This window comes from Wyeomyia smithii, chromosome 1 (genome assembly GCF_029784165.1).
Source record: "Wyeomyia smithii strain HCP4-BCI-WySm-NY-G18 chromosome 1, ASM2978416v1, whole genome shotgun sequence".
In the NCBI taxonomy this organism is placed as follows: domain Eukaryota; kingdom Metazoa; phylum Arthropoda; class Insecta; order Diptera; family Culicidae; genus Wyeomyia; species Wyeomyia smithii.
This window is the reverse complement of record NC_073694.1, coordinates 72,103,121-72,244,866: the sequence shown is the minus strand read 5'-3', so window position 1 is coordinate 72,244,866 and position 141,746 is coordinate 72,103,121. Positions and strand designations below refer to the sequence as shown.

The 141,746-nt window shown below is 38.7% G+C and overlaps 2 protein-coding genes across 11 annotated transcripts; one reads left to right on the top strand and one right to left on the bottom strand.

The window, feature by feature from the left end:
• Positions 1-15,424: 15,424 nt before the first annotated feature.
• LOC129733923 (transmembrane protein 181) lies at positions 15,425-25,480 on the top strand. Its single transcript, XM_055695543.1, has 5 exons — positions 15,425-16,647; positions 16,708-16,985; positions 24,636-24,738; positions 24,828-25,052; positions 25,114-25,480. Exons 1-5 carry the CDS (start codon positions 15,762-15,764, stop codon positions 25,251-25,253), a joined length of 1,632 nt encoding a protein of 543 aa, XP_055551518.1. The 5' UTR covers positions 15,425-15,761; the 3' UTR covers positions 25,254-25,480.
• A 4,665-nt stretch (positions 25,481-30,145) lies between these two features.
• LOC129732135 (kinesin-like protein Klp10A) lies at positions 30,146-126,206 on the bottom strand. Of its 10 annotated transcripts, none has more exons than XM_055692749.1 (11): positions 126,070-126,206; positions 124,953-125,301; positions 84,628-84,848; positions 77,925-78,116; positions 65,726-65,768; positions 36,037-36,131; positions 35,442-35,971; positions 35,002-35,248; positions 34,286-34,942; positions 34,052-34,226; positions 30,146-31,478 (listed from the first exon to the last, which is right to left on the bottom strand). In XM_055692749.1, the coding sequence occupies exons 2-11, from the start codon at positions 124,999-125,001 to the stop codon at positions 31,333-31,335; spliced, it is 2,355 nt and encodes a 784-aa protein (XP_055548724.1). In that variant the 5' UTR covers positions 125,002-125,301; positions 126,070-126,206; the 3' UTR covers positions 30,146-31,332. The 10 variants fall into 10 exon arrangements, with proteins under 10 accessions (XP_055548724.1, XP_055548695.1, XP_055548688.1 ...); XM_055692720.1 differs by having other exon boundaries at positions 124,953-125,334; positions 126,070-126,197; XM_055692713.1 differs by having other exon boundaries at positions 124,953-125,334; positions 125,968-126,108.
• Between the last annotated feature and the right edge of the window lie 15,540 nt (positions 126,207-141,746).

Genomic DNA, 141,746 nt, shown 5'->3' with positions numbered 1-141,746 from the left:
GAGGCCACCATGCAAAAAAGCGTTACGTAGGGGCGAAGTTGTATTGAGAATTGCCAAATTCCGCGTTACCTGATATACGAGTGTTCCCTTATCGGCTGTGATTTTCGATATTTCTATAATCAGGAAAAAATCTAGCAAACACAATCCCTATCGGCGCTGTAAAATTTTCTCGGCGGCGCGCTTGAAATTTGCTCAGCGGCGCGCCGAGTCCAAATCATCGGCGGCGGCGGCATGCGTAAAAGTGTCAGCGGCGACGGCGCGGCGTGGCGGCGCACAGGACTATTACCAGTTGTAATACAAATACCGGACCGGTGAACAGCTTGCACACTGCATCAAACGATAACGGCCAACGATGTGTGAACTTCACAGTCTCCCATGGTATGGTAGCCAGTAGGACCTTCTTCCCCCGCAAAGACATCCACAAAGCCACCTATATATCACCTGACTAGCTATTGGAGAATCAAATCGGTCGCTTTCTAATCGACGGTGAATTCGTAGATTCGGACCAATTACCTCGTTGCAGTATGCAACTCGCGATGGTACGCAACAGGCGTCAAGGTTACCCTAGGCGACCAAATATCGTGCAACTAGAGGTCAGCTGCCGGAAGCAGCACTATATACAAAAGAGCAGCTTGGCACAACAATTCTCGAAGATGGCTGGAGAGACATTCGAACACCCATTGGTAGGAGGGAAATGTGGGGCAAGATGGGTCACCTAAGCCAAATTTTCAATATCTCGTAACTGAAGTTAGTTTTCGTCTACTTTTCAGATGATTATATTGATGTCATGTATAGTTCATAAAATTACGCTAAAAATAACAAAAATCAAATGTTGGTTCGCTTTTACAGAATTTTTAGAAAAGGTCGTTTTTTTGCACTGTAAAAAAGGCGGGGCAAGATGGGTCACCCTCCCAAACAGCCCAAGATAATGATAAAATCTCAATGAACTGTTTACGGATAGCAAGAAAAATTCCTTCTCTTCATAGATAACAAAAATATGGGGTCATCTCGTCCATGTTATACCGCCGAAGAGGTTAAATTTTTCTCGACGACTACTTTCTGCAGCATGTTGAAGAACTTCTCTACTGTCGGCTTATTGAAGCAATGAAAGTTTTCTCCGGAGTAACAACACCGTTTGCGTCAAATCTAAACTTAAATCTGTAAATTAAGATGAAACTCCGTGCTCGAATTTTGTCCAAATTTTACAAGGTAATTTTCTCGAAAATCATTAAGATAACAAGTGTAAAACTTTGATCGATTGTTTGCACTACCGACGCATGCATAGAGTAGCAATTCGAGCCCTATTTATTGAATGGAAGCTGAGATTTTGACGCTCAAAATCGTCAAGTGACATGAAACCTAACCTGAAAATTGTACAAAATTAAGCCACCGTCCCGTTTTACCTAAAATCTAAACTTTAACAACGAAAAATCAGCTGTCGCGTCTTTGGTGACCCATGCTGCCCCAATCAATGATTTAGTTCACGTTTGTTATATTCATGTTTATTTTACATTTATTTATGCTAAAAAGCATATTTAGTAAATCATGAGCAGAAATGCTTCTGCAATAAAGGTTTGCTTCAAATTATATTGCGTACAACATTGCGTACAAGAGAACACGTTTTTTTTTTCAAGTGTGAATCGCCTAAGAAACTCAGCGAAAAAATATTTATTTCTGAATATATTTCTAAGATTTTAATATTTCTGAAGATTTTTTGCATCCAAACTTATGGAAAACAAGCACTATGTAAATATGAACTATGAACACGTAATACATAGCCAAAAATACGTTACGCATCATGCAAAATTAGTGTCATCACAGAAAAGTTATTCCACCCTACTACGGTGGCGGTACTGGATACAATGGCTCCGAACAGGAGAAACGACTGGTTCTCGGGTAAACGAGGAGCGCTACCGACACACGAGGAACGGGCAAAACTCGCTCTTTTGGAAGAAAAGGCGCCAATAGGAAGATTGATATCGCGAGGCGATGGATGACTTATTTACGAATGTTTTACAAAAAGCTGACCAGTTCTCGTAAAGGCTATTTGTCGCAAGCTGGCCAAATAGGGAGGATACGGTGGGCTGGGCATGTCAGAGGGATGACTGGCGACAACCCAGTGGAAATGATTCTTGATAACAACCCAACTGGAAAGACGTGACGAGGTGCACAGCAAGCAAGGTCCCTCGATCAAGTCGAAGACGATCTGCTACCGGGGCCCCGCAGACGACTTAACTGGTGAGCTGCAACCGTGAACCGGGTTTATTGGAGAAGATATCTTCGAAGAACAAGGGACATGGGACACTTCGGCCTGAAGCTAACTGATAAAGTAAGTATCGGTGTCGTCGATTGTTGAACACTCATTATTTGCTACACGAAGTTTTACTTTGGGCCAGGCATGTCTGAGCCCACCACACCACCGTGTGTGTGTTTTAAGCGATGCCACGGAGGGTATTTTCATTACTCCTCAGTGCTTATACATAACGAAAACCCGCCGTATTCTTCGGAAGTTTCGACAAACGCAGGTCCGAGTGTTTCCGACTTGATGAGCCCGCTTGCTTACAGCTGTTTTCTCAAACGCTTCAGTTTTACAAGAGTACATATGAACAAATATTGCAGGTTGTGGTATGCGATAGGTACCATCAAGCTATCCATTATTATACCATTGTCGATCTCATCGTGGTGACTAAGCCTTGTGTTTTCTTCGAAACTGCAAGCCCTCGGTTGCCCTTATGTACCGAAGTTAAAAATCCTCGGCTCGCGTGTTAACGAACTGCTCTCCAGTGTTTTGTCTGGAGCTCGCGACGGAGGGTAATACGAATTGCCCTGCGTGGTGTGTTTGTTAGAAGACCACCCGTGCTTTGGAGTGCTATGTTTTCCCCATGCCTGCTTTGGGGCCGCCCAAAGAAAAATTTAATACAATTTCTAGCGCTCCAAACTGTTGCGAATACGAAATGGCTTAGCAAAAGCGAAGACCGAATATTAGTACTCTCGCTCTCTATCCGAGAGACTCTTGTATACATTATATACTTTCGGTAACAAAAACATATGTGAGATCCAGGCCTAAATGAATACGGCTGAGCGGGTCTCGGTTGGCAGAAGTCTTTTGACAGCTAAGCACACGGTTCTGATTTGTAAGTGTTCCTAAAGTACCGTTTCCTGACTCCTTCTACTTATATATATATATAATACAAACATGGATTTTTTTCGGAAAAACGTTCTCGTTTGCAGCAAAAACCAAATAAAAACTATCGTTCGAGGACGCAGGATAAATCTAAGCTGATGAAACTTTATGAATTTTTTGATTTCAGTTGACCTGCTCTATCGTAAACATCGCAAGCCTCTTCACTAGGGTGCCAATCAAAATGATAATTTTGAGAAACCCTATACAAAATGTTCACCTGCCCGAAAAAACACCCTGTCAGCTCAATGAGACTTATAATGGGGTGACGTTGGAAAGTTAAGTTCGCGTCAGAAGTCCGCAGATAAAAATTGAGAAAAAATTGGAGACTTCCGAACGGTATCATGGATTTCCCGCGATGGCCGAACAGAAAACCAAATTGACCACATGTGTATCAACCGAACATGGAGAAGGAGCCTTCTTGATGTACGCAACAATCACCTTTTTATCACTGAGCTGAGATACGTCTGCGCGTCGCATCCGTTCAACGACGGGAGGAAAAGGCCGGATGTCGTAACGACGTCCGCCGACTAGAGAATACCGAGGTAGAAATGGCTTTTGCTGAACAACTCGAATCCTGAGTCTTGGAGTCGTCTGCTATTGGAACTGATACTGACTTACCTTACTGAACAGTTTAAGCGATGGACTGGGCATTTCGAACAGCTCTTTCGAGTTTCGAATGTCAGTGACCAACATAACCAGCAACACATGACGTCAACAGTTGGACGCATCGATCGCGTCAACTCCGAAGCGCCATCGCTCGAAGAATTTGAAGCAGTTTCAGAGGTATGAAGTCCAATGAAGCGCCAGGGATAGACTGAATTTGGACTAGATGCAGGGCATATTGGTCAATGTCCCAAAAAAAGGGACTTCACTGACTGCGGTAACTGGCGTGGCATCACGCTGCTCCGTATTACTCTCAAAGTACTCTGTAAAGTGATCCTTAATCGGATCCAGGAGTAGATCGTCGCTACTCTCCGGCGGTAGCGAGCTGGCCGCTGGTCGATCATTATATTGGAGCAGTTCACCGAATTCAGGACGCTCTTCTACTGGTGTTCGTTGACTTTGATAAAGCGAGCGTAGAGGAGTATCAGAGAAGCTAGTCCATCTTATGCAGGCTCAACACGAAGCGTTTACATGCAAGGTATTGAACAATGGTATCTTGTCCGACCCTATAAGGAATACTGCTGGCGTAAGACAGGGCTGCATTTTATCAACGCTGCTTGTTCTCATAGTTATGGACGAGATATTAGTTGGAGCGATTGACAGTAGACCAAATCGGGGATCGCCTTGAAATCTTCTAACTATGGCGCACCTAAATGACCTCGACCTAGCCGACGATATTCCCAACAAACATTTTTGTTGATTTATAGCTTCCCGAAAAAATAACATCAAAAAACCAAAAAAGTTGCTGTGATAGTTACATAGCTATAAATTAACCATGTTTTTCATTGTAAATACATCAATTTTACATTGAATATTATTGTTCAGAACAATAAAAAACATTGTTTCTGCCATTTTTACCATGAAAAAGGGGTGTTGTTATGCATCATAAGGGGCCGTTTAAAAATTACGTAAGCAAATAGGGGGGGAGGAGGGGTGTGCAATTTTCTGACGCTATCTTACAGGGGAGGTAGGGGGGTGAATTGATTTACTTACGTAAGAATAACATTGTTAATGCAGCTGTTCAAATAATCATGTTGATGAAAGCGTGGACGGTAAAATTCATGGAAGAAAATTACAGAATTACTCGAATAAAGGACAGAAGAGGATCATAATGACAGAAGAGGAGCATAATGATAAAACTAAAATAAAAAAACTATATAAAAATTTCAAATGCTAATAAATCGGTTAGTTTTCGATGGATTTCCTTCGTTTTCGCAGCAATTGATTAGAAAATCTTCTAAGATTCCTACCAAAAGCATGAAATTGCAATTTTATCATTCGAACTATTGTACTATTGAAAACTCTTAAGCCTTGTCAAAACACAAAATTCGACCTCTGATTGGTCGTTATACCGCGCTTTCCCAAGCACGGTCGGCAGAGTTATGGACCTTGTAAATTGGGAATGCATCATTTGGCCTATATAAGAGCTTCATCAGATAATAAACAAACATTCAACGGATATTAAATTGAACAACTGAAATTTGAAGAACACAAATGATTATTTGAAGAGTTAATATTTTCTCGTTTTGCGCTATAATCCAAAGTTAATTATCTTCATCTACATGCATACTCTGACTATTATTACGTGTTTGCGTGGCTTAGTGTTTGGCTACGGTCATGCAGAACGCAAATAACGGCGCGATGCGATTCGGCAAGACGAAATCTGTTGAAATGTATAGCTCTACTTCGCCTTAAAAAGAGCTGTACATTTCACCACGGTAAGGCGAATCGCATCGCGCCGGCATTCGCGTTCTGCATAACCGTAGCCTTTGTTCCGTTCCCGTTTGATGATGTCGTAATAAATGTGCATTTACAATTCGGCAGCTCTTCAACTTCTCATTTGCACAAAATTTAAAAATATCCAATGAACTTCATTCAAAATATCAGACAAAAAGAAATTACAATACTGCCAATGAACGGTCAACGTTTATTTACTAGAAAAAAAGACTGACACGCAAGTAGCCAGGTTATCTTTCTTGTAAAAGTATTCTACTTCAACCTTGCGGTCGTGGCTTTGCATACAACCTTCTTGTGATTTTTTTATTCCCCAGGACTGCCACCGTCACCATCAGATATATGCGAGTCGAATGAAAACGTTAGCCAACATTGCGCTTTGAGAAGAGATCTGGCACCTCCGACATCGCTCTGAGTATCTCTAGTGGCAACACGTCCAAAGTTTTTATGTTGCCAAAATTGAACCGTGCCAAAATCAAACGAGGTCTGTTGTAGACGGAATTGTAACTCTAGTATTTTCTGCAAATTTATCTAACAGAGCATTTCTAAATGCTAAAGCAGGTATTGGACGACGCAAATATTTGCTATTTTTGGTACGATTTTTTTTTGGAACAAAATAAAATCTGTATTGAAAAATAGCAAATATTTGCTTCGTCTAATACCTGCTCAAGACGTTAAAGCGTTATAAATAATAATATATACTAAAAGAATTGAACTTTTATATTAGCACTGTCACTTCAGAAAAACCTCAGCTCCCGCCCAGCATGTAACTTCATGTATTTTAAGAAATTACGTTCATTTCAAAAACTCAAATAAGCAAGAACTCTATTACACGCTCTTTGCGTAGTTGTTATCAAGATTTTGGCGAGTGACAGGAAGGTATGTTACTTCTTTAATTATGATTTAGAGCGGGGTTTATTACGGAAATCACTTCACGGTGAAGTCATAACCGTAATAGACACGGTGAAAGTGATTCCCATTTGATTTGCACGAGAAAAGTCACCATGAGATTTTTTCACTTCGTTCTCACCGTGAGGTGACATCCGTAATAAGCCCCAGAATTTCTGAATGTTTTGTCATTTTCACGATAGAGACAAGATTGTTTTTTTTTCTCTGTGTGCGAGAAACAAAAAACAAAACCGCGCACCAAGAAACAAAAATTTACAAAATCCATACATACCTACGAACGAATAAAAAATTTAATTCGATGGAGTGCGCTTTTATAAGCGACTAAGGCCTTTACCATGCTGAACGCCAACGCGCTGTTCATTACCCTATGGCAAAACTCTCGCCCGATCGCTCGCCTTGGCGTTCAGCATGGTAAAGGCCTAATATTTGCCACCACCCGCTTTCTGCTGCTCCAGAAAGAACCGTCCGCTTTGCCGGTCAATAAAGAAATGAGAAATTCAATTCGATGACATGCGCTATTATAAGCGACCAATATTTTCCACCACCCGCTTTCTGCTGCTCAAGAAAGAACAGACTAGATTTAGACAATCGATGTTATTTACAATTTTTTCAACAGTGTATCTCAACCAATATGTTGTTTTTGTTACATAAATTTAACCGTAAAAGAATTTCTGATCGGTTGATGTTGGCATCAACATTCGGTATTCTGAAAAGAAATGACTGATATATGAGCGCTCAAAACCTGACCACTTTTCCCAGGTTTTCCTGGTTGAATTACTATATTTTCAAATTCAGGCGCCTAACATCGATATAGAAGTTAGTCCCACATCAAAACTACCAAAAACTTAAAACTTAAAAGTATTTTTAAAGAAATCTAAACATTCCTCATTTAACTACACCCCTGCCACAAAGTTTTACAAAAACACAAGATTTAATAGAAATCTTTTACAATATGCAATTAATTTCGTTTAAAATTTGACCTTTAGGCCCCCTGCGCCACCTCTAGATCTTAATGAAATTCAACCAATTTTTTATATGTTGCTTATTGAACCCCAAGGAGGTCTTTTTGCCTGGGAAAACAGGTCCCGCGAACATTTTTGAAAATAAGCCCCATCCTAACCACGGTGTTCCAAATACCGTTATTATAAAATAAAATACGCCATCAAAACTGTTTATACCAGTTGGTTTGTATTACTGTCCTGCACTTCTGGGCCAAATTTGAAAATCATCGTTGGACTAATTTTTGAGTTAAGCCCTTTTAAAGTTTTATGGAGGATTTCTCATACAAATATACTTAACCAACCCTTTCAAAACGAATATAAATCATAGTAGGTATTGTTTTGCAGACAACATATGCCCATTGACGACCTTTCTGGTAGATTTGAGCTGTATTAGGACCATTGGGAAAATTTCCGATTTAAAAAACCCGGATAAAATGGCCATTTGTCAATATAAACCAAAAACCTAAATTAATCCACCTAGCGGTCAGACTCAGCCTTTCTCATTTAAACTTATTATTTGTAAAAATAGATTTACATGAATGCTTATATCCAGGTTCATTAAGCAGACAGTATGTGAAGTGAAGAGAGCGAAAAATAAGCGAACTGGAAATATGATACAGATTTGGAAAAATATACCGCATCCCGACGGGACTTGAACCCGCAATATCCCTGTCTCCGGCATGGTGTTTTGACCAATTAAACTACGGGGGACGGTGGTACTGTTCCACAATAAAATATTAAATTTGACGTAATGTTAGTGCTTAAGAAATAGCGAAATAAAAGAAATGACTCTTAATTTCGAACAATTCAATCACGAGCGATACCGGGAACGTTCAAATAGTACGATACCACATTTAAATCATGTTGAGGCCATATATATATTGATCAAAGCAGGTATAGTTTTGAATAGTCTTTGAATTTTTTTTTCGTTCCAAAACTTTTGAACCACATATCAAATTGTTATGAAGTTTGTTATTTGTAAGTTTGAGAGATGACTCGTTTGTATGACACTAGTTATGTTCAAATAAGTCGTGTAATCTTTGAGAAAATAGACTTTCGTTGTTTTAACGATTTAATACATAACGATTGCTTAAGTTCAATTATAATCAAATGAAAAGGGAACGTATAGGGCAGCCAACATTTGAAACCACGTGTTCAATCATAATTCATCAGTTAACCCTTAACTAGCCCGTTCATCTTATATCAATATTGTTCAAATCGGTTGTGTAGTTTCTAAGATAATGAAGTTTCGTGATTTTCACATTTCGATACATTACAGACGAAGTTACAGTCCGATTACAGCAAAATTCAATAGGGTGTTATGAGGCAGCTAGACCTTTCATTTGACATTAATTTTGTGGAAATCGGTTCAACCATCTCTGAGAAAAGTAAGTGAGTTTATGTAGTCTTTGGAATATGTTTCTTTTCATACCTGGATTTCACATTTTTAAACATAACAGGCAAAGTAATAGTCCGATTACAAAAAAAATCAATAGAGTCTTATGGGGCAGCACGACCTTCCATATGACACTGATTTTATGAAAATCGGTCCAGCCATCTCTGAGAAACATGAGTGAGATTAAATAGTCTCCAGAACACGTTTATTTCCATAAATTCTGAACCACAGGTTCAATCTTCATAAAATTCAAAAGTTAAGGGTTTTTTAGGTAGCCCGTTCTTTTGAAATTAATTTTGTTCAAATCGGTTGTGTAGTTTCTGAGATATTGATGTTTCGTTATTTTCACATTTTGATACATTACCTCGAAACTAAAAATCCGATTAAAATAAAATTCAATAGGGTCTTATGGGGCAACTAGACCTTTCATTTGCAATTAATTTCATTGAAATCGGTCCAGCCATCTCTGAGAAAATCGAGTGAGATTGGGAGAGCATACATACACACATACACACACACACACACACACACACACACACACACACACACACACACACACACACACACACACACACACACATACAGAAAATGCTCAGCTCGTCGAACTGAGTCGAGTGATATACGACATCCGGCCCTTTTGAGCACTTTTATACCTTTAGTTTTTGCAGTGATTGCTATACCTTTCTAGGAGAAAGGCAAAACATCATTTGAACCTCAGTTCGCACTGGAATTCGAAAACTAGACCAATGGAAACTTTATATCTTGATGGCTTGATACGAACATGTTTCATTTATAAAAAATATAATGGTTTCTCGAAGATTTATTATAAGAATAATCTTTTTTAATATACTACTCTTATGCATACTTGTACCGGGATATCTTTGGCAAAGTTATAAACTATGTTTAGCCTAAATCGTCAACCTTTGCCTTCTAAGACAAATAACCTTTTGTTATTGATGACTGCGAGCTGACATTGTGATTTGTAGGATTTTGAGGTATGAAGGGTTTTAATCGCCCCCAAGTTATCGTGAAACAGGGCGCATATATCGTTAGTTGAATTAATGATTGGTACAATTCATTTTTTTAGCTTTTGGTTGCAAACGATGCCTCAAAGACCCATTCCAAAATTTGCAAAAAATCAGTTGGTTGCCTCAAACCTCGAATATCATAAAAAAGATTAAAAAATTAGGTTTCAACTTATACAAATTGCTCATAATATGTACATAATATGTACATAATAGACCAAAAAGGTTCAATTAAAGGTCATGAAATTTGAAGTATTCGTGGCAATGAAAAAAAAAAAAACCTTTCGACATTAATCTCATAAAACGTGAGTTTTACCTCCCTGTTACTACGTATTAGGGTGGGGAAAAGTTATCGATTTTCCAGAACCAAGTTTTTTTGGTTCCTTTTGGGGTCCCAAACAACCTTAAACTTACCTGAGGTCGATTGGTTTTGTCTCCGCTTGGCGCATTGCATTTCAAATTTGTATGAAAATTTATATGGAAAAACCTACTTTTTTGCATTAACCTTTCTAGAGAGCTCAATAATGCTCTAATAATGCACTACATTATGTTAAAGTATAGTATTTTAGATGCCTAACAACTTTGCAGAAGACACTGAAGAGCTAGAATATCCCTAAGAAGAGCTATAGCTGTTCAAAGTGGAATATGTCGATTTAAATGCAGAAAATCTTGTTTTCTGCCAACATTACCAATGTACCGGCGTCAGTAGGATTCCCATCAGAAGTAACCTGTCGTAACGAGTTTATACACTCAGTTAGACCAAGCAAACAAATTCAGGTTAATATTCTAGGCGTAAATAGAATCTACAACCTGTTTTAGAGGTTACTTCTGATGGAAATCTGACTGACGCCGGTTCACTGACAGTGTTGGCAGAAAAAAAGATTTGTATTATAAATTTCGACATACTCAACTTTCAACAGCTCTTGTATTTTTTTTGGCACACCCTAGCCCTTTAGTGTCTTCGGCCAAGTTGTAAGGTATCAAAAAACCTACCATTTGAAGTCATGAAAGCTGTGGTTTGGGCCATTTTTAGCTCTTTAGAATGGAAAATGCAAAAAAGTTGGTTTTTCCATACAAATCTTCATATAAATTTAAAATGCAATGCGCCAAGCGGAGACAAAACCAATCGACTTCCAATAAATTCAGGATTACTTGGGGCCCCAAATAGAACAAAAAATACTTGGTTCTGGCTTTCTGCTATCAAGTTTCGTTTTTTCCATATAACGATTCCCCACCCTACTACGCATACATTTCAATGTTGAAAGGATTTGTGTGCCACTTTAATGTAAGTAAATGCTCCATTCATCTTGTCTAGTAACTAAATATAAATGTAAAAAAAAGTGTTTACACAATATGTTTTTCATTCGATTCTGCTCCTGTTTGTAAATCGAAGTTCGTGCATTGTTCGAAAAACATTGTTTTTTTCCCAAATATATCCACGAATATACATAACAAATAATATTGATAGATTTACCACAGACGATATACCTCTTCGAAAAAAAAACCTTAAGAATACTCGTCCTCGTTCGCAACGTTGTACTTATGCTCCACCATGTGAGCTCACTGCCTACCAACAAATTTTCGTAAAAACGGATTGGACAAAGAAATCATGATGTTGCTTTTACGTGCGGTACGTAGCTTTAGAATTTATTTATTTATTTTCGTCAAGCAAATGTACACTACAGTTATAATAATACAATGTTTTCTTATATTCTATACATTATTTCAAGTAGTTAGTCGTTTTTTGATTTAATTTCTGCCCATAGTGATGTCGATATTTTCGCAGTGCTGATTATAGTGACGCATCATGCGATTTATTGGGCCATTTTTTGAGTAGTTAGTTCTGTGAGAGTTTTCCGAAAATATTTTACGATTTCTTAATTGACGACTGGGTGCATAAAAATTTAGTTGCGATAATAATTTAAGAGATTGCACGCGTTGAGACATAATGTCATTGATAAAATAAAGCATTGAAAGTTCGTGGCGTTCTTTAAGTGCTTGTATGTCTATAAGCATGCGGCGTGCTTCATATGATGGTAAGGGAAATGCTGTCCAATTTAGCTTACGAAGCGCGTACAAAAGAAATTGTTTTTGGACAGATTCAATGCGTTCTACATGTGTTACAATATAGGGATTCCATACAATGCTACAGTATTCCAGAATTGGTCGGACGTATGTAATATATAATAGTTTGATTGTATATGGGTCTTGAAAATTGTGGCCGAAGCGTTTTATAAAGCCCAGCATACTATTTGCTTTGTTGATAATTGTATTATAATGTTCTATGAATGTATGTTTGGAGTTTAAGCTTACGCCTAGGTTCCTTACGATTTTACATTTTTCTACTGGTTGGTTTCCTAAGGAAATGTTTGTAGGTGGTGTTACTGTTTTTCTGCTGAATGCTATTGAATTACATTTTTTGATGTTGAGTTGCAATAGACTTTTGTTGCACCAAGTGTAGAATACATTGATTTCATTCTGGAATATTTCGAAGTCTTCTGCATTGATTATTTCTATAAAGAGCTTCATGTCGTCAGCATATACAAGCACACGTATTGATTTAAGAAGAAAGGAAATGTCATTCACGTATAATATAAAAAGAAGAAGGCCCAGGTGAGAACCTTGAGGAACCCCAGAAGTTACTTCTATTGGGTTTGAATAGGAATTTTGAAAGCGGACTATATGTGTTCTCTTTGTTAAGTATGACTGCAGCTATACCAAGAATTTTGTTTCCATTCCGTATTTTTCGAGCTTGAAGAGCAATAAAGGTATGTCGATTCTGTCAAATGCCTTGCTAAAGTCCGTATAAAGAGCTTCTACGTGGTTGCCGTTGCCCATTACAGCCAAAGTGAAAGTTTTGAATTCCAAAAGATTTGTGGTAGTTGATCGGCCTTTATAAAAGCCGTGCTGTTGAGTTGTGTTTTGGTTTTTTACTTGCTGAAAGATTTTTTCATTAATTATTGATTCAAATAATTCTGGAATGCATGAAATAATGGCAATTCCACGATAATTACGAATGTCAGATTTAGCGCCAGATTTGAAAATTGGCACTAAATATGAGGTTTTCCAGAGTTCTGGAAAAATTCCATTCTTCAGAGACATATTAAAGAGGTGTAGTAAAGGTGTAGATAGTTCTTCTGCCAAGTTTTTGAGAAAAATTGGAGCTATTCTGTCAGGTCCAGGACCTTTCGTAGCGTCTAAGTTTTTAAGTACGTTCTGAATTTCAAATTCAGATATTTGATTGACAGATAAAGAATTCGAAAATTCAGGAAAATACGAGAAGTATTCGCGGTCGCGATCTGTTTCTTCAAATGTGGTGTATATTTCTTGAAAAAAAAAGTGGCAGAAGACTACATATTTCATTATTAGTTTGTCCTAATTTACTGTCAAGATATATTTGTGATGGAAAGTTGCTACATTTTAGTTTGGTTTTTACGTAATTGAAGAAGTTCTTAGGGCAGGACTTGATTTGATGTTCGACTTTACGGTTATGCTCTTCATGCGCAATTTTAATGGCTGCGTCAAGTTGACGGCAAATTTCTTGGTAATTTTGAAGATTTTCGCTATTGTTGTCTTTTCTGTATATTTTTTGTGCTTTTTGTTTTCTATTTTTTAGGTTCTTCAATTGTGGATTAAACCACACTGGATATTTGTTGGTGTTCGTTCGTCTTCTTTTTTTTAGTGGTACATTTTCTGATATAATTTGATTAATTATTTCACAAAATTTTAATACTTCTTCGTTGACATTTCCTTCTTCACAAATAATACTCCGCCAATTTATTATGCGTAGTCTACGTTTGACTTGTTCGAAGTCAGTTTTGTGGTATTCCGGTACATCCTCGTACTCGCAGTCGCTAGGGTACGAACTGTTATTCATTACTATTGAATATTCAATTGCTGTGTGAAATGCTTCATTTTTCCAGATGGGAGTCAATGATGCATCTACACAGAAGTCTTCAGTGCAGTTTGTGAATAATAGGTCTAAATATGCATTTTGTTTGTTTTTGACATGATTGATTTGATATAGACCGAGTTCTGAGGATTTGCCAAAAAGATACTGCAGTGTTTCGTTTTCGCCTACGACTGGGAGTAAGATAGATTCATTTTCAAGGTCTACGATAAAGTCTGCATTACGTTGGTTGAAGTCGCCATAGACATGCAGTTTTACTTCTGGTTTCATGTTCCAGTGAACTGATGTATAAAATAATGCTTCTGGTTCAGGCCCCGGGTGAAATGACAATTTTTGCATTTTACCCGGGGTTCTTCCAACCTAAAAATTTTCCGATGGTCCTAATACAGCTCAAATCTTCCAGAAAGGTCGTCAATTGGCATATGTTGCCCGTAAAACAATTCCTACTATGATTTATGTTTCTTTTTGGAAGGGTTGTTTAAGTATATTTGTATGAGAAATCCTCCATAAAACTTTAAAAGGGCTTAACTCAAAAATTAGTCCGACGATGATTTTCAAATTTGATTCAGAAGTGCAGGGCAGTGATACAAACCAACTGACATTAACAGTTTTGATGGCGTATTTTTTTTATTTTATAATAATGGTGTTTGGAACACCGTGACACACACACACATACAGAAAATGCTTAGCTCGTCGAATTGAGTCGAGTGATATACAACATTCGGCCCTTTTGAGCACTTTTATACCTTTAGTTTTTGCAGTGATTGCTATACCTTTCTAGGAGAAAGGCAAAAACAGGTTTCTTATCTTGTTATTTCAAATTTTATTGTATGGCCAAGCCTATCAAAACACACATTGCAAGTATTCAAATTATTTAGTTTACTAACCGAATTGGAAGGTATACACTGAGGTTTTTTTTACGCGGGTTATTCTTATGATTTTTTTTTATACGCGGCTTTTTTACAATAACGCGGATTATTTCTTCGCGATTTTTTGAAAAAATACTGCGGATTACTTTTACGCAATTTGGAAGATTATTTTTACGCAGTATCAAATAAGTTTAGTGTAAAGAAATCTAATAGAGTAAAAAATCAATCGTATGGTTCATAACAATAAAATTTTCTGTTCTATCAGTCTACAAAATGCATATTTTTAATATATTTGCTGTTATTATCAAATTATAGGCAATTTCCGTTGAGTCGGGAAAAAGGAACAAAAATACATTAATAATTGTATAACGATACGAGTCGTTGCGATCAACTTCCGATTAAAGAACGAAAGCTTAAACATATGGAAAAATCATTATAAAAAGTTATTGTCTTATTCTTCAATGAATTTCCTTTTGGAAGCACAATAAACTCAATAAAAAGACCCCAGTGTAAATATGAAAGTTTTTGAACTCTAGGCTCAAATACAAAGCATTTATGATACTTAATTTGTGCAAGTCAAAAACACAAATGCATGAACGACGTAGCGTAATGCGATTGATTACTCTCTTGTCTGTAATCAATACATAAACGACAATCCACCCGTCAAACGATACCATGACAGTGGTTTCTATCAGCAGGAATGAATGGCACGTGCGCGTTTGCGCATTACCCAAAAATCCCCTTCTACTCCAACTTACAATATACCAAAGTACAGCAAGATTTTCTCGGCTGGAAAAAGTTTGTTTTGACAGGGAATGAAGTAGTCAATTGCGACGGGGTAGTGTTTCGTGTTTGGATATTTTTTCACAGAGAAATAATAAAGTGTGCATTTTAAGTTCAACGATAGATAGTGTATAAGATCTCGCAACTTAAGCTACCAGCTTGTAAACGTTTCTAAAACTTTAACATATTCTCTTGTGTGCAAAAAATGGCCTCCATAGGATAAAGCAGCTCGTGAAGGACTGACAAAGTGTTTCGTTGTCCCGGAAGTGTTCAAAATTTATTCTACAATGGCCGCCAAACCTCCGCAAGATACCTCCGGGTTGGGCTACTCGTACGTTACACCCGGTGGAATGTTTCTGCGAGTAAAAAATACGCTTTCACAGTTCAGTGATCTGTTCAGTGAATTTAACAAGTATATTGCCCCAGCCTATCATCACGACCGCTGCGAACGTTCCGTCCATATGCGACTGTATTCGATGAACAAGCGGGAGTTTGTGGTTGTGTTTCTGGCGTTTTTCGCCTGCTTCGGGTTGGGAATTTTCATCGGATTGGCAGGTCCACCTATCACAAGCACCACAATGGTAACAGGGAGCTCCCTGATGCCAAACACGACCGGTTCCGGTAGCGGTGCGGATTATTTGGCCAATGGACCGTTTGTGATGCGAACTCCACTAATGACGACGTACTCGCAACAACTATGGTTAATTGCGAACATTGAGACGGATAATAACGACGATGAAATTTTCGACAAAAGCTTTCACGTTAGTGTTGGCATCGATGGCTTAACCGTAGACCATAAACCGACAACCGTTCTAAGAGCAGAGCATGGAAAAAACCGAACGCGACATCTCAGCTGTTCACGGAATACCTGCAATGAGTTCATCGTGTTGCATTTAGGGTTTCTGGATTACGCGCACTACATCATTACGGTGCGATTCTATGGCTTAGAGAGCTTCCATCATCGCTACAACATCAACAGTGTGCAATTCTATTTTAAAACTTACAATCCGGCCTTTACACAGATTGAGATTTGGTTTCGATTTATCTTTCTATTGTTTACTTTTATCGTGACCTGTTGGTTTGCACATACCTTGCGCAAATATCCCATCTACGATTGGTCAATCGAGCAACGCTGGATGTCAATCCTGTTGCCATTACTGCTGCTCTATAATAGTAAGTTCGAACTGTAATGTTTTTGACATATTTTCCTAAAGTGATTAAACTTCCCGACAGACCCCATCTTTCCGTTGATTTTTCTGATGAACAGTTGGCTCCCAGGAATGATTGACGCCATCCTGCAGGCGACGTTTCTCTGCGGGCTGCTTCTGTTTTGGCTATGCATCTATCACGGGCTGCGACAGAACGAGAGGAAAATATTGACCTTCTATGTGCCGAAGCTAATCGTCATACTACCACTGTGGTTGTGCGCTATCGTACTCGCGACCTGGGAGAAGTGCAACGAGATGAAAGATCCTACATACAGTCACTTCGTGGACACTGAAAACTATAGCGTAAGTAGCTTTGTGGTAGCTCTTTGCAAAAATTTTTCACCTCGTCCAATGCTAGTGGGTCCACAACTTGTCTGTCCTCCCTAATCTCTATACTGTTCCCCTCAACGAGTCTTCTACCTTCCTCACTGTTCAACATCACTTCAAAATGTTGCTTACAAAGCTTGGCCACCTGTGATTTATCGGTAATCAGGTTTCCCTCCCTGTCATTACACATGGCAAGTACTGGCACGGTCCGGTTCCTGATTTCGTTAATCGTTCTATAGAAGCTTCTCGTGTCGTGTCTGGTGAAGCTATTCTCCGCCTCCACGAGAACGCGATCATAGCGATCACGTTTCTTACGGCGACGAAGCCTCTTTTCGGCAGTTCTTGCCTCCCGATATTTCTCCCGCATCTCCCGTCACACGATTAGCTGCTACTATCGTTCTGGCATAGGCCCTGTTCTTCTCTTCCATCACCTTTAGACACTCAGCATCGAACCACCCACTATGCGTGGTTCTCGTTGTCAAGCCTATCACTTATCGCGCTGTTTCGCTGACCGCATCATGAATGTGCTTCCACTGCTCGTTCATGTCGACTCCTGCTGGTTCACCGATCCGTCTATCAACTTTTCGAGTATACTCTGCAGCAACTCCTTCCGCTGATAACCTCTGGATGTTCAGACGTATCTTCTTCACTGATCTCAATTTGAAAACGTTGGGCGCGAATCTTGCCTACCATGAGATACTGATTCGAGCCGATGTTTGACCTTCGAAAGGACCGCACATCGATGACGTCTGAAAAGTACCGGCCGTTGATCAGCATGTGGTCGATCTGGGAGCATGCCTCTCCATTGGGGTGTCTCCAGATGTGCTTCCGAATGATCAGACGGGCAAAATAGGAACTATAGTTAGCCACTCCCCTGGCCGCGGCGAAGTTCACTAACCTCAAGTGAAGGCCTTCCCTACCAATAACGGGACGAAAGAACTCCTCTCGTCCGACTTGTGCGTTCATATCTCCGGTCCGTGGTAGCACGGGCTCCCATAAAGTACGCTTGGTACTGGCTCATGACCCTCCTGGTTAAAGGTGATAGACGACGGAACAGAGTTTACGAGAGTATTTTATAAGCCGCATTGATAAGCGAGATGCCGCGGTTGTTGCACTCCTGCTTGTCGCCTTTTTGAAGTAGAATACTTCTCTCAGGAAGTTCGGCTACATAGGGATGTGAAATGAAAATCTAAAATCGAAAAAAGTGAAAAATATGTCCAATTTCAAATGCTAATAAATCGATTAGTATTCGATGGATTTCCTTCGTTCTTGCAGCAATAGATTGAAAAATCTTCTAAGATTCTTCCCAAAATAAGATAATTGTAATTTTATTATTCACACTATTATACTATTGAAAATAGTCAAGCCTTGTCAAAACGAAAAATTCGACCTCTGATTGGTCGTTATATGCTTGTTTCCCAAGCACGGTCGACAGGATCATATACCTTGCAATTGAAAACATGCTATTTGGCCTATATAAGAGCCTGTTTCAGCCTGAGCCGCTTATAATAGTTCTAGACAGCGACAACAGCAGTCGTCCTTCCTTAGCAGCAGCACTAGTCCTGTGGTTGATCACCACGTCTCAGGAGCAGCGCGGTTCTTCTCAGCGTGTGTCGCCAGACTGCCATTATTCCCCCGTGTTAGGGCAGCATGAAGATCGTCATCACCAAATCCAATTTTGAACAGCAAAAATGCCTTTTTCAAGGCAAATAAACAAGTCATCGAAAGTTAATAATTTTTGACAACGTAAGCAAGCATTCTGTCCGGATTCTAGCAGTTACATCTGTCGCGGCCGTCTAATTTACAGAAGGTGAAATAGCTTCCACAGTGCATGTTGTCCGTGTATCTTAACTCCCCCACTGTTGGGGCAGCACAAAGGTTGCGATCAGCAACCGATTTTGAACAGCAAAATGCCTTTTTTCAAGGCAAATAAAAAAATAATTGAAGGTTAATAATTTTCTGGCATCAACACAAGCAGACATTCTGTGCGGGATGCAATCAAATTCTGTTGTAGTTGTCTAATTTTCACTTTATTTAGTAAACCCCCCACTGTAGGGGCAGCGCAAAGGCTGCGATCAGCATTACCAACTTTGAATAACAAACTGCCCTGTTAGACCGCATTCACGAAGACAGTTGGTTCGACTATGCAGAGCTAATATGAAGTCGATTCAATCAATCAGCAGTAACAGAATTTCGTCGTCTCCCAGCTGCCAAGTTGCAACATGATGCAACACGCAACAGCGAGCAAACGAAATCGCTTGATGTTACAAACCGCAATAAGATACGGGTTAAAACCGTTGCGTGTGTGAGAGCACCATCGGTGTTTATTCGCTGGATACAAAAATCAAATGCGAATTGTGGAATAATTTGTCTGAAGAACATTAGAGAATGGAACAACTGAGCTGATAGGGCGTGGCCTATTTCGTAGCACCCTTCGGCTATAAAAGAGTGTTTCTGGGAAAACTAGCTACATTCATTAGTCGGAAAGTGAGCTGGATGGACCGTCCACAACGTTGACAGCAGCAGCAGCAGATATATATATCAGCACTCAGCGGTAACAGAATATATCAGCGGGTTGCGCCTGTGGCTTCCAATTAAACAAATCACTTGCACTGTGGTTGGTCACCACGTCTCAGGCCTCTGCCTGAGAACGAACGCCAACGCGAGCGATCGGGCGAGATTTTTGCCGTACATCAGCCGGCACTTCCTCTAATGGAAAAGTTGGATCATTTTGTTCAGAAGAATATTACTGTCGGTAATATTACAGTGCTGCGATTGCATTATATCCGATATGGAATTGAACAATTGTTCTTTTGAAGACAAATAAAACACTTAATTTGAAGAGTTAATAATTTTGGGTACCAGTAGCAGTATGGTAACAGCTTCAGCGGTAGGTGCAGCCGGTACTTCCATGAGGCGGATGTTATAAGGAAGTAAATGGAAGCGGCATGGCGAAACAGTTCGGGTGTGCTTAGACGCGCGTCATTTTTCGTTGTTGATATTATTCCCCACATGAAACGAAGCGCTTTTGTACGATAGCGGCGGTATTAGCGGTAGATGCATTTGCCAACACTCACTCCAGTACGCCGTGTCTAATTTTCAATGTGAAAACACCTTTCTATTGTGTTGGCCATGCACATTAGGCCTCTGCCAGGCTAAACGCGAAAAGCGGCGTGAACCGTTTCGCCCGGCCGTAGGTTAATGTGCAGCCGTAAGTAGAGCTGTGTAAAAGTATTCTACTTCAACCTAGCGGTCGTGGCTTTGCACACAACCCTCCTGTGATTTTAAAAAAAAAAATCAATAATATGTTTTTAGAGTGTATATTTTTTTGGAAGACAAAACAACTTTGCCGAAGACGTCACACCGCTCAAACGAACCGTGTTGGCTCTAAAAATATTTGTAATCATCAATACCTATCCGAAATAGCATTTTTCAAGAGCTTTTCAAAAATGAGTTGTGTTTCAAAAAATTGAACCAATAGCACAAAATGGCATCTTTTGCCTGATGTAACAAATATTATATTTTCAGGAATTTTTCTGTTCAAAGTAATAAAATGTTTACGCGATTGTATGGAGCTTCAGGAACATTTGGATACGTTTGCGAATTGGTGCGAAACGAACTGCTTAACGTTAAGTATAGAAAAGTGCAACTCAATTTCTTTTAGTAAAAAACGTTCGCAAATCGTGTATGAATATACCATAGCAAACCATTGTCTTCTCCGTGTAGGATGTATAAAAGATCTAGGTGTCATTTTGGATAGTGAATTGACCTTCAAGATTCATTACGACAGCATTATTGCTAAGGCTAATCGGCAGTTAGGATTTATATTCAAGATTGCCGATGAATTTCGTGATCCGTTATGCCTCAAATCACTTTACGGTTCCTTCGTGAGATCGATTCTAGAGGCCAGTTCTATAGTATGGAGTCCTTTCCACGCAAATTGGGCACACAGAATAGAAATGGTACAGAAGAAATTCATCCGCTATGCGCTTCGCTTTCTCCCATGGCGGGATCCACTAAGCTTACCACCGTATGAAAATCGTTGCCGACTTCTTGGCATCCAACCATTGGAACATCGACGAAAAACCGCTTAGGCCGTCTTTATAGCGAAGTTACTGACTGGCCACATCGATTGCCCAAGTATTCTGGCTCAACTCGATTTATACGCTCCCGAAAGAACATTACGTCAAAAAAAATTTATTCATTTGGCACCACGCAGGCGACTTTTTGGTTCTAACGTGCCGTATGCCACCGCTTCAATGAATTCTACCAACTTTTCGACTTCAATTTGCCGATCAACGCCTTTCGTCAACGAATTTTAGATGTTACCGAATAACTGTACTTTCAATTTATTTTAATTATTCATTAAGACTATTCATTGTCAGATGAATGTTGAGTGTTGAATAAATAATTGTAATAAATAATAAATAAAAACGTCTATGTAAAGTTTCAGCCAATGGGCACGTTCACGTTCTGATGATGTAAACTTGACAGAAAATGTATGGTCGAACTGTCAAAACGACGCAAACCCAGAAACAACGAGTCAATTGTGTTCCGTATCTGATTGAGATCCCTACACTCTCATTATCACTAAATAACATCAATGATGTAACAAATATTATATTTTCAGGAATTTTTCTCTTGGTATTGAGTGAAAAGTGATTTTTTTCATTTCATACTCATTTTTACACAATATTATGAACCACCCTATGCCGAATAAATGAGCCACCCTAATGAAACATAATGTATTCGATGCTAGTTATAGTGTATATCATTGTACAGGCTATTTCGAGAGACTAGCGATCAATTTCATTGAATAAATTCTAAATGTTCTAAGAGTCGATTTTTGCAAAAAAAAAATTTTTTTTTTCAGATGACACCAATTCTCGACGTTTCATGCGTTTTTAAGTCATTTGGCATCAAAAAAAAAAATTCAAAAACCGAAATTTCACGTACCCCCTCCTTGGGGGTTTCCGGTTTCCATACGATGATTGGCACCCTAGTGTACATAGTTTAATCAGCCCACCAAAAATTTTCCGCCGGTGCACTCTCACTATCGTGGACTCATCCGGTTGCCCAGCGTGTTTAATTCTTTGGCGGCGCAAAAGGTTTTCACTTCGTCATCTTCATCAAGCCGTTTTCTGAAATTTAAAATATTAAATTCAATGGGGTGCTGCTCCCGGAGATGCCGATGGCACATGGCAGTTTGAAATGATTATAGTTTTTGACCGGTAAGTGCATTTCTCCGCCGCGATGCATCTGAAACCGCCATTCTCTACTGCGAAAACTTGCCGAACTTTTTGCGGATATATTAACCTTTTTTTGACAAAAATCACAATCATTGGCAGAATGATCATGAATGATCTTTGTTCATCATATGTACATATTGCGACTAACTCCATATACTCAGCTGTGCACATTTAGATACAGATGTTGTTGTTAGCACGAACAAGAAGAGGTGAATAGTGCGAAGGAAGCGAAAGAGAGGACGCCAGCAGGGATACTATGTACATGGTGCTCCTTTGCAATCCTCGTAACTCGTCTTACACATAGATCTGCTTGCAAATGTGAGAAGAGTAAATGTATATCACACACTGACAGCGATGTTAATGCATCACAAAGGAGATTTATATGTATTCAAAAATCGCTAGAAACGATTTTCTTCCATCGCTGCTAATCAGCAGTTTGACAATTGACAAATATTTCTGAATGAAACGGAATTGAGCACAATGGGTGGATTGATGTCCGTTTCGAAGGAGTTCATTTTGTTGTCTTGATATCACTGTGGTACTTTTCGTTTTAGTACCGTGAAGGTGCCATATTCTGCGCAGTTAAGACAATTTCAAAAGTTCAACCCTAGTTCGCAGATTTTTCACATGCATTCAAACAAATAATAGGTCCCACATGTTGTATGACTTTCGAAAATACAGAAAAAAAAGTTAGACATATGTACAGCCAAAAAACAACAGTATGAGAAGAAAATTTTGCATTTATGTTTGGTGCCTAATTCTGCGCACTTGCTTGAGCATGTTCCTAATTCTGCGCAGTTTTGTTCCTAATTCTGCGCAGCCAAAAAATAACATTGGTTGTTTTAACAAAATTGTTTATTTAAAAGGAAAGTAATTTAAACATTTTCTGTAGAAGTTTTTCCATCATTTGAAGCCTTCGTTAATGTTTGTTTTTGGCGCTTCTCTTGTACTAACTGCTTTTTCTTTTCACGGGCTACTTTTCACCTTGCAAAACTCAGTGGTCTGAAGAGAAACGTGCGATTAATGGCCATCTATGAAAAGTAAAATGGGAAGAGCTACCTTGTATCGCAGTAACCATGGGTGGAGAACATTTTTTAAATATTCATAAAAAATCTCATGCCACCGATACATTTTTCTCAATAGACCAACCATCCGGAGTACTATTGACGATTTCTGCCGGCAGACGGGTTCCAACGAAACTAGGTCGCCCAATCGATTTAAGGTAATGTGCCACAGATGTCTTTAACCTCTGAGAATCCACCCGAAATCCAGCTCTCGCTATCTGAATAATCCAATCGACAATCCGGCCTTCCTCTTGCGTTGTGAACGCTTTTGGCTTCCCGGAACGCATCGCAGAGTTCAACTAAACACCAGCTGAAAACTTTGCACGAAGTGTGCTTTCGAGAATCCCACATTTCCTTGCGGATCGGCGTATGGAAAAGCCTCTTCTTACCTTGTCCACATTCGCAAGCATTTTGTTCTTATCATATTATCATATAAATCATCTCTGTGAAACTGCGCATAGTTAGGAACACAAAAAACAAATTTGGTGCGTAAATCTGCGCATTATTTTTTGCACTTTATCAGTACTCAGCGTAAGCTAATATTTCATTTTACCTAAATCATGACTAATACTAACTTTTATTACCAACTACGATGTTTGTTTAAATCGTTGCACTCGTTTTAAGAGGAAATGAATAAAACTATTTCCTGCCGTTGTCTTTTCGTTACTACGAACAAAGGTGTTTGCGACGTTGATCGTATTGACAATTCAGATTTTTTTTTCTTTCATTCGCATGTATTCTTGATATTATTGTGACCACTGACACAGAATCAATAATTCTATTTGAGAAAAATAAGGCACTCTTGCTTGTACATTTTAAAATCCATAATCTTGTCTGTTGTCCGGCAAGCTGTCCATAATTCATCTTCATGTACATTGCGTCATCCATGAGCATGCATCCTTCATACTCCGTAAAAAACTCTGTGCAACTTCCGGCACGTCTTTTGGCCACAAGATTCTGCTCCAGTGTCCTGTTTGCGTGCATGCGGCCCCAACAAGTCGGAAATCCTTCTAGCAGACGGATCCTTCTGACGGTACTTTGGCTGGCATCGATTTTCTTGATGATATTATTATTCGACAGCCCAGAGTTTGCTCTAATCATTCCGATTCTTAACTCCACTACGATGCTTGCTCTAATCGGACAATTGAAAGTATATCGCTCGCGGAAATGTTTTTGAGCTTTTGAACTTCACGATTTTTGAGTCTGACACTATACTTCATTGTTCGCAAGGTACACGTTAACATGTCAACTCAGCTTAACATTTCGCAGTAATAATTCACGATGACTCATTTACTCTCCCACTATCATTCCAGGGATTCAAAACATTCTTCTACATCTCCGGAGCCATGTACCTGCTTTATTTGCTGTTGTTGATTTTGCGAGCGTACAGTGAATTACGATCCATGCCTTATTTCGGTAAGTTCGATAACAATTCATCATCGTTCTGTCCACATCATTGCTGATCGAACTGTAGAACATAGATTACTTCAAAAATCATTTTTTAGATATGCGATTGAAATTCCTTACCTTGCTGATGTTGTTTGTGCTGCTGATTACGTTGGCCGTCACTATGTGTCGTTTCGGTTTCGGCATCCTGGAGGATAACTTTGTCGCACAGCTGAACACTACATACAAGAGCTCCGCCCAGTTTATGGGTTTCTATGGGTTACTGAATTTCTATCTGTACACGATGGCATACGTGTACTCGCCGAATGGTAAACCTTTGCATGGTAAGTTTTAAAACTTCATATCGATGATTGGAACATTCAATTCTCTCTGTTTTTCTTGTAGAAGCTACCATTACAAAGGATAACCCAGCGTTTTCGATGATTAATGATTCGGACGAGGAAGTGGTGTACGGGTCGGACGAAGAAAGTCGACGACCGTTAAATTCTTCATGTGGCAAAGGGAATGATTACGATAGTGACTAGAGGTGAAACTGGATGCTTCCAAACAGCAGGGTGTATTTTTTTTATAATCGAAGGGATTTGTGTAGAATCTGATTGAAGCTGGGAGAATCCAAACAGGCATATCTTTTCCGTCACCGGAGTTTGAAGTTCTAGGTGTGCTTTTTCCACGAAAAGTTAAATGCGTGTTTGAATGTTACTTTCTTTAAATAAAAGGCCTTTACTGATCGATAAATGTTACAGATTTCCTAGCTGAATGATTATCATTAATGTTTTACCTCTATCCTCTCTCCTTTATCTTTGTTTTCATTCGGATCAAATAGATAGATTTCTGATAAGAATACAATTTTACACGTTCGTTGAAACCGGTTTTCAGCGAATTTGGAAATCGATATTCTTGACAGCCGTAAACAAGAATAAAGGCCTATAGCTGTTTCGAGCTGTTAGGTGTGTTACGAGCATTACGATCCAAATCAATACAACGTAGCATTTAAAAACACAATAATACGCTGGTCCTGAAGTAAACAACAAATTACCTACATGCTAAACATTGAACAATATTTGCATCAATATGCAACACAGGAAAAAAAAAAAGAATCGACACAGCACAGGCTCTGTGCGGAAAATGTAACTGAACAAAGTATAGCAAATAAAGATGTTTTATTCAGAAGAACTATTGTTTTCTGAATTGGGTAACTAAGTCTCCAGCATCCATGTAATCGAAGGTGAGCAAATCCATGGGTTTTTCCGAACTTCTAGAACAAGATTTCACCTCTTTGGTTCATACAATGACTAATGGGGAAGTCAACAGCTCAATAGTAAGCTCTGGACGAACCTTTCGATAGACCATCGTGGCGGAGCGTAAAAACTGCAGTGGAACAGGCAACCGCGTATCTTTCGTTTGAGGTTGACACAACCCTCTGAACTGGGAACCAGTTGGTGCGTATGTTCACGGACCTATCCACAGATCACAACCCAGTTATCGTTTTCGGGATGGATGCACGGTAGGAGTTCGATACGATGGCAATGCCCGATAACGACTCAAAGGTTGCTTAAAGTGTCTTTCGTCCCGTTTTCCAGCACATACCAAGCACCTGGAAGGCTCCTCGAGAGTGTTGATCGTATGAAGGTCACAAAAATATTCGCGGTACATAAAAACGTTGATGACGTCGGAGGGGAATTTTTTGCACGCATGGTCAACCTGCTTTACTGTTTATTGATTAGGTGAATTTCCTATCGTCAGGTCTTTTATCATATGGGCATACATGCTTATAGGGTCATATTACCTATTTTCGACAAGCAACTCGTCTTACTCGATTTGTCGAGTCTCTTTTGAGTTGAAAATATAACGAGGAAAACCGTGGTCAATCTACAGGCCAAAATGCAATACACTAAAGTCGCTGTTTACGCGAAGGATACATGCCGCGTAAAAAAACCGCGTTAATTCCGGAATCCGCGTAAAAAAACCGCGTAAATTCCGGAATCCGCGTAAAAAACGCGTTAATTCCGGAATCCACGTAAAAAAAAACCAGCGTTAATTCTGCATTCTGAGTGAAGGGAAACCGAAATCCGCGCAAAAAAATACCGCGTAAATTTCAGAATCCGCGTAAAAAAAACCGCATAAATTCCGGAATCCGCGTAAAAAAGCCGCGTAAAATGAAACCCGCGCAAAAAACCGCGTAAATTCCGGAATCCGCGTAAAAAAGCCACGTAAAAAGAAATCCGCGTAAAAAAACCGCGTGAAAAGCGACCTTAGTGTATTTTGAATTTTCAGTGCTCACATATTTATGTATAACTAGCTGACCCGGCAAACTTCGTCTCGCCCATTTTTGTGTTTAATTTAATAATTTCAAACATTCCAAATTCATTGATTCCTTGTGATTTGTTTAAAGTCTAAAAATGCACGACGAATCGGCAAATCGTTTGAAATGATTGGTTTTATTGGAATGACAACATCCTCAATTTTTGGCTTCTGTACATCACCTCTATTCTGAAAATATTCATATTGAGTGGTATTCGATCATTTTCAGCTGTTTTTTCTGGCATCAATATGATTTCGCAAATACCCATATTGGGTGGTGTTCAGTAATTTTGTTGTTTTCCAGAAATAAAAGTGGTCATCTTTGAATTCTAAATAGTGTCCAGGGTCAATGCTTGGCTTCTATGCATCATCTCGATTACGGAAATATTTTTATTAAGCAACATTCGGTGTTATTTGGTCTTTTTCGGCTGTTTTCCAGAAACCAAAAGTCGCCTACAATTCATAATGGTGTATGTGGTAAATTTTTAGCTCCTGATTCCGGAGATACTCAAGTGGGTGGTATTTGGTCATTTTCGGCTGTTTTTCAGACACCGGAAGTTGCAATCTTAAAATTCAAAATGGTGTATGTGAAATTTAGAAAATCTATAACGAGCGGCTTAGCAGAGTGATTGAGAAACCAAAGAAATAGTTATCGGTTTCCGTTATACTCTACTAATTTTCTAATTTTTTTTACTAAAAAATTAGTAGAGTATAACGGAAACCGATAACTATTTCTTTGATGGTGTATGTGATCGATTTCTAGTTTCTGTGCATCATTCTGGTTCCGGAGGTACTCATATTGGATGGAAATCGGCCATTTTCGGCTGTTTTCCAAAAATCGGAAGTTGCCATTTTACAATTCAAATGTTGTCTGAGGTCGACTTGTGGCTTATTAGAAACCGGAAGTTTCCACCTTAAATTTATAAATGGGGTATGGAATCGAGTTTTGACTCCAGTGCATCGAAGGACCATTGTAGGCTGTTTTCAGGAAAACCTGGTTGAAATATCTGTTTAGCTTGTATGGGAGAGTGGTCCCCGTGGTTCTGTGATTAGCGATGTCAGTCGGCTAGCTCTCCCACGCGGTTGTGATATCGGGTTCGATTCCCGATCGAGTCGAGGATCTTTTCGAGCTGGAAGTTTTCTCGACTCAGCACTGGGGCACGGTGTATCGTTGTACTTATCCTACACATGCAAAATGTGCCAAAAACAATATCGATAACGAATTCTCTAAACTAATCTAGTTGATCGAGACCGCTGTTAGTCCCAAGGCTAAGCGTGCGATATTGTTGTTGTATGGGAGACCTGCCTCCCCTTCCAGAGTACGAAGGAATATCAACCACCATGATAGAAATTTATGTTTGATTTGTATAAGAGCCCTCCTATCGAGAGAAGGGAGGGGTGTCGAAACATCATTAAAATATTTTTAGCCCCCAAAAACCTCCACATGCTAAATTTGGTTCCATTTACTCGATTAGTTCTGGAGATGTGAAAAATTTGAGTTTCATTTGTAGGAAACTTCACCCTTCCAGAAGAAGGAGGTGTGTTAAACTATTATGGACATATTTGTAACCCCTAAAAATATTCACCTGTCGAATTTGCTTCCATTTCCTTGGTTAGTTCTCGAAATGTGCAGAAATTTGTGTTTCATTTCTATGGAACCCCTCCCTTCCAGAAAAGGAAGGGATCCCGAACTATCTTAGTCACCTTTCTCGGCCCCTGAAACCCCTATACACAAAATTTCACGCCGATCGGTTTAGTTGTTTTCAGTAGTTGGATCAGACAGACAGACAGAGCTGCATTTTTATATGTTTACTACTTTAGATAGTTGAACCGATCACCGTGACGGTAGCCACCAGTCGAGCGTGATTCTATTTGTATTTATTTTTCGGTGGTAGCTTTTAAAGGATGATTTCAAAATAACTGTCGAGAGTCACCTACTTTAAATTGCTGTCATATTATTGTTGTTCATTGCGCCTTCTGCGATCTCATTTCTTCGTTGTATGGAAATTCTATTTTCGTGAATTCCACCATTTTCCTTAAAATTTTCCTAGTTTTCTCGCCGTAACAATTTGCCTTGGATGAAGACGAACACAACAAAACGAAGCCAGCCCAAATCAGACGCTCCGTTGTAAAGTTATGGGCGATCGCACATATATGTAACTTTATTTTATATATAAGAAGATTAGATTTGGTCTAAAACGGGAAACGTGATTGAAATGTGATCGATATCTTGTACCCTTTTTAGAATAATGCCATACATTACTTTGGTTGATTGTGCACATCTCGATTTGTCATCTTCTGTTCTGTTCGGCAAAGTATCTGCAGCGTTTCTAATTTATGCTATCGAATTATGATAAGCATTTCACGATATAATATAATCAATAGGCGTAACTTGTTCGGCGGGCAACTGGAAAGATATTTCCCAAGAGCCTATCTTACTGGAAATCATAGTTTCATTTAGAACAATAACTTCTAACCTAGAAATCACGCTTTTTTAAGCCATATCTTATAGCTTTCCGGATTATTCCAGGCATCCGATCCGATGATAATGACCTTAACTGCAAATTGCTACGTTCTACCTGCAGAAAATATCATTTCGACAATAGTATTTATCGAGACATGATTTCAACTGACAGGACTAGCATTTTCGAGCTTTTCGTACGAAGGTTTTTGTGTTTTGATGTTCCACTACCATTCTTTCGCAGTTCCGATTCAGGCAGTGATAAAACCAGCTACATAAAGTAAGGACACTGTAGAATTTTGTCTTGTCTTCCTCGTTCAAATTTTGATTATTACAACTTTAGAATGATTAGAAAAATATCGTGTAGCTTCAAAATAACACGGTTAATCAAATGTTCACTGGGTTCATTGGGTAATAAAAAATAGGTTTTTTTAATAGGCAATCAACTGTGTCTCAATCAAGAACACGGTAATATCTGAAGATGAAAGCTGTAAAACCTAAGCGAAGCAATCAATGTGGAGAAGAAAACTACAAACTGAACTGGGAGCTATTGGTTAAATTTCATGGTTGAACAATTGCTCTTTTGCTTTGTGCATCAAAACAGAAATGTCTGCCGAATCAAATATGGGCTTCTTTCGATAGTTACTATATTCATTCTTGCTATAAGTATTATTTTTTTTATATTTCTGTTGTGTTTAGTGTTGTCTTTCATTTGTTTGTTTGCTTTTGTTATATAAGCTCTTACTATCTACAACTTTAGTATCATTCACTGTTTTACTTTTTCACATGCACGCACTTTTCATCTATCATTATTCTTGTTTTCTGCAGTCCTTGGACCCCTGTGTAGTTTGCTTCGAGTGGAACACAAATCAACAATCAGGTTATCCAACATGTACACAAACCATTCTTCCGATTTCTCGAATGCTTCACATGTTTAACATTGTCAAACAAGCAACAAAGGGTGCGACAGCATTCAAAACATATCAGTCGATTTCAGACACATGCAGATAAAATAAAACCAAACGAGTACATGACCTACGGAAAACTACTAGAATCGGTTTAATCTCGGCAGACGAGCTCTGCGGGAATTCAAGAGAGATAACTCATTTAGATCGATCAGTATGATAATGCTTAACAATTAGCTGTTGGTCGTTCAGACTGCTTTAACGATCGTCCCAAATACGCACACTTAATTCACGTGTGTTAACTTTAGGAACCATTTCGAAAAAGCCGACGTATTAACGTTAATAATTATATTTTTTTTTATTAGGAATCGTTCTGCGAATAAATGTATTGTTTGTTCATTTCTTGCTATGCAATTTGCTGGTCTACTATTTACTTGTTTAGTCTATACTCTGCTGTCTTGCGTTTACTGTTCTCTCTTGCTTTCTCACACACTCACCAACGTCAGTTATCGCAACTTTAATTACATAGCTTGCTCTTCATTTTCGGTATCTCCAGAGTAGTGTGTAGTGTTAAAGAAAAAAATAAAATAAAAAGTTGATACGACAAAGGTGTTAAATAAATAAATAATCTTTGTATACCATCCACAAAACATTTCCGTATTTTCGTCTTTTTCTTTCGATTTCAGCACGACTCTTCCTGTGATACAAGAGCGTGAATTTCATTTCTTTTCGTATTAACAATTTTTAAGCATTTCTAGTCGAAAATATAACAGACTCGTGGCGAAGTGCTGAGGTGCGCGAACTTGCCTGTAGAAACATGGATAGCTCACCTTCCGCATCTATTGCCATTTGAATGCACCGAAAACAATGAAAATACCACACACAGACAATTAACGTCCACCCACTGCGGCGGTACGGTGGCTCGAATGGGTGTCTTTACTTGTACTTCCGTTCCGGGTTGATCTTGTGCGATAGCATTTCCTCCTTGGCTAACTTGGCGCGGAACTCTGACATCAGATCCTTGCAGGTGGTTGCAATCTCCGCTAGCTGGGTAAAAAGCTCCTCGCCACGTTTGCAGTAAGCTGAAACGACAAAGAAACGAGGCTCGCTGTAGTGGCCAGTATACTACAGTGTTGTACGTTGCGGAAAGTTCATCTTCAAAATATACATTAACTATGAGCACAGTTATTTTTAGCAATAGGCCATTCACTCTACAAGGTATCAAATTCACTGTACCATTAGTACTACTTAAGCCCGTCTGGAATAGACACCAGTGACGTACTGGGACATCCGCTTTTTCTGTATTGGTGTCTAACTCGACAGAACCTCCTTGTCCCCTCAGGTCAACTAATGTTCGCTTTCATGAATTTAAACCAATTGGATGCCCTGTAGGCAACGATTGTTTGGAAAATTAGTAATATGTTCTTTCTTAATCTGTATTATTAATTAAGTACCGTAAAACGGGGCGAATAGAAACAAAACTTCCGCACTTTAAAAATGCGATTTTAAGTCTTCGATTACATTTAAAAACCATGCAAAAAATATTTTCTTAGATAGTTCAATAGTAAACAAGTCCTGCAAACCCATTTTTGGGTTAGCAGCACTACTGTCGGTTTGCTTAAAATAATGCAAAATGGGGGTTCAAATTCTGAACGTTACCGAGTACCAAAAAACTTTGTCTGTGGAAGCCATTCTGCTTCACTTAGAACTTGTTCGTGTGATATACTGGGTCGGTAGTTAAGCATTTCAAGTTTTTACGCTGAATTAGGGATTGCCGTAAGGTATTCATCACCACGTTACCTATGTTTCATGGAAAACTCGCGGTTCTCAGAATAACGGGGCGAATAGAAACAACGCCGTAGCGGCTATTTTTTGTACCAAAACATGTAGATTTGAGAAATGCTATAATGTTTTATAAGTAAAATGATGTGGAACATGTTTTGTGCATTTTCAGCCCATGGTCAGGACTTACCAACAAAAAAGTCCAAAAACGTAAAAAAACTGTTTTTTGTCAAGCGGTTACGAAATATAGAATCAACTACTCGGATAAATCGGGTGTTACCTTTAGACTTCAATCCAGTAGACAACCACGCTAGTTTCAAAAAACGTGATGAAAGTCTGATTTATCTGCTGCATGATGCTCGACATGGCCTAACCTAAGAGATATGAATCAAGGTTTCAGTTCCACCAAGACAAAATGTTCCCGGATGTCGTGTCCTAGATGAAACACCGGAAGATGCCAGACCGGTGGAAATGCTTGACCCAACCCGAGTCCTTCTGTTCCAAATAAGGACTCTAATAGAACATATTCATTCATAAGATAACAAACATGAAGTAATAAACCGAACATTTCCACTATTTTGATATTTTATATCGTTTTCTTGCCTCTCATATCAATAAATATGATGCAATTGTTCTGTTTTCTTCAAATTAAAACTAGAATTTTCTATCAGAACAAGGAAAACGTATTTTATTGGCGAGTGTTTCTATTCGCGGGGTGAATAGAAACATGCAACATTTTTTTCAATAAAACAATGAATTACTTATTTTATCAAAACGGACGTTACACCTTTAATAAAGGGAGGCAAGACCCATGTTTTAAAACTTTTATATTCATTCTATACATTAAAGTATTTTTTGTACACTGCAAGATATATCGCAGACTGTTTCTATTCGCCCCGTTCTACGGTACTTTTGAAATTTGTAACTTTTTGTGATCAATCAAAGAAATAGTTATCGGTTTCCGTTATACTCTACTAAATTTTTTGGAAATAAATATTGAAATTCAGTCCGCAAATATATATTTCGACTGTGACGTACAGTCTTCCTCAGTGCTTATGTGGACTGGTTAGAGATTTTCTAGATTTGAACTTTTTGTGTATAATATTATGGTTTCTTTTGCATTCGTACGCATTCTTGTCTCAGACAGAACCTATTTCCAACAATTTTCTGTTTTTTTTTTCAAACGCTCATAATGTATTTGGAGCATTCTGCCAAATTAAACATCCGAAATATTTTTAGGGCATCACTGATCGGAGTATCCGTGTGATTCATCTTAGCCCAGTACTGCTCTCCTGAGATCTGATCTTCGAGAAACCGTTTGCAAAAATCTGTTTTCTTCTTGACAAAGTACCATTCTCCCATGAATGCACCTCGGGTCTACTTCTAGGAATCGAACTTTGCTCTCCCATCTTTCGGTCGACTATCCATTCTTGGCAACACTAAGTTGGATTTAATTTTCTTTGATGGTTTCCTCGACTCGTTTATAACTTTATGCAGCATCTGTGATCATAAGCGCACCCAGGACACTAACCAGCATTTTTTGTGGGGTTGGTTAAACCTCTCAAAATTTTAAAAGTTAAGTTTGCATTCGTATTTAAAAACAAGAAATACAAAATATTCATTTTTAATTACAACAAATGACTAGAGCTAGAATGTGTGAATGTAATCCGCACGAAAATCGGAATAACACTATATGTTAAACCGATCAATAGAGCCAGTAGCTACAAGGACGCATTTAAGGATAAAAATCTTCATGCAATTTACTATTTCATACCACATATTACAACATTCCAGCTTGCATAACCAAGCTGGTAGAAGCATCCAAAACAGCCTAAACTTACCAAATTACTTAGCTCTGTACAATAAAACTTACCATCTTGATCATAATCCACGTAGTTGGTCTGCTTGTACAGTTCTCTCGATTCGGGCAAGAACTTCATCAGGAATTCGTTTACCTTCTGGTGGTGATCGACCACTTCCTCTTCCGTTTGCTGCAAGTCTGAGATGGCCGCATGTTGGTTGTATAGTTCAACAGACATATCGTGTTCCTGTGGAGCCACAAGCAATAATTTTACTTTGTCAGGTTAAGGAATCCTAATATACTTACATTCAACGACCGAAGCTGAGCTAGATCGTTTTCCGAGAGGACTCCATTCTTCGGTTCATCACTTTCCATCGGTTCAACGTCATCCGACCGCTCGGACGGATCAATGGCCACCAGTTCCTTAACGCGGTTGGCGTACCGCAGAGTGTTTAACGTGTGCTCACACGAGCTCAGCCCCGGCGAAATCATAGCAATCATACAGGTCTTACTCTTCTCTCCTATGAACGAATCTCGCAATACCTGTGTCAGTTTGCTAACGCGAAATGGTAAATGAGCGTTTTGTTTTCCTAGTGCCCGGATGCACTCTTTCAACGCTAGCAGCGACTTATTGATTTCTGCACCTTCCATGCGTGTTTGGCGATTGGCGGACGATGTATCCGCTCCTCGTTCATTACCGGCCAGATCAATGAAGGAAAATTTGCCGTGAATTTTAGAGGATCCTTTCGGTCGAACTACCAGCTGGAACACGGCGTGCGATCGTGAGGAGTTGGCATTAGCCGATGTTTGGCCAGAGGTTCGAGTGCTATTACCATGGTTGATGATACCTAGAACCTCTTCGACGGAATCGACCACTTTTTCTGTGAGCCCAACCACTTGTACCTGTTGCTTACCGTCCTCGAGGACACGCAGCTTTTGCTTGTCCGAGAGGAGATCAAATACCTGTAAAGAGATGTTTGGTCATTGGGTCGAACATGTGATAGCACGTCAGTTGTACTTACTTTACCACTGTAGATCTCGAAGAAACTTGCCGATACCACCAGGTTTAGATGATTATATTTTGCGCTATGAAGATATGCGAACACGTCCTTGGCTGCCATAGCATAAATACCATTCTTGCAGTCCTGCACCTTACCGTTGAAATCGCCGCCCATAGTGTGCGTCTTTCCAGAGCCGGTCTGACCGTAAGCAAAGCAAGTGGCCATTCCTCCTTCAAAAATGGTTTGCACGAGAGGTTTGGCAGTGTATCTGAAACGATGTTTTATTTAATTATGGAAATTCTTCTGTTTAAGATTTATCAATGCGGGTCACAGACGTTGAACGAAGTTACGACTATATTTATGCAGACAATGCAGCAAAGTTATCGCATATGTGCAATATAGTATATCGTTTCAAACTCAACAGCGGTGATCCACTATCGGTAATGTAAGAGATCACTCACTTGTAGACCAGCTCATTGCTACAGGAATCATCAAATGCATAGTCGAACCGGAAATTATGATTCTCCAGAAACTTTGTCAGATCAACCTTTGTTTTAGGCTCATGAACTATAAGCGTATCTTTAGTGGGCACACAAATAACGTCCAATTCCTTACGCATCATTTCTTTCCGACTGAGTGGCCTTTTGCGCACACAAACCGTAATCTGGTGATCCTCGATGGCCTGCCCATCAAGTAGGGGCCGAAAGTCAATCTGGCTCTGATATTCGCGGATCATCGCTGCCAGTTCCCAGTTGGGATTCCCTGGATCCATGTTCATGAGGGCATTTTTCTCTTCTCTGATGACAGCTTGCTTGGCTCGACGTTTTTCTCGATTCTCCTTCAACCGTTCAACTTCTTTGACTACGTAGGATCGCCGCGAGTTTGACGCGGCCTGATTGAGCTGTGCGGCCGTTGCCACCGTTGGTTGTACGATCTGGGTGGCAACAGGAGCTGGCTGCGAAGCCATCGACATGCGACTGCTTGGCTGGGCCTGTGGTAGACGAAAATAAAACGAATTAGTTTTGACGAAAATATCAACGAAGTATTGGGATTAACCTTAGCCTGCTTGGCTTTCTGCGGGGGAATGTTTTCCGATTGATCGTGACCGTTGTAGCTGGGGGCCAGTGAAGTTCGAGCTGTGCGAGCAGCTCCTGCAAAAGAAGGGAAATATAAAAGTGAGTTATCGAGTATTGACAGGCTTTCAATTAATAGCAACAGATGATGTATAATGAAAAAAATTATTATTTACAAAAATGAAAATTTTAGAAGCCCCATGGAAACCGCCACGTGGTTGACTGCGAATTTTCATTGGCACAAGACTCGGAAATAGTTAATGCGTTACTTATGAAAACACTGTCTTATGTTATTTTCACCATAACAAACATGAGGATATGTTTTCACATGTTACGCATTAACTATTACCGAGTGGTATGCCGTTGAAAATTTGAAGTCGATCACGTGGTGGCTCGAAATCGGCCATTTGTGGCTTCAACGCACTTCCAGCTTAAATTGATTTCTAATACATATTTAGAATGATAGATTATGAACTTTTTGTAATCCAATACTAATAAAAAAAATGCTAAATGGGTTCGTAGCAAAACTTGAACATAAAAAAAGGTAAAATATTTGCAGACCTGTCGGCAATTCAGTGCCACAGTGTTTTTCTTGGGATACTTTCACGTTTTTCTTTTTACCAGTAACTTTAACTGCCGACATGTTAACCATTGGGAGCTTGAACTGCATTCCACAATTCAATATTATCAATGCATTTTTCTATGAGTATTGATTTATGCAATCAATTAGATTTCCTTGCACTCAACTAACCAAACGCAGGGAACGGTAGTAACCGACTGCTTTCCGTCGATGAAAAATACGCTACTCAACTCAGCCCACCTGAGGGCGACCGCGTGGAAAACCGAAAGAAGTCATAAATACAAAAAACTTTCGGAAGCTTGCCTACAGGAGTGGGTAATCGGGTTACTTCACGCCACAAATTTCGATTTCATTCATGATCGGTCGCTAGGCGAGCGATAGGAAGCGAAACTTTTGCGAACTTTGGCACACACACATCTGCATATACATACAAGTAGCAGTGAACGATGCGCTTCTCTCGGAAGCGCCTCGGAGAAAACTGTACTAAACTGGGCCAGGTTAGGTTCAGCCTATCGTCTGTAACTTATGCGAAAAGGAAATCTGATGACCGCAGCGGCGATACCGGAAGCCAATGCCACCGGTGAATTCTAACATGATATGTAAATTAAGAGCGGTACCATGCTCACCAGAGCAGGGTCGCTCGTTGGGGGATTTCTGACTAACGTTTGGACGTATCTACTGGGGACAGGTGAACGGTGCACGAACTAGGGCATTGTCAGGTCATTCGGTATCTTGTGACGGATGCAGAAAGATGAGCAAAACAATGCACTCTACTGCACAGATAAGTAAAATACTTGAGAAAAATTATTGTTATTTTTGTAATTATTAAAAACCCTTGGTAAAAAAATGCTACTATAAAATAATCTAACATTACGGAAATCGGTTGCGATCACGTGTTCAGCAGCACATTTTATTATAATTATTGCACACTTTACAAACAAAAGCTCCGTTTCTTTCATATTGGCATAGAAATAAAAATGTTTTATTAGCCATCCTATGCGTGCATCGACATGAGTTCAGTTGGTTGCTAGTAACAATTCCCACTGCAAGTCATTTATTGTGCAATCCAAAGCATTCACCTTTATATAAATAGCGAACAAGTATTGAAAAACCAAATTGAAATTTTGACAATTGAACTTTAGCTGACTACTCTCGTAAACGGCTCTAACTATTTCATGTACAGAACAGATCGCACGGTGCAACAGTGCCGACCTTGATTGTTAATACATTGGCAATTGTTCCTAAAATACCTCATTCTATTATGTTTTCCCGCATTACATCACTAGGGGTAGATAATGATAATGAATTGAATTTCTTCAGTTTGAAACTATAATCCGTGCTGAATTCCACTATAAACAGCGCATTGATTTTTCATCGTGGAATGACGAACGAAAACTTTGCTTATCCATGGAAAGTAAAGGCTCGTGGTTATTTTTCGCAACGTGTAAATCGCTTCAGGAGAACGGTGTAACTTTTTAGATCCTGGCGGAGTTTCATTTTACGTGAAGCTCCAAACGGAACATGAAATATCCTGCAATTGCCCCACTTTAGTGGATAGTTATTTGCAACAAGGTTGTATGATAATGTGTGGAAAATTGATAGCTACACAATCGTTGATCGAGTGTCAGAACGAACTTGAATATAGAATGATTATCATTTTTATTATTTAGTCAACTAGGTGTTATAATATATACTCAGTATAGATGAACTTCGCCTCGATAGAGCATCACTCGATGAGGTACATTTTACATCAATAATTGCATTTTACGGGATAGGTATCAAAGGATATTTTGAATGCTACTTAAGACACCTTCTTAGTTAGGTAGATGTACGTTATTCACAGGATAGACTCGAAACGGTCTCCAATGTTCTAAATCCCGAGGAAAACTGGTAGGTATCAATTAAAAAAGGTATTTGTTATTACATCTTTTCAAAACCATTTCATACCTAGGATATATAGGGGATCGTCAAAATAAGTAGGATAGACAAAATTTTGATCAACTATGGAATGCTGTAACTTTGCCAAATATTGATCGATAACAATAATTCGAATACAATCAAACTGGGGAACTTTTAAAGACTTATTTTCTGACCACAAATGTAGCCTAGGTCACCGGATGTAGGAAATATAGTTCCGGTAGACATGGCAAACCTGCTAATTTGCGGATGGATTTGGTAAATGGTCGTCTGATAAAAATGCTTGTTTGCGTCATGGGCATAGAAAAGAGAAATATTCCTGAAGCGAATGGTTCATCAAGATCAGGAATCTTAGCTTAGCTTAGCTTGACTGACTGCACATATCAATGGTTGCACTCCGTGATTGATCCGAATCAGTAAAACTGCACAGTGAATCAACTGAATGGGGTTGGGAGTGACCGACCATTCTCATTGTACAAGTTTTAGTGATTCAATACTTTGAAGGATCAATAACGACGCCGGCCACGTCCTTGCAATCAGGTGGGAAGAGGGAAGGGATGTTAGTGTGACCCTTGCTATTCGGAGACCGTGTTTACCTCTGCATCTCCACAAAGGTCACAGGAAGGAGATTTTTGTTAGTAAAGAAGGGCTCGTTGGATCAGGATTCACTTTGATAAGTGATGCGATCATACATGTAACTCATACCTGTCTCTATTTAGCTATTTTCGGTTTATTCTATATTCAGCCGGCTGACTAGAGGAGCACACTTAGCTAATTTATATTTGGTACTGGTTTAGACCAAGAGACAATGCTGCGCGCGAAGTTAGCTCATTACGAAGGCGAAAGAAATATCTTTAATGTCAAACATCGGGAATATTTAGGAGCGGCGCGCGCGTAAACCATCCACCACCCGAAGAATCCAATTTTTTAAACATTTGTTTATGTCCAATCCCGTATACTCTCAAGAAAGCGAATGCTCTTCGGAAGACGCGATTCTTTGATAGGTATACATTACGTAGTTATTAGATCAATCACGATATTTATCAATCGAACTCGATTTGCGACACGCTTATATAAAAGCAACGGGCAGGTAATCTTTGGTTGAACGGTCATACCACGCTTATCCCGCATCTCTACTCTGCGACGGAGCGGATGGTCTGTGAAATTATGTTTCCGTGGCAAGTGATGGAATCGAATGATGATTCGCGCGAGGCTCGCGTGTTACGAATACCAACGGTGTGTATCTTTCTTATCAGCCCCGCGATCCTATGCGAATGACGGGCGCGAAAATCATTAACTATACGAAGCATCAACGTATTTAAATAAATGTATATTACCAAACTCAAATACCTGCAAGGAAACAAGCGCACTTCAGTAGAGGTATACATCGCGTATATATTATTGCTATATTTACTGAACGAAACCTACTCTGAATCGCAACGTGCTGGAATAGAACCAACGGGTGGGCAGTCTTCGAATAAATGATTTGATACACCTCGGAAGTCACAACACACTGAAAATACCGGGCCGAAGACTTGTTTACACCGGAGCATTATGAACGACATCTCTATTCCCTCTTACCGACGCAGGAGGCGCAGGGACACGGAGTTTCGCGCTGATCATTTCTAACTTCTCGAATAATTAAGCTAAGATACCTACTGAGTATAAAAACTGGCAAAGTTCCATGCATTCATAGCTCGAAAATTTACAAAAATGCAAACATGCATATCGAACAAGACAGAGTTTTAAGTTGGTTTATAAAATGCCAAAACAATCGCAATCAGGAGTTAGTTACTATGCCGACCGACAAGATTTCAACGTGATTAAATATAATAAATAAAATTGTTTCAACATTTCAAAAGCTCGAAAAATCATAAAACAAGCACATAAAACTAAGCAAAATGTTTGTAACCGTCTGGTCATAACACGAACGATAAATTTCTAAATTGTAATCCTTCCAATTCCATCAAAGCCAGCGTGTTTAATAATTGAAAAACATCCCACCTATTCTGTGGGAAAAACAAAACTCAATTCATGAAAACTCGCTTGGGAGCAATAAAATTTATTTAAAAGCTAAAGAAGTCATAAAAAGATTAAAAGCATAATACTGCTGCGCATAGTGAGTCCGACCCATTTGAACCCCCATCAAAACTAAAATATTAGACGGAAGTGCTGGTTAAATATGTATAGTTTCATAACAATTAATGAATTCAAAAAAATTGTTCTGAAAAATTTCGGGAAAGCATCCAAACATATTGTCCCATATCGTAATGAGTAATGGTATGAAATTATACCTTAAATTAATTTTTTCTCGGTTTGCTCAAAATACTAACGGGACCGACCCGCCATGCGCGGTAAAACAGTTCAGACATATGTCAGAAACACACAAATAGCAATTTAAAGTAAATGGTGTTATTCAATACAATTCTACAAAACGTCAAAAGTGTTATTTTGTGTAGCGTTCTGCGCCTAAAACACGAATTGAAACAAAATCTCAACACATTATCAAAAAACGCACTTGTCGATTACTAGAAACAAACGCGCAGCGCATAATTGAAAACGAAAAAATGAGATTTATCGCACCTGGCAACCCAGCTTGGTAGCCAGGCAATAAAAAATGTTCTACATGCCTAAAAAAACTTCGTACGCCAAACAGATCATTCACACATTCATACTCTAGCCAAAAGGGAAAACTGAAACCCGCTATCAGCTTCCACACAAAACCGAGTGCCTATGCATTCTAAAAAAATATGAGACACAAAACTTATACTCATCTGGATGGCGCTTTGGTAGTGATGGTACGCACACCGAGCAGCACCAAGCGACACCATAGCACAACGCTATCCAACTGCCATCCTCTTCGCTCACATCACCACGCAATCTTTTGTACGTGCATAACACACCGCTAGCCAGTGCGATACACCGAGTTAGCACTAACACTTGCACAACTTTCCTGGCTTGGCAATTTGGCAATTTTTGAGCGTGGATAAATTGGTCATTCCAACGCTAGAAACACTCGCATTTTCACTGATACTTCATTATTACCGCGCAACAAAAACATCACTGATAACTTTTCTTCACTTTTCAGCAAACTTGCCTGCATAAATCACTTAAAATTCAATAATTTAACGGAGAGGTTTCAGAACACGTACCATCAATCAGCCGTGCTTGGTTCATCAAGATTAGGAATCGAACAAGAACTCATCGAGAAAAGGCTATTTTTCATCCGGAAGTCCCCAGAGGATCCTGTAGCAGGGGACATTGATATTTTTGCATAAACACATAGCGTGCGACACCTTTATCTTCAGAGTTTTCATCAAGAATCTTTCAAATAGCATATTTTTCGAATATCGGCTGCACTGGCCACTCCAGGAACGTCTCCGCCCGGATGACCCGTAGGAACCAGCGGTGGTAACATTTACATTTCTACATCAAAGTTTAGAGTGCGACACCTCTATCTCCAACATTTTTCATCAGGAATCTTCCAAAAAACATATTCCTGAATACAGAAATGTAAAGGTTTCCACTGTTCTTTCGGGGCATCCGAGCGGGATTGTTCCTTTAGTGGCCAGTTCAGCCTATATTCAGAAATGTGTTTTGAAAGATTCCTGATGAAAAACCTGAGTGTATCAGTCATGCCAATATTTAGAAAATGTACCAGTTATGGCCTATAGAGTTTGTATGTAGTAGTGCCATAATTGGTACCATTGCGCTTATGCGATATAGCCATAACTGGTGCACTTGCCATGACTGGCTCACCTCTATTTAAAGGTTGTTATTACAAAATACACATATTTTTTCATTTCAAAATGTACCTCAAAGTTAGTCTAGGAGTACTATGCTGGTCTAATAAGTAAGTCGTTGTATGTTCGAATCTCGGCTCGGGAAAGACTGTTAGTATCAGTAGGATCGTAACACCCTGTGTGAGTCTGGGGAAAATAAACAGAAAGGTCAACTTCCGTTGTTAGCATCTAGGCTAGGGTTTTTCAATTTTGCATTTGTGATCTTAAGATTCAAAACTTCAAACTTAAGATTCAAAACTTCAAACTTCCAAACTACATGGTCCTATTTTGATCAATTTTTTATTCCTCCCCCCGTCCCATAATCTTTTGGTCAAGCCCCCGGCCCCTACTCCGGTCTTAAGCACGTGATATTTTCATTTCGTCAAAAATGTATTTTTCCCCAAAACACGTACAGAAAACTGTTTTGTTATTATACATTAAATATACTCTACATCTTGATGAAAAGAAAGCTGTTCAGAATCACGGGTGGCGTTGTAGTAGGGATATAAGTGCTGGATATTGAAGAGAGAGAGAGAGAGGATAGAAATGGATAGAGAATAACGTGGAAGATGAAGTGTGAAGCCGCCTACCGTGCAATGCACGTGCGTGCTGTTTAAATAAATCGTTGTGCATTATCGCATAATATCAATTGTACATCAGCCTTTTTCTTAGAACCAGGTATGTATAGCAATAAATTACCATTACCAGAGATAAACAGACATTCGTTGCAACTTGCATTATTTGAAATTGTATATTGCCCGATATTTCTTCGTCGGAATAAAGTGCTGATACTAGACACCTTGTTTCCCAAGAAAAACACTAAGTAGGCAACAAAAAAATAATGATAAGGTTTTCTTTTTTTAAGTAGCTGAAAAATCCATAATTAAAAGGTTAAAAAAATCCATAATTAAAAGGCCAAAAAAGAACAGAAGGAAAAATGGAAAAAAGAACTGTTTCTTTTCGGTTTTCCAGTAGGTTAGGCTCAGGTAGAATTTATTTAATATATATTGATACTGGCTTGGTTCAAGGTTCCTTACTTTCTCCGCACGTATGGCGACTTGTGTGTTTGCAAGTTCCTGGCAAGGGTCTGAAAGTTTAATTTAGCCTTCGCAAGCGGCATTCAGATAGTCGAACCCCAAACCAGTCAAAGTTTCACTTTTTTGACCGGTTAAAAAGCGCAGGTACAGTTCATGGAATTTTCTATATCCATTTATTTTATTGCAAAATATCGAACGTCGAGAGCTGGTGTTATCTCCAAATTTCTAGAAGAGTCTCTCCCAAAAAATAATAGAAAACTGAATGCAAGACACGATAACTGACGTAAAATATGCACAGTTACCGACGAACGATTTTGTTGATTTGTTAGATTTATATAACACAGTTTTTTGTTGAGTTGGTATTAGCAAATGGTTTGTTGAGAGTTTCCCATTTGAGTAATAAAGTCTACTATTATATGCTAAAATCAATTTACTCATCATTGAATAGCCCACATGGATTTTAGTTTATGCAACAAAACATTATTGAAAAACGCAACAACGCAACTGATAAACAACAGAATTTGTGAACAAACATTACGAATAAACGCTTTTATATTATTAATGTGCTTTTTAGTTGGCAATCTATAAAAATTAAGTTTTATTCTATTTGCATCCCGACTCGTTTGTACAAGAAGTTGATAAACTCATTTGAAAAAAAAAACTGATCACAGACTGCATATTTATTACTGTGCCTTATAGGTATTTACCTTCCAGTTGGTCTCGAGGTACGATGCTGACCTAACAAGCCAGTCGTCGTAGGTTCGAGTCTAGGCTCGGGAGAGACTGTTAGTGTCAGTAAGATCGTAGCGCTAGCCCTGCAATTGTCATGTACACTAAACAGTTGGCTGCGAAGTCTGTGTATAATAGACAGAAGGTCAAGTTCCGAATCGGAATGTAGCACCAAGGCTTTGCTTTTTATAAGTATTTACGACGTTTTTGATTGCCTTTTTTGAGTGTGTCTAGATCGAGAATTGCGTTGATATTTTGCTATTGATACATGTACTGTATAGCACTGAGATCTGAAAAACTGATTAACCTGAATCAACCCAAAGATGTCATATGGCATCATTAGACGATGACACCTCGTTAAGCATACAAACGCGAGGCATACGGACGCAAGGCATAGTACGCTAGGCATAATGGATGGCAGGCATACGGACACGAGGCATATGGACGCGAGGCCGTATGGACGCGAGGCCGAAGGGACGCGAGGCCGAATGGACGCAAGACCGAATGGAAGCAAAACCGAATAGGCACAAGGCCGAAGGGAAGTGTGGTGGAATACGGTATTATCGTCATCATCATCACAGCCCTCTTTCAATAACATGTATTTCAAGTTAGTAGGCGTTAGCAGCCTGGCAGACTGGCAGTGCATGTTATTTTACGTTTACCACCCACGTGGTAGGAGCGTCATCACGAGAAACACGAGGAATAAATGTGAACTGGACCCGGTTTGAAAATATACACCCGAGTCGCGCGAGTCAGTCGACGAGTGAAAGATGATGTGATGAAATAAACCCGTGCGATTATCCCTAATACCTACGGAGAGGACTAACGCGAAAAGTGGGCGGGGTTACGTACACAGTATTATGGAAAAAAGTAAGAAAAGATTAGTCTGTGCTGCGCGTTGTTTTTTTTTTTTTGGTATAAAGACGAACGTTGCGCGCGAAGCGAAGTGCATTAATTTTTGGTCAACAAATTCGTTATTAAGATGCGGCCACAGCCAAGAAGTGGTAGAGCAGCCAAGCTTAGCCACCCGTACTATTGTAAACAGGAGTTACCAGGAGAACTGGTGCTACATTATGTCGATGCTTGCTGATTACAAGATTTCCAACCTGCAACAGCTTAAAGCCAGAAATTTACCCTAGGAATCCGTGCGTGCCGCCTGCAACAGCTCCGCAAAGCGTTTGGAGTTGGTGAAGCTAACTAAGGGAGCGGTCCAAAACATCTGCTTTGAATAAAACATAATCAGGAGAAACAGCCGATTTAAGGGAGACCCCTTCATCTGGAAGATCGGAAATTAATTAATTTTCGTGATTTTTTTTCGGATGCTTAGGGTAGGGTGAAGTGTTCGGGTATTTTGGCTATTGATTAGGGTTAATTTGAAGATGTATTTTACATTTCGTGGATGCAAATATAGTGAGTGTTACGCTGTTGACAGCGTTTTTCTCGGAACCAAGTTTTTTCAACTGGTGGTACGTTTTTCTCAGCATCTACAGAACCGATCTGGCTGAATTCTTTTAGCATGTATGTGGGTGATCTAACTTGTTACATAGCCGTTTTTCGATATCTTAATTTTTCAATGTTTAATGATTTTTCAAAGAAAATGGAAATCATGGAAAAATCTATTTTTTACTACAGTATCAACAGTATCTCTGCATCGGCGGCATCTAAAATACATACAAAATACATCTTCAAACATACCTTGATCAATAGCCAAAATACCCGAACACCTCACTTTAGTCTAAACATCCGAAAAATATCACGAAAATTTATCATTTTTCGACCTTCCAGAGTAGGAAACCCCCCCCCCCCCTCTCCCTTAACAGAAAAATGTTATTCTTTCTACGTTGTGAGTAGGAAATGATCCAATACGAAGTTAATGCTATGTGACAGAAAACAATACTTCGATTTTTTTTTGCACAAAGAGATAAGAATCGTTCATGCTTGATGGTAACTCGAAAATTTTGTACTAAATATCTGCAGAAGCAGAATATTCTGATGAAGCTCTCCTTAGGTATAAAGCATCTAGGGTAGCGAACGGTTTCGGTTGTGGTTTTCTGCAGCAATCTTATGCAGAAACTTGCCAAAAAATCACTACCGAAGCCGTTCGCTACCCTGCATTGCATTAAAAAAAACTAAGACGTTGAAATTTATAATGACAAGTCTCGGAAATTACTCCCTAAAATGGTACAAAAACAGTTTTTGAGTTTGAAAAATTTCGATAAAAGTAAGAAAACGTCATCAACATTAAGAATTTTTCTATAACATAGGATGACAGAGTATCTAATTAACAGAATAAAAAGACCTTTTATGCAATCATTGGATATGAATATAAATTACCACACAAAACGATTCCCTATTTTGGAAATTTCACTTTACACACAACACAAAAAACCAAACCACTCTCCTTGCACCAGTACTAAATCTACTTCTGGTTTCGATTCGAAAATACAGGGGCCTTATAGACCTGAAGTATAACCTGTTGCATGTACAATTTTTAGCTTTCACATGTATCATTTGTAAACTTCACAATCGTGACTCACCGTACAAAGAAGCGCTGACGAATAAATAGACGAGAGGTGAACCACCTCCAAAAACGCGAACCCCCACGCACAGCCCTGTTGGCCACAGACACCAAATCGACTGCACGTAGATTATAATCAACCAAACGGAACTGTTCGTGTGTGTTTGGGGACGCGTTGTCCTTCACATTAGTGCTTTTGTCCCAATTTTTAGACCGATTATCACGCACTATCGTCACAATGAACGGGCAAACCCTGTGGAAGTGAAATAAACCATTCTAACTGCTGGTGAACAAAGCGAGTCGGGAAAATTAACAGGTGTCCGACCGACGTTTAGAGCTAGCGGAATGAAAGTCACACACGCTCCTTACGACGTTTGTTACGCGAATGACGCTCACTTCGGTTGACGAGAGTCCTCTCTACGTGCACGGAACGAACTGTCACGAAAGGACGACTTGCATCCATTAACTGCTGCAATGGAGGTGGTTGCGATATGGAGGAGATTATTTTCGAAACTGTGTGCGTGCATGCTTGCTAACCGAAGCAACAGAGTCCTTGGGGGAGCAAGCAATGAAGCAAGAATGCAGGAAGCTACTGCTTGCTAAGTAAATCGAATCCGTACGTTGTGTTCTTGGAAACAATGACTATAGAATCGAACTCTAGGTATGGGAAAAATTTCAGAGAGGTTTTGAAGTAAAATATCATTTTCGTAAGAATTTGTAAAATTCAGTGAAAAGATGAAAGCTTTGCAATAATTTTCACTGAGGTTTTGATAGAATATAAGACATTTGAAATTCGCATTTTGCTTTCAATTTAAGCCTAAATACATATCTGCTCACAGATGTAGATGGCAAAACGCGATAGAATCAGAAGGGAAGTAAAAATTGAAGTGATTCAAATAAATTTAAAGTTACATTAGTAATATATATATATATATATATATATATATATATATATATATATATATATATATATATATATATATATATATATATATATATATATATATATATATATATATATATATATTATATATATATATATATATATATATATATATATATATATATATATATATATATATATATATATATATATATATATATATATATATATATATATATTTTTTTTTTTAATTTTCCAGTCAAAATTGGCTGAACTAACTTTAAATATCAAACCTAAGGGCTCCTGAACGCGTATCATTATGCAGTGTATATATTTTTGGTGTCCGTGGAAACCGTACAGTGACAACACAGCTTTCATACATATGAAACAGATTCATAATTTACCATGAGAGTCCAGTTGGATGCCAGTTGTTATAATTGGGAATGGTCATATTAAACTCAGTAACTTTGAAAGTCTCCGTATCCTTTATTATAAATTTGACTCAGTTTGAACTTTAGTCGTGATCCTGAATGACATACTTGGCTATTAGGGTCGGCTATTAGTTTGACGATAATGCCGAAGGTGAACATTACCAGACTACTTATGGTGGCCAGCGGAATCATTCTCCTGTCACTCCGCTTGAGGTTCCGCCAGCAAGAATTTGTTCAAAAACATAACTAATGACTTTGACTTTTGCTTTCTTGGGTGGGATGGTGACATTTGCACTAATGTTGGCCACCAAGTATGAGGAAATTACCGTAGCTTTTTTCGAACCAACAATAAAGGCAAGAACATTGGGCTTCAAAATCACTATTTTCAACAGCTTTGAAGAACCAAGAAACACATAATCTATATTTGCACTGATTTTTTCACTTCATGAATGTCATAAAATTGTATTACGTCAAGTGGGGAAGCTTTTTTTTTTTCTTCATCTATAATTTATTTGACACGGCACAAATACAATTTAATGTTTAACGGCGCCAATTATATCTGGTAGCTTACTTTCTAAAGTATCTTAATAACTAAGAGCAAATTTTTTATCCTCGCTGCCGACTACGAGCTGAAACTAAATCTAACTTAAAGCTAGAATGTTTTGCATTAAAAGCACTGATTTGTTGTTTGATGGTTTTCCATCGCCATAGGTAAGCAGCATATTGAATATGTTCCGCTGCTGGGCCAAGATATTACGGACTGGCATATTGGGTTGTGGGGAAGCTTTGTTGTTACTAAAAAATAATGCGAAAATGTTCTATCTATTGTTGAAGAAATCTATTCGTTAAAACAACTTGGAGGTGATTTATTTTAGAAATGTTTTACATTGATAAAATTTAGCAAGATATTATCTTGGGGTTAGTAAAAAAAATGGTTGGAATAGATATGACATCAAACAGTAAAGGCCCCGCCCTAGCTTTTAACTGGTAACAACTGAAATTTTGGATTTTTTCTACTGCTGTGAAAAAAAAAAATAGATGTACTCAAAGGAAAACTGATTAAACTCTCATAAAAATACATTCATTTCGAACGAAAAAAAAAAATTAAACCGGAATTTATACAGTCGAGACCGAAAGATTTTCGCTTTCAAAATGGTTGTGCAGTTCATTACGAACTGTACAATGCGTTTGCAGAATGCTCCTTGTTTCGACGCCGTTTTGAACAGAACTGTGCATGCATAAACAACTGAATACTGACATAAAGAGGAGAGAGAGAGAGAGAGAGCTTACACATACATACTCTCATTTCTCTCTGAGTGTGTTTGTTGTTAAGTAAAGAGCCTCAAAAAAATTCTTAAATTTTAGTTAACGTCAGAAAATTACAATTTGATTTGGAGGTCGCGTAGCTTACTTTTCGTACTGCAAGCATGAAAGAAATCCGCTAACTATGATTCAACCCAAAAACTACAAAGAACACCGGGAGATGAGGCAATCAAATGGGGTGTTGGGCAAAATATGACCACAGGGCTTAAGAAACGCCCCTATCGATCGTAATGCGTGATTGGTAAAATATTCTGTGGGAAATAAGTCCATATCATACATCAAAACTTTTTCCTCAACTCCGCATACATGCAATCAATAAAAATGTTCAACAATGGCGGCAGCAACATCGCTTCCACTTTATGCAACTGCAATCACGATAAGCAGTTACTCGTCCCCATCCCGTTCCGAGCTTCAACTGCTAGACTCCTCTGCCGAAGCCTAGTGCAGGCGCTGAAAAATATGAACATTAGCCACACAAACCACACGTGTGTCCTCGTCTAAACTAGCGCTCCGTGTGCGAACAAGGACATTATTTTTTTTTCTTACCTTGTGCGATGACCGTGCACCACAGGCATGAGCTCGTACGCCTTCGTATGACAAAAAATGAAAAAGACTTCCTTTTCGGACCATTTTTACCGCGGGTCGATTGCTCAAATTACACCGCCAGACGGTTTAACTTTTTGCCATTTTGAAGATGAAAACCTCGATTGACTAATCTTAACCATAGAAGGTTAAGTGATTGCAGAGTTTGTTGTCAGTTGTTTTAATGATGTAAATTATACGAAAACTTTAGTAGAGATAATGATGATGCCAATATTGCACACTGGTGCCACCGATTTCACATTTCACCTATCGTTCAGAACTCGGTCCGATGACGCGTACATGCAAGTCAGACAAGGTAATGTTGTGTAGCATTGTAGCATGAATTGTTTGGCTCTGCAGTGGCACACTAATTGTCGTGCCGGTGTTGCGCGTTTGTACCGTACATAAGGATAAATAATGCATGCGAATGTTGGTTTATGAAGCCCCAATTATATTCCAGCTGAAATATCATTAAAACTAAGCAATGTATCTATATATATATATATACCGTGAAACGTTGGCCTTTATTGGAGGGGTGCGTTTGTTTAATAAAATAGAAAAAAAGAACGGAATTCATAACTTAAAATCTGATAGTGGCTAAGTGCTCAATATTTTCACGATCATAAACGAAATACAATATTTTTCGTTACAGCTAGGAAAATATACGACTTCGAAACGTTACATGTGTTGTTGGTCGACGTCACAGTTTTTCAAGACCATTAAACTTCACTTATCGGTCATATGTCGGAATTGAAAAAATGCAGTAAGACTTAACCTTCAATAAAAAAAATGTATTTTTCATTTATTCATCCTGGACTTTTACTAAAAGTTTCGTTACAACGTCGAATTTCTTTGGAAAAAATATTAATTGTATGTTTATTTGTGTGTTTATTTCAAAATTTTAGCAGTAAAAACCATTTTTCCTAAGTGTTTATTTTTTACAAGGCAGAATCTCCCTAATGGATTGTTCATTATCGGACAGTATTTCAGTACAATAGAAGATTTCTGAGTTACAATGTTTTGAATGCAGCCAGATTTTCGTAAAAAAGTACCGATAACTACAAGTTTTTTAATTGACTTAAAAATAATAGATAAAACTTTGTAACAAACTCAGCCATGATATATAAACGCGATCTGGCAATCAAAAAGTGTTTGTTGACAAGTGAGCTAGTAGTTCAGAACAAATATCAAAGTTAAGCCAGTTGGAGTTTTGTTCGAAACAGTAAACAAACGTCGTTGAAGCTTTTTTTTTGTTCAAAGATATACAACAATATCGCACGCTAGCCTGGGAGGCTAATGCGGTCTCGATCAACTAGATTAGTTGAGAGAATACGTTATCGATATTGTTTTTGGCACATTTTGCATGTTATAGGATAAGTACAACGATACACCGTGCCCCAGTGCTGAGTCGAGAAAATTTCCAGCTCGAAAAGATCCTCGACCTGATCGGGAATCGAACCCGATATCACAACCGTGTGGGAGAGCTAACCGACCGACATCGCTAACCACAGAACCACGGGGACCACGGGGTATTTTTTCAAAGATATACAAAATCAATTACTACCACCAGCGTTGTTTTAGTGATTCTCACAGGATTCAATGTGGGTGTCGTGGTGATCCTCACAGGGCTTAACACGCTTCTCACGTCTTCTATGTGAGTTCCAATATGTACAGCTTAGCTGCAAGGAATCGGACGGCTCGCAGGTTGTGGATAGCGAAACGGCCTTCAGATATGAAGGTTGGGTGCGAGTATAATGAATAACCCCCGAACAAGCAGCAGGAGTTAGTTAAGGCCGAAAGATGCGTAGTGGGCTCTACACAAGCTCCCCTAACGACTCCTAAAAGGCGAGTCGACACCGCCATAAGCGTCTAAGCCCAAAAACTAGGCGCGCATGTTCTCCAGGGGAGCCACGTCTATGATAGCTGCTCGCAGCGGGACAGCAAGATCATCATCGGGGATATGAACGCTTCAATCGGAAAAGAAGACCTATACAAACCGGTGATCGGACACGAGAGTCTGCACACCCAGACGAACAACAATGGCCGAAGATGCGTAAACTTTGCAGCTTCCCGAGGATGGGTAGTCCGAAGTACATTCTTCTCCCGCAAGGACATCCACGAAGCCACTTGGAAGTCACTTGACCAACGAACAACAAACCAAATTGACCATGTGCTCATCGAAGGACGGTTTTTCTCGGACATCACCAGCATATGCACCTACCGAGGTGCGGACATTAACTTGGACCACTACTAAGTGGCGGTTTGTATGTGCTAAAAACTGTGGACTGTCTATCAATCACGACAGAGCGGATCCCCGCGGCTCAACATCAAGCAGCTACGGAGCCCGCAGGCTACCGAAGTCTACGTGCAACAACTTGAAGCGGCACTACTCACGGTAGCAAAGTTCGACACTAGGAACAGAAGCAGAGGATGGAAAATGCGAGGCAGCGGTGACGAGAGAACCTGATCAAGTACAGACGAGCAGGGAACGACATGACCACGATCCTGTGACGTAAAAAGCGCCAGCAGGAGGATCGTGCTCATGAACAGCTAGAAGAGCTATTCACAGCTAATGATACGCGAAAGTTCTACGAAAAGATTAACCAATTCCGTATGTGCCGCGAGCCGACTTTTGCAAGGATGTGGGTGGTAATCTCATCTCGAATGATAGCGAGGTGTTCGACAGGTGAAAGCAGCACTTCGATGAACATCTGAATGGCGATGCAACAAACAGAAGCAGAATTGGAACGGAGCTGAGAGTGCCGGCAGTAGACTACCGGGTATCAGCCCCCAACCTCCACGAAATTTAGCGGAAGATTGGAGGCTGAAGAACAGCAAAACCACCGGCAAAGACGGTCTGCCGGGTAAACTCTACAAACATGGTTAGGAAACACTTGCTAGAGTCCTACACTGGGTCATTTCCATGGTCTGGGAAGAGGAAACACTGCTGGAAAAATGGATGGAGGGAGTCGTTCGCCCCACCTATAAGACGGGCGACAAGCTGGTGTGCTGCAACTATCGTGGTATTACGCTCAATGACGCTGGTAGTATCAGGCCCGCGCAACCCCGGACCAGATGTTTTAAATCCAACATATTTTGTCGTGAGTGCTACGTGTCCATGCATCACATTTTTATCAACTTCAATGCATCAACTTTCCCGGATAAACTGACGCGGCTGATCAAGGCTACCATGAATCGTGTAATGTGTTACGTGCGTGTTTCGGGGATACTCTCGAGTTCCTTCGAGTCATGTCGAGGATTGAGACAAAGTGATGGCCTTTCCTGTTTGCCTTTGACCATCGCTCTCGAAGGTGTTATACGAAAAGCGGGCATCGATACGAGTGGTACGATTTCCACGAAGCGGGTTCAGCTTAAGCTGATGACTTCGACATCATAGCACGAAACTTTGCGACGGTGGAGAAAACCTACACCAGACTAGAAGCGGATACTAGGCGTTTTGGATCAATGCGTCAAAATCAAAGCGTATGAAGGGTAGATAGGATCATCGTAGACCGCGATGAGCTCAAGGTGGTAGACTAGTTCGTGTCACATTCGAACCGCATTCAAGCGGGAAATCAAGTGCGCCACCGTACGAAGCTGAAACAATACAAAACACTAGTTAGACCGGTGGTCCTGTATAGGCTAGAGACGACAACACTGCTCTCAGAGGACCTCAGTTCCCTTGGAGTTTTCGAACGGAAGGTGCTGCGAACCGTCTACTGTGGAGTACAGACTGAAGACGAAGAATGGCACAGACGCATGAGCCATGAGCTGCACGCGCTGCAAGGAGAGATCCCCGTTGCACATCTGATTAAAGTTAACAGCTTGTGATGGGCCAGACACGTCGCAACGATGACTTGAAACGATTCTTATCAGTAACCCCTCCGGCACCAGAAACGGATAGCGCGCACGATGGCTTGATCAGATTGAAACTGACCTGCGAATGATAAGACGCCTGGGAGTATGGCAGCCCAGAACCGAGTGGAATGGAGACGACTTCTTGATACAGCACGAGCCACCCCGGCTCTAGTCTGCGACGTTGGGACGTTGCGATACCATCGATACTTACACAGAATCGATCCTTTTGCTTTCGATACTCGAATATTTGGTATCGATGTCTTACCAACGATACTTCATCAACATCGATACACATCTCTCAGTATCGAAAAAAATCAAAACAACCTAAAGAACAACGAACGAAACAGAAAATTTGCTGTTTCCTGTCCCATTTTGTTGCATCGCATGCATGCATGCCATCTCATCAGCGATGCCAATTCAACAGAAATTTCTCTAGATTAACCTACGGGAACGATCATCTTCTACGGTGATCCGAAGGTTAAATCTACTGAACCATGGAGCTGCTCTTTTCGAAAACGGGAGCAATTATAAAGGAAAAGCGTAATCGCCCTGCGGTATCTGCAGAAGCTGGTTTTTTCTAGGTTCAGTAAATGGAATTAAACGGTTCAATTGAATTCAACGTTTTTATCTTGAGGAATTAATAATAAAAAAGAATTATGATTTTTATTTTCAATGAACTAGTATCGCACAACGATGCATGTAGAAATCGATACCTTAGCCTCGATGCTATCGGACTTTCAGTACCTACTTTTGATACAAGTATCGATTCTAAGTATCGATGTTTAATGGTATCGCAACGTCCCTAAAGGTAAGTTAGTAAGTCCAATGGTACAGATTGTTGTCGCAAACACTACAGATGACAAAGCGTTTTGCAGCTCCCAGTACAAATGAAAATGTGGCAACACTGCTCGTAACATGTGACATAACCTTCTCTTCCCGATTTTTTTTTTTTGGACGGGGATGTGTCCTGTGTAAAAAAACGTGCAAAAAACCGTGTTATTTCGAGAAACCATGCCAAACCTGTAAAAAATGTTTCGTGGAAAATAAAATCGCGCAAAACAAAATCGGATACACATTTTTTTACTACTATCTTCAAAGGAACGGAACATATTTTCGTAAACTTTTGTTTAACTCTCGATGCGCTTCAGCAGCCGTTTTCTTCGAATGAAATTCAAAGAAAACGGCTTCCCACAAATGACGATTATTTAAGCCAAATCAGACAATTTCACAGAACTCAACAGCGCAAAATGCACAATAAAATCACTAATGTGTCGAAGCGGTTCGTGTACCATACATATGTCTCAGCTTGGTATACGTCAAAATTGACCAGCAATTTTTTGAGTAAAAAGAATTACAGGATTATAAAAAATCTTGATATTTTGTTACGAACTTTTTGTATCAACTTGTGGTCTCGTAAATAGTTAAAATACTATAACTCCTATCAAAACTGCTTAATGATTATTACTAATTTTAGCAAGTTTTTCACGGTTTTTGTCAGAAAACGATCAGAATTAGTTTTTTTTTTGTAAGATTTGGACCACTGCGACCATTGTTTTGATCTTTTAAGGTATTTCTCTTCTTTAGTCTAGGTACTTATGGCACACATATCACTATTGATAGGAGTGATCGTCCTTGTCATATCGCACCCTTCAGAATTAGTTAGAATGTTACACATTTTGTTAAAAATATGCTTAACAAAACACACTTTTTAACATTCAAGTTGTGACCAAACTCTTTGACGGTCACAATAAAATCCATTGGTCGCTGAGCCAGCTTGATCTTTACTCGTATTTATATTGTATTTTTTTTTAGTGTCAGCAGACCGCAGTGCCAGGTCCACAATTTGTGTTTGACGATGCCTGTTGTTTGTTTGCACGTATGAATAATTGTCAGTAAATGTCTAAGCAAAAATTATGCATTTACATACTCCAATGTTATGTTTGAGTTTTGTTTAATTTTTGTTTAATAGCCTCGGTTTAGTGCCATTTTGCTTAGTTTTTGTATATAAATTATTTCTATTGTTTGTTTATATGAATTATTTATTTAAACTATTTTGTTGTATTTTGCATGTATATAAAATTTAAATTTAAGAGAAAACAAGTCGTAAATTAGGTAAAATCAATAAATTGTTCTAAAAAATCAAATAATGATAAATAAAACCCTGGCACCAAACTAAACGATAAGTTTATAAAAGCTTCGAGTCGTCGGGTACAAACAACGGGGCGGTGGGCTACGCGGCAGGGAGGGTCTACGATGGAAAGCGGACAGGTTGTAAATAAAAAGGTCGGATAGCAAATATGCGGGAGAATTTTTGATTATAACCCGGAGGAGTGTAGTCGCGCGTTAAAGAACCAGTGTCGAAGTTTTGGCGGAATAAAGCCCTTAGTGAGACCTTTTGTGGCCAAATTGGAAGGCCATTTTGTACGCTTAGTTTTGGCGCGTCGTTGAAAACCGCGGCCGTGGTGAAAGGCAAGTTAAAGCCAGTTGGAGCCATCCAGAGTGCAACAGTGACACCCTCCGGGTTACCCGCCAGCCGATTATCCAGCGATCGACAAGCCGGTGCTACGCTTGTGACGCCCCACTGGTGACCACCGACGCCGCTGCGTCCGATACTACAACGCCCAGCTGGCCAGAAGACCGGATCCGACCGAAGAATCCACCGCATCTCTAAGGCAACGAATCAGCCACCCGATCAGCATCTACACCCCCAGCGAGCGGAGTGCCCGACGGACGTTTCATCGCGAAAAAAAAAGATATGCGCAAGTAATATTATCCCTACTAACCTTTCCTTCCCGCGAAAAGTAATTATAATAAAACTATTGTATGGTCTCGTAATTTTCAAGCTGTTCTTTGTTAAATTAATTGTGAGTCCTTTTGACTTGTTTCCGCTCAGTATTAGTGTGTAATCCGTGAATTTCGCTCAGTGACCAACGGTATAGGTGGGTTGAAAGTCCGCCCAATTGAATTTTCTACAGGAGACCAAAGTAACGACCCGAAGCTGGGAAGTAAAAAGCAACTAGAAACGAGTGAATAGTAACAATTGGCGCCCAACGCAAAATTCAAGAAAAAGTGATTTGCTTCCTAGACCAGAAGCAAATCCCTTTTTCAGACGGACTCCTGGAGAAAATTCATTTCACAATCGTTCATTCATTGTCATTAGATCGATTTAATACTTTAAAGATTTTCCGAAAAAAAAATCATTATGTGTGAAAAAACGAATCGTTGCGAGTGATGAGAAATCATACTATGGAAGTTCCGTCAGTTCCGTGCCAGTTCGAGTAGAAATGTCATACACCGTTTGATCGTTTTTATCGCTTGCGTTTGGCAGTAACAATCAATCAGCCTTGTTTATATTGCTTCATTTTCGGTTGTGTGATTTGGTGCGATAAGTGCATTTGGGTTTTATTATTTAAATTGTGGGTGAAAAATTTATAATTCCGTTTATAATTTAGTAGTGAATGAAAAAAAATTGAGATGGCTGTAGCGCGTCTCACATTTGATCAAGCTAGTGAGCTGTTGTTCGAATGGTACTATGGAATAAGAGTGGAATATTTGACTGATGAGGAATTAGATCACGAATTGGTTTCTCGTGCAGTTAATCTCTCAACAGGTCTCGACAGATCGCACAAACGCAAATGGTTGAGAAATCAGCTAAAAGCGGAAAAAGAAGGGAATGGTGATATATCTTTGCGAACTTTCGGGGGAGATCCAAATCAAGAGCTGCAACAATGCATGCTTAAGTTTTCCGAGTTGAAAAATGAGTTCGAGTTGGAAGTGAGTGAAGATGCACGGAAAGTCATTCATACAAGAATGTTGTGCCTCAGTATTCGCATGATAACGGCTTTGACTGACTCACGGGGATCACCAAATTTGCACGGTCAGGTGCAAAACGCTCTTGTCGAGTTTGCTGAGGGTATTGAGGCTTTGTTTAGGTCTGTTTCACCGACTGATGAGGAAACCCCTGCTCCCCCTGATATTAACTCAACTGTACCACGACCTGTTCCACCAATAGAACCCCCTGGGGACGAAAATAGTTCTGACGGTGTTGCAAACGGCAGATTAGTTACTCGAGTAACTACATTGAGTCAGGAAGACTTGGACTGGATGCACTCTTTACAAGCTAGAATTTTCGAATTAGAGACTGAGCTGTTAAAAGTGAAATCCAAGCAAGATGCTGGCACGCAAACCGTTAGAGACGATATTCCAACCGGTCAAGCTTTCCAGGATTTTTCCAACTATAATAACCTTCCGTTTTATTCCAGTGCTATCCCGAATCATCACTCCATTCCGAATAATACCCATTTTCAAAATCAGAGCCCCAACCATCATTTTCAAACTCCTAATCCTAACCTTAGTCCTTTTAAGAATCCTAATCCTTTCACTACATCCCATTTTCCGAACAACAACCAACAGTCAACTCAGCGCAACATTTCAAATTTTGCCCAACCATCATATCCAATTTCAAACCTACCTATTCCTCACCAACCTGCTTTACCTATCCCAAATCGGCACACTCTACCTGTGTCCAAGTGGAATATAACGAAATATGGGGGCGAGGATCAGGGATGGAAATTGAATGAATTCCTGGAACTTGTTCAGGCTTTAGCTCAAGCTGAACGTGTTTCGGAAAACGAACTTTTTGAATCCGCGATTCATTTGTTCACTGGATCAGCCCTTAAGTGGTACATGACCCAGCGGGCAACTGGCAGATTGCTTAATTGGCAACACCTGGTTTTCGAGTTGAAACGTACCTTTATGCATCCAGAGCTTGATGCTTGGATAAAGAAACAAATTTACCAACGACATCAACAAAGGAATGAATCGTTCCATGATTTCTATTTTGAAATAGAAAAATTATTCCGTACAATGAACGTACAAATTCCTGAGTATGAAAAATTACAAATTCTGTTGCAGAATATACGACAGGATTACAAACGGGCCCTGACGTTTATTCCGATACTAGATTTAGTCACGCTGGTGTCTGCGGGACAGAAACTAGACTCGATAAACTCATCAGCTTACAACAGAGTTTTCGGCAACGAAAAAACTGTCCATACAGTCGATGAAACCAGTACGAAGTCGAAAAAGAAAGCTAAAACCCAACCATCCTCTCAGCAAACTGCTGCCCCAGTCAGCACTGTTTCGCATCCCAACAAAAGCCTCAATACCACCTCTGCCAACACACAAGATAACTCTCGCCATAACCAATCTTCTTCTAGACATGTTCAGCCGACCGCCATCTCAAAACAGAACCAGAAAGTACCGACTAATTCGGCCCAACCTGAGCTAGTAGCAGGACCTTCTGGATACCAGAACCGTCCGCAGTTAAGCTTGGAAGACGTGGTCAACTCACACGTGCCACCATCCATTGATACGTGCTACAATTGTGGCCGAGCCGGACATCACATGGCTATGTGTCGGCAGCCACGGGGTATTTTCTGTAGCTTTTGTGGTCTTCGCGGTTTTCCAACCAACTATTGTCCATATTGTTTAAAAAACGGTTCTCGTGCGACCCAAAATCGCGGTTCGCAGAACACCGATGCGTAGGAGATGTTTTTTCCGAAGCGAAAAGTCCACCCGCGTACTGGACAGCCGCGCACGATGATTTGTACGAACGTGCCAAAGAAGTTTTACACATTACATACCCAGTAGCGAATGATAACCGACCGTATGTCGATGTCCACATCTACGGATATTCGCTGCATGCGCTTCTTGATAGTGGTAGCAATTACACACTTATCAACGAAACCGTTTTTCTGAAGCTTAAAAATAAAAAAATGCAACGTCTTCGTAAAGATTTTGCGGTCCGCCAGCGGAGATGAGCTTAATGTTTTAGGCGAAGCTCAACTTCCATTCGTTTTTCAAGGATCAGTAAAAATAGTTCCTACTTTAGTTGTTAAAAACCTTTCCATAAATTGCATTTGTGGAATGAATTTTTGGAGGAAATTCAGAATTCAGCCTACAATACGGGATGCTAGGGAAGAGTTTGTTGCCACATTAGCCGATAGTGCCCAGCCTACTTCTGATACAAGTTTGACCGAAGAAGAGAGCGCGGCCATCGACGATGTAAAAAAATTATTTTTGCCTGCCCGTGAGGGAGAAGTAACGTTGGCTAACGGTGCTGAACATAGGATAGTTATAAGCGAAGAGTGGAAAAGTAAACCCCCAGTAAGACAGTTTCCTTATGTAATGTCCCCTAAGACGCAGGAACTTGTTGCGATTGAGCTCAACCGGCTGCTAGGCTTGGGAATACTGGAACGAAGCTCGTCAGACTGGTCGTTGAATTGTGTGCCAGTAATCAAACCAAATAAGGTTCGGTTGTGTCTGGATGCGCGCAAGATTAACGAGAGGACGGTGCGAGACGCGTATCCGTTGCCTCATCCAGGTCGTATCTTGGGACAGCTTCCAAAGGCGCGATACTTATCCACCATCGACCTCTCGGAAGCTTTTCTTCAAGTGCCCCTGGAAAAAGATTCGCGAAAGTTTACAGCTTTTAGTGTGCAAGGGAAAGGGTTATTCCAATACACACGGATGCCTTTTGGTTTGATCAACAGTCCCGCCACCCTGGCAAGACTCATGGATAAAGTTCTTGGCCACGGTATACTAGAGCCGTACGTTTTCGTCTACCTAGACGATATCGTCGTGGTGACAGAAACGTTCGAGCAACATCTGCAACTTCTTAAAGAAATCGCGCGTCGCTTAAAAGAGGCCAATCTAAGCATAAACCTCGAAAAGTCTAAATTCGGTGTATCAGAAATTCAATTCCTCGGATATCTTCTGAGTACTAACGGTCTGCGTGTCAATCCCGACAAGATTCGCCCAATCGTTGAATACGAACGGCCAAATACAATAACGAAGCTCAGAAGATTCCTTGGAATGGCGAATTATTATCGCCGATTCATTCCGGACTTTAGTGGGGTGACTGCTGCATTAACTGACCTGTTGCAAAGCAAAACGAAAACCATTCAGTGGAATGATAATGCCGAAGTAGCCTTTTGCGCTATTAAAGAGCGATTAATCTCGTCGCCCGTTCTAGGTAGTCCCGATTTTGAAAGGGAATTCACTATCCAGACGGACGCCAGTAATGTCGCTGTTGCGGGGATACTCACGCAGGAGCATGAAGGTGCTGAGTGTGTCATATCTTACTTTTCCCATAAATTGACCACCCCGCAGCAAAACTATCATGCTGCTGAAAAAGAGGCATTGGCTGCAGTTCTTTCGATTGATGCTTTCAGAGGGTACGTTGAGGGTTACCACTTCACCCTGATAACGGACTCTTCAGCTTTGACGCACATTTTAAGCACAAAGTGGAAAGTGGGTTCGAGGTGCAGTCGATGGGCGTTGAATCTGCAACAGTTTGATATGACCGTACGACACCGCAAGGGAAAAGAGAACGTAGTACCCGATGCCCTCTCGAGAAGCATTGCGGCTGTTGCAGACTCAACGTGGTACTCGGAAATGCTCCACAAAGTTACTGAGCAACCGGATAATTTTGTGGATTTTAAAGTTGAAAACGGCAGACTGCTTAAATTTGTGAATGATCCCAACGGCATACCCGATTCACGCTTCGAATGGAAGCGAATACCACTTCATTCAGAAAAAACAGAAATTCTGAAACAGTGCCACGATGAAATATTTCATCCCGGTTACGACAAAACACTTGCGAGAATCAGAATGCGGTATTATTGGCCTAGAATGGCAACTGAAATTAAAACCTACGTCAAAAAGTGTGGAATGTGCAAAGAAGTGAAAGCTGCATCTGTTCCAGTGGTACCTGAAATGGGAAAAATGAAAATAGCCACTCGCCCGTGGCAAATAATTTCGGTTGATTTCATTGGCCCTCTTCCCCGTAGCCGTCGTGGTAATCAGTACATGTTAGTGGTGTGTGATTACTTCTCAAAGTGGGTGATGATCCACCCCACTAGAAATGTGAACAGTTTACCAATGTGCACGGTCTTAAAAGATCAATGGTTCCACCGGAATTCAGTCCCAGAGGTTATTATAACGGACAACGGTAGCAGCTTCACTTCGAAGGACTTTAAAGAGCTACTAGACCGCTTCAAAATAACACACTGGCTAAATTCACGGTATCACTCTCAGGCTAATCCTGTAGAAAGGGTGAACCGAACAATTAATGCCGCAATCCGCACGTACGTTAAGGAAGACCAGCGACTGTGGGATACGCGAACGGCTGAAATCGAGATGGCTCTAAACACCAGTGTCCATTCTTCGACAGGCTTTACACCATTTTTCGTAACCCACGGCCAGGAGTTATACGAGGTCGGAACGGATCATAAAATCGAGCGCGATAACAAAAACGTCACTCCCGAACAGCTGCAAGACCGACGTAAACAAATGTTTGCTCGCATTTTCGAAGTCGTCCGTGAAAACCTGGAAAAGGCACACGAATCTTCACAACACAGGTACAACTTGCGTAGTCGTCGCTTTGCAAAACCGTTCGTGGAGGGGCAGCTAGTTTATCGCAGAAACATGAAGCCCTCTAGCGCAGCGAACCACTACAATGCCAAATATGGGCCACAGTTCGTGCCTTGCCGAGTCAAAGCTAAAATCGGTTCTTCCTCCTACGAACTGCAAGATTTAGCCGGAAAAAGTATCGGTATTTGGCCTGCCGCTCATCTGAAGCCCGATTAAATCACGCGTTACCACAACTGTACCAAAAAAAAAAAAAAAAAAAACAAGCAAGCAAACATCACTGTATTTAATTTCCGCTTTCAATGTTTATAACCACCATATCAATTGCTGCCTTCTCGTGCCATCGTAACTCCATCCAATTCGAACTCCTGTGGAATCGATCCTAGATCCTACAAAAGAGAAAAAAAAAATTAAACAATTATACTTACCAAGTGTTTCTGCTTCTGCTAGTTGGTGTGATCCTGCACGTTATTATGTTGAGATGATTTTGACAGTTCCAAACCGCATAAGCATAAGTCGACATCGACCGGGTTGTGTTGTGTCAGGCTACATCGGTAGTCTTCGCGCACGTACGCAGCCATGTCGACATAACACTCTTATTCGTGAATTATATAATTCTGCGTACTTCTTACTCATTTTTCTCTCGCAAGTCGAGAGAGTCTTTGGAAGCGCGTAAAGAGTGAGATAATTCACAATGTGCATCAAAATTAGATGCAAAATTATTAATTTTGGGGCCCCCTAGCATAAATGATCAATATGTATTAGTTTTAAGAGTTGCGATTGCGAAGTAGGAATGAGTGTTTGACTGAATGAGATGAATGTTTGAGTGACCCGAGTGAGATGATAGCAAGAATTGTTTATCCGTCCAAAATATGATTGTGACGAAAAGGATAAAGTAAAAAGTAAGGTTGATAGGTTTAATCGGTTCGGTTCTTGGTTCTGTAAGACATTTCTACTCAACATGTACGGCGATGACGAACAAAAAGGTTTTTATCTGACGCAACACCTGCCACTTCGATAAGAAGCATGTAAGATCTCTAGTATGGAAAATCAGGAGATTATAGTCGATTCTAATTTTGACAGATTTCGGATGGAGTGTAGGGCAGGATGGCCAGGCTCACTCCTTCAGTGCCTCATACAATTCGTTGAAAAGAGTTCCTCTGAATACCATGACAAATCATTCAACGAAGAGTACTGGTACTGGAGTAGAAGTAGTCGCATCCGACTGTCCCAGATGGTGGGCAGGCTCACTGTTTCAGTGTCATACAATCCTTGAGAAAGAGTTCCTCTGGTTTCCATGACAAATCATCTCACGGATTTAACTGATACTGAAAGAGAAGTAGTCGCATCTGACGGTAGGTGGACAGGCTCACTGCCTTAGTGTCACACAATTCATGAGAAAGAGCTCCTCTGGTTTCTATGAAAAATCATCTCATGAATTGAACTGATACTGAGGGAGCAGTAGTCGCATCGGACAGTGACGGATGGTGGACAGGCTCACTGTCTTAGCGTCATACAATTTGTGGGAAAGAGATCCTCTGATTGTCATGAAAAATCATTCCACAAATTGCCCTGACTCTAAGAGAGCAGTAGTCGCACCTGAAGTTAACACTCAAAATAAGAAAAAAAAAACCTTCAGTTTTTTTTTATCCGACTCCGGGAAAATTGTGACCAAACTCTTTGACGGTCACAATAAAATCCATTGGTCGCTGAGCCAGCTTGATCTTTACTCGTATTTATATTGTATTTTTTTTTAGTGTCAGCAGACCGCAGTGCCAGGTCCACAATTTGTGTTTGACGATGCCTGTTGTTTGTTTGCACGTATGAATAATTGTCAGTAAATGTCTAAGCAAAAATTATGCATTTACATACTCCAATGTTATGTTTGAGTTTTGTTTAATTTTTGTTTAATAGCCTCGGTTTAGTGCCATTTTGCTTAGTTTTTGTATATAAATTATTTCTATTGTTTGTTTATATGAATTATTTATTTAAACTATTTTGTTGTATTTTGCATGTATATAAAATTTAAATTTAAGAGAAAACAAGTCGTAAATTAGGTAAAATCAATAAATTGTTCTAAAAAATCAAATAATGATAAATAAAACCCTGGCACCAAACTAAACGATAAGTTTATAAAAGCTTCGAGTCGTCGGGTACAAACAACGGGGCGGTGGGCTACGCGGCAGGGAGGGTCTACGATGGAAAGCGGACAGGTTGTAAATAAAAAGGTCGGATAGCAAATATGCGGGAGAATTTTTGATTATAACCCGGAGGAGTGTAGTCGCGCGTTAAAGAACCAGTGTCGAAGTTTTGGCGGAATAAAGCCCTTAGTGAGACCTTTTGTGGCCAAATTGGAAGGCCATTTTGTACGCTTAGTTTTGGCGCGTCGTTGAAAACCGCGGCCGTGGTGAAAGGCAAGTTAAAGCCAGTTGGAGCCATCCAGAGTGCAACAGTGACACCCTCCGGGTTACCCGCCAGCCGATTATCCAGCGATCGACAAGCCGGTGCTACGCTTGTGACGCCCCACTGGTGACCACCGACGCCGCTGCGTCCGATACTACAACGCCCAGCTGGCCAGAAGACCGGATCCGACCGAAGAATCCACCGCATCTCTAAGGCAACGAATCAGCCACCCGATCAGCATCTACACCCCCAGCGAGCGGAGTTCCCGACGGACGTTTCATCGCGAAAAAAAAAGATATGCGCAAGTAATATTATCCCTACTAACCTTTCCTTCCCGCGAAAAGTAATTATAATAAAACTATTGTATGGTCTCGTAATTTTCAAGCTGTTCTTTGTTAAATTAATTGTGAGTCCTTTTGACTTGTTTCCGCTCAGTATTAGTGTGTAATCCGTGAATTTCGCTCAGTGACCAACGGTATAGGTGGGTTGAAAGTCCGCCCAATTGAATTTTCTACAGGAGACCAAAGTAACGACCCGAAGCTGGGAAGTAAAAAGCAACTAGAAACGAGTGAATAGTAACAAAGTGTATGATAACAGAATTTGATATAATTCTGTACCTTTTATCATTCTGGCATATCAAGAATATTACAGGCTTTGTTGTTTCTATCAAGTTCAGATATATTTGTGTTACCCGTTCGTTATAATCTTTTGATCGGGTTAGCATTTTGAATATGCTTCACAAAATCAAAAACAATCCTTTTTAATTTATTTTGTGCAAAACGAAACATATATAGTTGCTTAGTTAGACCTCTAAAATTTCACTGGATTTTTGAATACCCCATAAGCCTATAATGCTATTTGAAAATCATTTTCATCAGAGTAGTTTCTTGACTTGAATATAACAAAAGAATTTTTTCGAAAACAATATGTAGCTCATTCGTAGTTGGATATTGTACTTAAATGTATAAGATCATTCTAATACAAACATCACCATGACCACATCACCGTTACTGTATTTCTTCTTGTGTTATACAATTACTGGTTGCATTGTACGCTATTTTGCATGCAAGTTCGCTCGCATTGATCGTGATAGAAATCGTGAGAGCGACAGAAAAAAAAACACCCACATGACAGGTTGTGTGGCCGGACGCCGATTGAGTGTAGGAAAACAAAAACAGTAGAAAAATAACACTTACCATTCACCACGTTGAGCCTGCTGATTGCGCCTTGTGTAGCATTCTGTTTGAATGATGGTAGTAATGGTAGTGGTAACGGTACCAGCAGTAGCAGCAGAAGCGTTGACGAAAACGTTGGTAGAAGGAACATTCGCCGTTTTTGATGATGATTTAGCCAGCAAACCAAATGATTCCCATTCGAGCCCATTGTTGTTGGCACGGTTAAAGTTGATATCGATGTCGGTTTTGGGTTGAAGGTGCAATCAAAAGAAGATGAAAAAGAAACGACAATCGTATAATTAGTACAGTGTTGCGTGACTCCGCAGTTAACGTAGTAAATTTAAAGTTTCACGGGTTACCGCCTATAGGTAAAATAGATACACAATTGAAGAACGAGAAAATGATAGACACGCCAGATAACTAAACACTGAAAAACGTTTGTTCAAATGAACGTCGCAACAAAGGTTCCTCGTAACCCAGATATTGGGAAAAAGTTAATATTCCGTATATGCACATTGGTACAAGTTTTTTAGTACCAGTTTATAGTAAACTAACATCAATCACACAACTATCAACCGAAAGCAATCTTCAAGAATTCATTCAACTAACTAATTAAACTTTGCAAAAGGTTTTGGATTGAGAAAAGATGTAGTTTTATGACGTTAGATCATTGCTCAATAACACTATTGGGAATAATGACGCAAAAAATTTCAGTTCTAGAGAAAAACAAACAATCTGAAAATAAGGTTTCTTTAATACTAAAAATAAAAATAGCGCTTTTTTGCATAACCACTATTGATAATTATGTTTATTTTTCCACATTCCACAGTTACAATTAGATATAATTTTCAATATAAGCCAATCAATAAAAATGAATTTGTATTTTAATATAATAAGAAAATGTAATTTAATATAATACAATAAAACCGTTAAAATAAAACGATATATTCCTAGTGTTAACTTTCGAGCTAAGCCTCTGAAAATAATGAAGATCAGCAAAAAAATATCGACTAGACAATCTAGATAATTTTTCCAACGCAACTATAAGTGTTAAAAACGATTGAGGGAGTTTCCACGTCAGGCGGAGATGGCTTTTCTCAGTTTTTTGGAGGTGAAAAAAATTACACAGAGGAATATTATAAAGGCAAGTTTGAACATGAGAAAAGATTTTGTTTGATGAAAATAAATTAAAATGGCTGAGTTTCATGTGTTGCGTGCATAACAAAAAAAAAAAATAATTCAATTTATACAAGTAGCACCTTTGTAACATCCTCAACAGGATGGCGAAAAAGTTCTCAAAATAAAATTCCCTGAAATATAACATAAATTTCCCTGATATTTTTCAGCATTTGTGCTGAATGCTGAAAAATATCAGGGAAATTAATGTTAAAGTGCAACGTAGATGACGCAACTTTGAAATCCCTGGTTAAGAATTTTTCTCTGAATATTTTTCAGTTTTCCCTGATATTACCCGATTTCCCTGATCGAAAAATACATTCCCTGATTTTCCAGGTTTTCGCCACCCTGCACATGGTTTCATTGCGTTTCAGGGTTGCCGTCGACCAATGATCGAATAGTAAGAAATCTCTTTGATATACTTCTACTTTAGTAACCCTGCAGCATGGGCCCAGATGCAGATACTCAGCCGTATGACTTTTCGAAACATTCGCAGTGAATTACGCGTCAATTACGCAGAAATTAGCCGCTATTTCAGTTTCAGTGATAGTGACATCATTTCCCAGAAAGTGAACTTAATTCACCCATTCAATATTGATTTTTCCCAGTCATCCCCGTTGCTTCGCTCATTACGGTTGGCTCAACGAGGCCATGGTCAGTACGGAAGGCGCGATACAGTACGCATATGCCAGCGCAGCACAACACGACGACGGCCAAAGCAGTGTTTGGAAGCGAAGTAGAGCGCTAAAAAGATGGTGGTGATGCGTAAGCAAATTTACCACTTTAACGCGATTAAGCCAGTTGAGCCCGATTATTCCCAGTGGCCGTTTCCAATTCGGCAATCGTGGGCGAACCATAATTGACGATAATTATTGGCGCTTTATTTTCCTTCGATCACTTATTTTGAAATGACATATCTTTTTAAGGTTTTCCACTTATTGCTAAAACTGTTGCGAGCTACTGAGTAAATTTTAAATGATTTTCATAAGATCATTGTGAGGGTTGCTACAACATTTCGTGTTCGATTTTTTCATTTAGTGTTTTATGCACCGGCACCACTTTTAGCTCTTGTAAACGGTTTTAGCATGTAATGCGACTAAAAATCGATTTTTTGCATTCCCCTTGACATATGATCCGACTGGTCACCTACAATGTATGTCAATGTTTCATATTTTCAAACATTGTAGGTGACAGTTTCAACCATGACTCAAAATAGAAAAACCTGTACCCAACTCACCGATTGTTGAAAAGCGAAAAGGCAATGTTCTTTTTTTTTCATCTATAGTTTATTTGACACGGCACAAATACAATTCAATGTTTAACGGCGCCAATTATATCTGGTAGCTTACTTTCTAAAGTATCTTAATAACTAAAAGCAAATTTTTTATCCTCGCTGCCGACTACGAGCTGAAACTAAATCTAACTTAAAGCTAGAATATTTTGCATTAAAAGCACAGGTTTGCTGTTTGATGGTTTTCATTGCCATAGGTAAGCAGCATATTAAATTTGTTCCGCTGCTGGGCCAAGATATTACGGACTAGCATATTGGATTGTTTCCATCGGGCCTTGAGAGTATCGTGCGGGTCTGATTGCTGTTTCCGGATCCGGGGTCTTAACGTGTTCTTGTCGTTTGGTTGGATGTAGGCGGAAGGGGATAGGACTAAACTGGGGCGTGGATGGATTTCAGGAAAACGTATATAAGGGACATGTAGGATAGGTCACGGCTCGCCAAGACATCACGAACAGGAACAGCCGGCTGCCTACCTTCGGCCTGCAGGGAAGCTATTAATCTAGACCTGGCGTCACGGTGTACAGGGCATGACCAGACAACGTGCTCTATGTCGTGATAACCTTCACCACAGGCACAGATACCACTCTCCCCGAGCCCAACACGACGGAGATGCGCGTCAAATCTATAGTGATTGGACATAAGCCGGGACATCACGCAAATGAAATCCCGACCTACATCCAACCCCTTGAACCACGGGTTCGTCGATACCTTGGGTCCAAGAATTTTGCCAACTGATGATCGTATTCTGAAGTACAAATGCGAAAAATTCATTAAAGGCAATTGGTCTTTCATAAATATCACCGTTTGTTGCGCCCACCTTAGCCAAAGAGTCCGCTTTCTCATTACCCGGTATCGAGCAGTGAGAAGGGACCCACGCTAAGGTAATCTGATACGATTTTTCGGATTAAGCACTCAGATGTTCCCGTATTTTCCCCAGGAAATACGGAGAGTGCTTAACATCTTTCATCGATCGGAGAGCCTCAATGGAACTGAGACTGTCCGTAAAGATGAAATAATGGTCCGTGGGCATTTTTCGATAATCCCTAGGGTGTATTGAATTGCAGCTAATTCTGCGACGTAAACAGAAGCAGGATTATCGAGCTTATGGGAGACGGTTCAATCGTTATTGAAGATACCGAAGCCAGTGGACCCATCAAGAAGTGATCCGTCAGTGTAGTACATACTGTCGCAGTTGATGTTTCGATATTTATTGGAAAAAAATTTAGGGATCTGCTGCACGCGTAAATGATCCGGGATTCCACGAGTTTCTTCTATCATGGATGTATCGAAAAACACAGTATAATCAGAAGTATTTGATAAGTCGACACGATTTGGAATATTCGAAGAAGGGTTTATATTTTGGGACATGTGATTGAAATACAATGTCATAAAACGGGTTTGAGAATTAAGTTCGATTAACCTTTCAAAATTTTCAATCACGGGACGGTTTAAGACCTCACATTTGATTAAAATACGAGAAGACAGGCTCCAGAAGCGGTTTTTCAATGGTAGTACTCCAGCTAAGATCTCCAAACTCATCGTATGGGTCGATTGCATGCAACCCAAGGCGATACGCAAACAACGATATTGTATTTGCTCCAGTTTGATCAAATGTGTGTTTGCTGCGGAGCGGAAGCAGAAACACCCGTACTCAATAACAGACAGTATCGTTGTTTGGTAAAGCCTTATAAGGTCTCCTGGGTGGGCTCCCCACCATTGTCCGGTTATTGTACGAAGAAAATTCACTCTTTGTTGACATTTTTTCATCAGATACCTCACGTGACAACCCCAGGTGCCTTTAGAGTCGAACCAGACACCAAGATATTTGTGTACCAAAACCTGAGAAATCGTTATACCCATTAATTGTGTTGAAGCTGAGCAGGTTCATGCTTCCTAAAATAAACTACTATCTCAGTCTTCTCCGGAGAGAATTCGATACCTAGCTGTAAAGCCCAAGCAGACAAATTGTCCAAGGTATCTTGCAATGGTCCTTGCAAATCGGCAGCTTTGGCTCCTGTAACATAGATTACACTGTCGTCTGCAAGTTGTCTTATCGTGCATGAATTTGCCAGGCATTCGTCGATGTCATTTACATAAAAGTTGTAAAGAAGGGGGCTTAAACATGAGCCCTGGGGAAGACCCATGTAGCTAATGCGAAAAGTTGCCAAATCGCCGTGCGTAAAATGCATGTGCTTTTCGGACAACAAATTGTGCAAAAAATTGTTCAAAATTGGAGAAAATCCTTGTCGGTGAAGTTTACCCGAAAGAATGTCAATAGAAACGGAATCAAAAGCCCCCTTAATGTCCAAAAACGCAGACGCCATTTGTTCTTTGCGAGCATACGCCAGCTGAATATCTGTTGAAAGCAACGCAAGACAATCATTCGTCCCTTTGGCACGGCGGAAGCCAAATTGAGTATCTGATAGTAGACCATTTGATTCGACCCAATGGTCTAAACGACGGAGTATCATTTTTTCCATCAATTTCCGGATACAGGATAGCATTGCAATCGGCCTATAAGAGTTGTGATCAGAAGCTGGTTTCCCTGGTTTTTGGATGGCGATCACCTTCACTTGCCTCCAATCCTGCGGTACAATGTTTTGCTCCAGGAACTTATTGTTCAACAAGTTCAACAAGCGCCTCTTGGCATTGCCGGGTAGATTCTTCAACAAGTTGAATTTGATTCTATCTAACCCAGGCGCGTTATTGTTACAGGACAGGAGGGCAACTGAAAATTCTGCCATCGTAAAAGGTGATTCTATCGCGTCGTGGCCCGGAGACGCATCGCGAACAATGTGTTGCTCAGGAACAGAGTCCGGACATACTTTCCTGGCAAAATCAAATATCCACCGACTTGAAGACTCCTCGCTTTCGTTGACCGTTACGCGATTCCGCATTCTTCGGGCTGTGTTCCAAAGAGTGCTCATCGATGTCTCCCTCGACGTCTCGTTCACGAACCGACGCCGATATCCGCGTTTCTTTGCTTTAGCCAAACTTTTAAGCTTGGTATCAAGCTCAGAATACCATAAATAGTCGCCAGGTATACCTCCCTTCTGGAAGGCCAAAAACGCGTCGGATCTTTGCGTGTAGACATCGGAGCACTCTTGGTCCCACCACGGAGTGGGAGGCCGTTCTTTGATCGTTACGCCGGGATATTTCTTCGTTTGGGCTTGCAACGCGGCATCGAGAATCAAGCCCGCAAGGAGGTTGTATTCTTCAAGTGGTGGATGATGTTGAATCGACTCGACCGCTTTTGAAATCATTTCCTCGTATAACTTCCAATCGACATTCCGTGTGAGGTCATACGGAATGTCAGTTGGTCGCATGCGAGTTGACCCGTTTGTAATTGAAATAAGAATAGGCAGATGGTCTCTACCGTGAGGATCGAGGATTACCTTCCATGTGCAATCCAACCGTAGCGACGTCGAACATAAGGATAGATCCAAAGCGCTAGGGTGCGCTGGAGGTTTCGGGATACGTGTCATTTCACCGTTGTTTAAAATAGTCATGTCGAAGTCATCGCAAAGGTTATAGATTAAAGAGGAGCGGTTATCATTGTAAGGGGAACCCCAAGCCACACCATGAGAGTTGAAGTCTCCCAAAATCAAACGTGGCGAGGGAAGAAGTTCTATTAAATCAAAGAGCAGCCGTTGCCCAACCTGTGCTCTGGGAGGAATATATATTGAGGCAATACAAAGCTCTTTACCTTGTATTGTCATTTGACATGCGACAACTTCGATGCCTGGAATCGAGGGGAGGTTAATACGATAGAAAGAATAGCACTTTTTAATCCCTAAAAGTACTCCTCCATATGGGGTGTCTCGATCAAGGCGAATAATATTAAAATCATGGAAGTTGAGATCAATATTTGAAGTAAGCCAAGTTTCACAAAGGGAAAATGCATCGCATTTGTTTTTATTTATCAAAACATTAAACGAATCAATTTTTGGTAAAATACCTCTACAATTCCACTGTAAGACAGAGATAGAATCCTTCATATACGCAGTTGAATTAGGCATCGAAGGATACAATCGCTGCAAGGAGGGGCCATTGGGCAGTCAACTGCTTCAAAAATGATCTAACTGTTGGGAGGAATGCTGTAAGAAAAATTTTAATTGGATCGGGTATATTGAAATTTTCAAAAATCCAGTCCACAATGTCAGAAAATTTCACTAATCCAGAGTTTGTTTCATCAACTGGATGTGCAAAAGGAACAACTGGGGTTTTAGATGTTCCTGGCAGTGCTGGGAACTCCTTCTGGGACTTTAAATTTGCAAGCCCAGGAGGAGTTTGCTTCGGTTTTTCCGCAGCACTGTTTGGTTTGTTCGTACTTTTCATTACACTTTGGGAAATCTTAGGACCTTTACGGGGAAGTTTAGGAGAAGAAACATTTTTCCTCTTCCTAGACTCCCCAGGATTGGCATAAGATGTTCCCGCTGATGAATCGTCAGAATCGGTTTCATCAGAGGACAACAGATCAAAGGGGTTCGATGTTATGGTAGAAGTGGTCACGGTCTTCTTAAGCATCTTAGCATAAGAACGCTTTGAACGCTCCTTGAGTGACCGCTTGATTTTATCTCTGCGCTGCATGTACACCGGGCATGTGGAGAGCTCATGCTGGTTTTCCCCACAGTGAATACATTTTTCAGCATTAACACTGCAAGAATCTTCCGCATGAGTCTCCCCACACTTGCTACATCGTGCCTTATTGCAGCAGTAGGCGGCTGTGTGGCCTAACTGCTTGCAATTGGTGCAATTCATAACACGGGGTACATACAATCGCACAGGCAGACGAACCCGGTCGATCGAGACGTGGCTAGGGAGTGCAGATCCGGCAAACGTAACGCGAAACGAGTCTGACGGAGTGTAAACTTTTTTACCGCCGACGAGAGACATGGACCGCAATTGCTTACAATCCAAAATCTTCGCCTGTGTTTCGGTATTTTTGAAACAACCGGTTGCGCTTTTTAGGATACACTCGACAGACAGACTCGAATCGATTATGACTCCGTCGATCTCCACGTCTCGTGCGGGTATGTAAACGCGATACTCGCGTGTGAAGAGCTCAGAGCAAGCGATAGCATTGGCCTGTGCCAGATAACTGACCACGACACGGAGCTTGTTAGGTCGGACCTTGGAAATTTCGGTCACGGCCTTGTACCCCTTCGTCAGGTCTTTAGAAATTTGCAGTATGTTAAATCGCTTTGAATTCACTCCTGCCTTTGGACGAAAATAAACAGTATAGCTGCCCTGTTGAGATCCGTCCGGGTAAAGCCTGGGGCGAGGGGGGACTGGAGAATGAACAGGGGAGGGGGTAACAGAAGGGTCAGGGTCAGGGGGGTTCGGGGATGGTGGCACGGGAGGCGAGGGATCTATATCCATCGCGCTAAATGTAGCGCACTAGCGCACAAGCGCCGACAAGAACACGTACCTATTTACTTCTTCCTTCCAGCAGTGGTTGTCCGATCGTTCGAAGCTGCACCCAAAGCAGCCAGCAGCACCAGTACAGCAGCGCCAATACAGCCACCAGCAGTGAGCCGGGTGTGAGATCACTCAGCACAGCGACACGACTCGACTGTCAACTGATGGCCTTGAATTAGAAAGATCTATTCACTGTGCACAGATCAAAACTGAAGCTGGTATTTTGCACCAATACAGCCAAAGTTGCGAGCCGGGTACAGAACGTAGCGACACAACTCACAATCTAGTTGGCCTTTAGAGCGAATAATACACTCTTTCGTTTGGCTATTCGTACACACGGACCGGATTGTAATAGAACGACCACTTTGCACGTCCGTTTCTGTCGAACGTTCGACGCGGAATGAAGGCAATGTTCTGTTTCAATAAATATATGACCAAAAAGAAATGGTGAGCTGTGGAAACGCGCGTTCAGTGCAACGCTTGGAGTTTTCCATTGTTTATGTAAACAAGGCCGCCGTTCGACCGTGGATTTTTTTAAGGCTTTTTTGTCAATTGATTGAATTGAGCAGCAATTTGAATTCGAATGGAAGAACATCACCAACGGCATTTGAAAGTCGTAGGTTAAGATAAATAATATCAGTTGTTTCTTAAGAAAATATTTTTTCAATACGAAGGTCTCTAAACTAAAACAAAACTCTCTAAAATTTTTATGTTAGCTTGAAAATTCTCTAGTTTTTTTTCTAAACTTTCACCAGCACATTGTGAAAGTTCGCAGAGAGAGCGCAATCATTGCTGAATTAATATTCATACTGTCTTTTGATGTGTCGTGTTTAAACCTTCCGGGAAGTACCGGAATTATCGTTACTCTACTGTACGGTGTACAGCATAATTACATTCATTTTATCTTCGGATAGATTTGCATAGATGCTGTGCCCAACAATGCCCTCGCATCATAGGGGAAAGCGGAATGTGAAAACAAACTACAAGCACCAAATAAGGCCAAACCGGCGCATAATTTGGTAACTTCCGGATACTCGCACTCATCCAGTTTGACGATCGGACAGCATTTTTTGGTTATTTTTGGAAGAATCGCAAAAATAATGACCGAATCATTAAGTCGTTCGTGGAGTAAACTTTCTGGGATATGTTGAAGGTAAATACTGTACCATTGAATGCCGGTAATCAATTACCGTGGTAAAAAATTATTGTGGCTGATTTCGAGTAGTTTGGACGCAGTTGAGTAGTAGCTCATTGGTTTATTGTTTGGCGATGCAGTTCACGCTATTTGATAAAGGATGATATATATCTGAGGAGATACCAGCTTGATGACACACAAGTTATTGATTATTTTTTATTCTGTTTAATGTGAAATATATTTTATTATAATATTGTACATTTGTTTCAAAGATTGTGGTGAAAAAAGCTTTTAACTCATATCGTTTTTCTATACGCCCTTTCCCCATCCCTCAGAGCATTCGATCTTAATTCTTTTTTATATTCGAGTTCTGCATTGCTATGAATGTATGGGGAATAATTTCACCTACGAATTTGGTAAGTAGAATTTTCTTTTTGTAAGATTTGGACCACTGCGACCATTATTCTGATCTTTTGTGGTAAGTAGGGTTAATTCGGGACTTCGGGCTGTGAAGCCTCAAAGTTTCACTTTTTTGCCAGGTAAAATGCACAGAAATCGTCGATATGAAATTGTCGAAATCGAAGTTTCATCTGGCGTTGCCTCGGAAAATTCTTCTCAAAAAAAAAAAAAACTTTCTGGGAAAATCTTACAAGCTCGAAAACTTTCTGACTTCTGAAAAGTCGATTCCGTAACGAAATTTTCCAAGCGACAGCTCGACGATTCATGCATTTCTAAGACATTTGACATAATAATAAATTCTATATAGGAAATTTCGTGCTATTTTTATTGTTTTTTTTTTTTTGTTATTTATTAGAAAAGTGGAGTCCGATCACAAAGACTATCTTCAAGCCTTTTGCCAGAGACTTATTATACATAAGTCCCGTGCTTTCGGAAAAAATAACGACCGCCCGCATTAAGTCTGTTGCTACACTCATTTTATAGAACTAATTCTACCTAAACCTGACTTTTTCTAACCCTTTTTCGAATTTTCTCCCTGTCATTCTCTAGCTTTTTAATTCTTGTTATTGTTTCTGTCACCTATAGTTCTCTTTATCGCTACTTTACTTTCTTGTCGCTTACTTATTTCGCTACCATGCGGCTGTCGTTGTTCTCCCGCGGAAAAGAAGGTGTCTAGAATCAGCAGTTTATTCCGGCAAAGGAATGTCGGAAGAAATATACTTATTCAGACCACGCAACAGAAGGCAGCTTCGAATGTCTGTCTGTCTGTGGGAATGGGTTTTTCTGACTATACCCGGTACTGGGAAGGAGGCTGCTGCACGAATGAGCTGGAATTTTCACGGGGTCTGTTTTTGAGAAGACAAAACTTTTGATATCCACTGGTAAATGAAATTCGAAAAATCGATTTCCATTAGCACCCTACTGTTTGACGTGCGATAAACAATAATTCGAATGTTGTTCTCGAATTGACCGTTGACTAAACTACGCAACAGTTTATTACAACAGCCGGCGCGCGTTGCACGGTAAGCGGTATCGCTAGAGATAGCAAGAAAACCCTTCAACAACGCAATTAAAGATATTCTTTTTTTCTTCTCAGTGTTATCTATTTTTCAAAGACAAAGACAGCTTTTTACTAGATGAAGTGCCAGTGCATCAGCTGGCCCTGCCACTATCGCTGCTGCAATCCACTGCCACTGCTGCTGCTACTACTGCTAAGGACTAAAGTAAGTACTGTCGTAGTCGCTGTCCAGAACAAATATGACTAGTTTAGGCTGAAACAGGCTCTTATTTAGGCCAAACAGTACATTCTCGATTTACTAGGCCTATAATCCTGGCGACCGTGCTTGGTAAAGTAAGCATTAAGCGACCAATCAGAGGGCGAATTTTGCGTTTAAGCTAGTTTGCCAAATCAAATTACAATTTTTGCATTTCGACGGATGCATAGAAGATTTTTCAATCGTTTGTTGAAAAAACGAATGAAATTCATTGGAAACCAACCGACTTATTAAAAAGCCAAGCCTCGATGCTATTCCGATTCGGAACTTGACCTTCTGTTTATTTATACACAGATTTCGCAGCCGACTGTTTAGTGTACAGGACAATTGCGGGGCTAGCGCTACGATCCTACTGACACTCTCCCGAGCCGAGACTCGAACCTACGACGAATGGCTTGTTGGGACAGCATCATACCTCGAGACCATCTGAGGAGTTATAGGCATTTGAAATTGTACATATGTTTCAATTTTCCCGTTATTGAATTTTACATCCCTATGTAGCCGAACTTGTTGAGAGACGTTGATCTACGTCAAAACTTTTTTCTGCAAAGTTGTTTAATATAATGAGGCTCTTGTTTAAAAATTATCAAATATCAGAGTGACCAAATTTTTTGTTGCATTCAAGTATCTTACCTTTTTATCTCTGTAAATAGAGAAAAAAAGGTCTATAATATCATAACCCAGTGAATTTTAGGCAACTTTGTAGAAAAAATATTTTTCTGTATCTTTGCAAAATAACAGACTTAGATAAAAAATATTTTCATTCAACATTTTTGCAAGATTGATCATGAGAACTCAAGGACAATACATCCTTAAATTGTTACTTGGGCTATCACCGGATTCAAAGATATAATCAAATACTTTTCTGACGAGATTTGGTTTCATTTTTTATCCAGCTCTTATAAATAATGAATAAGAGAAACAAAAAAAATCTTGGGCGTATAGAATCCGGAAAACATTCTGGATTGATCTATGTATTTAACACTAACGATACTTCCAACCTTCATTTAAACAAAAATCCAGATTCAAAATGACATTTCCTGACAATTTTACGCTGTGTGATTGCATTTAAAATTGGCCGTCTACACTCTTTCTCTCAGATAGACTTGCACTCCATGAAAACTGCAGTTTCTTGATATTTTTTTGTATTTCTATTTTTTTCTGTAAAATATCAAATCCTAAACCATATAAAATTTTGAACTCTCTGCAAAACATTTACTAAAAATTATCAATACATATATTTACAATAAAAAAACGAAACGAGTGCATAAAAATATACTACTAAATCTGCAGTGCAAAACCGAAGCAAAGATAATATCACAGATAGAAACAGAAAAAAATCCAGAAATAGAAAAAGAAGCTCAATACCCTTTAAAAAAAACCCCGCGCATATATGCATGCACACACACAGAGTAAGAAATGAAGAAACAAAACCAACAATATTTTTTAGAGGAAAAACAGTACCGCCTTGGAAGCCGCATTGGTGGACCGGCTGATAGGCATGGTTCCCCCGCCTAGCCCCGGTCCGGTTCCGCCGGTGCCATTGGTTCCATTGCTACTGCCATGGTTATTGTTGTTGGCGTTGTTCTGGAGCAACGTCGGATCTTCCTGATCTTCTAGAAAACCATCATCTTCCGTGGATGATTGTGAGAATTCCTATCGGTTTTTTGGTTCGTGTCAGGGGGAAGGCGGAATGGTTTTTCGGGCGGTGAAAAGAAATGTAGTGGGATATTGGTTGTTAGTAATGTGGTAGGGTTAATTGTATAACGATTATAATAAAATATGGTAACACCTTTTCACTAGAATTCACACTGGACCCACGCTGCCGCGTGCGATTATTATTGTGGAAGTCGTTGAAATTGATCTCGAAAAATATAGGAAACATGCTTCATCCGTTTGTTTGCTTTGTTTTCGGATATGGCAAAAGGCACTCACACAAAATCACTACCCTTGCGTGGGGGTTTGCGTACTTGTAAGAAATGACGGAAGAAAAACATTTACTTTCACAAACTACTCTCGTTTTACTAATATCTAAAAACCGCAATGACCACTCTGCAAACATTCACGCACCACCTACAACTAATCGGATTTTTTCATACCACCATGGTAGCACCGAATCTTGGTTCGGCTTTCGGATTACAATAGACCAATGATGATACTGCTTAAATTATGGGCGATGAATAGTTCTACTCGGTAAAATATGGATTTTTAGTGAGTCGCTGAATAAACAAACTTTTCCGTTTCCATGGTGTAACTCCGGAACTTGCCTTACTGCAGAAACGACATGAAATTGTTATTGTACGCATAAGCACTACAAACCCGGTGGGTTTACTCCGATTCGAGATAAAAATTAATACTTAATAATAATGAGTGTACATGGGAATCTCCCATGGTAAACAACCTTCATCTTAGGTTGCAAACCAAGTGTCATTCGCATATATCACCGACAAGATGTCGATACCGGATGCAGCAGGAAGCACAACGAACTGCCACTGATGCAGAGAAAAAAGTTCACGGTCAAAACTTGACTCAAGCTTAACGTTGGAGAGGGGGTTCTCGTGGAAGATCCATTATGCAGCAGTATATTGTGGCAACCGCATTATGCATCCGAAAAATTGGCCCCACCGTTTTTGGATGCCATTTTTTCACGCGCCGGCAATGAAAACTCCGCTGGCGATAGAAGGTTGCGCGATGATTCCAAAGCCCGCAGCATGATTTAAAGCATGGCCAGTTGGGGAAAGCCTTGTGGAACTCAGTTGTACTTCTTATGACTACAATGAGAAATGCATTTTGGCAAGTGGCAATTCTTGACTTTTGCAACAAGGACAAGCATTGTTTCATTGTGTGTCTTGGGGTATTTGAGGCCCCTGTTACTTTGTTGCACGAGAGCAAAATGTTCTATTTTTGGATGCAATAATTTAAACTTCTATCTCAAATTTCGAGAACCATCAGTTCATAAATGTTATACATCTGAAACGATAACTATTAAAAGATTAGTAATACTTAAAAGAAGTAACAAAAATTATGTGGGCCGGGTATTCAGATACGGGGCAAGAGGAAGAGGCATACTGGTACAAGGCCTTATGGTCGCGAAAGTGAATAGACGTACTGCCTAATCAAACGTAAGTGCGATTGACTGCGAAGCCGAATATAAAATAAATGCATTTGAGAATTAGATATCTTTTTCCTGTCAGACGATTCTGAGGTTATTGGAGTAATATGGGAGATGCCAAAGTGGATCAAAATATGATATTATTTTATATTATGTCATTTCTGGGTTTTTTATATTGGTGTTTCAGTTAGATTGTACTGGTGTCATGAGGAATCGTTAACGTTCCATGACATCAACTAGAGTGGCAGCGAAAAAGGTTATGTCAAATTTCTAAAATCGACCATTTGCATTTTGTTTATTGATGGACCAACTAGTTTTCCGTAATAACTACGAAAACTATGAAATTTTATGATATCTAAAGAAAAAGCGAATTCTATCCTTTTAACCCTCCGTTGCACGAACTATTATGTGTTGTACAAAACTCTTTGTAATTTTCCATTTAATAAATATTGCTAGTAATGGCACGAGTAACGCAACTTTGATGACATAAGTTTCCTCTTATAATTGCTTTTTCCGATTCAATAACAATAAATTTCGTTATAATTGTTTTTGGAACCACCCTAATGAAAAATAAATGAACCACCATGATGAAAATCAAATTTGTGATACCAAATAAACATTGAAAAAATTCACAATTTGGAACGAACTGTGAGTCATTTTAGAAGCCCGTTTTAAAATATACCATTAGGCCTTTGGTTGCTCAGAAAACGGCCAAGTCCCAGAAAGTCGATTTTCGGTGAAAAATTTTTTTTTTTAGATAACAACAGATCTCGTCGTTTTATGCATTTTTAGGACGTTGGGCACTGAAAAAAAAATCGATTTTCTCAATTCCCTGTACTTTCCTCTTGATATTTCTTCAAAGGTCGGAAAATCACAACTTTGAGGCGCCCCTAAATCATGTCCGATTGAGCTGGAATTTTGCAGAGAACATTTTTTGGACCAATGAACAAAATGTACGGTTTTTGAAATTCGATGATGAAATTTTTTTCATACAAGCATTGCCACCCTAACCAACACACCAGAACTATACATTTCTCCAAAAATTATCATCGGTGAGGAATATTGCAATCACCATACATTAATAAATCTTACAAGGCATCGTCAGTTCTTTACAGTTTGTTCTCAGAAACTTTTTCTATACAATCAAAACTTCTTGAGCTTTGAACATAACCTATGCCAAAATGCATACACCCTTTTAGAAAATAATCTCAAGTCTGATTAGAGTAACGGGGGTATTTTGGCCCACATGCATATTTTGGCCCACCCGGTAACATTTTACGCATTTTCTCTAATAAATTCAATGAATATTAGAAAACTATGCATGCAACATTGAATAACACACCTAAGAATCATACTACACTATAATTTTCGGCGAAAAACTGGCTCTAGGTAGTGTTATTTTGGAATTAGTTCATACATATTCAAAGTCATGGCTGAGTCAATCCAAAGTCAAGAGGAAGTGGTAATATACAAGTCAACGTCCGGAAGCTATTGTAACAAACATGTATGCTTTTGAAACAATTCGTTGTTGTAGTAACATCAATAAAATGTCATAAAAAAAGTTTGTATACTCTAACATGCTGGAAAAAGTTGAAAATGTGGTTAAACGCATGGCCGAAATATGTTTGCCTCTTTCTGAGGCAAACATATTTTGGCCATGCCAAGTTTTGACATCTCCCTTGATTACCGTTCGGCCGTTGCACGTGAACAAAGAAGCAGCTTGTGACAATTTACAGGTAATTACTTCTTAATTTATCACATTTAACGAATGAAATTTGATGAGAATGCCTGTCAAACCGCTATAAGCCAAATCATTTCATTTTCAGATTCCTAAAAATTACAAAAATCCACAGCAGAAGGATGTTCTCCTCAAATCCACTATTTTTGCTCTAAAAAAACCGATGATTATCTTAAATATGATTAGTCCGAATTATTTCCATATATGTCTGTAGATATAAAGGAGGACCAAAGTAAGAATTTGGTGGACCAAAATATGTTTTAGTACTTCGTAGAAATTTTGATATTTCTAGGATATTTTTCAATATGATACATTGTTGAACGGTGAATATTAAAATAGACACATAGCTTTTAACAATGGTATAATAGAGTTGGTATTTATGTTGAAAAATTGTATTTGTTTTTAATTAACTGTGCGAACACTTCCCAAAGCTGGCCAAAATACCCCCGTTACCCTAATTTGTCCACTCGCGGAAAATACTCAGTGTGAAAAGTTTCATTCAAATCCAAAATGGCCTATATTATAAGAAACAACGCATGAGGAGATTATGAGTGCGCGAATTTCAACTGAAGACGACATCTCGTTTGTGTCATATTCATATGGTATGCGGCGCTTGCCGTGTTGCCAGTTTATTCAGCATGTAAATCATGCACCTCGATTATGCAATATTTTTCTGAGTAAAATTCTCATGAAAATTTGTATATAAGGATTTTTAAGGCCAGAGAAGGTTCTTATGATAGTTTGGTACCCCTCCCTGCTCTTGTAGGGAGGGCGGGCTTCAATACATATGAAACACAAATTTTTGCATAACTCGAGAACTATTCGAGCAAATGAAACCAAACTTGGCACGTTGATGTATTAAGAAGCAAGAAATATTTCTGTGATAGTTTGACACCTTTCCCTGTTCTGGAAGGCAGGGCTCCCACAAAAAACGAAACACGAATATATGTATATATGTAACTCGAGATCAAGCAAATAGAACCAAATTTGGCGTGTGGTGGTTCACAAGAGCAAGAAATATTTAACAACAATATCGCACGCTAGCCTGGGGGGCTAATGCGGTCTCGATCTACTAGATTAGTTGAGAGAATTCGTTATCGATATTGTTTTCGGCACATTTTGCATGTGTAGGATAAGTACAACGATACACCGTGCCCCAGTGCTGAGTCGAGAAAATTTCCAGCTCGAAAAGATCCTCGACCTGATCGGGAATCGAACCCGATATCACAACCGTGTGGGAAAGCTAGCCGACCGACATCGCTGACCACAGCACCACGGGGACCACAAGAAATATTTATGTGGTAGATTTTGCTAGGACTTCCATACAAGTGAAAAACGAATTTCGGCAAAACTCATAAACTAATCAAGTAAATGGAACTAAAATTGGCATGTAGAAGTTTTTGGGGGAAAGAAATATTTCTATGGTGGTTTGACGAGTCTTCCTTCTCTGGAAAGGGAAGCTTCCATACAAATGAAACAAATTTCTGCATGACTCTAGAATCAATCAAACAAATGGAACCAACTTTGGCATGAAATTTTCGGGGGCAAAAAAACTTTTATGATGGTTCGACACCACTTACTCTTCAGAAAGAGAGGGGTACCATATAAATGAAACACAAATTTCTGCACCATCAAAGGACTAATCAAGCAAATAGAACCAAATTTGGCATGTGAAGGTTTTTGAGGGTAAGAAATGTTTCTATGATGATTTGACACCCCTCCCTACTTTGGAAGGAGGGGGCTGGAAAACAGCCAAAATTGAGCAAATTCTACCCAATATGGGTATTTCCGTAATCATGATAATGCACTGAAGCCAAAAATCGACCACAGATAGATGAATTCCAAAAGGGCGACTTCCGGTTTCTAAAAAATAGCTGAAAGCGACCAAATATTACACAATATGGCTATTTCCGTAATGGCGACAATGCATAGAAGTCAAATATCGACTTCAGACAACATTTTGAATTCTAATGCGGCGACTTCCAAACATTTTGAATTTGTTTTTTTCGTTATATCTTTAACTCAAAAAAGTCTTTTTTTTTTCACGCGGTCCCATACAAATTTGCCATCCCCCGCGTAGCAAAAGACCTTAAGGTCCAGTTACATACACGGCATAATGACGCCTTCTCCATACAAAATAGAAGGCGTGATGGCAATCACACCTTTTATTTTGTATGGAGAAGGCGTCATTGCGCCGTGTGTAACTGGGCTTCTAGTGTACTTAGATTTGACATTGAATAGGTTGTGGTAATCAATGATAAGTAAATGGCAATGGTTCGAATAAAAAAAAGACTTTCTTATGTCTTGAAATTGATCCTACAGAATGTAAAATGTAACCCAAAACAACCCAAAAATACAAATAACGACCCAGCTGTAATAGGTCGGAATATCACCTCGAATTTTTAGATTATTCTACAAAATGTTTCTTAAGTTTTCGTGTACTTTGAAAGACATTTTTCGAATAAATGTTATTGACATTGACTTAATAGAAGTGGTGCGCTGTAAATAATCATAATTTAAGTTCTAGTTCACCAAAATTTTAATAAAGAGAAAATTTAAGACTCGCAGGGCAACATGTTGAAGGTTCGTAAAGATGTATTCTCACAAACCAGCTCAACCGAACCCGCCGTGCTGGACTAACACCTTCACTATGCATTTGTTTCCAAGGAAACCACCGACACGTACTGCGATGACAGTGGCCCCGTCCGGCAGCGGTTGTAAACGTGGAACACCCACAATCGAGGCGAGAAAAATGAAAAATGTCTACTGTTACAGTATTTTGCAGTTCTCCTAAAGCGGAACAAATAGATGAACTTTGGCTGCAAACATACGTTATTGTTGTCTGCTTTTGGATGTGGAATGAATTGAATAAATTGAACGATCCACTTTCGAAATTTATTTTCTATTGGCCCTGGCTGTGGGTGCATCGGCAACCGAAACCGTGTCGCCAAAAGCGCTGTGAGTGTTGGGGGGTTTGAACACATTTGCTCAATCCGTTACGCTTGGCAGAAAACGGTTTGTTTTGAAGAAAAAAATTATAGTAATGTAATCTAACGTTACGCAGATAAGATCGAGTGCAGTTCACGCTGTGAAGAAAAAGGGGAGTTATGGTCTGGTGCCTATTCGCGAAATTCAAGACCTGACCTGACCCCGTTTCAACTTGTTAGCTCGATATTTCTTTTCAACTGAAGACGATGACAACGCTTATAACGACAGCCAACTCCGGAAGGATGAAGCATGTTTCCTTATTCGAATGTAGTAAACTGTTACAAGGTCGGATTGCGCTTTGTGATAAATGAACTGCTGCAAATACTCACCCTAGCAAGGTTCGCAGGAGCCGGGGTGATGTGATCCTTAAACTGTGCCACTAACGTGGAGTCACTGTTGGCCGCATCGGGCAGCAGTTCCGGTTTGTTCAATTCGAGCAGCATATCCAGCTCGACTTCCTTGCCCTTGGTTTCGCCACGCTCGTACCACTCTACGGTGACCGAGCGTGACGCCTCGTGGATTCGGGACACCATTGCGGAATGTACGCGACCTGCGAGAAAAAAAAAGAGAACACAAAAACGTGCACTCGTTAGTTGCGTTGATAAAATTTAAACCATAAGAAGAACTATTACATTGAGAAACAACTTTTTGACAGTGACATTTGCTTGACTTTTTCTCGGATTTTTTTGATTTGCTCAATACGGATGATTTAGAACTTCCGACACCAGCACTCAAATGACAATGATTATTCGGTTCGCCCGTAGTTTGAAACTGTTTTTCGACACTCTTGTCCCGACTGCGAGACTTTCCACCGCCGAACAAAGACGTGAGACGTTTTTTCAGCCACAACATTTTCTCAAGAGACACTTAACACAGGACACGATTTGCATGTAATTCGCACCGAATAGATGAATCAAAAAACAGGAAGCACACAGTGCATTCGGAACTGTCGTCGAACTGCCGACGACTTGAGCACCAAATGGACTGTATACCAAACAACAATCACCACCGGCCGTCTTCTGGGAAAGTTTGGGCGATTCCACACGGTAACACTTTGCTTGAAAACGGATGAAAAACTGAGTCAATATCACATTTCGCTTCGCCTGGAAAGCCTGCTGCTACTGCGATCCGTTTCGGTTGACTTGATTCTCAAACTTGACTGCTGTTGGTTCCCGTCACAGTCTTTGTTGTTGTTGTATGTTTTTTTTTTTTTTGCTTTTCTGTCTGTTATTACTCGCGCGTAGACTTGACAGCGAGTCACACGTTTCTCACAACCTTTTGTTTCTCCCATGTACGTACGTAGGAACGATAGCGGTGGCGGTGCGGTCGGTAGTGGGAGAAACGTATACATAGCGGCTAGTAGACAGATGTGGGGAACTCCTCATTGAGGCACACCGGCTGATCATGTTGCGTTGCACACCGTTACTGGGTTGAGTCTGCTCGAGAGCGGCCGCGTGCAGCAGTGCAACAGCGGCTTAATTGGGGGTGAGCCCAAAACATTGAACACAACAAAGAAAGCAACAGCGCAAGGGGTGGATGCATTAGAAATATTGGAGGTAGACTTGCTCCAGATAGCACTATTTAGCTTTTGTTTGAATGAGAATATTACTGCAGGCGGAATTCATTTTAATGATATCTAAACTGGTATAATGCTTGTTACATAATATCTACAAATACTCAGCCAAATTATATTTGAATTGTTTTATATACACTAAGGTCGCTTTTTACGCGTTTTTTTTTACGCGGGTTTCTTTTTACGCGGCTTTTTTACACGGATTCCGAAATTTACGCGGTTTTTTTAACGCGGATTCCGGAATTTACTCGTTTTTTTTACGCGAATTCCGGAATTTACGCGGTACTTTTTTTTGCGCGGATTTCGGTTTCCCTTCACTCGGAATGCAGAATTTACGCGGATTCCGGAATTTACCGGGGTTTTTTTACGCGGATTCCGGAATTTACGCGGTTTTTTTACCCGGCATGTATTCCCCGCGTAAAAAGCGACTTTAGTGTAGTCAAGTAAAACATTCTATTAAAGCTTCAGATCAGCTATGTGCAAGTTAAATATAGCTAACCGTAGACCTACGTTAAAAAATACGACTTATCTTACGTTGGCGGGGCGATTTCGACCAATGTATATTTTGTATGGTAACCCATGGAGCAAATAATGAAATACAGGGAGCACATATTATTCGAATGGTTTTTCACAGACACATTCACAGATACTTTATTTTCTTTCACAGCTTCGCAATGTAGAACTCTGTACTAGAACTATTAAACTTCTAGTACAGAAGTTTAATAACAATAATGTAAAAATTTACCTATCATGGAGAAAAACCGCATTTTTGGCACTTGACAAATGAAAAGACCACGCGATTGGAGGGGGACGGGGGAGTTGACTACAAGACCACAAAAGACCACGGGGGGTATAAAAAGTGATCAAAATATGACCACGTGGTTCAGGAACGGCCCCTTGATACACTTGTGACATGTGACAACGATATAAGCCGCGATGTGAAACAATGAGTTGCAGCTGCGAACAAGGCTTTCTACGAACTACGTAATCAGCTGAAGTCCCGTAGGTTTACAAACTCGTACTAATCTAGCGCTGTATGGGACGCTGTCCACCCGGTTGCCTTTTACGAACATGAAGCTTGGACGCTGAAGGAAGTTGATCGACGAATGCTCGGTGTATTTGAGCGTTAAGTTCTGTGATCGCTACTTGGCGATAAATTGTATGATGGAGTTTGGCACAGACGCACGAATCACGAGTTGTACCAGGTATACAAACATGCTGATATAGTGATGGTAATACAGGCTCAAAATACAGGGTCAAAACTATATTCAGCAAAGAGCCCAGAAGAGGCCGTCGATTCCGTGATAGGCCTCACACACGGTGGAAGAAGATGCTCGATCTGCTGACGTACGAGGTGACTGGAGAACGGCTGTCCAAGACTGGACATCTCTAATTCGTTCGACCTTAGACCGGTAAACGGTCCGTCGGTTTGTTGGCCGACCGTAAAGTAAAGTTTTTTTTTTCAATCAAATCAATCACCGAAGTAACGTTTAACTGCAGTGGCAGCTTGACAAAACTTCGCAGAACCTTTATTAGCATTAAAAACCGTTAGTTTGTTTTTTTGGGTACTATTTGATGTACAGTTTTGAGTCCATAGTCTTGGAAGTAGGGTTAATCTAAGTTTTTTGTTGTCCGCATCTGCAAATCATTTGCTAGATTAAATTTTTTTTTACCAGCTTGTCGAGAACGAATCTAACTTTGATGGAGACTTTTTCTCGAGTGATGGTCTCATGTGATTTTAGGCCTAGAGCCTACCATCTTTACAGCCCTCAAGGTCAAACAAGTTGTCCAAAAAAGGTTACAGCTTTTTAACCACATTTTTTTTTTTATTTTTCAACGAATTCAACTGCAGTGATTCAGTACTGTTGCATACATATATGTTTTAAATATACGTGAAAATCATTGTGTTCTGATTACACAGTACAACAATTTTTTATGTCTTGGCTTTTATGCATGATTTTTTATGTATTTTGACGCAGGAAAAAATTTCCCTGAGTTTGAACACATTTCACCTTAAGGACCAACAGTGGCGCCATTTTGAGTTTTTGAGCAATACGAAATTTTCGATGTTTTTTCGACGCCATTTTGTGTTGAAGCCAAATATCAAAAATCTATGAATTTTTCCACATATTAGCATATTCTCACCCATTTTTGTATCTTTGAGTATTGCCTACACTCTTGATATTATATTAAACAGATTTTAAAAGAAGGTCATCTAACGTCGAGGTAAACCTATTTTAGTATTGTAGGGGGATTGGGTAAAATTGATATGTTGCTGACATTTATGTAGATCAGACACCTGCCAATCCATTCATGAGACTTTTTCACTCAATATAAGACAGGATTAAACTACCACTTTTAGATAATAGCGCATTACCATTAACGCTTATATATACTCGATATCATTTCGCTTTGCGAAATATACTTAAACCATGCCTAAACCGTTTTCGTAAAATCAACGTTTTGAGCTCAGTTTTTGTCCGATTTAAGAACTGTTTTTTTTTAGATGAGTAGGAAAATGCAATTATGTGGACAAGCTCCAAGAAATTTTGAAACTTGGCTTCAAAACAAAATGGCGTCGAAAGAAAATCGAAAATTTCCGATTTCTCAAAATTTCAAAATGGCGCCACTGTTGCTCCTTAAGGTCGAATGTGTTCAAACTCAGGAAAATTTGTTTTTGCGTCAGCATACATAAAAAAACCGTACATAGAAGCCAAGGCAAAAGAAAAAGTTAATATTTGTTGCACTGTGTTATCATAAAGTGAGTTACAATTACATAAAGTAGAAAAACTTGGAAAAATATCTAAAGAAGCCCAACACGCGGCACGACGGTACTCTTGAATTGCCGATTTCAGCTCTTGCTCAATAGTAAGCATATACGACACAACTGCAGATTCGTCTGTTGGTTTAACAAATCTGTTCATCGACTTTTTTGAATCTGTGCATAGCATAAACTCACCAACATTTTCGCCTGACAGTCATAGAATGCTCAGTAGGGTGGGACAAAAAATAAATATTAGCTCCCATGCACTTTTCGTGTTCCTTATGGGTCCTGTAACAACTGTGTAACTTTTCAGATCGATCGGTGGAACGCCTGATTTGCGCCCGATTTTTAAAGTTTCCATACGATTTTATATGGGAAAATCCACTTTTTCAAAACTTATCCTCTAGAAATTTCCAGTTGGCTCCTAAAAATATACCAATACATGATATGTGTAGGAAATTTTTCTGGGAATAATTCTTCTGAAGATTTTAAGGCGCTACAAAATTTGTAGATATTGTTTTCATATTTACTTTTGTAAAAATGAAGCGTTTGAAAAAACACGTGTCAGCAAGCGGGCTCCCGAGGGCTCACGAAGTCGGGAACACTCAGGCCTGTGTTAGCCGAAGCTTCTGAAGGGCTGTTTTATTAAACACACTGTGGGTTTCCGTTTTGTATAAGCACTGAAGGGCAATGAAAATACCCTCCGTGACATCGCTTAAAACACACTCGCAGTGGTATGGTGGGTTTGGACATGCCTGGTTTCAAATGGCATTTGCTTGTTGATCGAGATCTAGGTCACAATTCAAACACCTGCTTCTGTTTACCTTTTTTCGCTACTAGAACAGACGAATGTCTTCTTCTTCCTCACCTGTGTATACCTCATTGGTTCGTAGTGACCTGCTGGCCATGTATCTGCGCAAATTGTAGCTATGTATCTACCAAACTCCTTTTCTGAAAGAAACCTGGGTATGATCTGTTAAATTGTCAAGTTGTCACACGACGTGGGTGTTTAGAAAGCTTATTTCCCTCTTTTAGGGGGAGTAATCAATCTACATTAAAACTTGATAGTTAATATTTTAAGCAAGCTCTCCGATAATGAAGATAACGTGAGCCAAATATCATACCTTCAAGCTTAATCCTACACAAAAATGTTTTTCACTACGTAGGGGTGTTTAGAAAGCTGATTTCTCACTTTTAGGGGTATAAATCACACAACGAATACTATCAAAATATAGGGATTGATATTTTAAGCATTTTCTCCGAAGATACTATATACTATTAGAAACTGTTTCTCATCACGTTGTTGAGTTTGCAACAGCAGCATGCTGCAGCAGTGTTGCTGGAAAAATTCAATGTTGAGCCGTTCGTCAGACATTCGATCAGTTTAAGGTGAATAACTTTTTCTACAAATTTTGTAGCGCCTTATAGTCTTCAGAAGAATTATCCCCAGGAAAATTTCCTACAAATATCATGTATTGGTATATTTTTAGAAGTCAACTGGAAATTTCTAAAGGATAAGTTTTGAAAAAGTGGATTTTCCCATATAAAATCGTTTGGAAACTTTAAAAATCGGGCGCAAATCAGGGGTTCCACCGATCGATCTGAAAAGTTACACAGTTGTTACAGGACCCATAAGGAACACGAAAAGTGCATGAGAGCGAAAAAATTACACCGACGCTTTTTTCCCATACAACTGTGTCCCAGTCTGCTCAGCCTTCAACCTGGAACTTCCATTCGCTAAAACATCCCAGTATGATGTGTTTTTTTTTTTTTTTATTCTCGCTTATTTTCCGTCGGTCTAGTTCCGCCACTGTTGTGGCCAATCACCGACGCCCAGGGAGGCGACTCCACACCCAGGACCCTAACTCACGACCCGTTTATTAACGGACCGGCGCCAACGGCTTTACTTCCTCATGCGATGGAAGGCGTGATCCCAGAGATTTTTCGCCTCAGAAAATCTCCCGGAGTCGGCTAGGATTGAATCTAGACCAGTTGGGTTGGTTGTGAGTGGATCACGTCACCTCACAACCATCGACACCTATGTCGGCGGTGGGATTCGAACCCAGGCGTCGAGCGTGGTTGGCGGAGACGTTACCAACCACACTAGGCCCCCGCTTTGTATGATGTGTTGTCTACCTTGAGAAAGCTAGACGCTTCCAAGAGACCGGGAATCGACAATCTTCTGCCAATGTTCCTTAAAGAGTTAGCTGAATCTCTCAAAGTTCCGTTATCAATTATTTCCAATTACTCGCTACGTCAAGGCACAATTCCTACTTTATGGGAACCCGCTTCAATCTGCCAGATTTACGAAGCAGGTTCTAGTCACGCCATCGAGAAGTATCGCGGCTCTTCAATTCTACTCTGCGTTGCTTCTCTACCATTGATATCCGAGTTTCAACACGAAAGAAACGGTCAAAAACTACGAATCTCATGACGTTCACTAGTTTTCTTTCAACTGAAATCGAGCACAAGCAACAGCGTTCGACAAAGTGCCACATAATATTTCTATAGCTAAACTCAATTACTTGGGCTTTCTATGTAGGATTACGAAAGGCCTGGTATTGCTCATTGGTTTGAATATCTTGGAGTATGTAGTATGCATGTGGTCGCCAGTTCATACAACGCGATGAGAGAAAGTCCAGCGTTGCTTTAACCGATTTGCCTTTCGTCAGTTCCCTTTTTTTCCCTTGTAGGAATTTATGACCACTGCTACCATTGGTTAGTATACTCCGCGTTAATATATATGCGTTGATACCTACTCCAGGGTGGCCACTCATTTTACATTTTCGAGTTCCCGCATTTTTCCCGACTTTTCCCCGCATGATTGCAAGAAATTCCCGATTGTCAGAAACGGTAACTAGGTTATGTTCTATCGACGGCTGAACGTCAATTTTTGGACCCTAAACTGGAAGTAATAGCTCATATAGTTATATCATTTCTACCGAATTTGTTCGGGACATTCTACACAAACAGTTGATTAGTTACATAAAATGCAACCTTTGCCTTCCCATGGTAGACAATTTAAATACAATTTTTGCGGTTTTCTCAAATTTGAAAATCTTCCATTACGCAGTCAATAATCGTGTTAGCTATTTCGCTTATTATATTGATTATGTTTGTCTATCTGTCTCCTAAAAAATATGATATAAGCACCCTTTTTTTCAACGCATAACAACCTATGAGGGGAACAACAACAAACCAAACAGCACTTTTCGTACAAACTTTTTTTTTCGTTGTTCAGATCATCGGGAAAAGTCGTGGGAAGTTATGGGTGAACATGAAACTACTTACCCTAAGAGTGATGAATATTTTGATTGAATTGATTATTCAGGAAACAAAACTTGTGACATGGATTTGCGTTTTTTTTTTCTCAAATCAAAGATATTATTTTACATTCAGGAAAAATACTGCGATTCCACTGTATTTCGTTTATCACGCATTACACAGATTCTGAAAATTTCAGAAGTGCGTTCACAACTTTTTCAGTATTTTGATTTGCTAGTTCATTAAAGTTGCATCTCGCTGGTTATCTGCCAACATCTTCAACTTGTTTGCATCCAGCGCTCAAAATGGCCAAGCTGATAAAAAAAAATGATATTAGGGGCCAACATTTCAAAATAAGTGATTTTGAAACTTAAAAAATAACCTGGAAATCAGAAAAATGATCTTAAATTATTATTTTTCAAATTAAAAGGCTGCACGAACTGTCTTGCAGAAACCGTTGCAAAGGAAACAAATTTATTTTCAACTTCTTTTAAACTTTTCAAGAAAAAAAAAATGTTTCCCAAAATTTTCCCAAATCCTTATTAGGATTTTTTCTGAAGAATTTTTAGTGTTTGTTTCTCCATGATCATCAATAAAATATTTTTCAAAAATCAACTCTTTGAAATCTTTAATTAAAAATATTTTTAATACTCAACTACTGCCAACAACTTTGCCGAAAACATCGCACCAATCAAACAAATCGTTCTGGATTCGAAAAAAAAAACTTTCAGAAATTTTAACTTCTTCCGTGTTCAAATAATCAACGTTGTAACATTTGGCAACTTAGAATTCAAAGCTTTTTGAGATATTCATTTTTTTTTTTCAATAGAACTACTATCTAAAGCTTTGCCGGAAACATCACACCAATCAAGCTAATTATTTTGGCTTTTAAAACAGCTAAAGTATTTTTGTTTATTGGCCACAGATTTGGCAGCGGTGCACAGGGCGATTGCAGCGCTAGCGCTTCGATCCTGCAGACATTAACAGTCTCTCTCGAGCCGAGACACGAACCTACGACGACTGACTAGTTAGGCCAGCATCGTACTCTAAGACCAGTTACAAAACGAAAAGCATATAAAAAGTCGTAGGAAGAAACAAATAAAATAAATAAAATAAATAAAATAAATAAAAAGTTTTCTTGAAAAATCTCGAAAACGATAATATTATTTTCTAAGAGTATTTACATCAAAAATAATTTTTTTACAATCAAATTGTATAATTTACAGAAAAAATACGAGTTTGAAATATGTACAAAAATTAGTTTTTCAAAAAATTTAAAAATAACGTTTGCTTTATTTTGTGGCAAGTTTTAAATGTTTTTTCAATTAACTGCTCCGCATAGCAAGTTCGTCCCAAACCCAAATTTTCACCAGCATTGAGTTTCTAAGCGGAAATGGTAGCTAGTTTCGCTAGAGTTCGCCAAATATTTCTTCTAAAAGACTAGCTGAAATAAAAATCTATTTGAAAAATTGGAGAACCAGAACTGTGTGCCACTTATTTTATCCTTAATTCGTTCATTCAAACAATTACTAATAACTGGTAATGTTAGTAAGACTGTACAGTGAAACTTATTTTGCATTGCTCTTAGAAATTGAAACAGTTTCTATTGTACATATGAGAATTTATGATTAATTCTCTCACTAAAAACGTTTTCTCGACAAACTGGAAACTTTCATTCCCAGATTCCGGGCCGATTTTCGACCCCGGTTTCAATTCGCTTTACCATCTTGAGAAGTCCCATAGAGTCCATTCAATTTTTTTGGATAACACCAGATTTTGACATTTAATGCTATTCTAAAACATTTGGTGTCAACATTTATTTCATTTGAAAAGCAGGACTGCTAAAAGTAGTCAGCTGGTCAGCGGGTCAAAATAAGTAAGTTTAGCGACTTTTTGGTCAAAAAATTGACTGCTAAAGGAAAATGTGACTTTTAAGGGACCAACTTGCAGTCCTACACTTCCAACTTCTCCACCATTTGTAATTGCATCATACACAATATTTTGAAAAAATCTTGGTAACAAAATCCCGATAAAATAAAAAAATTCCCGACTTTTTCCCGATGTAATTTAATTTCCGACTTTTTCCCGCATTTCCCGTTTTCCCGATTGAGTGGCCACCCTGAGACTACTCGGACAGTGTCCAATCAGTAGGCCAGTCAACGTACTCAGATCAGCTTTATTTGTACTGAGCAGGTTGCGGGTGATTCTATTACAAGGTGTAATGAATAGTTTAGATTGTCTTGCATTGTGGAGGAAGCCCTCCAGTTGGCACCAGTTGCCTTGGTCGGATCCAGCTGACATGCCTAATTATTATAGCCGTTGTAAACTTATCGCCTTGGAGATGTTTGATTCCAGACGTACTCATATGCAAAGAATTTTCATGATTGGCCTAGTTCTTGACAGTTCTTCATTGTTGCGTAATGTGTCATTTTATGTTCCTTATGGGGAGCTGTGTAGCCGCAAAGTTACAGAGTTCGCTTTGTTTAACGAATGGTCATGGGTTCGAATCTTAGTAGAATCAGGCCATTCGATGTCAAAAAGTTCTTAAGCATAGGTTTATTCTCAGGCAACCTACCACTTACTCTTCCTTTACACTTCCTCCTAACAAATAATAAGTCTCTCTTATCAATAAAATTTTCCAGAAAGACGCACGACGAATCTTCTCCAGGGAATTATAATTGGCGATATTTGGCAGGAGGAAGGAGGCTCGATATAGTAGAACCGATAGCGTGTAAAAGGAAGGATAAAATCACATTACACACAAGCAATTATTGCGAACAATAAAAGTGTGGGATACAGCAGACACCCGGGCATATCGCACAATAGATCAACGATTCTGGTCGCATTGAGGAACAAAAAAATTTCCTTCTCGACGATTGCGTGAGTGTAACTTATTGTTTATTAGACATCATAGAAATTTCTATGTTTTTTTAATAATCCTCTGGACAGATGTTTTCGTGTGTTTAACAGTGTCACTAGTGTATTCGATTTTAATATTTAACTGCGTTTTAAAAAATAAATTCAAGGTCTTGAAATAATATACAGTCTGTGGAATTTCGTCATAACAAGTTCGAAATGTTGAAAAATAAATAGATAGAATGGAATTGCTGGGTGTTAGTGCTGGTTTGATGAATTGCACTGTAGTATAAGAAACTATAGTAAATCATGAGAAATTTTCCGAAAAAAAATGGGAATCCTGGGATCCTGGGAATCATATTTGCTTTTCCCGGGATTCGGGAATTCAATGAAGCTGTTTCCCTTGAAAAAGTTTTGTTAAATAAACTATCACCAATAGATTACAGGTACGTCAACTAAGATCGCTACTGAAAAATAAGCAATAAACTCTGGAGTTCCACAGGGGACTAATATTGGTTCTTAACTTTTCGTACTTTATATCAATGATGCAAGGAAAATTAATTGAATAGAAAATCTTAGTTTGTTTGTTTTTAAAGGGTTTTATTGAATATTTTCCTTGTCATAGAACTAGCAGAATGCAGAAAGCATAAGTATTCCATATTTATTAAATGCCAACAAAGGTGATTCGAGCAGTCCACAACAATCCTGGGACGTGATTTGGCGAAAAAATTCGCGGAGTACCACAGTACAGTTTTGGGATTTACTATTCATAAATGGAAAATTTTACAAAGAATAGGATTTTTCCACTCGTTCGAACACAAATAGGCTCATCCCAGCCGTCACTGCAGGCACGACATCGTGGAATGACATAAAAAGAATAAGATTTATTTAATCCTAAAAATTATCATTCATCGAAATATATTTGGCAATTGTGACAAAAATACGACGAACAGCTGACAAATAATTTTGATGTAGGGTAGCGAACGGCTTCGGCAGTGGTTTTCTTTAGCAGGTTTCTGCATAAGATTGCTGCCAAAAACCTGCCGAAGAAAACCACTGCCGAAGCCGTTCTACTTTTGTCTTAAAGCTCACTAAAACAACTACAACCAATTTTATGCGTAACAGTTGAACTATATTTTTAGCAAAGAACAACTCCAACATCTTCCAAATATCCAGAGGGTGACTGCTCAAATCGGTTGAATCGTTCCGTGAAAACTTGAAGAGATAGGAAAACTTTGTCCTGATCCATTTTTCAACTAGAATTGTTTTGAAAGTAGAAAAACATTTTAAAACCTTTTCTTTCATATTGCTGTAACGATTTCGGCAATTTTTTCCAGTATATTATTGTTTTTGCTATATTTAGATTTCAGAAACTTGAAGTTTCTTGTAACATTACCTTTTACTAGATTTTCTAATGTGTAACTTTATCCTAACCCATAGTTATAACCCCTTCCCCTCATCCCTTCCTACTACGAGCATTGAAAACGCTACCCTTTGAGGCGGCTTCACTCTTTCCGGAAGGCGCATCATCATTTATTCATTCAGCTGATCAACCAGCTGTCATCTTTCCAACGCGGTTTCAGTTTTCACTAATACCAGAATGCAGCTCTTGCGGGCGGCACACAACCATACCGGTGAAGTTTGATCGATACTATAGCCCCTTATATAGGTATAAATATTTCACACAAGTAATGCCAGTAGGAGACAAACATATGGATAATAAACGATATTGCGTGTTGATAGATGTGCTGCAGGATTTGGTAAGGTTTTTTGGGGCACGGATTTCGGTATTTTTAAGGATTTGTGCGGCAACACGAGCTTTGCATTCGAGCATGTCATGAAAGCTGGCTTCATCATCAATCGAATGACATCATTACGACAAGTATGATAGCCGAAGATGGTATACGTTTTTGAACTACAACTTTGTATCGATTCTACGCCGTTTTGAGTTGACAGTCAGATGTCATAAATAATTCAGTTAAGGCACAAACATAAAGCTTGACCATACATTGCATTGCATTGCATTGAGCCCAAAAGAAATAAGGTAAGAAAATTTTCCTCATGGGGTACATTTATTTCTAAAATCGACTGTCGTCGCATATTTTATCCTTTTTTGGAAGTTGCCTTCTCAGAGTTATTAAATAGTTATTGATTGGTGGCATTTCTGGTTGACAAAGGTTACTGTATACACGCAATTACAGGATCCGAGCTATTGGTGGTTCCGAAAATGTTTCTTCGCAATGTTTTAATTTATTCATTCACAAAAGCTTATTAAATACACGAGCGCAGAACAAATCATCTACAATAATATTTTTTTGTGATTTGAAACTATAATTTACTAACTTAATCGACACTTTAACGGTTTTCAACGAGTTAGACTTCCTCTGTTTCACAACCACAATCTAAATACACGGTACTTTCTGTACAAACAGCAAAATTAAATTAATTATTTCGATAGCAGAATGTGCATGTCTCGACCAAATTCTAGCGACTTTCGGTAATTTACCTTTTGGGCAAAGCTCATACAAACTGCGCCTTCAGTACGATAAGTGAGCTAATGGTCCATACAGTAGGGCAATTCAATTATGGGGATTGCGTTCGTTCCCTTGTAGGGGGGCACACCTGAGTTTCACTGTGTACTAAGCGTGTCGTTGTTTATCACAGAATCGTTCCAGCTGATTGATCCACAACAAGCAACAGAATCATGGCGGTAATTTTAGATGAAAAATTGAGCGGTTTCTTTCAGTTTTCTCAAAAAAATACTGAAGAGATTTGTTAAGCCTTAAATTATTATTTGAAACGTTAGTATATGCAATAGCTTTAGAACACAGGTGCAATTCTGAAAAAAAGATTGTACACAAAAATTCGAAAATTTTATACCTATTTGGTATTTTTATGTTAAACAATTTTATGTTTCAGTATAGTTAAAGATTTGGTACTAGCAGATTCAGATAAAAAAAAGTTATGTATAGGTATTCAAAAGAATTTTTTATAGTTCACACGTTTTGCATGGATTGTTACTTGAACAATATGAATTTCAATGCAAATACTGTATAGGTTTTTATAGTAAAATTTTTAATTTTTATTATCTCAATTCGAAATACGCCATTCCAAATTATCATCCAATCAAAAATTGTCAAGACAAACCGATGCACCATTTGTACTTTTCAAAAGTTACAAAACCCATATGAATCACATCTATTCTCTAATCGACAACAAGCAAAACCAAACTGTCGCACGGTACGAACAAGAAACCGGAGACTCCAATATATCAGATACGCTTATTCGTTTGGAAATTTTGCTGCTGACAACAGATGATATCTATAACCGGATATAATTATCGTTTAGCAGATAACACCGTACACTTTTCATAGTTTCCCGCTGTGAACTCGCTACTGGTGCACTACCGTTTTTTTCTTTTTTTTTTCAATTAAGTGCAGTTTCGATTCAACGATGCACGGCAGAGATCCGCGCGATTCAAGCGACAATCCATTCAGCGTTAACCCTTTCAGTGCCCACGACTAACAGCACATGCAGAAGTGTACAGTGACCATCTTCACGCTAGTGATTCAAGCCAACCGAAGGGTTGAAACTTAGCTCCTTGTTTGTGCAACCTGGCATAGGTGTATGTATTGTTTGTTGTTTTTATGAATAAACACGGTAATCATTGGGGACTAGCTAAGCGTTGAATTTATAAATTATTCGTTTACCCTAGAAGCATGATCTGGAGCAGGTACGAGTAGTAATTGAAAAAAATACCTTTATATGGAATTTCGCCACTTGTATCAGGGACGTATCCGGTGTTCGATTGTTAGGAAGATGAATGGAGTTGATGGATTATGATTGCTGCTCAACCGGAATTGATTGAAAACGGGTCAGTGTTCTACGATCGAAGCAGATAAGACACTTCTTCGTAACCCGCAATAACTCACCATACCTCAGTAAACAAAGCATTGCATTGCTCGCGAATGTGTCTTCCGTGAAATTCAATTAGTAAGCCGTGCACAAAAGATAACAAAGCGTTGCAGGTTTTTTTCTTGCTTTTCGCGATGAATGAATGAGCAATGATGGTTTTTTGTTTTTAAACTGATGTTTCCGTTGTTGAAGTGCTTAATTAGGAAGATATCGGAAGATGGGAGATCCAAGCCAATCACGCTCATGTTAATCTTGAACATCCTTTGATATGTTTTTTTTCTGTTTCTCAAGCTAGCAGAATCAAGTGACCAAAACAAAATGATGTCCTCGTTTAAAATCTAGAACTGTACCCTTAAGACTTTTCAAACTCAATGAGGCCGACATTAATAGGACAAGTCTGTGTAGGTGACAAGCAAGCATGGTTGAATATGTACACAACAAACAATGTTATTGCATAATTTAATTGATATGATCCGTCAGGCTTACTGATTGCAAAAGACAACTATGCGTTTATGAAATACAGTGCTAAAACAGTCGTCACGATTCTACACACGCACACACACACACACACACACACACACACACACACATCAGGGTGGCATTGCGATGTATGGAAAAATCTAATTTAAAGAACCGACCATGCTCATTTTGTTCATTTGCCCAAAATAATAGCCTATGCAAAATTTCAGCTTAATCAGACATGATTTAGGGAGCCTCAAAGCGCTTTAAATTCGAGTTTAAGATGCCTGATAAACATTAAAATGATTTACATGTGGTTTGGTGAATCATTTTAATGTTTATTAGGTATTTTGAACTAGATTCTTTATTAGGGATGTCCATTTTCGGAGGTCAAAACATCGAAATTTTGAACACTTCGAGGCACCCCTAAATTATGTCCGACTGAGCTAAATTTTACGCAGATCATTCTTTTAGGTCAATAAACAAAACGTACATGGTCGGTGACATGACCATTTTCGCTGCCACCCTAACACATATGTATGTTATTGACCAATCAGACGTGCGCAGAAAATAGAATATTATGTTGGATTGACATGTAATCTTTGAGCCGAAATTGCCCGTCAAACTCTCACGTGTTTGAATAACTATTTTTGCATGAAAGCATTTTGTAAGTACCCAAAAGTACTAGGTTATTTTAAATAGCTTAACATTCAAAACAATAAGCAATATTCAAGTACCTTCATTAATCCTGATCCATAATTCATGAAAATGTATGGAAATAGGTCTTTTATCCTGTTTAAGCTATTTGGTAGTAAAAATTAAATATAAGTAAAATTTTCGATAACATGTTAGCTAACCACCCAATCCGGAACAGACGCTCAATTTTAAACTCACACAAGCACAATTGGTGCTAATTATGTTTAAAAGGGAATTTCGGTCTATTTTCTAATCGTTCCTAATAAATTCACAGGTTAAAAATACTCATACAATAAACAAAATATGACCGAAGTCGGTGATTACAGCCTGGAGTGGATTAAACAGGAACATTTATTATACCTGCGCTAAATGAAAACACATGACGTATCCAAAAATCACTCGTTGGCTTACCAGCTGGATAAGACAGACGATAAGAATGACAATGTACGATGAATCCTGCATCCTCATCCATATTATGTGGAATTGGCTCATTTTCATTAAATTTTATTGTAATTGAAGAGGGTTTTTCTCACAGTGTATATGTCCTTAACTACAATTTTACTATCAACGATTACGTCGAAGGCATAGTTAAATTAATAATTAATTAATTAACAGGGAAACGAGAAATAAATGACAACCTAATATCATCAAACGATCACTATCGTTCAAAAATAAGGTTGACAAAATAGAAAATATTAACATTTTCTGCATAGGGTGCGGTATAACTATTGCAACAAAAATGCAAAGTCGGTTTGCGGGTCGATATTTGTTGGGCCCAGACGATGAATAACAATGAAAACCTCCATGCAAGACGGTGCCCCGGCTCACGCAAAGAAGACCGTTCAAGACTGGTGCAAGTCCACCTTTTACTCTGTCATCACCAAGGATGAGTGGCCTCCAAACTCGCCAGATCTCAACTTGAGTTGAAGAAGTCTCTGCTCAATTTTCTGGAAGAAAATTCCTCAAAATGATCATCGGTCCGTCGTCCAGTCTTCTCCTAAGCGTCTCCGAGCTGTCATCAGAGCTAAAGGAGGACACATTGAATGAGTTGTTTTTTTTTTAATGTTTTACTCAATAAATTGTTTTATTTTAAAAGTTTTCTCTCACTTGCCAAAAACATGGTTAACGGTCCTATGTTTCTTGTTGTAATAATTATGGCGCACCCTGTAGTACAAAATTACATGTTCTATTAGTAGAGACAGTGGAAAATCGTGATTTCGCGAAAACTGAAATTTACAAAAATCGGCGAAATGCAGCGAATCATCCTACATATCACAATTACTAGAGTGTTATAAGTTCTGTTATTTTTAAGTTTCTGTAGTTACCGAATAGATAACTTCGCACCATTATAGACACTGTACTTTATTAGTCTGGCGGAGTGGATTTCGTTTTGAACGGTCAAAACGGGAACCAGTCGAGTGTGTGCCAAATTTTGTTGCTAAAGTATTACGATTGTACAGTAATTAGATAGAAATTAGGCTCAATTATTACGACGACGTTACTTCTTAGGCTAACTTAGACTGGTTAACTTAACTTTCTATGTTTCCTAGCTTTTTTTCTCTCGAATGTTTGAAAACGATATTGTGTCAACGTTGAATTAATATACAATATTGTGTATAGTTGTCCTCTAAAAAATCACACTATCGTAGATTTACTATTCTATCTTTGTTGCCATCTGCACTGTTATGCGAGAAATGCGCAACAGAAACAAAATAAGTTGTTGTTTTCAACAGTCTTTTAGCAGCAGTGCAGCTGATGATATTGGTTAGTTGATACCTTATTTGAAAGAAGTCTTGCTTAAAATTTTTATTTATGTACAGTCATATAAACAGTCATATAAAGTCATATAAATATACACTGGACAGTTGAAAGCTCTCCGAAATGTCAGAATCATCAAGCAAGTGACGAAACCTAAGCAGACATTCGTTTAAAATTTGCATTACCCAAATACTAATACACTTTTAATAAATTCACTTCATCTTCTCAGCAACGCTTACGATAAAAGCTTTTTTCACGAAATGAAGAGTTTTTTCCTGTATGAACTGCGACCAGAAACGTTGATCTATTGTGATATATGCCCGGGTGTCTGCTGTATTCCGCACTTCTATCGATTGCAATACCGCCATTTGGAAAGTGGCATGCCTATTATTGTTCCATCCGTGCTTGTGTGCAATGTGATTTTACCCTTCCTTTTACACGTTTACAGCTCTTCTATACCGAGCCTCGTTCCTCCTGCCAAATATCGTCAATTATAATTCCCTGGAGATGTTACGTTGTGCGTTCTTCTGGCCAGTTTTATAGATAAGAGGGACAATAAATAAATAATAAACAAAAATAATTTTTGTTAAGAGTAAGCCACGCAAAGGTATTATAGATTTCAGCGTAGAGTAAGGGTAAGTAGTGGTGGGGGAGCCTGAGAATAAATCCATGCTTAAGTCCTATTGGAAATCGAATGGCCTGATTCTGCTAAGATTCGAATTCACGACCATCCGCTTGACGAAACGGGCCCTGTAACTTTGCGGCTACGCAGCTTTCAATAAAAAGGGTTATATGCCAACTGAAACATTTCCCATTAATATTCGGTTGCCAGTTTCACGGTTTTCCTCTCTCCCAGACTAGTGAAATACAGTAACTTTAGTTTACATGTGTTATCAGCTGGCGTTATAACACTACAAATTCACACAATGTTGCCAGTTTATTTTGCTGGTATGTTTCGTAAAGGTTAATGCGTACTATGGTTCACCACTGAACATTTCAGTTTCCTTCAAAGTGAGTTACATGCAACATGACAGGAAATACCCTTTCACGACGATTCATCGCATTAGAAATCACAGCCATTCCTTCAGACTCGCTCAAACCCACCATTCTTCAAGCAAACGTAAAGTCGTATACAGTCAGGTTTTTTACGCGTGGGGCACGTATCTCGTAAAAACCGTGGCCATTCGAAAATCCGCGTAAAAACCGCGTTCAATTTAAAATTTGCGTAAAGTACACCATCAAGAAAGAAGTTAGAAGCAACCCGAGACGCTCTACGACCAGTATTTGAAATTGTCCTCTTCACGGTCATTCCGGGTCCTTCGGAGGGCTGAGGTTTTAGTTTGACTAAGTCTTCTACTCAATACCGTAAAACGGGGTAACATTGATCATTTTTTTCACTTTTTCGTGAGTATTTATATATTTTACAACTGAAATTACATGTTTCATATTTTTAGAACCAGTACTGGCATCCTTAGAACTTGAGAAGTTAGTTTTCAAAGCCATTCGAAAATCTTGAACATTGATTTTGATCAGTTTCAATTTTGAATAGTTTCGAAACCTTTTTGAACTAAAAATGTTAGATAATGCTTTGATAACATGTTTAGAGACGCTTCCCAGATTGACATCACCTTCTCCTTGACTGCTCATACTGCGGAGGAAAGTCCTGTCCTAGCACCTAGCCGCGGTATGTACTGCGAGTCATTTTAATGTCATATAATATAATATACCTTTCGATGATGAAAAACGTAAACGTTGGTCGCGAAATGTGCCAGAAGTATTTTGTAAGTCAGCAATCGCTGTAAAATGTTTGTGTTCAGAAAAGGTATGTTGATCATATATGCAAGGCCTTTCCAACAACGGAAGTATCAATAGGCCAGCTGTAGCCTCTTACGTTCTATGCTCTAGCCAAGATAACATCCTGGCTAGAGCAAAAAATTGGACCTTCTTAACAAATATAAATTAATTAACTGTAAATGTAATAAATTTGACTGAAATTTTTTCTAGTTGATAGAGAAAATTAAATAACGGATTTGGAAAACATGTCAATGAATACGAAATGTTTAGTATTCGACTAGTATAAAGTGCTTTTTTGGCACTTACTGAGAGTAGAAAATATAACAGTCAAATTAGTTTTAAAATTTGGTCATCAAAACAATAAAAAATTTCAACCAATGCGATATCGTTCAGACCTCGAATGACACAAGACTAAGATGTTATACTCAGATTTAGCAAAAGTAATCACGGAGCAGTTTTATTTCAACTATTTATAAGAAGGTTAATACTGATCAATGTTACCCCGCTGATCACCACGTTTTACGGTAAACACTTTTTTAGTTTTTGGTTTCAAACCCGCGTTGATTCGAGAAACGGCGTAATATTTAAACGCTTTAATTAAAAAATCCGCATAAAAAACCACGTTGATTCCAAAATCAGCGTAAAAAACCGTGTTAATTCGAAAATCCGCGTAAAAACCTGACTGTATTAATTAAATAAATAGATTGCCGTTTGATTTTACAAAATTACTTTATTCAGTATTTTACGAGGAGAAAAAGTACCACAAAATTTTAATATTATTTGTTTCGTCACCTGCAAATTTTCAACTGTTTTGCCGCGAATTACTACAATCTTCAATATATCTGCCTAATAAGTTATAAGGAATATATGTTTTCCTAGTATACGCAGAACTAGAACAGTTATGCGGAAGACGACAAAATATTTGTACTGATTTTGCCCAAAACTGAAGCGATAAACGTTAGTTTGATCATGTTTGGTTCAGATTAGTCGAAGTATGGTAAATATTCTACATCTGTGACCTTTTTGTAAATACTCTGCGTTTTATCGAACACGGACTGCTTTCCTTCTTATCTCACCTTGTGTTCTATTTTTTTTTCTTCACATATAACCATTAGACTGGGACACGGTTATATGGGAAAAAAGCGATGGTGTTTTTTTTCGCTCCCATGCACTTTTCGTGTTCCTTATGGATCCTATAACAACTGTGTAACTTTTCAGATCGATCGGTGAAACGCCCGATTTGCGCCCGATTTTTAAAGTTTCCATACGATTTTATATGGGAAAATTCACTTCTTCAAAACTTATTCTCTATAAATTCCCAGTTGGGTCCTAAAAATATATCAATACATGATATTTGTAGGAAATTTTCCTGGGAAAAACTCTTCTGAAGACCGTAAGGCGCTACGATGCTTGTAGAAACAGCTATTCACCCCAAACTGATTGAATGTCTGACGGACGGCTCACCATTGAATTTTACTAGCAATACTGCTGCAGCATGCTGCTGTTGCAAATTCAACCATGTGATGAGAAATGATATCGCTTAAATTTATCTTGGAGGCTTCCCCGAAGATACTATGAGCAAAAATCACACTTTGAAAGTTAATTCCACGCGAAATTATTTCTCATACTTAATCAAGTCTGCAATAGCAGCATGCTGTAGCAGTGTTGCTGGAAAATTTCAATGGTGGGCCGTCCGTCAGACATTCAATCAGTTTGGGATGAATAGCTGTTTCTACAAGCATCTTAGCGCCTCACGGTCTTCAGAAGAGTTTTTCCCAGGAAAATTTCCTACAAATATCATGTATCAATATATTTTCAGGACCCAACTGGAAATTTCTAGAGAATAAGTTTTGAAGAAGTGAATTTTCCCATTTAAAATGGTATGGAAACTTTAAAAATCGGGCGCAAATCGGGCTTTTCTCCGATCGATCTGAAAAGTTACACAGTTGTAATGGGACCCATAAGGAACACGAAAAGTGCATGGGAGCTAACATTTATTTTTTGTCCCACCCTAATAACCATGTGTTCTAGTTCTATATATAGAGAGAAGCCCAAGCGCTCATAATTAGCAAACTGTCAACATCGAAACGAACGAATCGCATGATTTTGCATCATCGTTATTCGTTTTGATGTGACAATTCCCATAATGGTAAGCGCTATTTCTCTAATATAGTTTTCTCTAATGTGTTCTAACCTCGTCTCCCTCTCTCTAATGGCTGTAGGAAACAACAAATTCAACAGTGCAAATGTCGCATCGAAGCCTAGATGAAATTGTCCAATAATAGCTGCAAGATTGGTATCCGATCCATTATAAACCAGTAAGATGTTCAGCTTGCCAACATGGCAAACATTGTGTAATAAGAGTAGCTATGCATCGTATTTTACACTACCTGATGCTTATGCTCATAGGCTAACTATTTTTTACATTTTACACAAGTGATTAGTTTCTATCAATCAAATCACGTTAGCTTTAGTCGATTCGATCGTTTCTCCTTTGCGATCAAGACAAATGCGAACGGAAGCGTGAAAAGCCGATGGGCTTTCTTTGTGCAAGGTTTTTTTTTCACTGTTCATAACTAGACGAAGCCCACGAAGAGAAATTTTCGTTACCGCACACTAATCGTTTCATATGTTCACTTTTTGCATTCGTGGGGTAGTAGCTAGTGATTGCCTCATCTGCCAGGTTGCCATTCTAGCAAATAAAACAAATCCCGAATCTACCAAGTGCCTGATTTTTTGTAAGAATTAGGTAACCGTTCATTAAAAATTATCAGAGTTTCGAACGAAGAAAATGTCGTTTGTCACTCGAAATGACAACCAGATTATTGCCAGACTGTTTGTTTAGATTTCATTTGGAACCTGGGTGGCATCCCTGCTCGTCTGACAAGACAACATCAACGAAAGCTACAGCACCATCGGAACAAAAATAGGTACATAGTTCGAAATTGCCGGTTGGATAATACCTCACTAATGAAATGGTCGATAGTAGACCGTTTTATTGAGTGTTGGATATGTCATGTTGCTGGAAAACGTTAGCCATCTCCTTTCATAAAATGCCTTAATGGAGGTTCAATACCACCAGTGTCGGCGCGCGGCACCACCATAGTGTCGGTAGCTCTTGAGTATTTCCAGCCAGAATGACCGCAAAAATTCAATCGAAGGATTTTGATTTGAATGAAACTTGGCACACGGCTCATAAATTCAAGTATTTTCTTCGAGTGGGGAAATTCATAGAACTTGAGAGTAATTTTCAAAAGAGGTGTATGCATATTGGAATACACTTTATATAAAATAATAATATAAAATAATATATATTATATAAAATAATAATAAAATAATAATATAAAAGCATTGTGACGCAGCAGCTTTTGGTAGGATACAAAAAATCACAAGGGTCGTATGCAAAGCCAAGGCCGCAAGGTTGACGTAGAACTACATAAAGTTGTTTGTTACATCACTTGTATTAAATATGTTCAAAATTTTGTGCAAAAGAGTTGTTCAAGTGCTACCGAATTTCAGTTTGGTCACCCAAAGTTGCATTTTTGAGTAGGACCGATTGAAACATAAAAATCTCGCTTCGGCTATGAAACAGAATCATCGCGTCTTCGATAAAGTTAAATATGGCCCCCTCCCCGCAAAAGGGTAGGATTATGTGAATGCAAATCGACAAGTTTCTGACATTTTACGTGGATCAGATACCTACCAATCGATTTCTGAGACTTTTTTACTCAATATAAGATATGATTTGACTAGCACTTCTAGATATTAGCACATTACCATTAATGCTAGACATACTCGATATTATTTTGCTTTGTGAAATAGACTTAAACCATGCCAAAACCAGTTTCGTAGAATCACCGTTTTGAACTCAGTTTTCGTCCGATTTAAAATCTGATTTTTTTAAAAGATGGGTAAGAAGATGCTAATATGTGGACAAACTCTTAGAATTTTGATATTTGGCCTTAAAACAGAATGGCGTAGAGAAAATATCGAAAATTTCGGATTTCTCAAAAATTAAAAATGGCGCCATTATTGCCTCTTAAGTTGAAATATGTTCAAACTCGGGGAAATTTATTTTCGCATCAAACTTCGTGAAAAATCATGCATAGAAGCCAGGGCTTTCCCAGATGGTCTCGAGGTACGATGCCGGCCTAACAAGCCAGTCGTCGTAGGTTCGAGTCACGACTCGGGAGAGACTGTTAGTGTCAGTAGGATCGTAGCGCTAGCCCCGCAATTGTCCTGTACACTATACAGTCGGCTGCGAAGTCTGTGTATAAATAAACAAAAGGTCATGTTCCGAATCGGAATGTAGCACCAAGGATTTGCTTTAGAAGCCAGGGCTAAAAAATTGTTGCACTGTGTAATCAAACCCGTAATATTTCGTTGAGTCATTAGGGCGACCAGCTTCGAAAAAGGGTGACCCTAGAAAATGACTTTATTCGATGTATTTCATTTTTCAAAATTCATCATCTTTGAACCAGTCGATCTGTTTTTGATCTTTTGGATCTAGTCAAAAATATTTTCTAGTTTTACGAAAAAATAAAACTGTGTGCTGTTACCTGCAAAACAAATAAAGTTTCTATAATTTTTGTCAAGTTTTCAACTTAAATTTATTCAAATACAAAAAAAAACATATATTAAAATAATATCTATATAGAGTTTCAAATGTGCCCTTCAAATTAACCAAGAAATATTTTTTGCCCCAAAACGAACGACAAACAAATGAAATAGTTATATTTCCTGATGAAAAACATTAATAACTTTAAGTAGAATTGAGATATTTACGATTTCAGAATTGCAATTTGTTTCTCCTTAAATAAAATCGTTCCATGACAATTTTAACGTGAAAATTTCAGTAAAAAAATTATAGCGAAAAATGTTTTTTTTTCAATCCAAATTATTTATTTAAAATAATTATTTTTAAAAATATAGAAAAACTTTTTTCTGTAAAGTTACTCTATCTATACAAATAATCATGTCTATCTATAAAGATAATGAAGTTAGATACTTGATTTCATTGAAAACATGGGTTATCCTTACTTTTGATAGTTTTTAAATAGGTGCCTTAATGTATGTAACAACTTTGTAGAAGAAAGTGTTTCTCTAAAGTATTGATATCTAGCTCTAGATCCAAATTTCCCTCTGAATTAGGTTTCTGGACCATTGTGCATTGGTAATTGTGACTCTCGTGATTCCTTTTTTTGTTTTTTTTTTGTACCACTCGCAAAGAAAAAACAAACATGAATGAAAGGGGAAATATTGTTCACTTCACGAGGGTGATTCTTGTCAACCGAAAAAAAAGTATAAAATTAGGTAGAAACGTAGGAGAATTTTATAAAATATAAAAGGCCCGTTTACGAGCGCATTAGATTTTAACCAGCGTGTCAAAAGAAATAGTTATAACATTACAAAAAAAAAAATTACAGCTTGCTCCAACACGCGACGCTCGAGCCAACGCAGTTAGTCAACGCCAGAAGCTGACAGGTGTACTCCATGGATTTTCGGTCATGTAACATTTCATAGAAAAAAAGTGATGTTCGGATGTCAAAGGTCGATGGAGAAGAAGACCCACATCAGTTTGAAATGGGGGCGGATGTAACGAAAACTCCTCGTTCCTTCCCGTTAACTTTCCGTCACTTGTTTGGCGTAGTCAGAACCCGGAAAAATATAATATCACACTACATTCTAATGCGTTAAACTAGGTTAAGCCAAAGGTCGGACAAAAGAAAAGATAAATAAAAATTAACAAAATGATAAGATACGAAAAATGGGATTTCACAGAGCCCGCGGGCGCGAGTTAATCAGGGCACGCGGAGATAGAGAGAAAGAACCCGCTCGTAGCTCTTTTACTTAAAAGGACTGAGTAAACTTTCGTTTCGAAAGAACGAAAAGACCGGAGAAGGCCCTAATCATTGAAAAGATTGAACTTTGGGCTGGCGTAAGGTAATTAAAATTAATAACTTCAATCGCTTTCTTGAAGTGATCCCGTGCGGTCATATTACCCTACGTACAGTACTATTTGTGTGGTTTTACATTGTCACAAGACCTAGTGGCGACTGCAAGGGTAGTTGCTACACTTCAAATAAATTATATACCAAAACATATACCCCTAGGCAAAAGCAAAAACTCGGATACTTGCATGCATTCTAGGTCTTAGATATCAATGACAGATAAGCACATGTTTGAGGTGTTGTGAAACAATATATCACTGAGTAAGTGAAATCATTCGAATTTTACATTGTTGATCATCCAAGCTTACATGTTCACCAACAACTAACATGAGATAATTTAAAATTTGGAAAAGTTTCCATGTATTTTATCGTTTTTTTTAAATGAACGAGTTAGTAGTTCATCCGCTTAGAATTTGTTTTTTAGGACAGTGTCTTCGAGAAAGTTGTAGCAGATGTTTTTGCTAGCAACTACACGAAGGTGTCGAATTTCTATATCGTGTAAAGAGTTACGGAATCAAATTGTATTTAAATGGCTGTAACATTTTACTCATTGGGTATTTTAGATTAAACATTTGGGTGAAATTTGTTCAACGTGTATTTGTGACACTGTAAGTTGCATTCAGCTGCTAGTGCAATTGTTGCGAAGATGGAGTCGGAAGAACAGAAGAGACGTGAAAAAATTTTGCACGCATACCTCAAAAATCCGAATTTTTCTCATCGTGCTATTAGCAGGAAGCTGAGAACGGTCAATCTACGGTAACTCGCGTTTTGAATCGGTACAACGAGCGTTCGATCATCGAACGAAAAGAAGAAAGTGGCCAAAATAGATCTCCGTATAGTGTAAAGGATCACAAGCGGGTAGTTCACGCATTTAAGAGGAATCCGAACAGATCAGTTAGAGATGTTTCGTTCAAGATGCGAAAAACGTGAAGGATTACACACGAACAAAGCTCAGAAGGTGCCGAATCGCAATGAACGGCAGAATACGGTGGTGAAAACACGTGCACGGAAGCTCTACCTCAGATGTTGATGAAATCACATTGTCTCGTTATGCAGCGGTTCTCAACCTGGGGTACGCGTACCCCTGGGGGTACTCGAAAGCCTTCAGGGGGTACGCGAAAGAAAAATCAGTAATGGCGGACAAAGCAATTATTCTCTATAATACTTCATTTGTTGGCCAATCTAGCCCCTGAAACATGACTGTAGCAATCAAACAAGCTACAGTTTAATTTGGAACCTTAACTAGACTACCACAACATGATCTACCATTACTCTTTCCCACTCTGCAAGAACCTTCCAAGCCAGGGGGTACAATTGATATGGAAAATATCGCCAAGGAGTACGCGGACAAAAAAAGGTTGAGAACCGCTGTCGTTATGGACGACGAGACATATGCAAAAGAAGATTTCTGGCAACTCCCAGGGCTCCAGTACTTCACCACCCATCGTAAAATCGAAGTTCCTGATGACGTTAGAAAGCAGAAGGTGTCAAAGTTTGCTAAAAAGGACATGATTTGGCAAACAATTTGCTCGTGTTGAAAGCGGAGCATCCCATTCGTGACGACCGGGACGATCAATGGACAGCTATACTTGGAGGAAGGCCTCCAAAAGCGTTTACTCCCACTTAGGTCAAAAAATTGTCCTACAACTTTCTGGTCGGATTGAGCCTCGTGTCATTACTCGAACCGAAAAAACCGAACAACAATTTTATTTTACTATATGGGGCCGTTCAATAATTACGTAAGCAAATAGGGGGTGAGGGGGGGGGTGCAATTTTCTTACGCTATCTTACAGGGGAGGGAGGGGGGAGAATTGATTTTCTTACGTTTTCTTACGATTTACTTACGAAAAACATTGTTAGTGAAGCTGTTCAAATAACCATGTTCATGACAGCATGGACGGTAAAATTCATGAAAAGGAAATTACGGAATTAAGGGACAGAAGACGAAACGAAGTAGTGCTTGCTTTATAATGATTAAACAAAAATAAAAATGTATACATGCTGGCAGTAAGATCTCACTAGGGAGGAGGGGGGGGGGGGCTGGTACCATAAAATCTTACGATGTCTTAGAAGGGAGGGGGAAAAAAGGCAATATTACTTATATCATTTGAAAATAGCAGAAAAAAATAAATTCAATTTGAAAAGTATAGAAAACTTCACCTAATCAACACTGTAGGTAGCGGAGGAGTCGGTCAACACTATGAAAAGTTTACAGTAAGGACTCAATCCACTAGAAGGCATGTAATAATGACTACATGATGCAACTCGACACGCAGTTAGTTTAAGGTTAGTTAAGATGAAATATACACTTTTCTCTACTAATAAGAAACACAGTTACAGAAAAAATGTTATACTGGCGAGTTAACTTGAATGCTTAGGTAATCAAAAAGAGCAGTTGAAAAAGTGGAAAAATATGCTTACGTGATTATTGAACGGCCCCTATTTGAAAGCTAGGCGATTTGTTGGATGAGTGAGATTTACCAAATCTTTTTTTGTAATGCTATTTAATTCCGTACACCCTTTATTTGAAAATAGATAAACGGTTTCATAGAGAAAGCTCACTCAAATCATAATTTTCAATAAATTTTTTTGTCTAGATTTTATACATATTTTATATCTTCTACAATGTTATTAGCCAACATTCTAACTCGCTATACATAGTTCATAATAAATAAATGATGGTAAAATGTTATCAGTTTTTCAAGGATCAATTGAATTTTGGATTACACATTAGTGTTCAAAAACAACTAATTGATCGAAACGAAATCAGCAAAATAGAACACTGTGCACTGCAGTTCTATGAAACTTAAATCGAAAAAAAAGAATGCTTTAAGTAAAGTGTTAGTCAAAACGCATGCACTTTTTAGAAACAAAAATAAATTTCGAATTCAGGAAAATTTTGTAAAAAAAATAGAAGTGCAAAATTTCGCTCAAATTGGAGCCTCTCGAAATTAGCCAATCGGTTATTTGGCATGGAAATACTCCCCAGCAATATCACGAATGTCACGTAACATTTTCAATATGAAATATGACTGACAGTTTGATTGACAATTTGGAATCGAACAAAATAGATAGACAAATAAGTAGTCAGTTCAAGACTCCCTGAATCTAGTTGAGAATGATTCCTCTCTGATGACAATGATTTGGGTAATATTGCCAAAATTATCAACCATTTAATTATTAGTCACGTAAAATAAATGCAATCGCACCACAACATCAAACGTACCACAAAGGAGAATGCAGTTGATTAAAAAAAAACAATCAACTCTTTCGATGACCCAGAGCTTTTTAACCTGGAAGCCCGAGTTCGAAAAACAACTTCCACTTGTCCATAAACATCAATCATATCGAACTTCACGCGACCCACTATTAATAGATGTCAATCCAGTCAACCGCAACTGCGCATGGTTGCCAGCATTGTTGCGTTTAGCAGCGATAGATAGTGTGGCGAACACGCGACATACAAACACAGAACAGCAGTGGCTGATGAATAGAACGTTCGGAATGCCTACACCAGGTAATGTTTGCTCCCATATCGAATCGATACCCTCCACTCGAACTTGGTCAGAGCCGGTTTGGCTGATGACGGCATTGCATGGCTTTGCAGCACTCCACTTCCCAATTACCCAAATACGGGCAGACCGTGCGCTTATTATTGGTTGCTGATGGGAAGGACTGAGGACAACGACGATCACTACAAAATTTAAAAAAGAAACCGGTTGACTCTCTACCGAACACGCGGGATTGGAAGTTCAAGTTAACAGACAGTGCAGGAGAAAAAAAATTAACAACAAAAGTTAGAAATTCAATTAATTTCGAATGTTGCGTTCTGGAAAAAAGGCAATATTACTTATATCATTTGAAAATAGCAGAAAAAAATAAATTTAATTTGAAAAGTATAGAAAACTTCACCTAATCAACACTGTAGGTAGCGGAGGAGTCGGTCAACACTATGAAAAGTTTACAGTAAGGACTCAATCCACTAGAAGGCATGTAATAATGACTACATGATGCAACTCGACACGCAGTTAGTTTAAGGTTAGTTAAGATGAAATATACACTTTTCTCTACTAATAAGAAACACAGTTACAGAAAAAATGTTATACTGGCGGGTTAACTTGAATGCTTAGGTAATCAAAAAGAGCAGCTTATATAAAAAGAGTGAATAAAAGAAACAAACGAGGCTGATCTGTTTCGGCGCCATTGAATCTTCTCTAGCAACGGTACCAGTACTTGTCGCAAATAACCGTAAGATAAGTAGGTACACAGTGAACGTATTCCAAACAGGGAAACCTGTCAGCTACGGCTTTGTTATATTTCGCGACTAATACGAATCGCGTGGGTCGCGTTTCTTGGCTACACAATTTTCCATTCCGTTTGATTTCGACGAGTCGTCGTCTGTATTGGGGTTTTAAACATTAGTCACCATCCGGGCTGGACGTGCACTTCTGTGGTCGTTCACGCGCAAACCGATCTCTCGAACGTATAACAGCCCATGCCTACGAGTTGCGGCGAACGTTGTTATACACAAACGAAGCGGCGACCTTAAATTATCTGTCACCATGAGCAACAGCTGACTGCCATTACAGTCGCTGCCGTCAGAGAAATGTGGAAGCAAAACTGTTTTCTTGTCAGTTCATCCAGGTACTGACAAGCCCCTGAACGTTATCTCTAGAGAGTAAATTTAGCAGAGTGAAGAAATACGTCACACAAGATTTGGGTTTATAGAATAATAAGTAAGTCGACATTTTATTAGCTTACAAATATGTTTGCATCAACATCTTCTGAGTTTGGTTTCCTCAAATCTTTAATAAATGTTTGGACCTCTGTGATAATAGCTCGAGCACATTTGATAATTTCTAGTGCCTTTCAAATGTACTTTATTTTAAATATCTATTTTAAAACTTGGCAGTAGCACAAATTATTTTTTTTTATTTTTTATTTTCGCCAAAGTTTTCGCGTTGATACTCAATTGCGCAGCCTTGTGAACCGCTAGCATGTCCTGATGAAGTAACGTTTTCATTTACAAAATATGCAACCGTTTTTTCTTAGTTTAATTACACAAATGCTCCAATAAGTTATGCGAATGCTTAATTGATTGATTGTTTTTTCTCTATTCAAAGAATATAACCAAATAGCAACCCTTGTGCGTAATGTCTTGTAAAGATATGACTCAATGTGTTACAAACAGAAATTATGCAATGCATTGCATTCGATTTTTATATATCGCCTGGAAAATTCAATTGACAAACAAGTACTAACGTTCATCCCTCGTAATAAAAAAAGTAAATTTTCGCATAGGCTCCCTAGGATTCCTCACATTGGAATCGTGAGCGTCTTGAAAAGGAATCCTGAAAAAAGAATCCCCAAGAATGCCCTGTATTTGGGACTAGGATTTTTGAACGAGATTGAACGCGTGTAGTGAAAATTCACCGGATTCTGCAGGATTCCACATTGGAATTAGAGATGGTCAAGGGGTCGGGTTCGGGTTTGAAAATTTTTAAAAGTGTCGGGTACGGGTCGGGTTCGGGTTTGGTGAAAAAAAAACTTTCGGATTCGGGTCGAGTTCGAGTTTGAAAATGCCAGGTGTAGGTCGGATTTGGGTATAAAAAACCCGAAGCCCGACTATAAAATCTATGAAATCTCGGGTTCGGGTGTCACAATTTCGAGTTCGGGTTTGATGAAAATAAAATTTTCGGGTTCGGGTTTGAACGAAAAAAAAGTTTCGGGTTCGGGTTTCGACCGAAAAAAAAATTCAGGTTCGGGTCGGGTACGGGTTTGAAAAAAATCAAACCCGACCATCTCTAATTGGAATCCGAAGAATTCTTATAACGCGATCCTCATTCAAGAATCTTAGTCCCGTATATAGAGCATTCCTGCGGATTTTTTTTTCGGGATACCTTATAGAAGACGCCCAATGTGAGGAATCCTATGGAATCCATGCGAACCGTATGTGTTCGTCTGGATATATATGAATTAATTCTACCCGGGACGGCGTCATCTGGACGAACAGACAGGTTTCGCCTAGAGTCCCTAGGATTCCTCACACATCAGTTTTTCAGGGATATGTTCAAAAACTGAGGAATTTTATGAGTATTTAAATAGAATCTCACATTAATTGGTTTAAAGTATATAAAATTACTTCCACAGGCCATTTGTATGGTTTTGAGTATTTTGGTGATATTCCCTCGAAATGGTCCTTCCGGAATAGATTCCACTGGGACTTTTGGTGAAAACAAATAAATGAAACAAGGTAAATAGCACATAATATAGATATTTTAGAGACCGGAATGATATCCAAAGATCCAATTTGAACCAAATTTGTAATATTTTTTTTTTGTTTTATTTTCTCTGAATTCCAATTATCGTTATCAAGCATTTCTAGGTAATTCGGAATGCAGACCTCGTTCACTTTTGGCAAAACACGACCGATTTATATGTGTTGTCAAAAACGAACTTTTTTTCATGACTTATTTTCACTTTTCAAGTAACTTATGCAGCCTAGGTAGGCTTCGAAATGGTGAAGGTAGAACCACTTTTCACAGCGATAATCGTCTTCTTCTTCCTCTGACGCTACCAAGGTTCGCTGTCTTAATACATTTTTGAGCAAACATGTCATCGCCATCACGATATTGTTTTCCTCAAACGTATTTTAAATTTTTTTCTATAAATGAGAATTACGCACGTTGGGTGCGTGTACTCCGAAAAATATTTGTATCATTGATCTTGTAATAATATTTCTCAACATAAATAAAACGAAGTAGACAGAAATAGGCCGAAATCACATTGCCAAACGGCTCATTTCAAGATGGCTTGACAAAGTATTTTTTTTTAATTCTTTTAGCACCAATATTTAGTGGTTAATTTGTGGTTTCGAAATCCAATTTGTGGTAATTTGTGGTTGAGTAATTTCTGAGAAATTTTCAGAAAACTGAGTCAAGCCATCTCTGAAAATGATTTCGCTTCAAATGAATCGGACAACGATGATATATACATCAATCGAAAGCTCTTAATTTGTGGTTCACGAAAATGTAGTTTTTGTAGACATAGTTCATATTAAAATAAGTAAAAAACTATTATTTAAATTTTTCAATATTGTTTACCTCTTGTTGTCTACACCGACCGTACGCGGCGTTGGATGAGCATAGTACTGGCACCTGCCGATGTTAGTGCTAGTGGGTTATCTAGAACATATCGACAGTCGTTTATATACGCTAAAGGTCGTTTTTTACGCGGAGGATGCGTTCCAAATTTGTAAAACGTCTTTTTTGAGTTGCAAATATAACAAAGAGAACCGTCCTAAAACGTTAAAACCTCGTTTGAATATGATAGTGGCCAATCTAGAGACCAAAATTCAGTATTTTAAATTTTGAGTATTTACACCAAAAATTGATTTTTTTTTAAAACTGATATATGATCACTCGTGGCCTAAAACGGAAAACGTGATTGAAATGAGGTCGATATCTTGTACCGTTTTTGAGTAATGGAGTAAAGCAACCCGCGTAAAAAAACCGCGTAAAAAGCGACCTTACTGTATACGACATACAGTTGTCGCTGCCGTTGAAAGTTTTTTTGTTTTATTATTCAAAGAGTAGTAGTAGTAGCATAATCCTGAGACGAGAAAATATCGAATTTAAATTCTAGTCGGGACTCACACCTTTGGGCATTTACCATGCGTTTCAACCGTTCCCTACAGTTCTGAAGCAGGTATTAGACGAAGCAAATATTTGCTTTTTTTCAATACAGATTTTATTTTGTGCAAACAAAAATCGTACCAAAAATAGCAAATATTTGCGTCGTCTAATACCTGCTTAAGGCCCATTCTCGATCTTCAGGCATCATTCCGGTTTCTAAAATACCCAACAGTCGAATACAGTTGCGTAGTTGGTTACCAAAATATTATTATATTTATCGAAACAAAAAATTGTCCTTATTATTATCAGGCTGTAATTTATTCCAAGAGTTAAAACGTATGTGCTAATATATTTTAACATATAATAGATTTTGTATGAGAAAGACCAGATCACACCCCTAGGTGTATTAATTAAGGTTTTTTTTTCAAACAATCGGTAAACGGCAAAACTACATTTCCGGAGATGATTTGATCGAAGATCAAGAAAATTACGCTCGCATGTCTACGTAAAACTTCACTTATTTCGAGGAAATTTACGTAAAACACACGGAGGCTTGTCAACTACAAATATCTGCTAATTGATCAACATTTGCATTTCGCAGCAAATCTGCACATATAGTATCCATGCTGTTTACATACTGTTTCACCTAGAAATACTTAGAGGAAGAGATTCGCGGTGAAAAAATCGCCAATTCGGCAACTGGGTTTCATATGTCAGAGGTGCCAGATCTCTTCTCAAAGCGCAATGTTGACTAACATTCGACTTGTATAATCGGTGGTGACGGTGAAAGTCCTTAAGAATAGTGAAGTACTTCGCAAAAACTGTTAAGATGATATATGTTATGTTTATGTTTAATTTTATACACCTTCACTTATTTTGTTACCTATACACAAGGTTTGTTGAACTCCGGTTAAAAATCACTCACAGCATTATTAATTCATTCATTGGCAATAGACAAATATCTTAAAATAACAATATAGTTCACTCTCGGATTTCCCATATATTCCGGTGAAGACAGACAGGGAACACCCCCTCTTGTGGTGAAAAAGGTAACTAAACTCATTGCACAGTGGTACAGTAAGGCAATTTAGGCGGACATAGGCTTTTCGTTGCGATTTTGGTTTGCGGTTTAAAGCCATAGTTTTTGTAAAAAGTTGTTTCTTATACATAGTCCTCGATTCATGTGCGAATGAAAATTAGGGTGGTCCTAAAATCAACGAAATAAAACATTCTTTGGCAACTTGTAGACCAACTAATTCTAAGTAACTTTGTAAAAAACTTTTTTGTAGACATGAAATTTGGTTTCCAAAAACAGTCTTTTCGCTCTATTTTTTCAATTCAAATTAAAAACAAAGTTTTCTTCGGTAACTTTATCAAAAATACGCCAATTTTGACGAAAAAACATAGTCGATATATTATACAGATGAAGAGTTTCCACTATTTCTATTTTAAAAATAGGCCCTTTTGATAGATTGATGTCTCCGTTTAAGGCAAACATAAATAATATTTTTGATATCATTTGATAGAACAAATATTGTATAAATATTGTGAAGAAATACCGAAAGTTGCTTAAAATTAGTTGATCTACAACTGTTCCGATGAATGTATACATTTATTTATGCAAATAAAAAGTTAGTTTTTTCATTTAGTCGATTTCAGGACCACCCTAATTTTCATTTGCACATAAAAAATAGACTAAATATAAGAAACAAGTTCTTAGAAAAAAATTTTACTCTAAAACCACAAAATCGCATCGAAAAACTCGTGTCCGCCTACATTGCCTTACTGTACCACTGTGCATTGTTGTTGAATTTCTGTGAGCGTGTGACATTCTCACACACGAAACTGAATTTACTCAATTTTAGATTTAGTTGACACAATTTCATACTTTCACAGAAAAAAATATGTTGCAGATTTCGTGCGTATATTGTTTGTATGTAAAACTAATGCCATTCCGGGAGTTAAATATTGATAATATAATAGATGTAGCTTATCGAGGCACGAAGAAGAAATATTCAAATAATCAGGCCACGACGTGTAAATGGTAAACTAATCCCAAGTTGCTATATACGTGGTTCCCTGTGTAACTTCACTAGCTCAGATCCATCACGGGAAGCAACTACGAAATGTGCGGCCGTCAAGCTCAAGCTCAATAATCAGGCCACGAAGTGTACAATTAAATGAATATTTCAATTACCTCGTGAAAAAGATAAAAGGAGAAACCGCACAATGGTTGTCAATAGTCGTATATGGTTGTTGTGCAACTTTTAGCTTAGATAACACTTGAATGTTCTATCAATTTAACAATTTAAGTATGGACACATATCATGGTGTAATTGGTTTAAAAGCTTTATTATATTATATATAAAAGATATTCAACAAAACAAACATAATTAGTGATAACAACTGTTATGCAAAAACTATTATTTAATGTTTAGTTTTCTTCGTTTTGAAAGTAGTTTTGTTTTTTTTATCCCTCCGAATTTTTTGCTCTCGAGTTTTAATCTTCGTATTCATCACTTGCAGCTTTGCTTTAACCAGCATATTTATGTATTTACTAGCTGACCCGGCAAACTTCGTCCCGCCTATTTTTGTGTTTAATTCAATAATTTTCAACATTCCAATTTCATTGATTTCTTGAGATTTGTTTATATCGTTTGAAATTATTGGTTTTATCGGAATGACAACATCCTCGACTTTTGCCTTTAGTACATCACCTCTATTCCGAAAACACTCATATTGGGTGGTATTCAGTTATTTTCGTTGTTTTCCAGAAACTGAAAGTGGTCATCTTCGAATTCAATATGGTGTCCAGGGTCAATGCTTGGCTTCTTTACATTATTTCGATTACGGAAATATTCATATGCAGTAGTATTCGGCTGTTTCCCAGAAGTTGCCATCTTACAATTCAAAATGGTGTCTGAGGTCAATTTTTAGCTCCATGCATCATTCTGGTTGAAGTAACTCTCATATTGGGTAGTATTTGGTCCCTTTAGGCTATTTTTTTTGGAGACAATTTCTGGCCCCTGAGCGTCATTCTGGTTAAAGAAACACCAATAATAGGTGTTATTTAGTCATTTTCGGCTGTTCTACAGAAACCGGAAGTCACCATCTTAGAATTCAAAATGTTGTCTGTGGTCGATTCTAGCTCCTGTGTATCATTCTGGTATCGAAACATCTCATATTGGATGGAAATCGGCCGGTTGAAGAAATACCCATATTGGGTGTTATTTGGTTATTTTCGGCAGTTTCCCATTCACCGGAAGTCGTCATTTTACAATTCATAATGTTATCTGAGGTCGATTTGTAGCTTCAGTGCATCATAACAATCCCGGAAATACCCATAATGAGTGTTATTTGGTCTTTTGCCACTGTTTAGGAACCGGAAGTCGCCATATTGGATTTCAAAATGGCATTTGGAGACAATTTCTGGCCTCTGAGCATCATTCTGGTTAAAGAAACACCCATATTTGGTTGTATTTGGGTCATTTTCGGCAGTTTTCCAGTCACCAAAAGTCGCCATTTTACTACTCAAAATGTTGTCTGAGGTCGATTTGTGGTTTCAGTGCATCATCACGATTTCGGAAATACCCATATTGGATGGTATTTGGTCATATCTCGCTGTTTCTTTGAAACCGGAAGTCGCCATCTTGGATTTCAAAATGGCATTTGGAGACAATTTCTGGCCTCTGAGCATCATTCTGGTTAAAGAAACACCCATATTAGGTGGTATTTGGTCATTTTCGGCAGTTTCCCAGTCACCGGAAGTCGCCATTTCACAACTCAAAATATTGTCGGAGGTCGACAAACGTACAAACCGTGGAACACCACCCATGGATTGCCTTATGCATAGGTGAACTTTATTATTATAAAATATTCGGCCGAGTTCACTTCACAATAAAATGTGAATTTTTTTCAGTGTACCCATTAGGGTAATATTATTGTCAAAAGTTACTCTATTTCGCATGTCGTGTAGAACAAAAACAGAAGTGGCGCACCTAGCGGTCGAAAAGGTGACTAACGCTTCTGTCATTTTCAATTTGTCTTCATAATTTCACGTAAGTGAACTATATTGGTATTTAATATATTTGCAATAGAACAAGAAATCGTATAGAAATAAACACGTTCTTTTTTGTACCTGATTGCAATATCTCTCAATGTGGTGTTACCTTTCTTGTTCGTTTGGCTCCAATTTTGACGGTTCGTTTGGCTCACCGCATATCTCTCCCTCTGAGTATCTCTAGTTTCACAATACTCATCGCTACACGAAAGCTTTCTGAGAAAAAATCATCTTGATGGTCTACCAGCGCCGCGTACGGTCGGTGTTGACAACAAGAGGTAAACAATGTTCAAAAATTTAAATAATAGTTTTTTAATTATTTTATTATGAAGTATGCCTACAAAAACTACATTTTCGTGAACCACAAATTAAGAGCTTTCGATTGATGTATATATCATCGTTGTCCGATTCATTTGAAGCGAAATCATTTTCAGAGATGGCTTGACTCAGTTTTCTGAAAATTTCTCAGAAATTACTCAACCACAAATTACCACAAATTGGATTTCGAAACCACAAATTAACCACTAAATATTGGTGCTAAAAGAATTAAAAAAAATACTTTGTCAAGCCATCTTGAAATGAGCTGCCAAACGAATGACAGTTTGCATCTCTTTGATGGGCGAGTATCGTTTGACCAACCTGTTCTTTTTGTGAGCGGCGATGGTTGTGTTACATTTATGAGCGAAAGCCGACTGTGTGGAAGTGAAATCAAATAAAAATAGTGACCGTTTACAAGCCTGAGCATAGGCACTAGATAATGCCACCAATGGACTACTGTTTGGATTCCAAGTCGTTAAACTGCAGCTATTCGCATAACAGTCCTATGTAGAAGTCCTATGTTTTTTTATTTTCTGCGGAAATGGGTCCATTTTGGCATGCTCTACAAGAGTAGACATTAAAATCGAGTTTGAGGGAATCAAACCTTACTTTTCTAATGGTTATTCTTAAAAAACATGCCAAAATGGACCCATTTTCGCAAATTTTACATAGGATTCGCAACTTTTACATAGGACTATTATGCGAATAGCGGCAGTAAAGGTGTCGCTTGATGGGTGTTGGTTAAATAATCTGGGAGTGTCCGAAAATCAACCGGGACAGGTCCGTATGTGGCCTATGACGACCTACACACTTAACACGACTACAATGGCACGGTTTAAGTTTTGATGGATACTGAGCTTACGTTAGTTAGCGAAAAGACGAGTAAGTGTTAGTTGTGGGATGCGTGTATGCGAATCCGATAGATTTCTCAAAAAGAAACCTGAAGATTTCTACATTTATATTTTTGAAAATTCATACATTTAGATTCCATATGCGATTCGAACAGATTCTGTCCGTCTCCCAGAAACGATTCCTCTCACGATTCTGTCACCAAGTTATAGGTATCCTTCTTACTCAGGATTCTCTGCGTGTTAGTTAGGGAAAGCCTTTGCCGAATAATTTTATATATCTTCATGTTGTTCAATGTTCTGTACCTAGTTCGTACAGTCGAAAGTTTCTGAGAGCGTGTAAAAATTACTATGTTTTGAACATCGTTAAATCAGGATTCTTTTTACGTTATTACTATGGAAAAATTTGGGTTTTTAGGTCTTTGAAAAAATAGATCTTGTTAACTACCTAATCAATACAACTTGAACAAGGTAAAAAAAAATTAAGCCCGCAGTCTATGACTTGGAGAGTATCAGTAGATTTGCGATATCTATCAAGGTCACGTGCTTAACACTTTTTTTCATAAAATACAATTTTTAAATATATTAGTAGATATTCCGAAACAGACATGTATTTTTTTTTTCAATTTATTCCAAGTTGGAAAGTCTATAGCAACATTCAAAATAAGCAAATTAAATCCTGTTTTATAACTATAAATAGGTTTAAACGGTAGTTGCTTGCCATTTTTGAAAGCCAGAAGAACAACAGCAACAGATAACATTTATTATTTTATCGCCAGCTAAGGGCTGCTTACATCGAAAATCACCGATAAGTAAACTGCGGCGACAATAATAACAAAGGCAATAACAGCAACATCAATATAAAGTGACAACATTCCTTAAAAGGGTAGGTACCCAAAGCCAGAGCTCTCAGAACAGTATACTGCATATTGCATATGCTTCGATTCTTGTTTACTTCTCTTCTTGGCAGTTCTTCCCTTCTCGCACCTCATGACGGCAGCAAGCACCGCGATTACGACCGGGCTCGATGTCCGTTGGTCGTGACTCACGCGCATCCAACAGAGCAGTGTTGGCAGAATGACAAACTTTAGATTCGTTGCTGTCAGAGGAAATCAATAACAGTTTGTGATGTTGCACTTTTCTTTTTTTTCGTGTAAATAGTTCGATCTTTTAATGAAAATGACTGACCAAAACCCCACCAAATAATCTGAAAATACATAAAATTTATTCGATCATTTTTATTGGAATGAAATTTGCACAAGTTCTAACTCAGCAAACTGAGCTTATTCCGTGAGAAGAAAAAATAAATGAATAAATAGATTGTAAACAATCTTGAGTATTTTTTTCAAAGCGCGTATATATTTTGGCATAAGCTTTCTTCAAAGCATTGTAGCTCAAAAACATTAATTTCATGAAAAACTGAAATTTTGATTTTATTTTACAGAAAAAAAAACTTGAAATGAAAATTTAATTTGTAATTTTCTTGACTTATATTGTAATTTTCTTAGCTTACATTCATCATAACTTGAAAACGCCTTTTCTTCTGGAAGTCGCTCCACACAAAACAAGAGATTCTTCCCACATACCAATATTAGATGTTCCGGTAGAGCAAATATTGCTTCACATTCCTGGTGAAAATGGTGGGATATTTATGTTCATGTTTTTGAACCATGATTAGATCACAGACAAACAGACATGCCTCTCAGAACAAAAATACTGAAAAATCTTAGTCCTTATTCGAAACGTTACACTCATGCGCCACCACGTGAGATTATTGCCTACTAACTTACTCTCGTAGAACGGTTTTTGTCTTTGCTAATGGGTGTGCACGCTTGCTTAAGTCAACACAAGCGGCATTATTGGTGGTTTTTTACTTTGGTAATGAATGTGCACGCTTGCTTATAGCGACACAAGCGGCATCATTGCCCACTAAGCAAAATTTCAAAATTATCGTTATTTTTTGGTCGTTGGAATCATCATCGAGTGGCACGTCTATTTGTCTGTGACTAGACTGTAAGTTCAGGGATGATTTTAAAATGATAGTTTCCAATTTGTTTCGATAGTGTGTCTAAATATCTTGTTTCCCAGAAACAAATCGTCTCATTTTTATGTACCAAATTTTGGCGATCATGGTCAGTTCTATCGGTACCAATCAAGCCCGAGGGTTTCGTGGTATGTATTGTTTTTTAAGTTTTTTTTATCATTTTCTTAAACTTTTCTGCCACAAAAATTTCTCTACGTGCATAGCACTATATTTTCTGTTGCTGGTAGGCTGTTATCTTATTTCATTTTTGATGTTGATTTTTTTTTTGCAATTTTTATTGAATGGTAATTATTAACGTTGACTAGTTCTGAATATTTGTTCACTTTCATCGGTACGCATAGCTTATCATTCATAATTATCTAGCCACTATCACAAAACTATCCAGGATCCTAAATAATAAACTAACACCTCTATTATTAATAGCGGTCTTTTATTTGCAATAAACACTAAAACCAAAGTTCTTATTTGTCAATAGATCACAATTATAATTTGACAAGAATAATTTTGAAATTAGAAAACTGGGTTCTAGTTTTCGATAAAGAACCACACACTCTCTGATAGTGGCAACACTGCCGCAGAATAAATCCACAAAAATTGCAACTGTCAAAATTTCGGGAGGAGCTTTTTTGCGACATGCAAATGCGACAAAGGTAACGGCCGTTCGAACCGGAAGTTCGTAGATTATAATCCTAACAATTCTAAGAGAATTTTTGTACTTACCATCACTTCGTTTGATGTTTACTATGCTTCCCTTCTCGAAGAAATCCATGGTTTGGTCGTATTTTTCCTCTCTTTGTCTGCTGTCGTGTCGATGCTTTTCCCAAACAGGGCAGGGTTCGGTGTTAGGTTTGTAACACTTTTCCACTCTGCCTCCGCTGCTCGTCGTTGATTGCTGCCGTGCCTATGTAGAGCTATTCTTGTTTCACCACAAATACAGCTTGAACTACTTCTCTGCACACTTTTTTCTGCTACTGCTGCTTCGATTTATCTACTCTGAAATGTGGGGTGCACTAAAAATGCAATGGCTGGAACTTTTTCTTCGCGAGCTGTAACACTGGTGTTATTTCCTCTGGAATTAACCGAGTTTCTGTCAGATTTGTGACTGGAACACGATTAAAATAGTAACACCACAAAGCTGACGTTAAGAGCGTAAGCTGGCCACTCGTTTTTTTTTTTAAACAATAGAACCGAATAAAAATAATAACTAAAAAAACTATCAGCCGCGGTATGGCATAAAATGGTGTTTCTTGCTGGATTTCGAATTTACGACACAGCAGCAGCTCGTTTCACAAAAACTTGAAAATAAAAACCTGAACTAGAAAAATCGAAAACTTTCAAAGCACACTACTCTTTCGCCCAGCAAACCCACACCAAAAGAGCAAAAAAAAGAAAAATGGAAAACTAGATTCAACAGCAGCCGTAGCGCTCCCCTCTCAGGTTTCGTGACACAACAATGGTTTTCAACACACAATGGTTTTTCTCGATGGGACTTCTCCGGCCACCGGACAGAACGAACGGTTTTGCCTTCCCGTCAGTTCTTTTCCAACCCGGAAGACTTGTCGTAGCAGAAAATCCTATATCCCGGACGGAAGGTTATAATTTTGGACGTCAGTTAACTTCCACATGCACACAAAGAGGTTCCTGCAATGCGACCTTTCACAGATTGGTCCAAGTTTTGAGCATCAACCAAATTTTACTTTCGTGGCCGAGTGTTGATTTGAGTTTTACGGATTACCGGATGTTGTGCCACAAAAACTAAAGCCGCTAACTTCCGACTTCGCACTGACGACGTCGACTACGAGAGGTACAACAGCGAGACTTCAAACAAAAAGTTTACCAGCAGTTCAGCAGCAGCTAGTTAACAAACGAGCCAAACGAGTCGAAGAGCAGCATTTGCTAGTTTGTTGCTCGGAATGATGGGAACTTTGCAGCGCTTCTACCCACACACATTTGCGTCGTACGCAAAACGACGTTCTCGAAACTGTTGTATTGTATCATCCGGTGCTGGACGAACACATCCATGAAAAATGGCGAAACAGTCGCTTTTTGACAGTTCCTCCGCGGATTTGAATTTTTCATCGATTATACTGGTTATAAATGGTACAGTTTACTCGACGATTCGATGTTCGAGGGCGTTACATTCTAATCTCGCATATTTTTTCATACATGCATCAATCAACTTTTGTATCAAACTGAAAAATAACTATGGACATTTTCAGTGAAAACTTTACTCAATTTTTTTAAATCCTAGTTGAAAACGAAACTATTTATTCGATTGGATACTGCTAGACAGTACTTCCAAATCATATTTTGCATAACTGAAGATTCTAGTTATGTTATGTTATGTTTGTACGACGCATCGCTTCAGCGAAACGTAAATAGGGATGGGAAACCTATCGATAGTTATCGATAGTATCGATAGCTGCCGGCTATCGATAGAATCGTTAAGCTTTTAGCGTTATCGATAATTATTGATATTTTCCTCGCATTGGCATTTATACTCAACAATGATGCTAGAGCTGAACAAATATATCGGCCTAGACTTTGTTTAAAGAGAATTCGATGATTGTTTGCTTTCACATGAAATCCTCTTTAAAATTTTTAGAAAATTGAGGGATACTCATTTTCGCTCACTCTACCTTATACGGACAACGACAAGATTTCGCCTACGTGCGAATTATGTGTGCGAATAAACTTTTAAATATAGTTCCTGTTCACACAGGAGTAACATTTTGTTGTTTTTCTTCATCTGGTTCTAGTTGTCAAACTATCGATAATTATCGATAGTTATCGATGGTATTAGGGAATTTATCGATAATTATCGAAAGCCATTTTAGTCGATATTTCCCATCCCTAAACGTAAATACCAGGACTACACGCTCACTCTGGATAACCCAAAACTGAGTCAAAACCTAATCAGTTTCGCTAAAACCGTATGTACTCAAAATTGAATAGAAGTTGTTTTACTCATTTTTGAGTAACACCGAATGTTATAAAAATTGAGTAAATATTACCCATATTATACTAAAGGCCTAGAGTTAAAGTTTGGCCGACTGAATTTCCGTCGATCTGGCAGCCATTTTAAAATTTCAAAGAACTAGCAACATTGCAAAAAATAAAAGTTATTACATGACTACTCGTATTTTCAGTTTCATAGTTTTTTGTTTGAGTTTGTTTTGTTACATATAGTAGTGAAAATATGAAGTGCTGTTTTCTATTTTATTCAAATCGAACATCACGAAATTTTGAAAATTTTCGATTCCCCACGAATAAAAATCATCGCTGAAAATGGCTTGAGTTTTGTGAATTTCCGGAGGATTTTTTAAAAACAGAAACGATGCGTCTTTGTAGCGTAAGTTTGGCGTTTTGAAAATATCAATCCGAATAAAAAAAATGTTTTGCAGTTTCACTTTAATCACGATGATTTATGCTTCGCGTCAGAGAATAAACACTAAAAGTTACCGGGACCTGTGTATACACGCTTAATCTATCTCGGCAAACTTCCCAACAGCTGATTGAGCTCGGCGAAGTTTTTAACGAATGTCAGCAATGAATTTCGACGAACATTCAGCAAATATATCGATTTACCGTAAACCAGCAAGTATTGACGTTTCGTTTGCCAAAGTTCTTGAAAATTCTGCCGATAACTTGTAGAACATTTCGCTGAGTTTATCAGCTTTTGAGTTTTCGGCAATAAAATCTGAGTGTGTGAACACTTATTTCCGCCTTGATTGTTCGGTAATTTTTATTACGGTCGCGTTCAGTAAACTTGAAATTTCACTGATCATTCTGTAATTTCCTGAAAAATTACTGATGTCGGTTAACTTTTTTGCCGAAATACTGTTTAATAAAATTCACTCGTCAAAGTTCAGCAAAAAACATTGCTGACCTCTTCAGTGAACTAGAATATTTTTTGCACTTTTTTATAGTTCAGTAAATATTTATCTGGATAAGCCAGATGTTGCTGAAAAATTTTGCTTTTTTTACTATACTGTTTGGTAATATTTTTTTGCATCTGTCATAACAGAATCGCACATCAGAAGTCTGCCATTTTTAGATTTTCAGAAGAGTTTCGTGGCTGTGTTATTTAAAGTGTTCTACGAGCAATTTGGACAAAAAACTCTAAAAGCGGTATCGTGCTTTCAAATTTTCCACCACAGTAGATTAATTTACATGAAGTCTTTAATAAAAAGTTTATATTCGCCATGATATAAACGTATCTAGTTTTAGTCGAATGTGCATGAAACATCAGTATAATGGTCTGAACAATCCGAAATACAGTCGTCGTTCGCTAACTGCAACATGTTTACATTGCAGTTATCGAATGCCGTTCGATAACTGCAACACTTGACACATGCCAAAATTTAGAGGGGGGTCCGTCACTACCATTTTTGTTTTCAATGATGTCGAAATGTATTTCTTTAATGAAGTACATAGTAGCAAAAAATAGCAGAAAACTAAAAAAGGTAAGCTTTTTGATTAATCATTTTGATAGTCATATTTCCGCATCATAATTTATTGCGTTTTAGTAACTACTTTACATAACTAATATGTAGGCGAAGATAAAGTTCATCACTACAGAAGACCATTTTACGAGACGATTCTGAACTCAATTCATGAATGAAATTTTGATAGAAAGCTCGGAACCGCTGACATAACGCAAGTAAAAGCAACATCAATGTCAGCAGGATCCGTGATGTGAAAGCTAGCCAAACAATGCACAAGGAATTTTTTTCTCTCTTATAATAATTACGGAAAATGAACCACATAACATGGTGATTTGGCTTCATTGATTAATAGTGGAGATCTATAATCTCCCATCTAGAATGAAGAGACAACAAGTAAACGGAATCGAAAAAAATCGAGAAAAATGAAAAGTCCTTTTGAAATGTTTCTAGAGATTCAACAATTTTTATTTTCGAACGCATTTAGAATCCCCCCGCGAGATTTGTCACTTCAATGTCAAATATGACTTTGACTTCAGATTTGACGGATTGCGGTCCGATAACTGCAAAGTTGTTGCAGTTATCGGTCTTGCAGTTAAAAAGCGTTGCAGGTAAAAGACTTGCAGTTATCGAACGGCGACTGTACCTGTATAAAATTAGTCATCGGTTACAATAGCAGCTATAGGAATAGTAACATTCATATTTATCTCTATTATTATAACCGCGAAAAAGCTTACGTTGCCCTTTGCGGAACACTTGTAAATTCGTGACGAATCATCAGCTTTGTAAATGCCAACTCATGCAGCAACTTTTGATGAACGCTTTGTAAATTTTTGCAGAGCTATCTCGCTAAACATGTGAAAAGGGCCCATGTGCCATATGTTAACAAGCCACGATTTCACGTTTTTCAATGAATACAAGCTTTATCTACCCGTACAAATGAAATTGTTTGATTAAGAGTAAATTCTTCTATCAAAAAATATTATTGGTAAGGCTAGATTTTGCTTGTATTAATCAAAAAACAAGAAAATTTGGCTTGTTTACATACAACACATGGGCCCTTTTCACATGTTTGGCGAGCTATCTTCTTTATTTGGCGTTTCAGCAACAATGAAAAAATACCGAACGCTCGTCAAGCAAATGAATAACCGAACAGATTACTGATGGCTCAGCTGTTGAAAACTCAAAAAGTTTGCTGAGTTCGGTAAAAGAAACTAAGTGTGTAAGTCCGCTCAGTGAGACACCGGATAATATGTCGATTGATTACGCTCACTCCAAACAAGCTACATAATGACCGTTCAAAATTCCATGTATCACCAACAGCCGTAATAACTCAGAATCTCATCACATATAATCTTATGTATGTGATCTCATCCAGTTGTCAACAGTGAGGAAAAAGAAAATTAAAAATTAATCAGAAGCAAAAGATCAGAGACAATAGAAAGTAGGTTTATGGCGTTATGATTTTTGTAACCATTTTAAAAATAAAATATCGTGAAGACTTTTGGAATTAAATGTTTTGTTTTTTGTTGTATTTTAGTTTCATTACTTTTTTCGCATTTTGCTATTGCTTCATCACAATACTTCCCATTTACTAAGACAAACTTGACATGCCAAACATTCTTATGTTCGATTGGAACAAGTTTTGACAGTTCGATTGGAACTTTTCAGTAACAGTCGTCTAAACTTTAGCTATGCATGCGTAAAAGTTACTCATTTTTGACTCAAAAATAAATACTTTAAGCTTCAATGAGGGAATTTCGGAAAAATTATCATTATTGACTCGATATTATTATATTTTGCATTTTAATTGAATTTTATTTCAAATAGGCTTATTTCCAGAAATTTACCTTTGTTCGCCGAGACACGGGAGATCTTTGAATTTATTCGCCGTATATCCAACCAACGAGTCCTGGTGAAAAAGAAAAATTGCCATTAATTGCAGTCAATTAGGCCGATACAAATATCATTTTCATTTTATGTCAACCCCCCCCCCCCTTCAAAAATGTTTAAATTTTGAAGGGGAAGAAAAAAGTGGAAGAGGTTGTTTACAAGAAACGACCGCAAGGTTAACGTAGAATTACGACAGCCTGTCTTATGTCAATAATTTTTTGCAATAGCTTTGGAAATACACTCGATTAGGGTTAATCATTTTAATGGAAGCAGATTATTGCGTGTTTGATACTGCTGTTAATGAAGTGTTATGACTTTTCTAAAACTCTTAAACTCTTCAAATATTCATTTGTGTTCTTATTTATTTATTTATTTATTAATTTATTTCGTTAAGCAAATGTAGACTACAGTTATAATAATACAATGTTTTCTTATATTCTATACATTATTTCCAGTAGTTAGTCGTTTTTTTATTCGATTTCTGCCCATGGTGATGTCGATATTTTCGCAGTGCTGATTATAGTGACGCATCATGCGATTTATTGGGCCATTTTTTGAGAAGTTTGTTCTGTGAGAATTTTCCGAAAATGTTTTACGATTTCTTAATTGACGACTGGGTGCATAAAAATTTAGTTGTGATAATAATTGAGTAGATTGCACGCGTTGAGAAATAATGTCATTGATAAAATAAAGCATTGAAAGATCGCGGCGTTCTTTAAGTGCTTGTATGTCTATAAGCATGCAGCGTGCTTCATATGATGGTAAGGGAAATGATGTCCAATTTAGCTTACGGAGCGCGTACAAAAGAAATTGTTTTTGGACAGATTCAATGCGTTCTTCATGTGTGGCAATATAGGGATTCCATACAATGCTACAGTATTCCAGAATTGGTCGGACGTATGTAATATATAATAGTTTGATTGTATATGGGTCTTGAAAATTGTGGCCGAAGCGTTTTATAAAGCCCAGCAAACTATTTGCTTTGTTGATAATTGTATTATAATGTTCTATGAATGTAAGTTTGGAGTCTAAGGTTACGCCTAGGTCCCTTACGATTTTGCATTTTTCTACTGGTTGGTTTCCTAAGAAAATGTTTGTAGGTGGGGTTACTGTTTTTCTGCTAAAGGCTATTGAATTACATTTTTTAATGTTGAGTTGTAATAGGCTTTTGTTGCACCAAGTGTAGACTACATTAGTTTCATTCTGGAATATTTCGAAGTCTTCTGCATTGGTTATTTCTATAAAGAGCTTCATGTCATCAGCATATACAAGCACATGTATTGACTTAAGAAGAAAGGAAATGTCATTTACGTATAATATAAAAAGAAGAGGGCCCAGGTGGGAACCTTGAGGAACCCCAGAAGTTACTTCTATTGGGTTTGAAAAAGAATTTTGAAAGCGGACTATTTGTGTTCGTTTTGTTAAGTATGACTGCAGCCATTCCAAAAATTTTGTTTCAGTTCCGTATTTTTCGAGCTTGAAGAGCAATGATGGTATGTCGATTCTGTCAAATGCCTTGCTAAAGTCCGTATAAAGAGCTTCTACGTGGTTACCGTTGTCCATTACAGTCAGAGTGAAAGTTCTGAATTCCAAAAGATTTGTGGTAGTTGATCGGCCTTTGTAAAAGCCGTGCTGTTGAGTTGTAATTTGGTGTTTTACTTGTTGAAAGATTTTTTCATTAACTATTGATTCAAATAATTTTGGAATGCATGAAATAATGGCAATTCCACGATAATTACGAATGTCAGATTTAGCGCCAGATTTGAGAATTGGCACTAAATATGAAGTTTTCCAGAGTTCTGGGAAAATTCCATTCTTCAGGGACATGTTAAAAAGGTGTTGTAAGGGTGTAGATAGTTCTGCCAAGTTTTTGAGAAAAATTGGAGCTATTCTGTCAGGTCCAGGACCTTTCGTAGCGTCTAAATTTTTAAGTGCGTTTTGAATTTCGAATTCAGATATTTGATTGACAGATAAAGAATTCGAAAATTCAGGAAAATACGAGAAGTATTCGCGGTCGCGATCTGTTTCTTCATATGTGGTGTAAATTTCTTGAAAAAAAAAGTGGCAAAAAGACTACATATTTCATTACTAGTTTGTCCTACATTACTGTCAAGATGCATTCGTGATGGAAAGTTGTTACTTTTTAGTTTGGTTTTTACGTAATTAAAGAAGTTCTTAGGGCAAGACTTGATTTGATGTTCGATTTTACGATTATGTTCTTCATGTGCAATTTTAATGGCTGCGTCAAGTTGACAGCAAATTTCTTGGTAATTTTGAAGATTTTCGCTATTGTTGTCTTTTTTGTATATTTTATGTGCTTTTTGTTTTCTATTTTTTAGGTTCTTCAATTGTGGATTAAACCACACTGGATATTTGTTGGTGTTCGTTCGTCTTCTTTTTTTTAGTGGTACATTTTCTGATATAATTTGATTAATTATTTCATAAAATTTTGTTACTTCTTCGTTGACATTTCCTTCTTTACAAACTATACTACGCCAATTTATTATGCGAAGTCTACGTTTGACTTGTTCGAAGTCAGTTTTGTGGTATTCCGGTACATCCTCGTACTCGCAGTCGCTGGGGTACGAAGTGTTATTCATTACTATTGAATATTCAATTGCTGTGTGGAATGCTTCATTTTTCCAGATGGGAGTCAATGATGCATCTACACAGAAGTCTTCAGTGCAGTTTGTGAATAATAGGTCTAAATATGCATTTTGTTTGTTTTTGACATGATTGATTTGATATAGACCGAGCTCTGAGAATTTGCCAAAAAGATACTGCAGTGTTTCGTTTTCGCCTACGACTGGGAGTAAGATAGATTCATTTTCAATGTCTACAATAGAGTCTGCATTACGTAGGTTGAAGTCGCCATAGACATGCAGTTTTACTTCTGGTTTCATGTTAGACATAATAGATTCTAGAGTTTTGAAAAATAATTCATACGAATGTTTATGAGCATGTTCCGGTGGAAAGTACACGGAACAGAAGATATGTTCTTCGCCAGCAATAAATCAAATATCTTAAATACCAATATAGTTCACTTACGTGAAATTATGAAGACAAACTGAAAATGACAGAAGCGTTAGCCACTTCTGATTTTGTTCTACACGACATGCGAAAAAGAGTAACTTTTAACAATAATATTACCCTAATGGGTACACTGAAAAAAATGCACATTTTATTCTGAAGTGGACGCGGCCGAATATTTTATAATAATAAAGTTCGCCTATGTATGAGGCAATCCATGGGTGCTGTTCCACGGTTTGTACGTTTGTCGACCTCCGACAATATTTTGAGTTGTAAAATGGCGACTTCCGGTGTCTGGAAAACTGCCGAAAATGACCAAATACCACCTAATATGAGTGTTTTTAACTAGAATTACGCTCAGAGGCCAGAAATTGTCTCCAAATGCCAGTTGGAAATCCAAGATGGCGACTTCCGGTTTCTGAAAAACAGCGGCAAATGACCAAATATGGGTATTTCCGCGATTGTTATGATGCACTGAAGCCACAAATCGACCTCAGACAACATTTTGAATTGTGAGATGGCGACTTCCAGTGACTGGAAAAGACGGAAGAGACGAAAATGACCAAATACCACCTAATATGGATGTTTCTTTAACCAGAATGACGCTCAGAGGCCAGAAATTGTCTCTGAATACCATTTTGAAATCCAAGATGGCGACTTCCGGTTTCTAAGAAACAGTGAGATATGACCAAATACCACCCAATATGGGTATTTCTGAAATCGTGATGATGCACTGTAACCACAAATCGACCTCAGACAACATTTTGAATTGTAAAATGGCGACTTTTGGTGACTGGAAAACTGCCGAAAATGACCCAAAAACAACCAAATATGGGTGTTTTTTTTGACCAGAAGGATGCTCAGAGGCCAGAAATTGTCTCCAAATGCCATTTTGAAATCCAATATGGCGACTTCCGGTTCCTAAACAACAGTGGCAGAAGACCAAATAACACTCATTATGGGTATTTCCGGGATTGTTATGATGCACTGAAGCTACAAATCGACCTCAGACAACATTATGAATTGTAAGATGACGACCTCCGGTGAATGGGAAACTGCCGAAAATGACCAAATACCACCCAATATGGGTATTTCTTCAACCGGCCGATTTCCATCCAATGTGAGATGCTTCGATACCAGAATGATACGCAGGAGCTAGAATCGACCACAGACACCATTTTGAATTCTAAGATGGTGACTCCCAGTTTCTGGAAAACAGCCGAAAATGACTAAATAACACCTATTATTGGTGTTTCTTTAACCAGAATGACGCTCAGGGGCCAGCAATTGTCTCCAAACGCCATTTTAAAATCCAGGGTGGTGACTTCCGGTTTCTGGAAAATAGCCTAAAGTGACCAAATACCACCCAATATGAGTGTTTCTTTAACCAGAATGATGCATGTAGCTAAAAATTGACCTCAGACACCATTTTGAATTGTAAGATGGCAACTTCTGGAAAACAGTCGAATACTACGACCAATAATTTCAAACGATATAAACACATCGCAAGAAATCAGTGAATTTGGAATGTTGAAAATTATTAAATTAAACACAAAAATAGGCGGGACGAAGTTTGCCGGGTCAGCTAGTAAATACATAAATATGCTGGTTAAAGCAAAGCTGCAAGTGATTAATACGAAGATTAGAACTAGAAAGCAAAAAATTTGGATGGATAAAAAAAAAACAAAAAAAAAACTTTCAAAGCGAAAAAAACTAAACATTAAATAATAGTTTTTGCATAACAGTTGTTATCACTAATTATGTTTGTTTTGTTGAACATCTTTTATATATAATATAATAAAGCTTTTAAACCAATTACAACATTATATGTATCCATACTTAAATTGTTAAATTGATAGAACATTCAAGTGTTATCTAGGCTTAAAGTTGCACAACAACCATATACGACTATTGACAACCATTGTGCGGTTTCTCCTTTTATCTTCTCCACGAGTAATTGAAACCTTCATTTAATTGTACACTTCGTGGCCTGATCATTGAGCTTGAGCTTGACGGCCGCACATTTCGTAGTTGCTTCCCGTGATGGATCTGAGCTAGTGAAGTAACACAGGGAACCACGTATATAGCAACTTGGGATTAGTTTACCATTTACACGTCATGGCCTGATTATTTGAATATTTCTTCTTAGTGCCTCGATAAGCTACATCACATTATATTATCAATATTTGACTCCCGGAATGGCGTTAGTTTTACATACCAACAATATACGCACGAAATCTACAACATATTTTTTTCTGTGAAAGTATGAAATTGAGTCAACTAAATCTAAAATTGAGTAAATTCAGTGTCGTGTGTGAAAATGTCGGTCACACGCAATGAGAATAAAAGAGAGGTGAATGTCGGTCACACGCTCACAGAAATTCAACAACAATGCACAGTGGTACAGTAAGGCAATGTAGGCGGACATGAGTTTTTCGATGCGATTTTGTGGTTTTAGAGTTAAATTTTTTCTAAGAACTTGTTTCTTATATTTAGTCTATTTTTTATGTGCAAATGAAAATTAGAGTGGTCCTGAAATCGACTAAATAAAAATACTAACTTTTTTATTTGCAGAAATAAATGTATACATTCATCGGCACAGTTGTAGATCAACTAATTTTAAGCAAATTTCGGTATTTCTTCACAATATTTATACAATATTTGTTCTTCCATATGATACAAAAAAAAATTATTTATATTTGCCCTAAACGAAAACATCAATATATCAAAAGGGCTATTTTTAAAATAGAAATAGTGAAGAGTCCATCTGTACAATATATCGACAATGTTTTTTCGTCAAAATTGGCGTATTTTTGATTAAAGTTACCGAAGAAAACTTTGTTTTTAAATTTGAATTGAAAAATAGAGCGAAAAGGCTTAGAATTAGTTGGTTTACAATTATTTATGCAAATAAAACCATGTTAGTTTGTTTTTATTTCGTTGATTTTAGGACCACCCTAATTTTCATTCGCACATAAATAGAGGACTATGTATAAGAAACAACTTTTTACAAAAACTATGGCTTTAAATCGCAAACCAAAATCGCAACGAAAAGCTTATGTCCGCATAAATTGCCTTACTGTACCACTGTGCAATGAGTTTAGTTACCTTTTTCACCACAAGAGGGGGTATTCCCTGTCTGTCTTTACGGAAATATATGGGATATTAGAGAGTGAACTATATTGTTATTTTAAGATATTTGAATAAATGCTTTGGCCCATACGTGTTCAAATTCTTTATATTTGACGGATATTATTTCTTCAGAAGTAAAGTCTACATTAATGGCAATGAGGACTCCACCGCCTGACTTTTTTTGACTGGTAGACAAATTCCGATCGTGCCGGAATACATTATAATTGTTTCCAAATACTTCTTCGCTTCTTACGCTTTCGTTCCAGCTACTTTCACTTCCTAAAATTATTTTAAAAGATGACGACAATAGATTTTGTTGAATTTTTTTCATTTTGCTTGGGCTTTTCATGCGATTGAAATTCTGACAATAGATAAGAATTTCAGTCGCATTCTGTCGAGAAAGCGAAGAAGTGTTAGTCAAGTTATTTCTTATGTTAAAATATAATGGTTCTGCCTCCGGAGAGGGCGTCCTTACTTGCGAAAATTTGTACTGAATTTATTTACACTTTCGCGAAGTTGTTGAAGACGGTGCGTGCGTGCATTTGATAAAAAATGACGATATGATTGAAGGTCGGCTACTGCTTCGGCTGGCGTGAGTCCATATTCCTGATTGACTTCAATAAAGACGCGTTGGAGTTGTTCTGGAGATGTCGGCAGTCCTTCGGATGCGAGAAGCATTCTTATACTGGTTGGTGTCATTCCTTCTACGCATACAGATGATGGTTGGTCCTTCATGTATGCGAGATATAGGCGTGTAATATGCATTACTTTTGGGTCGCGGAGTCTAGCCTTCAAAAAGCGCTCGTCGCCATTCGATGATCGCTGCGTAAGTCGGACGATTGGTGGACGCATGGGGTCATGTTCAAATTGGCTGTCTTGCGGTGCTGATTGTATGCTGGCAGGAGCCGGTGCAGAATTTTCATTGTTAGTTGCATTTTTTTCTGTCCGATATGGGTTGATAGTTTCGCCTTTTTGGAAATTTATAAATTTTGATGTTATGTCTGAATTCGGCGGCCCAGCAAATTGAACGCGTGCAGCTGCCAGGAGGTCTTTGTCCGAGGGTAGTGGTTGTTTTGGCATTTCAGCAATTTGAGTTTTTTTTTTGAGTTGCAGGCGAAATGGTTTATTCCGTGTTTATAGGTGTTGTTACTTATGCTGATAGGGTTTGAGTTTTCCTGCTGACGTTTGCGTTGCTGCATACGCTTACGAGCGGCCTTTTCTGCTTGCTTTTCCTGCATGCGTCTTTTACGCTGTCTGGCGTCATATTCAGTCCAGTCGCGTTTTCATACTTTTTTATTGCCAATTAGGCGCCAGCCTGATGTGAAATTTGGAGTACGGTGTTCTTCTGAGTCCGATTCTGGAAGTGGCAATGGAAGGCGAAGTTCTTCAGCCAGACTGGAATGATTGTCTGTTTTTGGCTGGAGTGAATTCGATTCTTTGAGCGCTTTTAATTCATTGATTAGTTCCTGCGCCGTTGTACTGCAGTTTGTTTTCTTATTTTGTATAGCTTCTAATTGGTGTTCCATATTGTCAATTTTTGATTCTATATTAGTAAATGCTTTTTCCAGGTGCTGTTGTATGTTCTTTGTGTGCTGCCGATTTTCTTTGCTAATGTCCGATATGTCCGATATGGAGTCATGGCCAAGTTCGCCGAACAGCGTCGAAATGCGATTTATGGTTTTTGCCGACGCATTGTTTGTGTTGATATTTACTTTTTTAATTTCCGTCTTCAATTCAGAAAGCAGTGTATTGATACTGTCCAGTGTGTCGTGCGTTACAGTCAGTTTAGGTAGTTGACTGATTATTGAATGATTTGATTTGATTTGTGATTCAATACTTTCTGTTAAAATTTTCTGGTGCTGGATGAGCTTCTTCAGTTGGAGTTGGTCCATGAATTGTTCCTGGCATTCTATGCATAAGGGCAGCGTAAATGAACGCAGTAGTTCTTCTTGGTTTCTACGGGTTCCTACGCAGACAGCGTGGAAGTGGCTTTTGCATATTCCTTCGCATTTCCACAGGAAACGGTTGTCGGTCGAAGTACAGTTGGTTATGCCACACTTTTCCATAGCACTGATTAAAAATTGTTACGCGGCGAGTACGAATTGTCGAGAAAAGGTAAGTTACACGCGGTAGCGCGACGGTCAAAGACTGTTTATAAATAAATAAATTGTTGCTTACGTGCACTCGCGACGCCGTCAAGGTGTAAAAAAAAAAATACAAGTTAATTGCGGAGCGAAATGAGAACGCGTCCGCGCCCGATGACTGTTCGTGGCGAAAAAAAAATTCCAATTTCAGTTGTTCAATTCAATATCCGATGAAATGTCTGTTTATTATCTGATGAAGCTCTTATATAAGCCAAATGATGCATTCCCAATTTACTAGGTCCATAACTCTGCTGACCGTGCTTGGGAAAGCAATCGTATAACGATCAATCAGAGGTCGAATTTTGTGTTTTGATAAGGCTTAAGAATTTTCAATAGTACAATAGTTCGAATGATAAAATTGCAATTTCATGCATTTGGTAGGAATCTTAGAAGATTTTCTAATCGATTGCTGCAAAAACGAAGGAAATCCATCGAAAACTAACCGATTTATTAGCATTTGAAATTTTTCTCACCTTTTTCAGTTTTAGATTTTCATTTTACATCCCTATGTAGCCGAACTTCCTGAGAGAAGTATTCTACTTCAAAATTAAATCTTCATTAATTCATTTGTTGTCCTTATCAGGACAATTGTTCAATTTATCATAGGATGTAGTGTTTATCTTACATCTTTGTGTTACCTTGACAGTGAGGACTAAGGCGCATGGTCAACACAATAAGAAAGGTGTTTTCACATTGAAAACTAGACACGGCTTTACTGGAGGAAGTGTTGGCAAATGAATCTACCGCTAATACCGCCGCTATCATACGAAAGCGCGTCGTTTCATGTGGGGAATATCAACAACGAAAAATGACGCGCGTCTAAGCATAACCCGAACTGTTTCGCCGTGCTGCTTCCATTTACTTCCACATCGGTCTCAGGGAAGTACCGGCTGTATCTACCGCTGAGGCTGTCACTATACTGCTATTGGTACCAAAAGCTTTTAACTCTTCAAAAAAGTGTTTCATTTGTTCTCAAAAGAACAATTGTTCAATTCAAAATCGGATTCACGCAATCGCATCTCTGTAATATTACCGACAATATTCTTCTGAACAAAATGATCCAACTTTCCCATTAGGCTTCTGCCATAATAGATGCGAAAAGCGACGCGAACCGATTTGCTCGGCTGTAGGTTAATGTTCAGCCATCAGTAGAGCTGTACATTAACCTACGGCCGAGCGTATCGGTTCGCGCCGCTTTTCGCGTCTACTATGGCAAAGGCCTTAGAAAAAGTTGCTGGCTGATGTATTCACTTCATGCAAGCCTGCTGCTGATGCTTCCCGCTACCACACTGAAACAGCATTTTAGTGAAGGGAGTGTCGTTGCATCAGCTGACCCTGCTACTATCGATGCTGATATACCCGCTGCAACAGCTACGCTATGCATAGCCATGCCACAGTTGTGGCCGCTATACGCTGGCCCAACTGCTGAGCAACTGCAACGCTATCCGTAGCCATGCCACAGTTGTGGCCGCTATCCGCTATCGATGGTACCCACTGCACTGCTCCCGCTGCTCTAAGGGAGGACTGCTGTTGTCGCTGTTCAGAACTATTATGAGCGGCTTCGACTAAAACAGGCTCTTATATAGGGATGAAAATAGGAATGAATTATTTTTCGTACGTGGTGGAATGATATAACTTGAAAAATATTTGTGACTTCATTCTGGCTCAGAGCGATCATTTGATAAGCTTCACCTCTTTTTTCAGTTTCTAAAGTTTTTCCTCAGTTTCGTAGCACGGATGTACAAAAATGATTTCTTGTGGACATTCTGTCGAGCCGGATCGATAGCATTCTTATTGAAGCAACAAAATAACATGTTTTGTGTCGTGTTGCGCAGCTTGGTTGAAGAAAATGTTCCCGTCCCCGTGTCGTATGAAAGCAGATTATTGCGTGTTTGACATTGCCGATGGTAACATGAGTATGAAGGTCAAAATTCTGCTGAGGTATCAAAATATAACCGTTTTAATTTATGACGCAAGAGCGTAAGTGCTGCATTTCTGTTATCTGCTGCCATCCAGCACGAGAACAAGTATAAATTATAACTGGTCCTTCTCAGGGCCACCAACACGTTCTTGAGGCAATGTTGATTTTTTCCACGCTTGCTGAAATTCGCGGTTTTCCGTCTGTTACACACGATGAAAAATTTTAACTACTTCAATCACACAGTTGAAGAGCACCAAAAGGTGCTATTATATTTCACAACAGTAACAACACTGGCAGGTTTGTTCAATTATCATCATTCCGGATAACCATTCGCCGATGATTCTAGATCTTCCGTTTTCTCTAGTAGAATTGCCTGCCATTTCCAATAATTCTGCAGCTACCGAAAACTCCATGACAGCCGCCAGATAGACAGGTGCTTAAGTATCAACGCGCCCAGAACGATCAGCAAGAAATTGAAACTTTTCTCTCTTCTTCACGATCAGCAATCAACGTCCGTGTGGTATCGGCACAACCATGGAATGAATTATACATAAAACACAAAGCGCGCATTCTTAGTCAACTAGGTATATTCTGTCGACCTTGTTAGGGATAGAAGCATTGTGCGACCAATCAGAGGTCGACATTTGCGTTTCGACATAGCTTGACAATTCTCAATAGCACAATCGTTCGAACAATCAGATTACAACTTTCTGCATTTGGACGGGTGCTTGGTTGATTTTCCAATCGATTACTGCAAAAATGACGAAAATCGGTTGGAAACTGACTGAGCTTAAAACGGTTGAAAATGGACAATTTTTGTGACGCTTTCGATGTTTTTGGTTTTTGAAATTGGATCCCTGTAATGAAATTGGTTCCCTGTATATGTTGCCGTAAGACGTAATTCTACGTCAAAAAAAGTTCATACCGTTTTGTTAATATTATTGACTTT

Coding starts and splice junctions, on each gene's coding strand:
- LOC129733923 (XM_055695543.1), top strand. CDS start 15,762: ATGGCCGCCAAACCTCCGCAAGATACCTCCGGGTTGGGCTACTCGTAC. Junction 24,739..24,827: donor ACGATCCATGCCTTATTTCG/GTAAGTTCGATA, acceptor ATCATTTTTTAG/ATATGCGATTGAAATTCCTT. Junction 25,053..25,113: donor GAATGGTAAACCTTTGCATG/GTAAGTTTTAAA, acceptor TTTTTCTTGTAG/AAGCTACCATTACAAAGGAT.
- LOC129732135 (XM_055692688.1), bottom strand. CDS start 85,649: ATGTATACGTTTCTCCCACTACCGACCGCACCGCCACCGCTATCGTTC. Junction 78,117..84,627: donor CTCCTGCGAACCTTGCTAGG/GTGAGTATTTGC, acceptor AAAAACCGATAG/GAATTCTCACAATCATCCAC. Junction 65,769..77,924: donor CCAATGCGGCTTCCAAGGCG/GTACTGTTTTTC, acceptor TCATTCAAACAG/AATGCTACACAAGGCGCAAT.